The sequence below is a fragment of the Lithobates pipiens genome, unplaced genomic scaffold (genome assembly GCF_037356315.1).
Source record: "Lithobates pipiens isolate NorthernLeopardFrog02 unplaced genomic scaffold, aLitPip1_a1.2 Scaffold_27, whole genome shotgun sequence".
Taxonomy (NCBI): Eukaryota; Metazoa; Chordata; class Amphibia; order Anura; family Ranidae; genus Lithobates; species Lithobates pipiens.
The window spans coordinates 159,055,105-159,199,283 of record NW_027507788.1 but is presented as its reverse complement, the minus strand read 5'-3'; the positions used below and the strand labels follow the sequence as shown (position 1 = coordinate 159,199,283).

Here is a 144,179-nt window from a genome sequence, read left to right as displayed (position 1 = left end):
CAGCTGCGGGCCCCGTAGCGACCGCACGGGTCGCTATGGTGGTAGTTCCGCCACTGATTCCAAAATAGAAGATGTTATAGTGAATGGGATGCAAAATCATAGAGTTGCATCTGCCATCTGTTGAGATGTCCAATCACTTTCCAAAATAAGGGAATCCTTGGTTGTCACCAGAACTAGTGTCCCCATTGGAAGATTTCCCCTCTATTCCTGTTCTGGTGACCAATCAAAATGTGGTATTTTCTTTCACTTTCAGTAATAAAGATCACCAGGACAAATAGAGAGGGTGAATCTCTCCATATCAGACAGCAATAAAAATCTGACAGGTGTTCTAATCCCTTTTCACCCTTTTCAAAGCTAAAAAATAAAATGGCCTTTGGTTGTATTTTAGGTTCACCTAAAAGGTCATTTTTGATTTTTACATATTTGCTGCACCATTGTTATGTCAGATGCATCCTATCGTAGCAAAACATTCCAGATTCATTGTATAAAAGGTAGATCTTCTCTGGGATTGCGCTTAATAGGTGTAACCCCATTCTATAACATATAAGCTTTAGCTCCCAATGCATACACTATATTACCAAAAGTATTGGGACCCCTGCCTGTACATGCGCATGAATTTTTAATGGCATCCCAGTCTTAGCCAGTAGGGTTCAATATTGATTCGGCCCATCATTTGCAGCTATAGCAGCTCCAACTCTTCTGGGAAGGCTGTCCACAAGGTTTAGGAGTGTGTCTATGGGAATGTTTGATCATTTTTCCAGAAGTGCATTTGTGAGGTCAGGCATCGATGTTGGATGAAAAGGCCTGGCTCTCAGTCTCCCCTGCTTGAATTCATCCCACAATGTGTTCTATCGGGTTGAGCTCATGACTCTGTGCAGGTCAGTCAAGTTCCTCCACCCCAAACTTGCTCATCCATGTCTTTATGGAGCTTTCTTTGTGCACTGGTGAACAGTCATATTGGAACAGGAAGGGGCCACCCCCAAACTGTTCCCATAAAGTTGGGAGCATGAAATTGTCCAAAATGTCTTGGTATGCCGACGCCCTGAGAGTTTCCTTCACTGGAACTAAGGGGCCAAGCCCAACCCCTGAAAAACAACCCCACACCATAATCCACCCTCTATCAAATGATCTGGACCAATGCACACAGCAAGGTCCATAAAGACATGGCTGAGTGAGTTTGGGGTGGAGCAACTTGACTGGCCTGCACAAAGTCCTGACCTCAACCCAAGAAAACACCTTTGGGATGAATTAGAGCGGAGACTGCCAGCCAGGCCTTCTCGGCCACATCAGTGCCTGACTTCACATATGCGCTTCTGGTAGAATGGTCAAACATTCCCATAGACACTCCTAAACATTGTGGACAGCCTTCGCAGAATAGTTGAAGCTGTTATAGCTGCAAATGGTGGGCCAACTCAATATTGAACCCTACAGACTAAGGCTGGGATGCCATTAAAGTTCATGTGTGTAAGACCCCTTTCACACCACACCGCCCATTGCGTCGGTGGTAAAACTCCGCTATTTTTAGCAGCGTTTTACCACCGGATTTGCGGCGCATTTCGGGCGCTAGCGGGGCGCTTTTACCCCCTGCTAGCGAACACGAAAGGGTTAAAACCGCCGGTAATACGCCACAATAGCGGCGCTTTGCTGGCGGTATTACAGCGCTGCCCCATTGATTTCAATGGGGAGCAGCGGTAAACACACAGCTCCTTCACCGCTCCAAAGAAGCTGCTCGCAGGACTTTTTTCTGACGTCCTGCCAGCGCACCACTGCAGTGTGAAAGCCCGAGGGCTTTCACACTACATACAATGGTGCAGCTTCTTTAGGGCGGATTGCAGGTGCTATTTCTAACGCTATAGCGCCTGCATAACGCCCTGGTGTGAAAGGAGTCTAAAGGCAGGTGTCCCAATACTTTTGGTAATATAGTGCATCTATCTATGTATCCTATCCTATTCCTGGTTAAATAAACAGGACATTCCAGATTGATTGTATAAAAGGTAGATTTTCTCTTTATAATAGATGTGACCCCATTCTGTAACATTCTGCTTTAGCTTCTAACACATTTATAAACGTGCATTTACAGTTTTCTCTTAGTACCCCTGCAACGTGCCAATGAAGTCCACCCATTGCAGCTTCCTGTGATGTGGTGGCAACAATGCTGCATCTGTTATTGAATTCAGAGCAGAGTTGTCACCCTCATGCAGTCTGTGCCTGCTTGCACTACAGTGGGATGAAAAAATGTTGCAGGGATTATGGAGAGTTGTTTTACTGGGGTTGATTTATTAAAAGTGGGGAGTGCAAAATCTGGTGTAGCGCTGCACAGAAACCAATCAGCTTCCAGGGTTTTTTTTTTTTTTTGCCAAAGCTTAATTGAACAAGCTGAAGTTAGAAGTTGATTGGCTACCAGGCACAGCTGCATCGGATTCTGAGTGCTCCAGTTTTAGTAAATCAACCTCATAGTTTTAAATCTGCAGCTTTCATTAACCACTTGAGCTCTAAAAGGTTTTACCCCCCTTCATGACCAGGCTGCTTTCTGCTATTCAGCACTGTGCTACTTTAACTGGTAATTGCGTGGTCATGCAACACTGTACCCAAACTAAATTTATATTCATTTTTTTCACACAAATAGAGCTCTCTTTTTGATGTATTTGATCACCACTGGGATTTTTTTTATTATATAAACAAAAAATGCATGTGTGTGCCCCCTACCCGGAAAGGGTGGATCACATACATGTATGTGATCCGGCGCAGAGCAGCCACCCTGCTGCAGTATGTTTACATGACGCAGCCTGCAAGCAGTTAAAATAACCCCTGGTGGTCCAGCCATGAATATCCTTGTTCAGATACTTCCTGTTATAGGGTGACAACCGTTTAACAGTTGTGCTCCTGTGTTGTCACCCTATCAAAAAGTGCCCCTGGTGAAGACAGCAAACAGCCATGCTGACTCACATCCACAGTCATGGTCCACGGTTGTCCTCATCAGGAAGCTGGTCTACATTAACCACTTCCGGACCGCCCACCGTCGTTATATACGCTGGTACTTTGAAGAGGAGTATCGTTCTTATGGCAGCAGCTAGCCGAGCTCACGCGCAGAGGCAAACACATACGTGAGTAGCGCCCGCATATGAAAACCGTGTTTAAACCACACATGTGAGGTATCACCGCAATCAGTAGAGCAAGAGCAATAATTCTAGCCCTAGACCTCCTCTATAACTCAAAACATGCAACCTGTAGAATTTTTTAAATGTCGCCTATGGAGATTTTTAAAGGGTAAAAGTTTGTCGCCATTCCACGAGCGGGTGCAATTTTGAAGCGTGATATGTTGGGTATCAATTTACTCAGCATAACATCATCTTTCACAATATAAAAAAAATTGGGCTAACTTTACTGTTGTCTTATTTTTTAATTAAAAAAAAAGTGTATTTTTTCCCCAAAAAAGTGCACTTGTAAGACCGCTGCGCAAATACGGTGTGACAGAAAATATTGCAAAGACCGCCATTTTATTCTCTAGAGTGTTAGAAAAAAATTGTATAATGTTTAGGGGTTCCAAGTAATTTGCTAACAAAAAAGCCTGTTTTGAACTTGTAAAAAACAAATCTCAGAATGAGGCTCGATCCTTAAGTGGTTAAAGTGAATTTAGACAGGAAGTGGCTGAAAGAGGATACTGGAGATCTGCAATAGGGATGGGCTCAGGTGCGTTTTGGATCCTAGTCCCAACCCACCTGAGCAATCCCGCCAGAAAGCAGTCACTGCACACTGCCAGTCATAGGCAATGTGTAGGTGCAGCTGCGGGCCTGGAAATGCCTCACTGCCTATGATTGGCTGTGTGCGGTAATGGCTTCCTGGCGGGATTGCTCAAGTGGGCTGGGACTACGATCCGTACACACAAGCCCATCCCAAATCGGCAGCAGTTAGGGGTAACGGTGAGTATTTTATTAAAAAATGGTGCTTGACTAAATGTCTTCTAGTTAGGATTTACAACTATTTTTAAAAAAGGTGAAAATTGCACGCACAGGAGCGGTGACAACAGCTATGTACCAATACCAATGGATTTTCCACTGCTGAACACTCAGCGAGGATAGATTCTGTTCTACAACGCTGCAATCTTATATGGCATACATCTGAATTGTCTTAATGCAGTACAGCCTAGTTAGAAAGGGTTAACAGTTTTCTGCAGGCACTTCCATGCCCTGGCTGGAATCTGTCCCCTTCCTCGTCAGGCACGCCGGGGCGGGAGCGAGCAGGATGCCGGCCATGGAATTAGCGCTAATGGTATTGGCTTCGCAGCCACGTCCTACATTTCCAGAGAGAAATGGCTTTCATGCTCTGTAAATTGTGCTTCATCTCAGCTGGTGGGGTCTGAGCCACCTGGACGCAATCAATGCCAGAATGGGAGCTGGAACACCTCGCAGCCGCGGTCAGCCCTCCCGACTGCACCGCGCTTCGATCGATGGCAAAAGAGCGTTTAAAGATTGACGGGACCGAATGCATTTGGCATTTCAGAACAACCGCACTGCAAAAATAAAGGTTTAAAAAGGAACTCCAGCCTTTCTCCAGAATTGCACAGTTGTACAGGCTCCTCTCCTGTAATGAATCTGATTTCACTGCACACTGTGAGCTTCTCACCACGTGCATTAGAAGCTGCAGCAAGTCACACAGCGCTCACCCCATTTCCTGGCTGAAGGACATCTAGTGCTTTCCTCACCAGCTGTCCATGGCCCACCCTTCCTTTGATTGGCTTTCAGTTCTTTCAATCATGGAGGCTCAACATCACAAGTGGGCGTTACCTAGGGCAGTCTGTATGCAATATAACCCCTCCGCCTTCCCTACACACACCCCCCCCTCCTTCCACCTGCAGCGCCCTTCATGTCCACGGGAAAAAATATTTTTCCTTAACCACTTGCCCTCCAGAAGGTTTACCCCCCGTCGCGACCAAGCCATTTTTTGCAATACAGCACTGCGTTACTTTGATAATTGCGCAGTCATGTGATGCTGTACCCAAGTAAAAAGGTATGTCCTTTTTTTTTCTCCCACAAATAGAGCTTTCTTTTGGTGGTATTTGATCGCCACTGCGGTTTTTATGTTTTGCGCTATAAACAAAAATAGTCCCACGCGTTTGAAAAAACAAAACAAAAAAAAACTGTTTGCTACAAAACAAATCCCATAAAAAAAAAAAAAATGTCTTAATCAATTTAGGCCAATATGTATTCAGCTACATCTTTTTGGTAAAAAAAATCCCAATAAGTGTATATTGATTAGTTTGGTCAAAACTTATAGTGTATACCATCTATGGGATAGATTTATGGATTTTTTAAATTTTTTTTTTTTACTAGTAATGACAGCTATCAGCGACTTATATCAGGACTGAAACATTGCACCAGACAAATTGGACACTAAGTGACACTTTTTGGGGACCAGTGACACTAATACAGTGATCGGTGCTTAAAAAAATTAAGAAATTAAAAAATAATGACACTGTCTGGGAAGGGGTTAACATCGGGGTTGATCAAAGGGTTAAATGTGTGCCTAGGGAGTGCTTGCTAACTGTGTGGGGGTTGCTTGTACTGTGGGAAGACAGATCTGTGTTCCTGCTTTGTAGGAACACAGGATCACAGCCTTCCCTTCTCACAGAACAGCGATCTGCCTTGTTTACATAGGCAGATGGCTTTTCTGCCTGTGACTCGACCAATCAGCTGGTTCCGGCGAACGTAGCCTCTGTGTGCAATCACAGTGGGAGCAGGTCGCAGACGGCACGTGTGCACGTCCCAGACCCGAAAGTGCAGGATTACGTACGTGACTGCTCTCTTCTCCGCCCCTTCTGTTGTTTTCTTCAATCTGCGGTGGGTGGAGCCTGAACCCCTCCCACAACCGTTGGATTTCTATCCCTTGTGGCAAGGGAAATAATAAATGGCAGTTTTTGTGCCCGGATTTCAGATTCAAGGCCCTGACGTAGTCTTAGGGTTTTTTTTTTTTTTTGTTTGGCTCCTTGTGAGGGATTTCGCCAGTGCAAATCGAGCCAGAACCGTCATCTCACCGATATAATATTCTATCTGCTATAAGTAATAGAAGTTCAAGTTCAATTAAATGAATTAGTGATGAAGCGGCGCTTGTCTTTCATACTGCTTGGATGTCGCTCTTCAATGCATCTATCCCGGGCAGGATGAAAGCCGATCGCCTTCCACACAACGAGGGAGATAAAACGATGATTGCATTCAGTAATTGCGGGACTGGGACAAATAATTAGTAAATTAATTGGGAGTAATTGTGTCAGATCACAGGATGGAACACAGCAATGAAGAGCTCAACCTCAACGTTTACAGGGTGTATGCGTTTTATCTTCCTGGAAACCTGTGGCGGTATGGAAGCCGTATAAGGAATGGTGATAATTATGTAGTACTCTGAGTGGTGGGGATGAATCTTCCTCCAGTGTACTCACTGTATTACTACCAGTGGCGGCTGGTGTTTTTATTTTTTGGGGGGGCGGGTGGCAAACAATCACCCATCTCCACCCCCCCCCCCGAGCGGGACCCACCCGCCCACTGTTTGCCGGTCGTTCCGGCACTTGCTCCACTGTGGCAGGCAGCTTGGTGCAGCGGCTCAATTTCCTCTTCTCAAAGGCGGCTTCCAGCTCCTCCCCTCTTCTTCCTAGGCATCCAATAGGATCACCTGTCCATTCAGCCAATCTGTGACCGATGTCAAAACCCGCTTCCTGATTGGCCAGGAGGAAGATCAGTGTTACAACAGCGAATGTTCATTTGCTGCCGTAACACACCTGGGTGGGATCAGAGTGCACTCACTGCGACCCAAGCCCACCCTATATTGAAGTCTATTTGAGTCTCTTGCTCTAATCTGTGCTTCAAAACAGCCCCCGCACTGGAATTCATGTGCTGGTGTCCTGAAAGGGGCCGGACCCATGGATAGTTGGGGCGGCAGTGGACAGGGGGGCAGTGGACAGGGGGGCGGCGCCCGTGTGCCCTTAATGGACAGGCCACCCCTAAATACTACAAACTGATGCTCTGGTCAGAAATTATTTCTGACCTCCAGCCTTCCCTTGAGTCTTGCACAGTTGTACAGTCTTCTTTCTTGTACTGAAATTGCTTTGTCTTATTTCACTGAACACTGTGAACATCTCACAATGTGCATTGGAAGCTGCAGCAAGCTAGATAGAGCCCACCTCATTTCCTGGCTGAAGGACATCCATCATTATTTAGCTTTTTCTCCCAAGCCGGATTGTCCCAGGCCCTCCCCTTTTCATTCATTAAATTCCAGTTCTTTCAATCATGGAGGCTCAGCATCACATCTGGGTGTTACCTAGGGTGGCACAAACTCCACTAGACTGATACCACCCATCAAGATATTTTGATATTTGCATGACTCTTGCCAAGAGCCAGCCCACTGCTTGTATCAGCGCTGAGGATTCAGCCAGAGGCTGCCTATTCAACAAAAGCCGGCCTGCCATTCAAAAACCTTGATCTGACATAACCACCCATGGGAACCGTTCTGACCAAATAGCACACAGCAACAGCCTTGAAGGAAGGAGTCTATTCCCCCGAAACCCGTTGGCTTGATGTCCATGTTGCTAATTTTTCTGGTACAATAATTTTTATTGAGTCAAAAGGTCACAATCATGACACAATAAGCAAAAGTATAGCTGTTTCCCACGCAGGGGAAAGTAGTAGCAGTGACAATAACAGTATCAAGAGTTACAATTTGTGTCTACTACAATTTAAACCACCTGTTCAGACCAACAGGGCTAGAGGTGGTCCCAAACGACAGCCCGGAGGAACGGAGAGGAGTGCGGATGGGCCAAAACACAGGGGGCTCCCATTCAGAATGGGGTTGGAGGGAGAAAAGAAAAGGGGGGTGTAGGGGGAAAGAGCAGTGGGAAAAGAAGAGAAGAATGAGAAAATTAGAAGGAAGAGAAGAAGGTCTTGTAGGCTAGCAAGGCATGTTGCTAATTTTTAAATAAATATCCGTGAACCAGATTTTAGAAGTGACATTTCTCTGTATACCGGGCATTGCTTCCTTTTTATCTAAGTCTACATGCTGAAACAACCTAAAGGTCGCTCAGAAAAGGCAGCAGCCCAATCCCAGCTAGGGCCCATCGCCACCATCCATCACTGGGCACTATCCACTGGAAGGCATTCCTTCCCTTTTGCTCACAAATACCCACTCAGGACCAGTGACCAATCCAGTCAGTTCAGCTTGGTCTCCAACACAAGTGGGAAGAGTTGAGGAAGTGCAATAGACAGCATTCAAAGGTCAGACAAAGAAAAGCATAGCGTTAAGTTCAGCAAGGTTACAGTGAGGTTACTTTTTAAAGGTGGTTTTAACTGCATAAATGTCCTTATACGAGTTGTAGAGTGGTTGTGGCATGGCCCCATTCACTTGAATGGGTTGTGTTCAGTGGCAGTACTGCCCTCTAGCTGACTAAGCACCATATCTGGTGTGAAATGTGTCAACAGCTGTGCAGTTAGTCTGTATTGCCCTGTGATGCTTTGATATCCATTTTTTAATAAAGGTGAACTTTTTTGGAGTGCGGCTATCCAGCGTTCTATTTCTTTCATGCTCACTAAATGTGAGCATTTTTGCCACAGCCACCAAACAAAGCATGTGCACACAAAACATACGTATGAGGCCTTCCGACCCCTCCTATATTGATTTGTATTGTAAGTGCACTCTCTGCCCTCATGTTGTAAAGTGCTTCTTCTACCTCTTCCTTCCAGGCCGCGGACTCCGGCTCTGTGATTTGCCAGAGCCGTGTGACGTCACTCCCGCGCATGCACACGGGAGCCGCTACTAACGGCGCAGCCCCAAAAGTTATAGCGTCTTTTTTACTAGTCTGCAATTTTTAATTGGGACTGCGACATTATGGCAGACACATGGGGCACTTTTGGGACCATTGGCATTTATACAGCAATCAGTGCTATAAAAATGCACTGATTACTTTAAAAATGTCACTGGCGGGGAAGGAGTTAACACTAGGGGGCAATCAAGGGGTTAATTGTGTTCCCTGCTACGTATTTCTAACTGAAGGGGGAGGGGACTGACTAGAGGAAGTGACGGATCGTGGTTCCTAGCTAATAGGAACACAATCTGTCACTCCTCTCAGAACAGAACCGGTATTGTGTACACCAGGGGTCTCAAACTGGCGGCCCTCCAGCTGTTGCGAAACCACAAGTCCCATGAGGCATTGCAAGGCTGACAGTTACAAGCATGACTCCCACAGGCAGAGGCATGATGGGACTTGTAGTTTTGCAACAGCTGGGGGCCGCCAGTTTGAGACCCCTGGTGTACACACATACACACACACACATACACACACACACACACACACAATTTCCCTGTTCTGCCTCTCCTGCTCGCAATCGCTCATGGCTGGCGGTCATTGCGACAGTCTGCCACGAGCATTGGCACCCCTGCTGTGTAGTGGCGCACGTGCCTGCTATCCCGATCCCGCAAGCCGATGTATAGCCACGATGGTTTGTGGGATCGCGAATGTAGCAATTCCATATACACATACAACCTCATTGCTCCCAACTGTCCCTAGTGCAGTCTCAGTTGTCACTCTTTTTGGTCTGATGTTTACATCTCTACACAAAATGTACTATTTTACTACCAAAAGTGTTATGCTGGAGTTAACTTTTTATTTAACCAGCTCTATATTACTGCATTTGCCATTTCATAAAGAATATAAAGCAAAAATAGAAGTCAAAATGTACTAGAGGTCAAATGCAGTTGTTTAGCCAATCATCTTCTGGATAGTGTATTAGATTTTTATGACCTCTGTTTCCAGGGCCATGGCAGAGATTTGTGTTTGGTGCCAAGACAGGACCCACTAACCAGACTTTTAAAATGTTCACGTTTTTTAGAGATCACATCGATGACATTATCAGAATGGAACACAACGCAGGACAACTCCATGGCAGACAGAGATACAGACAATATAACCACCGGTAATTAGATATTCCTTTAATATTGGAATTGCAAGTTTTTAGAAATTTCGCATTTTACCTTATTTTCCCCTCACAGCTCCTGGATTCCTCAGAGGAGAAACATTACCAGCTTGTGACAACACCACCCGGCAGGATGAGATGACAGGTAATTGGTTTTATAGTGTTCATATGCTTTATTTTTTATTTTTTTTTCGCTTTTTTTATATACTGTACAGCGATATAAAAAGTCTACACACCCCTGTTAATGTCAGGTTTCTGTGATGAAAAAAATGAGATATGATAAATCATTTCAGAACTTTTTGCACCTTTAATGTAACCCTTAAACCATATAACTCAATTGAACAAAAAACTAAAATCTTTTAGGTGGATGGAAGGAAAAATAAAAAACCTAGAATAATATGGTTACATAAGTGTGCACACACTTAAACTAATACTTTGTGAAGCACCTTTTGATTTTATCAGCATTGTACATCTTGACTTGGCAATATTTGTCCATTCTTTGCAAAAACACTCCAAATCGTTCAGATTGCGAGGGCATCTTCTGTGCACAGCCCTGTTCAGATCACTTTGCAGATTTTCAAAATCGGATTAAGGTCTGGGCTCTGGCTGGGCCATTGCAAAACTTTAATCTTATTCTGGTGAAGGCATTCCTTTGTTGATTTGGATGTATGCTTTGGGTCGTTGTCATGCTGAAAGATGAAGTTCCTCTTCATGTTCAGCTTTCTAGCAGAAGCCTGAACGTTTTGTTCCAATATTGCCTGGTTTTTGGAACTGTTCATAATTCCCTCTACCTTGACTAAGGCCCCTATTCCAGCTGAAGAAAAACAGCCCCAAAGCATGATGCTGCCACCACCATACTTCACGGTGGGTACGGTGTTCTTTTGGTGATGTGCAGTGTTTTTGCGCCAAACAAATCTTTTGGAATTATGGCCAAAAAGTTCAACCTTGGATTCAGACCATAACACCTATTCCCACAAACTTTTGGGAGACTTCAGATGTGTTTTTGTAAAATTTAGCTAGTCTTGGAAGTTTTTCTTCGTAACAAAAGGCATGTGATTGTTGTCACATGTACCACACAGGCAGTACATTCCAGATATTCCTGCAACTCTTTTAATGTTGCTGTGGCCACTTGGCAGCCTCCCTGACCAGTTTTCTTCCTGTCTTTTCATCAGTTTTGGAGGGAGGTGCAGTTCTTGGTAACGTCACTGTTGTGCCATATTTTCTCTAGTCGTCTGTCCAGGACAGCACTAGAGAGATAGGCTCCACCTCCAGAGGCAGGAAACACAATCCAGATCTTTTAAGGGCGGTCTCCGTCCCTTCCCCTTCAGTCTTTGTGTTTCCTCCACCGGAGGAGGAGGCTGGATCAGGAGCTCTCCTTCCCCTGACGGTGGGATAGCCCATAAGAGACGGGGAAGGAGTTCGGATTACCTGTTGGTAAACGGACGTTTTGAAGTCCTCCGGTCGGGTTGACTGCAGCTTCGAACCGGCGTTCTCCTTCTGAAGCCCGGGGAGGGCGTTCGTTTCCCCACCTGACAATAGGTTGAAATTGGGCGCGAAGTCAGGTGGGGGACGGGCACAGGCTTCGAGTTCCGGCCTGTGCATCACAGGAGGAGGATAGAGGACTTCCGGCAATCCACTACCGGTCCCGGGTCGCGCGGCGAGCGTGGACGTTCGGGACCTTGGCGGCTATTTTAAAAAGCCGCAGCCACGAGGCGTTCGCGCTGCATCCAGGTGGTTAGGCGTGTGCTTCAAGCGTTCGTGCTGCATTACATTACGAAAAGAAGCCTCCAGGCGTGTTCCGATCAAAATGGATGCAGTGGAGAGTGGCAGTGGAGCCGAACCAGCTCAGGTAGGCAAACACAGAGGTGTCTTGTACCTACAGGGTTGGGAGTGAGGGGGGGAGTGATGGACTAATCAATGCAAAGGCATTCTGAAATGGTCCAGGTGTGTATTTCCTCCCTCCCTCTCTCAAACAGGATCCGGACTAAAGAGTCTTGTGAATCCTGTTAGCGGTTGGTGGGGTGCACATAAGTGTTGGGTGAAGGCATCCTATTTTTTTGCTAAGGTTTCGCTGATGTTAGCTTGTCTGGTTTTTCCCTTCCTTCTCTACTTCTCTTGTCTTGGGCTCTGCCCAAAGAACCAGAGAGGTCAGGGGGGAAGAAGAGATGTCCTTCATGTATGAATAAATTAAAAGAAGGATGGTCTAAGCCCCTCTGCAAACCATGCATAGACAAATTGGTCTATAAGGAAGCTACGGGGCCTGTTAGGATTTGATTTCTGGAGTACAGAAAGAAATGCAATCCATCAAGACAATGCTAGCGAACCTTGAGACCCCAAAACCAGCCGCAGTCCCCCCTGCTTCCACCCCAGAGGAAGGTGACTAATCAGGGGAAGAGGAATTTGATTCACTGGATGGCCTAAGTGAGACGGCATCATCCAGAGATATTCCTGTGCAAGGGACAAGCTTCCCCAGATACAGGCTCTCACTCAAGGAGGTAGATGCCTTACTGGGGGTGATTTATGAGACGCTCGAAATTAAAGAAGAGCCAGTCTCCCTGTCCTTGCATGACCAGATGTATCAGACCCTAAAGGCAGATCATAGCACACTGGAGAGTGGGAGGAGCCAGAGAAAAAGCTCTTTTTTTCCTAAAAGTATGAAGCGGAGATTCCCCTTCAGCGAGGACCCCACTTGCGTCTGGAACAAAGTGCCAAGGTAGACGCAGCTTTTTCCCAGTGTGTAAAATCAACCTCGCCTTTGAGAACATGGGTGATCTTAAGGAACCCATGGATAAAAGGATGGAGGTGCTGCTGAAGAGGTCATGGGAAGTAACCATGACTAATTCAAAACCTGCAATGGCCACGACAATAGTGGCTCGCAACTTGGAGGTCTGGCTGGAACAAATTGCAAAGCCATTTGGAAGGGGGGGCCTCCAGAAAGGAAATACTGGATTCCCTTCCTATGCTGCATAAAGCAGCAGGTTATATGGTAGATGCCTCTGCAGAGTCTGTTAAATTGTCAGCCAGGACCGCTGCCCTTGTAAACGCATCTCGCAGGGCACTTTGGTTGAAGTCTTGGTCAGGAGACTCGGCCTCAAAAGTGAGGTTATGTGGCATCCCCTCTGAGGGAGACCTCTTGTTCGGACAGGATCTTGAAAAGTCCTGGACCGTACTGCAGAGAAGGCCTTTCCTGTTAAACCCAAAAAGCTACAGGTAAATGCTTTTTTCATCCCCAAAGGCAGGGACAGTCACAGGGACAGACCTCTAAGGAGTCAACAACTAAGAAACAGTGGATGGGAGGAAAACAGAAAGGCAATCTTTTTTCCTCTTCTAAAAAAACCACTAAATCCCAGTGACCTGTTCCCTGTGGGGGAAAGACTGGGGCAGTTCCTCCCACAGTGGGAAAAGACTACCCCAAATACTTTTATTCTGAGGACCATCAGGGAGGGTTACAAAATACAGTCAAGCACACTTCACTTACAAGGATGTGTCTGACCAAGCCTCCCAAGGATCCCCAGAAAGCGACAGCTTTGCTGTCGCAAATTGGCGATTTAATAGACCAGAGGGTTCTAGTGCCAGTTCCGTCACAAGAAATAAACCACGGTTTCTACTCGCATGTGTTTGTGGTGAAGAAACCGTTAGGCAAATTCCGGTGAATTTTGAATCTAAAGTTGCTGAACAAGTGGGTAACTTATAAGAAATTCCGGATGGAAACAATCTTTACAGTGAGGTCAGTACTCCCTCCAAATTGTTTCATGGCCTCTCTCGATCTGAGGGACGCATATTTACACATCCCCATTCGAGAAGACTCAAAAGTATTTGAGGATAGTGATTCTTGGGGGAAGACAGATCCGATACAGGGCTCTGCCATTCGGTCTATCTTCTTCCCCCAGGATATTTACTAAGGTCCTGGCAGAAGCATTGGTTCCCCTGAGGCTGAAAGGGGTCGCTGTCATACCATACTTGGACGACCTTTTATTTTTCGCCCCCTCAAAGCTCCAACTGCAGGGAGGTCTGAGGGTAGCCATTTCTTGCCTAAAAAGGCTGGGGTGGTTAATAAACGAAGAAAAGTCGCACTTGACACCAACTCGGGCCATACAGTATCCAGGTTTCCTGGTAGATTCTGTGTCACAGAAAGTCTTCCTCACAGGGGGAAAAGGTGAAAAAGATGGTAACCTTTTTGCAGTCCAATCGGACAATTTCCATCCGCTCAGCTATGGCAGGGTTGGGCCTATTAGTGGCAACAATCCCTGCGGTTCCTTGGGCAAGAGCTTATTTCAGGGGCCTTCACGCCAATATTCTGAGCAGCTGAGACGGGACACAAGAATCCCTGGACGGGATTATCCATCTATCCTCAAAGACCAGAAGGTCTCTTTGGTGGTGTAAGAGAGGAGAACCTAGTACGAGGTCTATGGTGGTCTCCTCCAGTGTCTGTCTGCATCACTATGGATGCCAGTGCTTTGTGCTAAATAGCCCAAGGATACTGGGGGAGGCAATCTGGGAAGCCTTAAGGGCGTTTGCCAGGGATCTGAAGGACCACCATGTACAGGTCCTCTCGGACAGTATAGTGGCGATTTCCTACCTAAACAGGGAGGAACGAGATGCCCTTCCTTGATCAAGCTAACAAGTACGATCATGCATTGGGCAGAAGAAAACCTAGAATCAGTTTCAGCGGTCCATCTAAAGGGGGTAGACAACCACCTGGCAGACTTTGAGTCGACACCGGGTGTACGAATCAGAATGGTCCCTGAAAAGGGAGAGTTTCCAGCTGATGTGCAATGCGCAAATGGGGTCTTCCGGAGGTGGACTTGTTCGCCAAGAAAGCTAACACCCAGGTCCCAGTATACGACTCCCTAGCGAGGGACGCAGGGGCAAAAGGGATAGACGCTTTGGCACAAAACTGGGCGTTTCGCACTCGCTACGCCTCCCCCCCCCCCCCCCCCATTCAAGCTAATTCCTCTAGTCCTGAGGAAATTTTTGCAGGAACGGGCCACATTAATACTGGTGGTTCCATATTGGCCGAAGAGACCGTGGTTCTCAATGATGCTGGGTCTGACAGACGAGCCTCCCATCCTACTGCCGGAGAGAAAGGATCTGCTGTCCCAGGGTCCAGCTCTGTTGCCAGAAATACAGACCCTAAAGTTATCGGCCTGGCGTCTGAAGAGAGCCTCTTGAAGTCTAAGGGGCTCTCGGATAGGGTGATTAGAACACTCCTTTCTAGTAGAAAGAGAGTAACCCAAGCAATTTATGTTAAGTATTGGAAGGTTTTTTGTTCATGGTTGGACACTAAAAAGGTGTCTATAAGTATCCCGACAGTCTTGGCGTTTTTACAAGACGGTGCGGATAAGGGACTGGCCATTGGTACCTTAAAGGTACAAATTGTGGCCCTATCGGTTTTGTTGGATCAACCTCTGGAGGCAGACCCGCTGGTCAGCAGGTTCTTTAAGGGATTGACCAGGATTAAACCTGTTCCTTTCAAAAATTTACCCAAATGGGACCTGTCAATTGTGTTACAGGGATGGGTAAAAAAGTCTCGGGAAGAAGAACTTTCCTTGAAATGGATCACGCTTGAAACGGTGTTCCTAGTGGCTATTTCCACAGCCAGACGCATTAACGAGCTTCAGGCACTTTCGGTGAAAGAGCCGTTTTTACAAATTTTTGAAGAGGGGCTGGTGTTGCACACGGACCCTGGGTTTTTACCCAATGTAGTGACAAATTTCCATAGAACACAGGAAATTGTTTTTCCTTCGTTCTGTGGGTCCCCCACTAATCCTAAGAAGGTAGAGTTTAACCAACTGGATGTGAGAGCCTGTGTCTTACAGTATCTGGAGATGTCGAAAAGCATTAGAAAATCAACTGCATTATTTGTTTTACATGCGGGTTAAAAATGGGGGTCACAAGCTTCAAAGAATACAATTGCAAGGTGGATCAAACAAGCTATTGTAGAAGCCTACAAAAGGGATGAAAATGGAATGTCCTTTTTTCCCCCCATGGCTCACTCTACACGGGCACTATCGACCTCTTGGACAGAGCGAGCTGGAGCGACACCAGAACAAATTTGTCGATCAGCAACTTGGTCAAGCTACTCGACGTTTATGAAGCATTACAAATTGGACCTTATCTCAGCGCAAGACCAGGCGTTTGGGAGAAAGGTCCTTCAAGCGGTAGTCCCCCCCCTAATCTGGTAAGTTCTCGTTGATCCTCTCTAGTGCTGTCCTGGACAGACGACTAGAGAAAACGAGAGTTAGACTTACCGGTAACTCTGTTTCTAGGAGTCGTCCAGGACAGCATGGATTCCCTCCCTATATGCTGTTATAATGCTGGACAAGTGTTTTTGTCGTTACAGAAGCCGTTTCCGGGGAAGTTCTCGTTTACAAGACTGAAGGGGAAGGGACGGAGACCGCCCTTAAAAGATCTGGATTGTGTTTCCTGCCTCTGGAGGTGGAGCCTATCTCTCTAGTGCTGTCCTGGACGACTCCTAGAAACAGAGTTACCGGTAAGTCTAACTCTCGTTTTCGCCACTTGATGATGACTGTCTTCACTGCATTCCATGGTGTATCTAATTGAAATTGGAAATTCTTTTGTACCCTTCTCATGACTGATACCTTTTAACAATGAGATCCCTCTGATGCTTTGGAAGCTCTCTGTGGACCATGGCTTTTGTTGTAAGATGCGACTAGGAAAATGTCAGGAAAGACCTACTAGAACATGAGTTTGAATGGGATTGCCCGATTTTGAACACAGCTACATCCACAGTTATAAGAAGGTGTACATGCTTATGCAACCACATTATTTTAGTTTTTTTATTTTTACTCCCCCCCCCCCCCCTAAAATATTTCAGTTTGTTTGTGTTAAAGTTGTTCCACACACCCAAATTTGGAGGAGGTGCATTAAGATAAGTGTGAATTTTTGCAGAAGTCTTGAGGGGTCCATTTTGTTTAAACCAACCCTTGATAGATGGACTGGTCTGGGTGTTTTTTGGTGCCAAGATAACCACTAAGCAGACTTTGTTTAAAATGTTCTCTATACTTTAGACACCACGTCTTTGACATACCCAGAATGGAACACAACATTGGAAAACACCATGACAGGTGAAGATAAAGAAGATAGAACTACCGGTAATCAGATATTCAGAGAAGCCATACTCCTTATGATTTGAATTTCGCCTTTAATAAATTGTGGGAATTCATTTTTCTCTTCACAGCTACTGGATTCTTTGGACGAGAAACGTTACCAGCTGGTGACACCACCACGCAGCGGAATGAGACCACAGGTTAGGCATGTGCAATTTGTTTTGTAACTAATTGAAATTCAGTGGAACTTTGCATCTTTCAGACCATCAGATGCATCTGAATCTTTGAAGAAAAAAAATAACGAATTTCAACTTAACGAAATTAACGAATGAATTTGGCATGATTTGTTAAAGAAACAACTCAAGATACACTATTAATGACCTCCCAATTAGTATATCATCACAGCGCTCAAACTCCCCCTCCTCCCAGCTGCCACTTAAAAAACTAAATAAATCTATCGGAAGGTGAAGAGAAGCAAATCTAACACTTGAAATGCAAAAAACGCGCCACTAGGTGTTTTTTGCATTTCAAGTGTTAGATTTGCTTCTCTTCACCTTCCGATAGATGATTTGTTAAAGGTCTAATGAAACAGAAGGTCGACTCGACATGGCATTATCAATTCGTTTTTATTCTATTAGTGAGAAACTGAGCAAGTGGAAAGGAATTGATCCATCCAAATGATAGTTTTCTAGTCCAATCAGTGGATTCCTTTTCATGTTGGGGGCTGGATTACTGGCACAGAGTAAATCAAACAGACCAAGTCAAACAACTTTCCGAATTACGAATCGTTATGAAAAATAAATAAATTAAATATACATACATACACACATTATATATATATATATATATATATATATATATATATATACACACACATACATAATGAATTATCCAAAAATTAAACAATGCCAAAAACGAATTATTGTAACATAATGTATTTAACAGCACGAAATTATGTATTGCATACATACCATTAAATACCAGGCGCTAGAGCTGCACAATTCTGGCCAAAATGAGAATCACAATTTTTTTGCTTAGAATAAAAAGATCACAATTCTCGGGAGGCAAAATCTTTCACATTACACACACACAAATAAAACAGAAAAGTTTTTATTTTATTTTTTTATTAATTTTTTCCCCAAAAAATTGCATTTGAAAGACCACTGCGCAAATACAGTGTGACAAAATATTACAACAACCACCATTTTATTCTCTAGGGCAGTGATGGCGAACCTTGGCACTCCAGATGTTTTGGAACTACATTTCCCATGATGCTCAACCACACTGCAGAGTCCTTGAGCATCATGGGAAATGTAGTTCCAAAACATCAGGGGTGCCAAGGTTCGCCATCACTGCTCTAGGGTGTCTAGGGTGGTAAAAAAATATATATAACGTTTGGGGGTTCCAAGTAATTTTCTAGCAAAAAAAAAAAAAAGAAGATTTTAACTTGAAACCAACAAATGTCAGAAAAAGTTTTAGTGTTTAAAGCGGACCTCCACCCTAAAGTGTAAGGTCCGCTCATCGGAACCCTCTCCCCTCCTGTGCCACAAATGGCACCTTTCAGGGGGGAGGGGGGTGCAGATACCTGTATAATCCAGGTATCTGCACCCACTTCTGGGACAAGCTAGGCGCAGCTAGCCGCAGATGTCCCGCCCCCCCGTTGTGTTCTGGGAAACACACAGTTCCCAGGACACAGCGGGGACCAGTGAAGATGCACAATGCGACTCACGCATGCACAGTAGGGAACCGGGCAGCGAAGCCGCAACGATTCACTTCCCTGACAGAGGATGGCGGTGGGGGCAGCTGAGAGACGAGTGATTGCTCGTCATCTGCTGCCAACATCGCTGGACCCTGGAACAGGTAAGTGTTCATTTTTTTTTTAAAATTCAGCAGCTGCAGTATTTGTAGCTGCTGACTTTTTAAATATTTTTTTGAAAGATGCAGCTCCTCTTTAAGCTTTTTAGACTTGCACACAAAGTCTATTCCATTGACAAATTGTTACAATGTTTATACTTAAGTTCAACTGATAAAGAATGTTTTGATTCTTGGCAGAGTGACAGTTTTTCTCTTCCTTTCTTTTGAGGGCTGTGGCTTCAGAAAAGCAAAGAATTCTTTGCATAGAAAGAATTGTGAAACACTTTAGTAAGATCGCGATAACGATTCTTGACGATTAATTGTGCAGCTCTACCAGGCGCCATACCATATAGTGTCTGTTTTGTTGCGTTTTCTTGTATTTCCGATCCCACAAGATTCTTTGATATAGGTTATAAATTGATGAGAGCTGATGTTTGTATCTAAATTGCATTGTTTAGTGCACAAATAGATTAGGTCTTCAGCTAACTGGTAATGCTGTACTGCATCCTAGGATCCATTATGCATTACGTCCGATCAAAAATTAACATGCATTTCATTAAAAACGCACCACGACATCCCAAAAATCAGATGTGCCACAAAATTTGTACTACAATTAACAGAAACTCATAATGTGTATAGTTCTTTGTATTGCACTACAACCTACCTGTATGTGGGGCTACCTTAGTGCATTGGGGTACTGCAATGCATGTAATGTATGTTGATGTGCATTACTGCGATGTGTAGACATAAATGGGCCATGTGGGTTGGAGTAACACCCTGATAAGGTTGGAATGTCTCATTGTTGGTACTACCAAGAAGCTAGAATAGAGGACTGTTACTGCAACAGAGACTTTCTTCTTATCTTTTGGCTGCAGTTTTTAAGCCAGTCCGTAGGTCATACAGTTTTTTTGTGGGTTAAAAGGAAAAAACAGACCAGACCAGACCTAGACCAATTAGCAGACCTCCAGCTGTTGCAGAACTACAAGTCCCATGAGGCATAGCAAGACTCTGACAGCCACAAGCATGACACCCAGAGGCAGTGGCATGATGGGACTTGTAGTTTTGCAACAGCTGGAGGTCCGCTAATTGCATATCCCTGACCTAGACTGTCCATCTCGCTGCAAACACAGACCCTGTTTGTAACATCTATTAGTACTTTAGTGGGTGTGCATGAGTCTCTGCAAGTGCAGCAACAGAGGAGTCTGATGGTACCCGATTTACTAGTTTCTTGTGTATTTCTATACATAAAGTTTGACTGTTGAACGCAAACAGGTCAAAACACAAAAGCAGAAGCCGTAGATTTTGGTTAAATCAGGATGTGCCCTTGCCACCTACCTGCAGTTCTGCTCTGGCTAATTTCAGTCATCTTATCAAACTGAATGTACCACGTAGTGTTAATGTCTGTGAAGGCACTGTAGGTCATGGTATATAAAAACAAACAAATTAGGTGATGTAAATTAATGTGAACAAAGAAAAGTAGCACTCAGCTTGTTGTGTTATATTTTAGGCATCAAAGATTCACAACTTTTCTGGGTATCTAAAAGGACCTTTTTTAAGCCAGCCACAAATGGATCAAAATGTGGCTTGTTCAGCAGGGACTTGCTCAATTTTGGTCCATGTATGGGCACCCTGTTTAAACAGAAGTGGATCTACCAATTGACTTCTGTACAACAATTGGTCGTCCTTGGTTTGACCTGACCAGCATTATGCCACTATAGCTGACATGACTTGACCACCATTGAGGCCCTATAACCAGCTGGACCTGACCAACAATAAGGAACTATAGCCTGCTTGACCTGACCTTCAGTGAAGCAAAATGGCCATCTTCATAGTTTCATAGTTAGTAAGGTTGAATAAAGACACCAGTCCATCCAGTTCAACCTGAGTGAGTGTCTACAATTGTCCCTACATTGTACATTGCACGCTCACATCAGTCCCTACCCTCAAGGAGCCCACTATCCTAGGTCCCCATTCATATACTAGGGCCAATTTTGGACAGAAGCCAATTAATTTACCAGCATGTCTTGACCTAGCCACCATTGAGACACTCCATCACTGAGGCATTATTGCTGGCCTGATCCTGACCACCATTAAGACACTAAAGCTGGCTTGACTTGACCAACATTGAAGCACTATAGCCAGTATGATCTGACACCATGGAGACACTATAGCAGGCTTGATCTGACCACTACTGAGGCACTATAGCCAGCTTGACCTGACAACCATGGAGGCACTGTAGCTGGCTTGATCTGACCATCACTGAGACACTATAGCCAGTTTGATCTAACCATCCTTAAGGTATTATAATAATCTTGACCTGACAACCATGGAGCCACTATAGCTGGCTTGACCTGACCGACATTGAAGCACTATTAGCCAGTGTGACTTGACCAACACTAAAGCACTATTAGCCAGCTTTACTTGACCAACACTGAAGCACTATAGCCGGCTTGACCTGACCAACATTGAGGCATTATAGCTAGCTCGACCTGACCAACATTAAGGAACTATAGCTGTCCTGACATAACCAACATTAAGGCAATATAGCAGGCTTGACCTGCCCACCATTGAGGCACTCTAGCCAGTTTGACCTAACTGCCATTGAGACATTATAGTTGGCTTGACTGGACCATCATTGAAGCATTATAGTCATTATTCTGTCCTGACCACATCTGAAGCACTATAGCCGGCTTGACCTAACCACCATTGAGGCCCTTTATTTAAGCTTGACGTGACCACCCTTGAGGCATAATAGCCGGCCGTGCTTGACCTGACCACCATTGAGACACTATAACTGGCTTGATCTGATCACTATTGAGGCACTTCTAGCCAGCTTGACCTGACCAACATCGAAGCCACTAATTCTGGCTTGACCTGATCAACACTGAGAGGCACTAAAGTCAGCTTCAATAATCAAGATGTTGTTTAATCTGTATTATGAACTGCAGCAACCTATAGTAACAGTATTGGAGAGGCAGAGAGGGATATTACATGTAAATGTGTAGTATGAATAAATGTGTGCCTTCTTATCCAAAAACTCTCAGGTTGTCTACTGTTGCTTATTTGAATTAACAACTGAAAACAAAAAAATAATCGCCTAAAAAAAATATGGAATTTTTTTTCAAGAGTTTTGAAGAAGTTGTAGGCCATCTTAAAACAGAAGGGAAAACTATTTGGTTTATGTTAGACCTGGCTCTATTTCAACTCAGTCGTTAGGACCATAACACTAGTTTAAACTTGTCCAGTGAGCCATGCTTGCTTTAGATAAACCATATCCACTTTACACTACCCCATCTGGTTTTTCATGGACTAAAATGTGGTTGACATAGAGAGGGTAGCCCCAGCCTTATTGAAACTGTCTATATATAAAGGGTTAGGCACTCCAAAACGGCTGCTTTGCACACACATATATTCGAGAAAAAGGGTGCAATATTTTGTGATAAGCGCCTTTTTTGTTCTGCAGAATTTGAAGCCTCTAGAGGAAAGTCAAACAGTACTGTAATCCTGATTCTGGTGTCGCTGATGATCTGCGTGCTCCTGGTCACTGTACATCTTTTTCTTATGAAGCTGAAAAAAGCCCATGAAGCCTGGAAGAAAGGTAGGTGGTTATAAATGCTCAATAAAAAAAAAACTTTACACATGTGTGTAGATGGAAAATGGAGGTATGAATCCCACAGTGCACCAGCAGAGGCTCCAGGTTGGGAAGAGGTGTCCATCCTCTTGGTAGAGACACTGGCCCATTCTCTATAGACATCCCTGGCTGAGCACTGCAGTTCCCTGTGCACACATGGCATTATGGGGTGAGAACAAACAACTAATACAAGTCAAGCTATCAACGGCACCTCCTGCTGCTACTACCTTGGACTGCCACCCTCTATATTCCAGGAAAGTTATAGGCGCCTTCATCCATATTGGTTTTCAATGGCAATACACTATTAAATATTTCAATGCAAATATGGTGCTTTAACCCTTTCATGAAGAGGTTGAAGAGTGTAAAACACATACAGCAAAAGGGTAAGGTGGTGGCCATGCCACAGCCACATTTATAATGCACAATGATGTGCTTTACTAATCTGCTTAGCACTTTGCTTACTATGGAACTCCAAAGCAAGTTTAGCTCCATTCATTTCCATAAATGGGGAAAAATAAAGTAACTGGAGAAGTAATGTGACCCGCCTCACCTATCACCTGCGACATTATACAGAGAACACGCATTAGGACTCCACATTGCTGTCAGAATTGTAAATAGTGAGTAGTTAACGAGCGAAGTTAAAACTGCGGCATCTAGTGGATATCAGTAGCCAATGCTCCATTTTAAATGAGCCCCATAGTCTGTGAGGGTACCAAATCCAGAAGTGTGCAGAAGTCAGTAAAGGAATAAGAAGGTATTAATTGGTTGAATTAGGGTCCCATTGGCACCACAATTTAATGCTGTTCAAAGGAAGTGTTTTTGTGTTGCATCAGAGCTCCTCTTTAATCAGCGCTTTCAGTTTAATTTAAGTGCCACCTATGTATCCGACAAATGGTGATTGTGGGGGTTTAGAATGCTTTTGTCTCACATATTGTCCATCAATAAAGAAATATACATTGTATACTAACACAACATGTTCTATACAAATTAACAACAGTCACGTTGTTTCTCTTCACCTTTTACTAGCGCGCCCACTCCATTAATCATCCTCACTAATTGTCTTACACAATTTATATTAATGTACTTGTTGCCCGTTAGAAACAACTTAAATTAAGTCTCCTTTTTTTTTAACTGCCCTTCAAGCATCATTCACTTTACAGCCCTCTGCTTTTTACGAATAACCCATTAACGGAAGGACAGCGACTATTGAGGGGGCGAGCTACGTCCTGAGTAATGCACGACTTCAACTTAGCGCTCGCTTGGCCTAATGGGATTCTAATTAATTAATGGAGGGGGCCTGTTTATGTTTCCACCTTTTGAAAAGGACAAAACTCCGATTTAATCCACAAATTTACACAATCGACAAATTATCTGGGTCTGATCCGACAATGCACGTGGGGGCTTCTTCTCGGCTGCAGCTGGTGCCAGCTCTGGGTTTTGTCACCGGCCGTCTGCACACCTGCTGCTTGGATACTTTAGAGCGCACAAAAAAAAGGGATGCTTTGTTAGCTCTTTGTTACACTCTTGTCCTGCTCTTTGGCCTCTTCGTCTGAGATGAGGCACAATGCGTTGAGCTCTTCCTTCTACAGATGAGGAGCACACTAGAACTTTTCATGGCTGCATAGTCTCACGGGTCTTTTGCTGTATTTTTATTTTTTTATTTTTTTTAGAGAATGAAAATTCGGATCAGACTCTGGAGAGTAACAAATCCAAGTCAAATAATGAAGAAGCTCCTGGTCCAGTAAGGAATAGTCAAGGTGAGAAAAAAAAAAGTGTTTTGTAACATCTGCATATATGTACATAGAATTTGTTGGGTAAAAAAAAAAAAAAAAAATAAAGTGTAGAAAGATTGCTCCAGTGCTTGTTCAGCCACCTCCCTCCCCTACACCTTTATGGGGGCCACACAGAATGATTTTTATAAACGTCCATATTGATGATCGACTGCTGGCTACTGCTCTCCGGGAGAAAAGTACAATCAGAAGACTGAAAAGATGGTTTGATGTGCCATACGCTTAACAATCAAATTGATCTGCCTACTTTGCTACGATCGGTTCAGACTAATTTCAATGATATAGATCAGTTTTGTTCAAAATTGATTGATGACACAGTGGGGGTTATTTACTAAAGGAAAATCCACTTTGCACTGCAAGTGCACTTGAAAGTAAAGTCGCTGTAGATCCGAGGAGGACAAGCATGGAAAATAAATAAACAGCATTTTAGCTTGCACATGATTGGATGATAAAATCAGCAGAGCTTCCGCTTACAGTATTTCAGATTTAACCCTTAGATTAAGGCTGCATTCACACCTGAGCGCAGCTTTTTCAAGCATTTTTTGCGGCGTTTTTTACCGCGATTTTGGCGTTTTTTACCGCGATTCGCTGCGTTTTTTGCCGCGTTTTGTCGCGAATTTGTGCAGGGCAAAAGGTCACCAATGTTAAGCATTGCAGATACAGCGTCAAAACGCCCATAGAAACGCTCGTGGGAATGAAAACGCCCAAATCAGCCCGATTCGCGCGAAACAAAAAAGGGTCCGGAACTTGTTTGAGCTTCAGGCGTAGGGCTTCAGGCGACTTGCAGTGGAGATGTGAACCATCTCCATTGAGAATAATGTATTTTTTCCCCTCCAGCGTTTTGTAGCTTCAGGCGTAGGGCTACAAAACGCTCAGGTGTGAATGGGATCTTAGAGCGACTGTACTTCCAAGTGCACTTGAAGTGCAAAGTGGATTTGCCTTTCGTAAATAGCCCCCAGTTTATGTCTTTTTAATAATCCATAGATTCGATCATATTGTCCAATCAGATCGTTACATGTATGGCCACCATAAGGTGGATCTATTATCAAACATATGCTTCACGCTAGGCAGATGATGATAGCTTGCAGTTTTGGTCATTCGATCCATAGATTTGATCATATGGTCCAATCAGATCGTTTCATGTATGGCCACCATAAGGGGGATCTTTTATCAAACATATGCTTCACGCTAGGCAGAAGATGATGGCTTGCAGTTGCGGTGTAGTCCAATAGATCTCAATGGGGAGTCTGACAGGCCGTGCCCCCTGTCAAACTCAACAAGTCAAGTTCAATTTGCACTAGCATATGTACCATCCCCTTTTGCTGCCTTGATAGGGCTTAGATGGGCAATTATGGTGGGGGGATAATAAAAATCAACCGCATGTCTTTACCCCCTGTGTAATAGGGGAATTTAAAGCTGAACTCCAGGCAGAAATTCCAAATCAGTATTATTAATGTCAGCTTCTACCCTGCCCTTTTTTTTTTTCCAAACAAAACAGCAGCCACTGATTTTAAAGGGCTCGGTGTCCCCACTTTACTGTATGTAAGAGGTATGCCTGCTCTTTTCCCCAGGTGCCAATTGTGTAAGGACCCCATAGTAATAAATCTCTAATAGTGGCAGCATTATTTCACACTTGCTGTAGTGGGAGGACCTGGACATCTCAGACTCCCAGTTTGTCCCATCCATACTCATTGTCTAGTTTAATTGACATGCACACTTCTGATCGCCGTTCTACATCACCATTGAATGCACGAATTCCCATTATATTATGAGAATAGTAGCTTGGTCTAACAGCCCTGAACAGTAAAAGGGAATTCTATTGGCATTTCATTCACCCCTCCTCCCAGTGCCAGTGACATCATGGATATTAAAAAGATAATTTTCACAAAAACTATGTACATATAAAAAAACATAATATGCTCATTTTTAATGTGGAAAAGGAAAAGAGGCAGTGGTAAAAATTGATAAAATATGATTTACCTATTTTCCATTTCCACAATTAGAAAATAACTTTAAAAAAAGCCACCCCTGACCTCTCTAGCTGCTTGTACTGTGAATAATTAATTCAGATATGTCCTCAAAGTTCACATCACAGACCCTAAAATCCAGAACTAACAGCTATGAAATACCTGCTGTGTATTTACATTAGAAGACTAGCAGACTGCCATTGAAGGTAAAACTTCTAGGTATTACCTCTGTCAGAGATCACAGTATTGCACCCAATAGTGACTTCATATGCATTTGCAGAAAGACTGCGCCATCTTTGTTCAGGATCATCATCCACTTCCTGGACTGAGAGGGCAGCTCAGAGAGGACATAGTTCAATGATGTGCCCAGCTTTGTTCAGATGAGTGCTGAATGCAGATGGATATGCTGCACTTGGTTATTGGGGGGCCATTCCACCCACATTTGGAAGCTACGTAGTATCCAATGTTGGGGCAAACAAAACACAAAAACATGCTTCTGAATTTGCATGTGTGTATGTTTAGCAGTTAGGGGCACATTAGGTCAAAGCCATGTGTCAGCTACCACCCCTTAAAGTGTATGCAAGGCCAATGCTTTTCATTTTAGTTTTGGATAGAGTAGAGAATGGTTTATTCATACAGTTGTGCTCATTAGTTTACATACCCTGGCAGAATTTACGATTTCTTGGCAATTTTTCAGAGAATATGAATAATAACACAAACTTTTCTTTCACTCGTGGTTAGCGTTTGGGTGAAGCCATTTATAATCAATCAACTGTGTTTACCTTTTTTAAATCATAATGACAACAAAAACTACCCAAATGGCCCTGATCAAAAGTTTACATGGTGATTTTGGCCTGATAACATGTACACAAGTTGAAAAAAAGGGTTTGAATCACTATTAAAGGTAACCATCCTCACCTATGATCTGTTTGCTTGTAATTAGTTTGTGTGTATAAAAAGGTCAATGAGTTTCTGGACCCCTGACAGACCCTTGCATCCTTTATCCAATGCTGCACTGATGTTTCCTGGATTCTGAGCGATGGGGAAAGCAAAAGAATTGTCAAAGGTTCTGCGGGAAAAGGTAGTTGAACTGTATAAAGCAGGAAATTGGTATAAAAAGATATATCCAAGGAATTGAGAATGCCAATCAGCAGTGTTCAACCTCTAATCAAGAAGTGGAAAATGAGGGGGTCAGGTAGACCAACTAAAATTTCAGCCACAACTGCCATGAAAATTGTTTGGGATGCCAAGAAAAACTCACAAATAACTTCAGGTGAAATACAGGATTCTCTGAAAATGTGGGGTGGCTGTTTCAAGATACACAATAAGGAGGCACTTGAAGAAAGATGGGCTGCATGGTCGAGTCGCCAGAAGAAAACCATTAGTATGCAAATGCCACAAAGTATCCCACTTACAATACGCCAAACAGCACAGAGACAAGCCTCAAACCTTCTGGCACAAATAATTTGGAGTGATGAGACCAAAATTGAGCTTTTTGGCCACAACCATAAACGCTACATTTGGAGAGGAATCAACAAGGCTTATGATGAAAGGTACACCGTTCCTACTGTGAAACACGGAGGTGGATCGCTGATGTTTTGGGGATGTGAGAGCTACAAAGGCACAGGAAATTTGGTCAAAATTGATGGCAAGATGAATGCAGTATGTTATCAAAAAATACTTGAGGAACATTTGCATTCATCTGCAAGGATGCTGCGAAGATGTACTTGGACATTCTAACATAACAATGATCCAAAAAAAAACACAAGACCTGTCATTGGCTACAGCAGAATAAAGTGAAGGTTCTGGAGTGACCATCTCAGTCTCCTGACCTCAATGATCATTGAGGTCACATTTGAGATCTCATCATCTGGGGAGATCTCAAATGTGCGGTTCATGCTAGACATCCCAATTTACAGGAACTGGAGGCTTTTTACCAAGAGGAATGGGCAGCTTCACCATCTGAGAAGATAAAGAGCCTCATCCACAAATACCACAAAAGACTCCAAGCTGTCAATGATGTTAAAGGGGGCAATGCACGGTATTAAGAACTGGGGTGTGTAAACTTTTGATCAGGGTCATTTGGATAAAAAGAGTAAACAGTTGATGGATAATAAATGGCTTCAGCCAAACACTGACCATGAGTGAAAGGAAAGTTTTTGTGTTATTCATATCCTGTGAAAAATGACCTAGAAATCATAAATTTTGCCAGGGTATGTAAACTTATGAGCACAACTGTATACTGTATGTGCAATGCACCATATAGAAGATGCACTAAGGCATTGCACCTGTGATACACATGCGTTGCAGCACACCAAAACACAAAGTAATGTGCTACGGTTCTTTGTGGATTAAAAAAAAAAAAAAAGTCCACATTTTTTGGTGTATTGCAACAACTATTATTTGAATGGTCTAAATCGCACTGAGATTCCAGTCTGTATTTTTCATTATCTTTTACTTGTGTGCTCTGGCCGGGTTATTTCCCTTCACATCCTGCCCCAGAGCCACAGTAAGGCTGGGTTCCCACCTCCGACGGATGCATCTTGCTTCAGGTGCAATGGAGATATGTGAACCGGTGTTCTGGCAGATAGTGTCCTGCCATCGTATAGTGTCCGCCCCGTACTGTGCATGCACAGTACGGGGCAGAAGAAGCTTTGGAAAATCTCCGAAGCTGAACGTCGCCTGCGCCGTGAGTGGAGGTGGTAGCCCCACCATCCAAGCGGACATAGGGTTGTGAAAATTAGAGGGCCCCTCGCAGGCGAGCGTCGCTCGCCACGCTTCGGGCTCGGCCTCACATCGCTCGTCTCTTTTTTATTCCTACTCTATGTCCACTTGGATGGTGGGGCTAGAACCTGGACTCACGGCGCAGGCGCCATTCATCCTCGGCTATTTTTGGAATCTGTGTTGCTGTGTACTGTGCATGCGCAGTACACAGCAGACACTATCTGATGGGGGACCTTATATGATGGGACACCGGCTCCATAGAGAACCTGTCACAATATCCTGTCATGCGAATTGGATGCGGTGAACCCGCAGGTGTGAACCCAGCCTAAGAGGAGATCTCCGCAAAGGAAGAACTGAACTACCATCACATTCAATCACCTTGTTTGTCTTCTTACAGCGGTCACAAATCAAAATGGATCCGGAATTAAGTACAACAATCAGGTTTCCATGTGATCACCACCAAATCCCACCGATGTGCAATAACGTTCTCCGTGTGAAGATATTGTTTGTTTGGTTTTTACTGTTTAGATGATGATTTTATATGTGAATAGATATTGTGTATGATCTGTAAATAATATTTTTATACCTGGAAAGTTTTTTTTTTTCCATTAAACTAAAAACAATAAATTATTTTATTAGAATGATTGTATTGATTACTGGAAAGTACTGAAAGCTTCCGACACAATATAGATTGCCATCATATTATAGGAAATCACAAGGCAAAAGAGAACAGGTCACACCATCACATTTTGCCAAAATGGAAAAAATTAGATGAAATACTAAAAAATTGTAATGTGAAAGGAAGGTAAAATATGGTTGTGCCAAAGAAAAAAAAAAAAGCGATATTGATCTCCTATCAATTGGCCAAGGCAACTATGACTTGGCAGGTACATTTACTAGCAACCCTGCCTAAACATCAGGGTGCTACACACATCACCCCCAAAGCACTGCCTCTTTCACACACCCCTCACCCTACTGCCCCTTCACATCCCTCTCCAGCACTGTCCCCCTTCACCACCACCACCCCCCCCCACACAGCACTGCCCCCCTTCACATCCCCCCCAGCACTGTCCCCCTTCACATCCCACCACAGCACTGTCCCCCTTCACATCACACCCCCCCCCCCCAGCAATGTCCCCCTTCACATCCCACCACAGCACTGACCCCCTTCACATCCCACCACAGGACAGTCCCTCTACACATTCCCCCCCCCCCCACACAGCACTGTCACTCTTCACACCCCCCCCCCCCACCACACAGCACTATCCCACTTCACATCCCACCACAGCACAGTCCCCTTCACATCCCACCACAAGACTGTCCCTCTACACATTCTCCCCCCCCCCCCCCCACACAGCACTGTCCCTCTTCACATCCACCCTCCCACACAGCACTATCCCACTTCACATCCACCCTCCCACACAGCACTGTCCCCCTTCACATCCCACCACAGCACTGTCCCTCTACACATTCCCCCCCCCCCCCCACACAGCACTGTCCCTCTTCACACCCCCCCTCCCACACAGCACTATCCCACTTCACACACCCCCCCCCCCCCCCCACACAGCACTATCCCTCTTCACACCCCCCACACAGCACTATCCCACTTCACATCCCCCCCTCCCACACAGCACTGTCCCCCTTCACATCCCACCACAGCACTGTCCCCCTTCACATCCCACCACAGCACTGTGCCTTCACCCCCCCCCCCCACACACAGCACTGTCCCTCTTCACATCCCCCCCCCCCACACACACAGCTATGTCCTCCTTCACATCTCCCCACAGCACTATCCCCCTTTCACGTGCCACTCACAGTACTGCCCTTTCATATCCCCCACCCACGGCACTGTTCCACTGCCCCCCCCCCCCCCCACAAATATGCACAGTGCTGCCCTCTTAACATATCAATCTCATAGCAATACCCCCTTCACACCCCCCCCCCCCCCCCGCAGTATTGCTCTTACTTGACCCCTTTACATGACCCCTGCTCCATCGTTCACAAGTTTACAACCACGTCCTTTCCTCCCTTCACTCTCAGCCCCCAGTCCACAATTGTCCCTCCCTCCCCGCTGTCCACTCTGCTCTGCTCACGACAGCGGCAGAGGCTGGGCACAAAAGTGGCAACTAAATGCCATGATCGAGGTGATCCGGAAAGAGCAGTAGCTCAGGCCAGACACGGGCCGCCATTTAGTGATGCCTGGTCTAAATCGAGTGTCTCCAAACTTTCTAAGCAAAGGGCCAATTTACAGTGCTTTAGACATTTTGGGGGTAGCTGGACTGTGGTCAGTGTGAGTAGAAAATGCCTGGGCATCAGTGTGAGTAAACAATGCCTCAGGCTTGGCGGTCAGTGGCAGTAAAAAAATAAATAAAAAAAAACGCCTGCGGTCAGTAGAATGGGGAATAGTGCCCCACTGTTTGTGTCTAATTGAAGGAATGGCGCCCATCATTAATGTCAGTAGGAGAAATGGTGCCCCATCATTGGTGACAATGGGAGAAACATGTGCCCCATCATTGTTATTAGTGGGAGAATTGGTGCCCCATCATTAGGGTCCGTAGAAGGAATAGTGTCCCATTGCTGGTGTCCGTGGAAGGAATAGTACCCCAATGTTGGTGTCAATGGAGGGACTAGTGCCTCATCATTAGTGTCAGTGGAGGGAATAGTGCCTCCTTAGCCCTTGTACACACGGTTTGAGAATCTGCGGAATGTGTCCTATCGGACCGCGTTGTCGGATAATCCGACTGTGTGTGGTATGCATCGGACTGTTTCCGTCGGAATATCCGTCGGACCCAATTTTCCAACTTGTTGGAAATATTTTCCGACAAACTGGTCCGATCGGGCATACTCCGATCATGTGTAGAGAATTCCGATTGGACAAAGTGCCACGCATGCTCAGATCAAATTCCTACACCAAAGCTATTGGCTACTAGCCTGAACGTAGTCCCGTCGTAACGAAATAACGTCATCGCATTATGTACAATCGGATTTTCCGACAACTTGGTCCGATCGTGTGTATGCAACAGTTTCGGACACAATCCGTTGGACAAAATCCAACGGATTTGGTTGGCAGAATGTCCGACCGTGTGTACAGGGGCTTATTGGTGTCAGTGGGTAGAATAGTGCTTGGAATCAGGGGGAGGAAGAGTGTCCCATGGGCCAGATAAAGGGAAGGAGTTTGGAAACCACTCATACAGCTGTGGAGGAGAGAGGATAATGTGAGCAGTGTGCAGCCATGCATCCACTGTAACCCTCATCCGCTTTTCATTACATTACTCTCCCCACCCATCCAATTCCATCACAGAAGACAAGGACACACATGGCTAGTGACCTGTGAAGCCACCACACGCAGAGCAGGAGTACAGAGGGGGTAATACCCACTTACATTCATGGCTTGGACCAAATGAGAAAAATTTGTGTAAGTATATACGGTACCAAGTCAAAATTCACCTCTAGTGCTAAACTGAGCTAAATTTAAGAAAGAAAAATGTGAAAAATACAGTTAAAAAAAAAGTTAAACTACAAATGTGCAAATAAAAATTAAAACGATTGTAAACCTCTTAAATGAAATATGACCAAAGCATATCCCCCTATAGTATGAACATCAATCCACAGCACTACGTGTAATTTCTGTCTGCTGCTTCCTTCCTCTGTTATCAGCATGAATCACTTCTGACAAGTTTTCCTGACACCAAGAGAAAAAAGGTGACAAGGGAGGGAGCTCCAGCATCCAGCATGTGATTGACAGCCTCAGTTCTGTTCCTGTGTACTGTATGAAGGGCGGTGGGTCCCTTCCCTCCAATCAGCCATAACTGAACTACCCCCTTCCCTCCAATCAGCCATAACTGAACCAGAGTGTAATTTCCCCGCCCCCTGCTTTCTCAAACAAACTGTAATAAATTCTGGGCTTTGAAAGGCTGGGCTGGCTCCTGATCATGTGACCACTGTGACAGCCTGGGCATAATAGCCCAGTTAAGGGGTGCCAGGGCTGGATAGGAAGGAGTTTAAGTAGAATCAAAGACAAACCTGTTTTTATTTTTGTTCATTTTGGATAGAGGAGAGGGAGGGTTATAACCCCTGTCAGTTAGTATTCCATTACCTTGAAGAAGGGGACATACCCCGAAAGCTTGTTCTGAAAAATTGTATGTTAGTGCAAATAAAAAAAGTATCACGGACAGTACTCAATTTTCTCTGTCACAATTGCACCAATACGACTACAATCACATTAAAGCGGGAGTCCGCCGGGAGTTCCGCCGTTTTTTTTTTTAAAAGCCAGCAGCTACAAATACTGCAGCTGCTGACTTTTAAAATAAGGACACTTACCCGCCCAGCGCGCCCGCGATGTTAGCACCCGAAGCCGATCTCTCGATCGTCTCTCTGGTGCTGCCGCCGCCATCTTGGGTATGGGAATCAGGAAGTGGAGCCTTTCGGCTTCATTTCCCGGTTCCCTATTGCGCATGCGCAAGTCGCGCTGTGCAATAAGGATGGTCCCGCTGCCTCTGGGATCCGTGTGTTTCCCAGCAGGCAGCAGGGGACTTTCGGAAAGGGGCGTAATCTACGCCCCTTTCCGCAGATAGCTATGCCGGAAGTGGGTGCAGATACCTGTACTGTACAGGTACCTGCACCCCCCTCCCCCCTGAAAGGTGCCAATTGTGGCACCGGAGGGGGGGAGGATTCCAATGAGCGGAAGGTCCACTTTAGGGTGGACCTCCGCTTTAAGTATTCCATTATGAATATTTTCCTTCACAAACACAGATCACAATTTAGTGTTCATTTAGGGCTGGTTCACGCCACAAAAATGTACTCCAAAACCATTCCGGATGCATTTCTGCATACGTGTTTTTAACACATTTTTTGATGCGTTTCCGGATGCAGTTTTCTTCTTTTTTCATGTTTTTTTTTTCACTGTACTAGGGTCTGGTGCATTTTTGATGCGTTCCAGTGCATTCAGGTGCATTTTTATGTGTTTTACCACATTCCAGTACAGTCCAGTGCAGGAAAAATGCAGCATGTTCTACTTCTTTTTTCTGGACCTATAATGTCCTGGAACTGACCGCATTGATGGGAACTATGCGATTGTAGACCATATAACCTACTTTCCATACCTTTTTTGATGCAGAAAAAAACCCACAGGACTGCATGTAGTGTGAACTGGCCCTTCACTTATGCCGCGTACACACGAGCGGACTTTTCAACATCCAAAGTCCGAAGGACCGAGTCCATCAGACTATCCGATCGTGTGTGGGCTGCAACGGACTTTTGATTCACCAAAGTCTGACGGACTTTAGAATATGGAACATGCTTCAAATTTTCCCGAAGGAACTCCGCCGGACCCGGTCCCCTTCGAAAACTCCGCTCGTGTGTATGCTACTCCGACGGACTAAAACCGACGCTAGGGCAGCTATTGGCTACTGGCTATGAACTTCCTTATTCGAGTCGGGTCGTACGTCATCACGTTCGAATCCGTCGGAGTTTAGTGTGATCGTGTGTGGCCAAGTCCGTTCGGCCGAAAAGTCTGTCAGAACTCTGTCGGAACTCCGTCGGAACTCCGGCGGAACTCCTTTGGAAGTCTGTCGGACATAAGTCCTCTCGTGTGTACGGGGCATTACAGATTGTCAGTGCTGAAAGCCAGAGATAGTTTGTATCATTAGGCTTGTCTGTCTAGGTATGTGAGTGACCCCGGGGTGTAGCAGTAGTAAGCCTGCTGAGTGAGGCCTTCAGCAGCGGGGAAGCCTTTTGTTAGGGTTGTTTGTTGTAGTCCTGTCACCATGACAACACTACAGCTCAGACGGGATCAGTTCTCCAGCAAGGCGGCTGGCTCCATCGGAGAACGACTCCACAACCTCTCCAGGTATGACAACAAGAGTTATCAATATCTCTGAATTATATTAAATATAAAATATCTCGCTTTATGTCTGTTTACAAATTGCAGGCTGGTTAGAATGTTTTGGGTTTTACTTTGTTCCTAAATTAAAGTCACAAAAGACATTTACAATAAGTGGGCATTCACACTTGTCTGTGCAGTAAAATGCAGGGCTTTAAATCGCAGGCTAGCGCAGTGCGGGCTCCAGCGTGGTGCGGTGTGATGTGCATTGCAGGGAATTGCAGTGTTTTTTTTTTCCTTTCATCTCTATTTGAAGTGTGACATTTCACTGCACGGTGCGTTGCTCTGCTATGAGGTGACATGTGGTGCGTCATCCCAGGTAAACCTAGGACGGGGCCTATTGGACGTGATGTCATTCCGCACAGCCGCTGCCAGAGGCTCGAATAGGCTTCAATATAGGGTGGGCTCGAGTCACAGAGAGTGCGCTCTCAGCCCACCCAGGTAAGTTACAACAGCGAATCAATATTCACTGTTGTAACACTGATCCTCCTCCCAGCCAAACGGTCAACCGTTTGACTGAAAGGTCAGGTGATCCTACTGGACACCTAGGAAGAGGAGGGGAGGAGCTGGAAGCCGCCACTGAGGACAGGACTCGGAGCCGAGCCACCACATTGCCTGCCACGATGGGGTAAGTGCCGACTGGAAAACAGCGTGGGGGGGATTGTTTGCCGCCCCCCCCCAAAAAAAAAAAAACACCAGCTGCCACTGCTCCACCCATAATTTCCTCCCCCTAGTGCTTTCTACTGGCTAAACAAAAACACCTGAAGCTGTTAAATGCTTGTAATACACTTCAAACAATGCAAAAAAAAAAAAACTGCGAATAAAATGAAAGCTGCTTTGCTGTGTGTCTGACAGAAGCCGGATTCCGTTGAAGGGGCATGACTGAAAAAATCTGCCAATTGGCATCCTAGCAGCGCTTTCAGCCAATGGTCAGATCGCTGTACTAACATCAGATGCAAGCTCCTCCATTTCATTTTTTTTTTGTTCAGCCTGCTGGGTTGAAAGAAAAGAAACTGAACGTGTATACCAAGCTTAAAGTAGAACTGTAGCCCATGTATATAAAATTGGCGGACAGGCAAAATTTTTAAACCACTTCAGCTTGGGAAGGTTTACCCCCCCTTCCTGACCAGGCCATTATTTGCGAAACGCCACTGTGTTACTTTAAGTGTCATTTGCGCGGTTGTGCGACACTGTACCCAAATAACATTTTTGTCCTTTTTATCCCTAAAATAGAGCTTTCTTTTGGTGGTATTTGATCACCTCTGTGGTTTTTATTTTTTGCGCTATAAAAAATATCCGACAATTTTGAAAAAAAAAAAAAGAAAAAAAACTTTCTGCTATAAAGCGTATCCAATACAAAAATGTAAATAGTCAATATTCTTCATGAATTTAGGCCAATATGTATTCTGCTACATATTTTTGGTACAAATATCCCAATAAGCCTATATTGATTGGCTTGCGCAAAAGTTATAGCGTCTACAAATGATGGAATCTTTTTTTTTTTTTTTTTACTAGTAATGGTCAGCGACTTATAGCGGGACTGTGATATTGTGGTGGTCAAATCGTATACCTAATGCCCTGTACATACGACCAGTTTTCCTGTCGGAATAAAATCTGAAGGTTTTTCCGACGGAGTTCCAACGGAATTCCGCTGAAACTGTCTTGCGTACACATGATCACACCAAAGTCCAACCGTAAAGAACGCGTTACTTACTTCAGAGCATGCGTCGTTTTTGGTACGTCGGAACAGCATACAGACGAGCGGTTTTCCTGATAGGAATTAGTTCCATCGGAAATATTTAGAAGGTCCGTCAGAAGGGGCATACACACGATCGGAATATACGATGAAAAGCTTCCGTCTGACATTCCGCTTATGTGTACGCAGCATAACTGACACTTTTGACACTTTTTGAGGACCAGTGATACCAATACAGTGATCAGTGCTAAAAGAAATACCGGCAGACATCAAGTCCCGCTGTGATTATACACGCCCCAGACTTGGAAGTGTCAGGTCATGTACTAGATACGTGATCTGGCACAGAGCGTCTGCCCTTTCACAGTAAATGTATGTGGGGCGGTCGTTAAGTGGTTAATGCACAAGAGACATGTGTGCGCCCCTAGTGGCTGAAAAAGGAAGCAACGTAAGATAACTGCGATTCGCGCAGCTGAGCCATGTTGCCGCAGTACAACTGCAGCGGCTGGTCAGCAAGCGGTTAAAGAGAAGCTCCACTCACCTGTTCCAGGATCCACCGATGTGGTCACCCGAGCCGTCCCTTCTCTCCCTGGCACTGGCAGTTCAACTGAGGGCCCCCGCCTGTGACAGCTAACGGCTTCAGAGCTGGGTGCCCACTGGGCATGGGTGAGTCGTCTTGTGCCTCCTGAATGGTTTGGAGGGGGAAAGGAGAACTAGGTACCTGCTCCTCCCCAAAAAACCTGCATGCCAAATATAGCAGGGGAGAAGGTAAGAACTCAACGCGGAACCTTCCCTTTTGGGTGGAGCGCAGCTTTAAGGCTGGGTTCACACCGGAGCGATGCGGGAACGCCGCAAATCCGCTGCGTTTTCCCGCATCGCATGCCTCCCGCCGGCAGTTCACACTGCCCTATGCGGACTGCTGGGAGTGTCAGTGAAATGTTAATGACACCCCCAGATCAGTTTGCATATCGCAGTGCGATTTGCAAACTCGGACAGGAATCAGATCGCATGGTGTGAACACCCATGCGATCCGATTCTGCTGTGGACCAAAAAAAGGGTCCCGTGCGAGTTTGCGGCGGGTGCGATGCGAATTCAGCCATACTATGTGTATGGCTGAACTCGCATCGCACAGAGATCGGATGTGATTTGCACTGCAGTGCGGTGCGAATCACATCCGGGTCTCCCAGGCGCAGCGGTGTGAACCCAGCCTCAATAAGAAAGCTATAATTATAATGGCAAGAAGAAAAAAAACACTGGCACTAATCACATGTACACAGATCGCAAGGTTTTGCAAGGTACAGACATTAACTACGGTAAAAAAAAAAACTGTGGAAAAACACTTCATGCATAATAATTAAAAGGAGTATTGGAAAAGCTTTTTTGACGTTACTTCTCTTCTGGGTCACAGGGTGTGCTTAGTACTTGTGCCACTCCAGCTAGTGGATGGATCCCAACAATAATAAAGGTCGTGTTTCCAACAATCAAAGTTTCAGCCTGCCCTGGCTGATTGAGATAGACGAGACAGGGACTTCAATTAGATTTTCTGAACCGTTGTGCAGGAGATTATTAGATAGCCAACCATTAAAGTGTTACTAAACCCAGGACCCTGCATTCACTGTATCTGGTCTCCCATAGTACACAGAACATGAAAATGCAATTATTTTAGTTAATATAAACGGCTAAATATCTTTTTTTTTTATCAACAGTTAGAGCAGTCTTGTGACTTCTATCAGTGTCTGGTTAAAGCTTGTAGGAGTTTTCACTCTCCCCTGACTATCCAATGAGGCTGTAGGACCCCTGACCCTCTGTCTGGACAATGCTGATTGGCCCTGTGCTGATCACATGCACCCTCCCAAGAAAAAAAAAACTCTAGTAATACACACCAAACTGAGCATGTACAGAGTGCCATCAAGCCTCTGTTTTATCAGGAGATGGATGGGGACTGGAGGAAGAGGGGGGAGGGGGGGGGGATCAGAGAAGACAGGATCAAACAGCCTTTTTACACAATACACAGGATTAACCCCTTAGGTTCCATAGTGAGTATAACAAGCATGCTTTACTGCATATACAGACTGGTTTTATTGTTGTAGGTTTAGCAACACCTTAACAAAGTCCTGGCCTCTTCAATCCGCCAAAGCAGGCCGTAAACAACGTGGTGCAGGGAATACTCTGCCCACACCCCTTGTCCCCCCTGAAAAAATGGGCCCAGGGAAGTTTTTTCGTTTAAATCAGCCCGGATTCTTTCAGAAGTGGCGCTCTGTCCGCTGGCTCTGATCATGGGACAAAGTAAAGGGACTTAGCTGTGGCAGGACTGAAACCTGTGACTGTCTGGGAAAATCTGGAACGGTTGGCAAATATGTGGTCGATGGATCTGTAGTCTACATCGGGGTAGGCAACCTCTGCCCTCCAGCTGTTGTAAAACTACAAATCCCATCATGCCTCTGCTTTTAGGAGTTATACCTGTGATTGTCAGGGTCTTGCAATGTCTCATGGGACTTGTAGTTTCAAAACAGCTGGAGGGCCGAGGTTGCCTACCCCTGGTCTACATAATGCGATGGCCGAGTTGTTGAGTGCTGAGCTGATTGATGGATCTGCAGTCTACATGTGGGCACCCAGCCTGTGGGTACTCTGCACTGTACAGGGGGGAACAAAGAGAGGACTGCTAAAAAAAATAAAAATAAAATAAAAAATAGTAGCTGTTCTCTACTTCTGGGCATGCTCTGTTCAGATTTGCACTAGTTTTAAAGTGATAAAGAATTTGTTTTGTAAAAGGAATTGATGATAGCAGGATTTACAAATAAACTAAAAAGCAACATTAATTTATTCTTAACCGCTTGCAGACCAGCTGCTGCAGTTTTACTGCAGCAGGTTGGCTCTGCTGCGCAAAATCACGTTATATTACGTGATCTTGCGAGGCTTGCATAGCAGGCGTGCGCATGCCTGCCGCGAGCTCCGTGAGTCCGACCGCGGGTCCTGGTCACTGCCTAGTGACAGGACACTGATCACAGCTCTCTTTAATCAGGAGCGGTGATTAGTGTTGTGTCACAGCTAGCCCATCCCCCCTACAGTTAGAATCACTCCCTAGGACACACTTAACCCCTGCAGCGCCCCCTCCCGGTTAACCTCTTCACTGCCAGTGACATTTTTACAGTAATCAATTAAATTTTATAGCATTGATTGCTGTATTAATGCCAATAGTCCCAAAAATGTGTCAACATTTTCCAATGTGTCTGCCATAATGTCGCAGTCACAATAAAAATTGCTGCTCGCCGCCATTACTATTAAAAAAAAAAAAAAAAAAGAATAATAAAAATGCCATAAAACTATCCCCTATTTTGTAGACACTATAACTTTTGTGCAAACCAATCAATAAACGCTTATTGCGATTTTTTTTTACCAAAGATATGTAGAAGAATACGTATCGGCCTAAACTGAGGAAAAAAACATTTTTTTTTATATATTTTTTGGGGATAGTAAAAAGTAAAAGAATATTGCTTTTTTTTTTTCAAAATTGACGCTCTTTTTTTGTTTATAACGCAAAAAATAAAAACTGCAGAAGTGATCAAATACCACTAAAAGAAAGCTCTATTTGTGGGGAAAAAAAGACGTCAATTTTGTTTGGGAGCCATGTTAAAACGACACACAGCAGAATCGCAAAAAATGCTCTGGTCTTTGGCCAGCCAAATCCTCTGGGGCTGAAGTGGTTAAAGAGATATTAAAACAAATAAGATAATGATAATAGGACCAACATGCTCTTGCTGTTTTTTTGTTTTTTTTCTGTCTCTTATGCGCTTGCCCCTCATACTGTCCCCTGGATGCTCTGCACCACTTCCTGTATGGGGGTGTCCTCTACACCTGCCGGTGGCCAGAAGAAGGCAGCGGACATCTTACTACACCCAGCTACATCCTGAATTTCAGAGTAATTTTAGCAATAAAGTGAGCCTATATATAAATAAATTGTATATTGACATCTGGGATGCTGTTTGGGTGTTTAATTTTGAAATCCCAAAGGTTTAGTGCTGAGCAGTGCGGGGTGTATTAACATGGCCTCAGCCACCTACCTACTGCTGGCATCCAGCTTCTTTCAAAATGTAACATCAAAACAGCATCACAGATATCAACATGCTGTATTTATTTATATCGCTCACTTTATTGCTAAAATTACTCTTAAATTCAAGAAGTAGCTGGGTGTAGCAAGATGTCCACTGCCGCCTTCTTCTGACTGCAAGTGTTCTGTCAGATTAGCAAACCTGGTAGTGGTGGAACGCATGCGCAGCTGACGGAACGTCACTTCCGATACCTAATCTGATGGGTCGCTGATTCTGACAGAACAGCAGCACTGATGGAGTCACGGGGGGCTCCATACTGCTTACCTGACAGGGCCCCACTCCCCTACCAAATCATTTATTATTTGACATATTTACCAGCCGCTTCCCCCACTCTCCATCCTGAGACATCCTCTTATGTGCCTGCAGCAACTGCGGGTGGGAGAGGCGTGAAGCTGGCAATACTGCAGACAAAAAGGAAAGGAGGAACTGGTCCCAGCTGTACTGTCTTACAGCAGATACTGATCCTCTTCTGCCTTCCCCCTGCTGGCTTCTCTTTGGCTCCCTCCCTCCAGCAGCGCTGCAGGGGAAGGCAGAAAAGCATCAGTGTCTGTGGTAAGGCAGTACAGCTCGCCATCCTGCTCAGCAGGTGTCTGCCCCCCTTTTAAACTGATGGGGCCCGTGCCCAGTACAGGAGAGCTGGCTGTACTGTCTTATTAGTGCACCTGAGTGCAGGGGTCAGGAGTATGTCATATTCAGCCCAGCATGCAGACTGCAGTTTGCATAGGGGTTCACTCCTGCTACTCTCTTCCAATGCTGTTCACCCCTACAACACTCTTCCAACACTGCCCGCCCCTGCACTCCCTGTCACCTTCTTCCAATGCTGCTCCCCTCTGAATCTTCTCTAAGCCACTCCCAATACTGCTTACCCCTTCACCACTCTTCCAGTACTCTTCACCTCACCACCCTTTGCAACCCTCTTTCAATACTGCTCACCTCTGCATCCCTGATGATCCACTCTCAACACTGCTTCCCCCCCTCCTCCCCCCCGGCAACCCCTGTACACTGCAATCCAAATGTCACACCCAATCGATGAACGTTTTCTAAAGCCCCATACACACCATTAGATTTTCTGCTGATTTTTACCTTCAGATTTACCAAAACCATATCATATGAGGTCAAACCTTAGGAGTTTCAATTTGTATGCAATCAGGCAGGCCCTTCCACTACATGGTTTTCGTAAGTCTGAAGACAAAAATCAGCAGAAAATCTGATAGTGTGTATGACATGTGTACATGGCCTTAGATTTAAAGGGTTAATGCATGTTGGTGATTGGCAAAGCAGTTATATGTTTTACCACTTACCGGCCTCATGAGCACCAGAACAAATGGTAAATGTGGCACCCCTGTAGTTACCCAAGAATAGAAGAATAGAACTAACCATTCAATGACCACATACATGGATCGAAATGGTTGTTGTGCAGCCACATTGCACATTTTATCCAACAATTATGGTCTTCCAAAATAAAAGAATACTAAACTTGTGCTTTTCTTCCACTTGAAGGTGACACGGACGAACTGCGATGAAGTAATGGATCCCAATTCGCTGGTCACACAGGCTGCATACAGCAGACCGGATGTCAACTTACACCTCAGCTTGGACAGTTTAGAGGATAGTTTGGAGGACGATGACTCAGACAGTTTATCTGAGGAGAGGAGGTATCAGTCTGAGCTTCAGAACCGGATACATGTTAAAGAGAATTTCCTTCACATTGTCAATGGAGAGAGCGAGGACGTCCAAAAGGATGATATGGGCACTCCACACCAAGATCACACTGCCAGGGGACACAATCACAGCAGGTAATCCTAAACAGATCACTGGATCACCTGCACAGATACCAACATGCCATCAGGAATCTAGGGAGACCAGTAATCGAATAATCTTTAGACTGCAGAAATATTTATCCATTAAGAGGGACTAGATTAAGACCAAACAAGGTAGGTTAAAGCTGAACTCCAGAACAGTCAAATAATGTCTGAATACAAAGCCGTGTGTATTCTTCCTTGAATCTTGGTGTGCTTTGTGTATTACTTCCAGATCTGTGTACTAATCCGGAGTGTGCCGGAACTTCCTGTAATATAGACCTCTCACTGCTGCCCTCTCTCCTTGTGCAGGGTGACTGGTCGTGTCTGGGTATGTTGTACAATATATATATATATATATATATATATATATATATATATATATATATATATATATATATATATATATATATATATATTGTGAGGGGTTAGCTCGGCAGCGGGTGTGTGTGACCCCCTGGATGGGTTCACAACACAAAATCAGGCACAGCAGACAGCGTTGTACGTGCAAAAAACAAAAGATGCAGTTTATTTATGCCATGCAGTGATACATATAACAGCCAAACAAAAAATAAAACATGAAAATAAATCCTGGTCAGCTTGACCTCTAACTACACACTTAGATTCCCTGTCTAACAACTGAGTGCAGCCTTGTGCTGCACCAGTCCCTGTCTCTGTTGTAGAGGTTTGCCACACAGGCGTTAACTCACCGCACAGAGCAGATATCACACTCCCCAGTCTATACAACACAAAACTGGTTCCAGGATGGAGCATCTCCCTAAGCATGCTGGGGTTTTTTGTAGAGGTCTTAATGAGCCCACTTACTTCAGCTGGGCTCATTAACTCTTCCCCTCTAATTGTAAAAGTCTGCATAAAGCCTGAATCTAGGGCACACATATTTCCCATCCTGGATACCATCAGGTGACTTTACCTGCGTGCTGCCACAATATATATATATATATATATATATATATATATATATATATATATATACATATACATATACATATACATATACACATACACACAGGGCCGTCTTTAATATTGATTGGACCCTGGGCAAAACTTTTCTTGGGTGCCCTCCCCCATGTAGTTTCGCTCTCCACCTGCCCTGAGACCTACAATAAATGGCAGCTAGACTCAAAATCAGTTTGCTGAATCAGATCAGGCAGCTATTGCGATTGGTTGGCAGAGGTTACAGTGTATCATTACCGCTCACTGACTGGTTGCTAGAGGTTACAGCACACATTACAGCTCACTGATTAGTTGCTAGAGGTTAGAGCACATAATTTCTGCTTGTTGATTGGTTGCTAGAGATTACTGTGGATATGACCTCAGGGGGGCATGATTTACATATGAATGCCGGTAATTTACATGTAAACACAGGGCCTGCAGGTGAGTCAGCTGTACACAATAGGGCAGAGCTGGGCAGCATTAGTAGCAGCACTTCACACTGAGATATCAGGACACAGCACGGGGCTAAAACCTCAAGGGACAAGGGAATTTAAACCAGGATAGTTGGCAAGTATGAGGCAGCTGCTTTGGGCCCCACAACAATGACAGGGCCCAGGGCAGCTGCCCTGCCTTAAAAATGGCCCTGTATATATATTAATGTTTATTACATCTAAAATGTTCTGTAAACACACATTACATTTTTTAAGGGTGAATACAAAGTGCTGAGAGCTGAACGCTTCAAACTTCAAATTGAAACGGGTCATTGGGCCATAAGCACTTTCTTAAAGAGGGAGTAAACCCTGATGGGTTTACTTTCTCTGTCTCCCTGCAAAGGTAAAGCATAATGGGCTACTGTGCATCGCATAGTAGCCCATTATGTGTCACTTACCTGACACAGGAGCCAGCGATGTCACCGATGTCCCCTCTTCCACGGAGCGTCCATCTTCTTTCCGGGTATCGTGGCTCCGGCGCTGTGATCACTCCCACGCATGCGCACAGGAGCCACCACTAACAGCATATCGCCGTTAGCGGAGGCATGCACAGTGCGCCTGCGCACCGCTGTCTACCGTGCATGCGCCGTAGACAGCAGTGCCTGTCTTTTTTCAAATATCTCTTGGACCTACAGGTAAGCCTTTATCTAGGCTTACCTGTAGGTCAAAGTGGTCTGTAAGGGTTTACAACCACTTTAAGCCAGCCATAGATGGTTCAAATCTGCTGAACTGGCAGGAGATTTGATCCATGTATGGGCAGGCTGAATGTAATCAAATTGCTCCGTTGATCAACTTGTAGTACTACAGCCAGCATGCCATATTTTCACATGCGATTATTGCCAGTGGCTATAGCTGCTAGCAATAATCACTGCGTTCTCTCGGCAGGAATGGCTTCCTGTGCCCTAACACCCCCCCACACCACCTGGAGAACACAATAGCTCTGCGGGACAGATTCCCCCCATCAACTCTGACTGGGTTGATGGGAGAATTTTATGATTTTGACAACCCGTGGCTGCAGGAAAGAAAACTGTATCATCTACGGCCTGCCTTAGGTCACCGTCTGAGTGATCTGACCTTAGATTGGCAGGAAAATGTTCTGCAAATATCATGCAAAACCAGTAATGGTATAATCTGCAGAATATAGCAATATACTGTATCTATTGGTGTTATGAGCTATCTGGGATGGTGCAATATTCTGCAGATCTCCAGAGAGGTCGGTAATGGAACAATCTGCAGAACACAGAAATATATACAGTATTAGTCAGAAGGGAAATGGAATGGTGTAAAGCTCTGCAGAATAATCTGCAAAATGTAGAAATATATACAGTATCTGTTAGGAGGGAGATGGGATGGAGCAATGTTCTGCTGATCTCCCGAGAGGTCGGTAATAGAATAATCTGAAGAATATAGCAATATACTGTATCTATTGGTGTCATGGGGTATCTGGGATGGTGCAATATTCTGCAGGTCTCCAGAGAGGTCGGTAATGGAACAATCTGCAGAACACAGAAATATACAGTATATTAGTCAGAAGGGAGATGGAATGGTGTAAAGCTCTGCAGAATAAATGTAGAACTATATACAGTATATGTTAGGAGGGAGATGGGATGGAGCAATGTTCTGCTGATCTTCAGAGAGGTCAGTAATAGAATAATCTGCAGAATACAGCAATATACTGTATATCTGTGAAGAGGGAGAAAGGATGGAGCAATGATCTGCAGGTCTCCAGAGAGGTCAGTAATGCAATAATCTGCAGAATACAGGAACATATACCTATGAGAAGGGGGAGAAGATGGAGCAATGTTCTGCAGATCTTCAGAGAAGTCAGCAATGACATATTCCGCAGAGTACACTAATCTATTCCTATACAGAGGCAGATGGGATGGAGCAATGTTCTGCAGATTCCCAGGGAGGCCAATAATAAAATAAATTGACAGAATACAGCAATATACATCTGTGAAGAGGGAGATGGGACAGAGCAATGTTCTGCAGATCTCCAGAGAAGCCAGTAATGGAATAATCTCCTATTTTAACAGTATGAAATAGCTTTTATTCATAAAGGATCATAAACGTCTTAAAATTCAAAAACAAGGCATTTACGATCGTTTTTGGCTAATAGTGAGCTGCGCCCCACACAATCGCTTTTTGACAAGCATTGCAGCGATAAACATTTCTACACAGGATTTTTAAGCGTTTCACACAGAAGAAGAAGAAAATAAAAAAAGAAAAAAAAAGAATGGATAAATAAAAATCTCTCTTCAATGGCTTAGAGCAGAATGGATTTCGATCCCTGCGAGCTAAAAAATCCCGGCACTCGCTAAGTGTTGAACAGACCCGCGTAAAAGGCACCGGCTGTAAGGCCGCCCGCAGTGTGCCACTGCTCTCATGAAAACTAATGGAAGGCCATAATAAAAATAGCGGCAGGGTAGCCAGCTCGCAATGATCACTTACACATTCATTTTCTCTGCCTGCTGAGCTATTACATAATCCATGAAAAGCTTCGGCTGCAGCATTAATCCCACTTTCTATATTAAACGATGCTTGCTACCTTGAAAATGGAGGATTTGGGACTTTGCGGCATCATCCGCCTTTTTTTTTTTTGCCTTCTTGGAGAAATTTCACAATCCATAACGAGAACGGGCCCCTTTACCAACCAGTTTACATTGTTATCATGAATTTATCTCTTTGTGTGAATTGCAGGTTTGTAACCTATCACGCTCATCTTATTATCTCCTTAACACCAAAATCCCTAATGCCTTAAAGCTGAACTCCGGGCATGCGATTTTTTTTATTTAAATATTTACCTCCTTAGCCACAAAGGATATACATTGAATGAATGAATGAAATACTTGTATAGCGCACAATGCGAACTGAATCGCCGCTAGGCACTGTATTAATTAATTCCACGTACACACGATCTGAATTTTGGTCGGAAAAATCTCTGATGGTTTTCCAGATGGAATTCCGATTGGATTTCGCTCAAGCTGTCTTGCCTACAAACGGTCACACCAAATTTCCGACCGCCAAGAACGCGGTGTGACGTACAACACGTACGAGGAGACTAGAAAAAGGAAGTTTAATACCCAGTAGCCAATAGCTTCTGTCTCGTAAATGAATCTGAGCATGCGTGAGTTTTTGCACGTCGGAATTGCATACGCACGATCAGAATTTCTGAAAGTTTTTCCGTCTGAAAAATTGACAACATGCTCTCAAATTTTTGCTGGCGGGAATTTGGCCAACTAAATTCCAAATGGAGCATACACACGGTTGCATTTCCGATGAAAAGCTCTCATTGGTCTTTTTCTGGCCGAAATTGCAATCGTGTGTATTGGAATTTCTCTGTGCAGACTATGTACAAAACTGTACAAAACTGTGTTGTACATAGTCTGCGCAGAGAGCAGAGCCCAAAAGCCTCCACACACTACAGGCAGAAACTGTAGGAGGGGGCGGAGACAAGACCAGTTACCCTGCACAAGAAGAGAGCAGCACTGAGAGGTCTTTATTACAGGAAGATCCTGCACAGAGGGAAAGTTTCATACTGAATTACTGCACAGACCTGAGAGAAATACACAAAGCACACCAAGATTTAGGTAAGGTCTCATTCACACAGGTGTACCTATGCATATCCACCTGCAAAGGGCCATCCTGAGCCGCACGGGTGTTCTGTGCATCTGAATGCAGGCAGCTGCATTCATGTTCATTAGGATGCAGAAGCTCCTTGAACGCAGCATGTGTTTTAGGAGTAGTAACCGAACTGCTGTCAAAATTGGAACAGCAGCTGTGTCCATGCAGCTCCTGCATCCCAATAGACATGAATGCAGATGCACAGGATACCTGTGCGGGCGAAGACAGCCCTTTGCACAGATATACGCAGAGGTACTCCCATGTGAATGAGGCCTAAGAATACACATGCTTCTTGTATTTAGACATAATTTGCTTATCCTGAAGATCAGCTTTAAAGTAGATGTAAACTTTCTTGGGTGACATTTAGGGGTCTACTTCTAAAACATTTGTTGCTTAAATGTCAGAAATTGTGCAATCTGAACTAAAATTTCACCATATGTTTTTAAATAGATTTAAAGGCGGCCATACATGGCTCAAGGTTCAGCAGGGACCAGACAAAAATCAATCCATGCATCAGCAGGCTAGTTGCACAGAAGACAATCTACCGATCTTCTGTACAACCAGCCTGTCGGGCTGCCAGCTATAGCCGGCAACACCAATCAGTGTGTTTTGACAGTGGCTGGGACAAAGGGTGGGGCAGGAGGGACAGCTACCTTGGACACTGTAGTATCATGTGAGGTGGGGGGGGGGGCACCACAAGGAGATTGTGGGAGAGGGAATTTGTGTTGGAAGGGGGAATCTGGGGGGCATCAGGGGATAAGTATTATTCTAGCATAGGACATTTGGGGTGTGCTAAGAGTGGTGATTTAGGGAGATCTGTGCTAGGAGGGGGGGAGGATTGGGGATTTGTGATGGGAGGGGGATATTTAGAGTGGGAGGGATGTGCAATAGGAGGGGTGAATTTTGTGGGGGGGGGGCTTTGCGCAGGGAGGGGGGATTTCAGCAGGGGAGTAGGTTTGTACTGGGAGGAGGGGGATTATACTTAGGGGGAAAGAATGCAGATTAGTGCTCAGTTTTTTTGGGGGGAGGGGAATTTTTGCATACACATAATGCTCATACATCTTGGGGGGGGGGGGGGTATGGCATTGTCGCCCTGGGCGCTAGATGTCCTACATGCACTAGACAGTGGGGAAGGCTCCCAGCTGTCAGAACACAAAAGCATTGCGGGAATCGTTCCCCCATCCACATCGAGTGTGTGGATGGAGAAATCGAGTCATTTTTGTTTTTGTTCAACCTGCTTGAACAAAATAAGGAGATTAATTTATGGCCAGCTTAACTCTTGTATCAGCAGCTCCTTCTAGTGGCCAAAATGGGATACAGTTTTATAACGACCTCATTGAGAAATATATACCACATTTTGGCTGCTAGATGGAGTGGATGATACAGGAGTTAACCACTTCCAGTCCAGCAATGTACCCGTACGTCGCTGGACTTTCAGTGGTTGTACCGGGTTGATCCTTGCAGCTGCGGGCATCACCCTGGTATCATTTTTTAGAGCCAGCGGTCAGCTCTCTTCTAATAGCAATTGGAGCAGCTGACTAGCTGCTCGATTGCTATTACAAGCAACATCCCCCTTCCTGCTGCTTCCGTAGCTTGCTTGGGCTTTCCTATCCAACCGGAAGTCCAGAGCAACCAGCTGGCGAATCCTCTGGCTGGCCAGACAGCCAAGCAAAGCCAGAATAAGCTTTGATCAGCTGTTCGTAATAGTAAACTGAAAGCAATGACACAATATCACTTCTGGTTTACTCAGAAACAATCGGCGCTATTTCTTAAAATGCGGTCCCGCATGCAAGCAAACAGAAATCATCCCATCGCAAATGTCCGATAATGAACAGTAATTCAAACACCAGACTGCCTCTGTAGATCCAAAGTTGTAACCTGGAAAGGCTTTTAAAGAGTTACCTATGGATAGTAACATTTACGTTGTTTCTTGGGTGCACGGCTGTGTACAATTTTAAAGCATAACATGTTTGGTATCTATTTACTCGACATAATATCTTTTATGTTACAAAAAAAATGTCGGTTATGTATTGTGTTTTTTTTTTCATTAAAGCCAAAAAATTGTGCGCAGAAATCATGTGACATAAAAAATTCCAAAGCCCACAAATTTTTTCTCTAGGGCCTCTGCTTTAAAAATATATATTATTATATTTGGGGGTTCCAACTCATTTTCTAGCAAAAAATACTGATTGTCACATGTGAGCAAAAAGTGCCAGAGAGGGCTTAGACTGCAGGTGGTTAATCAATTGAAAACAGTGAAACGTCATCCAGTTTGCACAACATTTTCAGCCATTTGTGTAGCAAATGACTGTATAATGTGTGTTGAGACAGCCACTTGAAGTCTCCATCAGAAGCCTGTGTAACAGGGCGACAACACGGGAGAGCAACTGGGAGACAGGGATAGAGTGACCCTACAACGGAAACTCCTACTACAATGTTGCGGCAGATTCAATAGTGAATGGGTAGGCATGTACATAGGAGTGCACAGGAGGTGTGCCTGGGTACACCTTAATTACTATGTGTTGTGCCCAGGAAACTCCTATTGCCCTGGTTTCCCTCCTCTCCTCCTGTTGGCCCAGCAGTGCTGCTGGCTTCCCTCCTCACCTCTCCCCCCAGCTGCTGCAGGGGATGTTTCAGGATGGAGAGTGGGGGAAGGGGCTAGTAAATATGTAATTTACCAGCGGAGGCTGCAAAGAAAGGCATGCGTTTGAGCTTTAGGCCTCATGCACACGAGACGCAGTTAAACGCGTGTTCAGATGCAGTTGGACACTTTTTTCAACTGCCCCTGAACTCATTCAATGTTATCCTATGTGTCCATGCACACAGTCTCGTTTTTTGCCATTTTTATGCAGTTGCGTTTAACCTCGTTTTTCCAGAAGCAAAAAAATGGGTTCAGACGCAAAAATTTCCACGTTTCAGACGCAAAACGCGGCTAAACGTGGCACCCGCGTTTAGCCGCGTTTGCGTTTATATGCGTTTTTAAAGGAACCCAGTTTTTTGGACCTGAAAACTCAGAAATATGATCTGAGTGACATTTTGTGACCCGACTTTGGGGGCCCATATCTTGGGGCCACTTATTGCCAGGAACTCCAGGCCTCCATACCAATTTGGTATGCAGACACTGTGGATCTAGCACTACAACATATCCAAATTTGGGGTTCCTATCACCAAGTGACCCCGAGATAGGGGGCCCGAAAGTCGGGTCGCAAAATGTCATGCACTTTTCTGCATCAGAGAATGACATTTTGCGACCTGACTTTGGGGGCCCATATCTTGGGGCCAATTATTGCCAGGAACCCCAAATTTAGTATGTTGACACTGTGGATCTAGCACTAACACATATCTAAATTTGGGGTTCCTATCACCAAGTGACCCCGAGATAGGGGGCCCCAAATTCGGGTCACAAAATGTCATGCACTTTTCTGCATCAGAGAATGACATTTTGTGACCCAAATTTGGGGGCCCATATCTTGGGGCCAATTATTGCCAGGAACCCCAAATTTGGTATGCCGACACTGTGGATCTAGCACTACATCACTAAGTGACCCCAAGATAGGGGGCCCCGAAGTCGGGTCGCAAAATGTCATGCACTTTTCTGCATCAGAGAATGACATTTTGCGACCCGACTTTGGGGGCCCATATCTTGGGGCCAATTATTGCCAGGAACCCCAATGTCATGTCATGCACTTTTCTGCATCAGAGATATATGGCCTCAAAGTCAACTGTGACCATCTGCGGCAATGTAATTTGGTCATTAGGGTTGGGTGTTATGGTAAGTGGTTATCCGTTAGAGTTAGGGTTATTGTTTAGGATTAAGGGATGGATTAGGGTTAGGGTTGTTTAGGGTTAGTGTAAGGGATAGGGTTAGCTGTTAGGGGTAAAATTGCCACAAGAAAATTTTAGATATTTTAAAAAATTGGATAGTTTGCTATAAATAGACATTATTTTTTTTTTTAAATAAAGGACAGAGAAAAAAATTAATCTGTACATCTATACATAAATATATTTTATAAATATATACACATACCTGATCGTTACCAACAGACGTTCCTCTGGAGACACACTGTTTCTCATATTGGTGTCCACGAATGTCAGACCAGGTCGTACTTTTTCTAAGAGCAGATCAAATGTGACAATGGACATCCGGCTAAAATTAAAAAACTTGTTGGGGTAGGTACGCAGCTGCACATACATGTCTGTGAAATATTCAACGGACCTTCGCTGTGCCATCAACGGATGGGTCCAATATCGATGAGCTCTGACTCTGGACCTCTCACGAAATTTGCGACGACGTTGCTGTCTCATCAAGAGCAACATCAGGAGCATTTCCTGACATATATTCAATATGGGATCCATTTCAAAATATATTCCACAGAAAGAGAGGCAAATGCAAGTGTACAACTGCTCTCTATGCTGCTGCTGCTGCTCACTCTGATCAAACTAGCAGAAATAGTTTAAAAAAACATGCTTTGAGAGCTTGGGGAGGGTCTACATGATGTTATCTTTATAAACGCTTATAAACGCAAACGCGTCTAAACGCGTCTAAACGCGGCTTTTTTTTTTTTGAGCAGAGTTTTCACCTGCGTCTCATGTGTATGAGGCCTTAGGGTGCACACCTTAAGGCAATAGGATGTGCACACCTATGGGCATGTACTGTACTACTTGGTGCTCTGTGATTTCCATGCATATTGCCCTCCCCCCCCCCCCCTGTTTCCATTGCTGGAAATATTTTATGACTTTATAATTTAATACTTAACCTTTTATGAAGTCTTTAGGCTGGAGATGACGCAGGGTCCTTTTTCTCACCACCTGTTCTCAGAGCTTGGAGGTCCTTGCTGATGCCCCATTACACAGTGAATACAGAGAAGCCTGGTGACTTCCCCCTCAGAGGGCGTGGCTATGACACCCTGCACTCACAGTCTTTCCTTAGTCTTCTGCTGATGTTTTTTAACTCAGAAGATTGAGGACATCTTGTGGCAAAGAAGTAGTATTGCAGGAGGGCAGCTTTGCATTACTGGTGAAGGTGAAATTGCTGCCAGAGTACTTTTTTATTTTTTAACACTGCTCAGGAGTTATTTTTTCTGTTCCAACAATTTTTATTGAGAAAAAGGGATTTTAAGCAAATAATGTGGTATGCAATAATCCAAATGCATATTAAAATCTTTTAGAGGTAAAAATCCCCCCCCAAAGTGGGATTTAACCACTTGAGACCCGCGCTATAGCCGAATGACGGCTACAGCGCGCATCTCCTTTTCCGGGACTACGTCTATTGACGTAGTCCCGTGCACGAGCGGCCTGCGCGGCGCACTCTGTGATCGGCGAGTCTACGAGACTCGCCTGATCACCGATCCGTGCAAGGGGTCGATCCCGACCCCTTATCACGTGATCAGCTGTCAGCCAATGACAGCTGATCATGTGATATAACGGAGCCGGTAATCGGCTATTATTTCTCCTCGCGCTGGCAGCGCGAGGAGAAAAAAAAAAGCCGATCACCGGCGGCTGTGATCGGGACATCAGTCCCGATCACGGCCAGCCCTGCCAGTGCCCACCTGTCTCCTGCCAGTGCCCACCTGCCCCCTGCTTTGCCTGCCTGAATTAAAAATGTGTCCCCCCTGTCAGTGCCACCCAGCAGTGCCCATAGTGCCACCCAGCAGTGCCCACAGTGCCACCCAGCAGTGCCCACAGTGCCACCCAGCAGTGCCCACAGTGCCACCCAGCAGTGCCCACAGTCTGCCTCAACAAAGGTGCTGCACCCCAGTGCCACATATCCGTGCCCAGCAGTGCCGCCCATCAGTGCCCAGCAGTGCCACCTATCAGAGCCACCTATCAGTGCCACCTATCAGTGCCCATCAGTCCCATCTATCAGTGGTACCTATCAGTGCCCCTTAGTGCCACCCATCCGTGCCACCCATCTGTGCCACCCATCCGTGCCATCTTATCTGTGCCCGTCTTTGCCCATCAGTGCCGCCTTATCTGTGCACATCGGTGCCGCCTTATCTGTGCCTATTAGTGCCGCCTTAACTATGCCTATCAGTGCCCACCAGTGCAGCCTATCAGTGCCCACCAGTGCAGCCTATCAGTGCCGCCTCATCAGCGCACTTCAATGAAGGAGAAAAATGACCTGTTTGCATAATTTTATAACAAACTATTAAACATGATTTTTTTTTTTTTTGCATCTTTTTTTGTTTGTTTAGCAAAAAATAAAACTCCCAGCTGTGATTAAATACCACCAAAAGAAAGCTCTATTTGTGGGAAAAAAAATGATAAAAATTTCATTTGGGTACAGTGTTGTATGCCCATGCAATTGTCATTCAAAGTGCATCAGCGCTGAAAGCTGAAAATTGGTCTGGGACTGAGGGGGGTTTAAGTGCCCAGTAAGCAAGTGGTTAAAGAAAACCTGTGCTGAGAAAAACCCACACCCTACTCCAGGGCTGCTGATAAGGCAGTATAGCCAGCCCTCCTATATTGGGCCTGGGCCCCATCACTTCAGAGTTCTCCTCTTTTTTTTCCCCTCCAGCTGCAGGGGATTGGTTCTAGTACATGCACCCCTTCCATCTGCTGTCTGGGCCTCCCTGTGTGCCCTTTTCCCCCCGCAAGTTTACCAGCTTCCTCCCTCTCCCCTCCCGCCAGCAGCTGCTGTGGGCACACAGGGTGAGGTTTCAAATTGTAGAGGAGAAGGAGGCAGTAAATATGTAATTTACTGGTCCCTTCCTTTCCTGAATGAACACAGTGAGCGATCGGTACCAATCACTCCTGTGTCTATTCATCATTGAAGCATAGTAAACACCGTTTTTGAATGAGCAGGAAGCCTTGGAGCACTTCCTATTCATTCATCTGTGCAGCTGAGGCTACAGAGAAAAGGACTGATAAATCGATGTCCTTGGTTACTTTCAGACAGGGGTAGTGGGCCCTGTTAGGTAGGCTGTATGGGATCCTCGTGATTTCCAACAGCAGTCCTGCCCTACTCAATCCTGGACTATATTTGGAAGCACAGAACAAAAAAAAACAAGGTCTAGTTAAGATCAGATAGTTGTATTTGTTTCATGATGTAGATCTAATGTGGGCTGTCATGGTGTCATCAAACATGAATCTATTACTTTAAGCAACTCCTGTATACAGTTAGGTCCATATATAGTTGGGCACAGGCACAATGTTTATACTTTTGGCTCTATATGCCACCAGAATAAAATTAAAATTAAACAATACAAATGAATTTGAAGTGCAGACTTTCAGTTTAATTTTAGGGGTTGTACATAAATATCAAGTACAAATTTTAGGAACTGCAACCATTTTTATACACAATCCCCTCATTTTCAGGGGCTCAAATGTAATTGGACAAATATAATCATAAATAAATGTTCATTTTTAATATTGTGTTGAGAATCCTTTACTGGCAATGACTGCCTGAAGCCTGGAACTCATAGATATTACCAAAGACTGGGTTTCCTCCTTTCTGATGCTTTGCCAGGCTCTAACTGCAGCTGTCTTCAGTTGTTATTTGTGGGTCTTTCTGCCTTTAGTTTTGCCTTCAGCAAGTGAAATGCATGCTCGATTGGGTTGAGATCAGGTGATGGACTCGGCCATTGCAGAATATGCCACTTATTTTCCTTCAAAAGCTCCTGGGTTGATTTCCAGTGCGGTTTGGATCGCTATCCATATGTACTGTGAAGTGTTGTCCAATCAAATTGGCTGCATTTGGCTGAATCTGGGCTGACAGGATGATATCTCTAAACACCGCAGAATTCATCCGGCTGCTTCTGTCTTCTGTCACATCATCAATAAACACCAATGACCCAGTGCCACTGGAAGCCATGCATGCCCATGCCATCACACTGCCTCCACCATGTTTTACAGATGACGTTGTGTGCTTTGGATCATGAGCTGTTCCAAGGCCTCTCCACACTTTTTTCTCCCCGTCATTCTGCTACAGAGTAATCTTTGTTTCATCCGTCCAAAGAATGCTTTTCCAGAACTGGTCTGGCTTTTTTAGTTGTTTTTTGGAAATGTCTAATTTGGTTTTTCTATTCTTCAGGCTTCTGAATGGTTTCCACTTTGTGGTGAGCTCTCTGTATTTGCTCTTGTAAAGTCTTCTCTTGATTGTCAATGTCTACAATGATACGCCCAGCTCCTGAAGAGTGTCCTTCACTTGTCTGGATGTTGTGAATGGGTTTTTCTTTACAATAGAGAGGATCCTGTGATCATCCACCACTGTTGTCTTCAGTGTATGTCCAGGCCTTTTTATGTTGCGCACTAGTGCATTCTTCTTTTTTCAGAATGTACAAAACGGTTGTTTTGGCCACTCCTAATCTTGCTGCTATCTCTCTAATAGATTTGATTTGTTTTTGAAGCCTTACAATGGCCTGTTTCACTTGCATGGACAGTTCCTTTGAACGCATGATGTAGGTTCACAGTAATAGATTCCAAATGCAAATATCACACTTAAGCCTCATACACACGGTCGGACTTTGTACAAACTTTTCCGTGGACTTTTGTACAAAGGGCGTGGTCCACAAGTTTGTATTGCATACACACGGTCGGACTTTTTGACAACAAACACGAACGTAATGACGTCACAACGTACTGACGTCGCTTCAAATGAGGACGTTCAATGACTCCAGCGCCACCTTTGGTGAACTTCTGTATTGTAGTCTGATCTTTTGCATTGGTTCTGAGCATGCGTGTTTGTACCTTGTACAAAAGTCCGATGCTTTTGCGTACACAGGGTCGGACTTTGCTCCATCGGACTTTTGTTGCCAGAAAGTTTGTCCGTTCGCACAGCCAACAAAAGTCCGATGAAAACAGAAAAAGTTTGTCCGATGGAGCGTACACACAGTCGGATGTTGCTCCAAAACAGCTAATTTGCATGTTTGTTGTCAAAAAGTCCGACCGTGTGTACGGGCCTTTAGAATCAACCCCAGACCTTTTGACTGCTTAATCGATGAAGGAATAACGAAGGAGTAGCCCACACCTGGCTATGAAACAGCTTTTGATTCAATTGTTCAATTACTTTTGGTCCCTTGAAAAGGGGGATGGCTATTCTTAAGAGCTATAATTCCTGAATCCTTCCTCCGATTTGGATATACATACCCTCAAATTAAACCTGAGAGTGTGCACTGGCAGCCCATATCCATTATATAACTATAGCTTGAATATGTTTTGGTAAATATCTAAAAAAAAAAAGAAAAATTGTGCCTGTGTCCAAATATATATGGACCTAACTGTATATGCTGATCCCTTGGACCTGTGCTATGACATCATCAAGCATTAAAATAGGTCATTAGCATCCAAAAATGGCATCACATGCTAAAGCTAAACTTACAAAAAACCCACAACAACAACGCTTTCCTTTCAGCGCTTCACCCCCTTTCCCCTCCCCCTTATGAGGTGCAAGTTTCAATAATTTTGTCATTTTCTTTCCGTGCACAAAATATTTTTGAGCGCATAGAAAGAGCCAATAAGAGAAGAAATGGCAGACAAGTGATTTAAACACGACGCATCTCATGCCAGACACACAGGGATTAGACAACGCTAAATGTTTTAATGGGATTCTTCGCTAGTTTTGGCAAAGAAAAGGCAAATTTACACCTCAACGACATCTGCCTGTCTTGTCCTGCAACTGCTTAGATCCATTTACTGCACCTCTTCAAACCGATCTCATCCATACACAGCAGATGCTACCGGTTAAGCCATCTGGAAGAGGTCGCTTCCCTCTTAATGCTACAGGAATCTCACCATTGCAATCAGATACAAGCAATTATTCTGTTGGGGTGACATGTCAAAAGGTGACGTCATTTGCAAGTGAGAAATGTTAAAAAAAAGATATATATTTCTTTTAAGAATTGATGACAGCCACTGCTTTACATCTCCCCAAATGTTTTTTTTTGGAAGCATGAAAATATTTTCCTATAAAGTGTACACCTCCTGAAATATAGCTTACTGTCTTGGCCTTAAAGTGGTTTTAAACCTTACCTTAATTGCCGGTTCACACAGGAGTGACTCGTCAGGCGACTTAGCCGCCTGACAAGTCACGTCCCGTTCTGTGCAATGGAACCGTTCTAATCGGAGCAACTCAAGTCGCTCCGACTTAGAAAAAGGTTCCTGTACGACTTTTGGGGCGACTTGAGGCGACTTGCATTGACTTCTATACAGAAGTCGTTTTTTCAAGTCGCCGCAATGGTCGCGTTCAGGTCGCCTGAGGCAGTCGCGCTGTAAGTCGCGCTGCCTCAGTGTGAACCGGACCTAATGCATTCTATGTATTAAGGTAAAAAAAGCTTCTGTGTCACAGACTCGCCCCCTCACCCTCCTTATACTTACCTGAACCCCATTGTGATCCAGTGCTGTGCATGAGAGCTGCGGTGCTCCTCACTTTGTTCCCCCGCCCTGGGCAGATCGAGAGCAACAAGAGTCATTGGCTCCCGCTCCTGTCAATCAACTCTAGTGACGAAGGAGTGGGGGGGCGGGCCCCTGTCTTGCCGTTTGTGTCAATGGACGCAGCAGCAGGGCTCAGGAGCGAGCCCACATGAGTGTTTTCTATTGGGGGCACCAGCAAGAGAGGAGGAGCCAGGGGCGCCATCAGGGGACCACAGAAGAGGAGGATCGGGCCACTCTGTGCAATTCTATTGCACAAAGCAGGCAAGTATAGACAGTTTTTTTTTTTTAATCCTTTACAACATCATTAAAGCCAAACTCCAGGCAGATAGAAATACACAATAATATAGCTCTGTATTTATTAATATATAATGGAATGTATTACTTTAAATGCAAAATAATGTGAGCAGCTGAATTTGTCCTGGTATCAGCCTCTTGCGGCCTTTGTACAGCAGAGCTTAGACTGATGGAGGGAGAAGCAACACAAGGAACCAATCATGGGCACTACAGTGGAAGGAGCATGTCCATAGGAGGGGAAAGCAGAGTGACAGAGGCTAATCTGTTTGCTGCTTCTCCTGCTACTGCTCAGGAACTGGGACAAGACCTGTAAGTGCTACTTAACTACAGTGGGGGCGTCCGATGTGATGGGATGAGTCCTCTATAGGGGGGCTATGGTATATAGGAACAACTGATATGATGTGGGTGGGGACTCTCATGTATAGGGGGCCTCTAAAGTGATAAGGGGCATCTAATGTGAAGGTGTGCCTCGACTTGAGAGGACTCTGATATGGTGGGGGGGGGGGGGCTTCATATGTGAAATTGCACTGTCCCAGGCTCAGGTTTCCCATCGATAAGCAACATTTACATTTTTCTTTTATATTTTTGACTGTGGTGCCTCAAGTTATTGCATCATCATTTATAGGGTGAGTTCACGCCTGGGTGCTCTGAAAATGAGGCAGGCAAATGCACAACATGCTCGTGGTACCATTTTTTCTTAATAGCACCCCAAATGTGGTGCGTTTGTCACAAATAGACACGCATTGCCGAATACACGTGGTTCGGTGCCAAAATGTGGTACTTGAGCTTCTTTGGCACATTTTCTGTGCGACAGGCACCCCATTGAGGTCAATGAGCTGTTGCTCCGAAAATACGCTAAAACATGAAGTGTTACCACTCTCAGATGTGAAGGTAGACTTAAATGGTGGTGTGGCTGAAAAAACAGTTGAGAAATGCTAGTATAGTACATATTTCCTAGGGCATGGAAGCCACACACAGGACAGGATAGAATCAGGCTTAAAGCAACCCTCTGGCTAAACAACAGAATCAGGTGAATGATGGCATAAAGCTGTGGGCATACAGTATAACTCCAAACACCTGCTGATTATATAATTTATTATATAATAATATATTTTGAAGTCACTGTGCTTCTAAAATATGTATTTCTGAAGGGCATATATCTCTTAGCTTGCCTATCACTCTAGCACTACCCAGGCCACCCACAGATGTATTAGTGAAGCATATACCGCACCCCTATACCACAATGCTCTGTCCAGGACTTTAGCCACTACAGAGTAAAGCACAGCGGATACATTTCACCTTGACTGGGTCTAATATCAGCATGAAGACTCGGTCAGATTAAAATGTATCAAAAGTTTTCATTAAGATCACATATATAAAAAAATGTAATGTAAAACTTTACCACCACAATTCAGACCCTTGTGTAGTGTAGGATGGGGATTTTGAACCTAGTGTGGGGAGGTTAATATATTAGCTTAGCACAGCCATTCTCAGCTAGGGTTCCTCTATAGGCTGATAGGGTTCAATGTGCTTTGGCAGATTGACCTTCCACCTAATCATATTTGCATAGTTGCACGTCCTGCACCACTTGGCAGAGCCAGCAGCACGATTCCAGAGATCCTTTTAGCTGTAAGGGTGGCATTCTGATCACCAATGTAAGGAGCATTCTCCTCCACTGACCCTCAATGTAAGGAGCATTCTCCTCCACTGACAACCATTCTTCCCAATGACCACCATTGTAAGGAGGATTCTTCCCAATGACCACCATTATAAGGAGTATTCTTCCCAATGGACCACCATTGTCAGGAGGATGCGTCCCAATTGACCACCATTGTCAGGAGGATGCTTCCCAATGGACCATCAATGTAAGGATGATTCTTCTCACTGCCAACCATTGTAGGGAGTATTCTTCCCACTGACCAACATTATAAGGAGGATTCTTCCCAATGACCCCCATTGTAAGGAGGATTTTTGCCAATGACCACCATTTTAAGGATGATTCTTCCCAATGACCACCATTGTCAGAAGGATTCTTCCCAATGACCACCATTGTCAGAAGGATTCTTCCCAATGACCACCATTGTCAGAAGGATTCTTCCCAATGACCACCATTGTCAGAAGGATTCTTCCCAATGACCACCATTGTCAGAAGGATTCTTCCCAATGACCATTGTCAGAAGGATTCTTCCCAATGACCATTGTCAGAAGGATTCTTCCCAATGACCACCATTGTCAGAAGGATTCTTCCCAATGACCACCATTGTCAGGAGGATTCTTCCCAATGACCACCATTGTCAGGAGGATTCTTCCCAATGACCACCATTGTCAGGAGGATTCTTCCCAATGACCACCATTGTCAGGAGGATTCTTCCCAATGACCACCATTGTCAGGAGGATTCTTCCCAATGACCACCATTGTCAGGAGGATTCTTCCCAATGACCACCATTGTCAGGAGGATTCTTCCCAATGACCACCATTGTCAGGAGGATTCTTCCCAATGACCACCATTGTCAGGAGGATTCTTCCCAATGACCACCATTGTCAGGAGGATTCTTCCCAATGACCACCATTGTCAGGAGGATTCTTCCCAATGACCACTACTGTAAGAAGGATTCTTCCCAATGACCACTACTGTAAGAAGGATTCTTCCCAATGACCACCATTGTAAGAAGGATTCTTCCCAATGACCACCATTGTAAGGGGCATTCTTCCCAATGTAAGGAGCAATCTTCCCAATGATCATTAATGTAATTCATTTTAGCAGGGGTTACGTTTTTTCAGAAAAGCTCCACTTTTTTATCATTAAAAGTATTTTAGCTCCAGCCCAGTGACTGTACCTAGGCTGAGATTAAGTTATCAGTCTGCTGCAGGTAGGAGGAAGCACTTCCATAGTCTCCTGTCCCCCAATGATCAGACTAAAACATTGTAGCTTTGTAGCAAGTTGAATGTCCCTAAACATACATTGTCAGCCCCAAACAGAGTCAGTAGGAGGATTTGTTTCTTTATGTCATGTTAAATATCTTGGAAGTGTAAAAAATAAGGACCACAAAGGTCCTTTTACTACAGAAATAATGAGCCTGTTTACAAAGAAAGAAACCATTGCAATGCAAAGCAGCTATTTATTAAAAGATAAATTGCTAAATATTCAATTTAATAATGTTTATTTACAAGACACCTACCACACGGCACAGCGCACAAAGAAAATAACTCAACTAAGTGAAATCTATGAGATTATCACAATGAAAAAAAAGACATTTCTGATTAACAGGAGAGGAAACAGTTTGAGGTGTAAAAATTCAATATTGCCGGCATTGATGTAAAACAATTTCTCAACTTTAATTAAATGATTATTTTGCTTAATGACTTTACTTCCAGACGGGCTTAAATCGCTCAAGTTACAACAAGGGACAATTAGAAAGTGACACCTGCTTTCATATCGTCATCTGTTTAGAAAGCGGGACACCGCTATTTACTATTGGATGCAATTTGACAATTTACCCATAATCCTTTGCTATATACATTAATGGATCTCTCAAAGTGTTATATGAGCTATGAATATATATATATATATATATATTATATACATATACACACACACACACACACACACACACACACACACACGTAATTTGCTTGGTATCAATGCAGAAACTTAAAACTGATTTCCGAGCGAAAAAAAATCAACTAAATCCGTTCCTCAAAGCCACGAGGATATAAATCCATTTTGCGTTCACCAATGTCGGCTTTGTAAACCCAACTATTACCATAAAAATATAGCAGTGACATCATTGTGCTGTACATAGCTTGAACAGAAAGCAGAGCTGTGGGAGGGGCCCAGCAGGCTCCACCTACTACAGGTTGCCTGTACAGAACTACAAGAGGGGGTGGAGACAAGACCAGTCAGTCATCCTACACAAGTAGAGAGCAGCAGTGAACGGTCTTTATTACAGGAAGCTCCTGCACAAAGGAAAAGTGTCATGCTGAATTACTGCACAGATCTGGAAAAAATACACAAATTACACCAAGATTCAAGGAAGAATACACATACCTCCTATATCTAGAGAATAATAGCTTATCCCGGAGTTCAGCTTTAAGTATTGTTTTCATGCATTGCCACTTTTTCTTCTTGGCCAGTATAGTGAAGTTATATAAAAATAGGGACCTAGCAGTCATATAGACTTTAGGGAGTTAAGAGATTGTCAGTGTGTTTGATCACCTTTGAATGTCTGAGGTGATCCTACAACCAGTCAGATGATTCCCAAGCTTTCCATGTGTGTTACAACCGGATTGTGCAATTTCCATACAAACTCCTTTAAAGTTACCACTACTATGTATTTGAGAGCGTGCTCAGAAGAAATCTAAACCCAACCATTTTTCCATGCAGCACTGGGGTACTTGGTTCAAATCCCTCCCAGGACACTCTCTGCATGGAGTTTGCATGTTCTCCCTGTGCTTGCATAGGTTTCCTCAGGGTACTCGTATTTCCTCCCACAATCCAAAGACATGCTGGTAGGTAATTTGGCTCCTGTTTAAACTGTCCTTAGCAAGTGTGTGCATGTGAAATAGGAACCTTAGATTGTAAGCTCTTTGGGAGACTGATGTGTAGGGATGGGTGTACGGTTCGGCCCGAGCAGGAGTTCGGATCGAATATTGACCTTTTGCCTGTTTGACAAAACACCCGAATTATCGGGGTGTTCGGCCGTTTGTTTGGCCCGCTGAACGACCACAATGCACTGTACCGCCACACAGTGCAGTGGAATCCCCGATTGGCTGAAGTAATGACAGCTTTGCCCAACCAGGTCACAGAGCCCTGTCAGAGCCATGATTGGACAGTGTCATGATGACTCTAGCCAATCATGGCTCATTGCACTTAGTCCCACCCCACACTATAAAAGTATTCTTTCAATAGTGGATATTTTTAGTGTGATATCGACATTAAGAGAGATAGTACAGGGCTCTGTTCAGTGCTACTAGAGAGTTAGTGTGATATTTTGATTCTATTGTCAGTGTAGAATATTAGTTTAGTGTGAATCTAGTGATAGTTCAGTCTGTGTGAGTGTAGTGACCACCATTCATCTTTACATTAGTGTGATTCTATTGATAGTGCAGTCAGTGTGAGTGTAGTGACCATTTAACACAGTATATTTCAGTGCGTTTCTGCAATTTTAACGCTGTATATTTCAGTGTGGTGTGTTACTACATGTTTAATGCCGTATATTTCTGTCCGTTACCTTTTGTTTAACTCCGTATATTTCAGTGTGTTATGTGGCATTTAACGTAGTAGATTTCTGTGCGTTAGTGCCCATTTAACGCAGTATATTTTAGTGTGTTACGTGCCGTTTAATGCAGTATATTTCAGTGCATTACTGCACGTTTGACACAGTATATTGCAGTGCCTTAGTGCAGTTTTACTGCAGTATATTATAGTGTATCAGTGGAGTGTGCCTGTGTAGTGAGTACTCAAATTAAAGTGCACCAAACACTACTAACCATTGAGTAAAGCGCATCCATGTACACATATCGACATCGTTATTAAATTTTGTTATTAAGCACCCCCCCCCCCCCCCCCATCATCTCTGGGAGGACAACAAGGAGGCAGACATTCCCATGGCACTCCTGCCATAGCCCCAGCATCAGGCATGGAGGAGTCAGCTGAGTCCTTTGAACACAGCATCAGCTACTTGCTCCTTGACTATGCACAGCCATTACTTGATTCAGATGTTAGTTCTGAGGTTGAGGAAGGCAGGAACATAAGCCTACAGAGAGCAGAGAACACTGGTACACAAATTGGCAGTCATATTCCCCCAGCCGCAGCATAGTGCCATGTTGTGTCCAGTGGTAAAGAGGATGGAGGAGAGGATGATGATGAGGTCACTGACGTTGGTGGATCAGAGGAGGAAAGTGAGCATGAGGGTAAGGCACAACCCCAAACGAGGCCGCCATCATGGAAGAGTAGAGAACAGCCACTCTATTTCATCAAATTGTGGTGCCGTTATCTCCCAACCCACTTCCCACAGCTCAGCTGTCTGGGCCTTCTTTAGCCATGTGCAGCCGATCGCACTGTTGCAATTTGCAAACTTTGTCTCAAGCACATCAAGTGTGACAAAAACACCAGCCATTTGGGTACCACATGCTTGACAAGGCATTTAACCTCCTACCACTCAGCCCATTGGCAAGAGCACCTGAAAGCCACACAAAAGGGGCGCAATTCTGTTCCTCCTCCTTACTTGCCTGAGTCTGCCCACACTATACCTCATGACCTCTCAGCAGCTTCCACTGACAGGGATGATGGTATAGCGCAGGGTGTCCGAGGTCATCAAAGGTCAGCACATCTGCTAGTAGCACACCACTAGCTGTAGACAATAGCAGGCAAATTTCTCAACCCCATCTGCTGCAGCAAAAAGAGAATACGGTCACTGCCACCCACATGCCCAGCATCTAAATTCAAGCTTGTCAAAGCTGCTGACTCTACAACTTCTGCCTTTCCGTCTGGTGGATTCTGCCCCCTTCCGTGAATTTGCAGAATGTGCTGTACTACAATGGCAGGTTCCCAGTCGCTATTTCTTTTCACGTAAGGCCATTCCAGCTCTGTTCCATCACGTGAAAGGCAATGTTGTGGCATCGTTGGGCAAGGCAGTCAGCTGCAAAGTCCACATTACTGCTGACATGTGGTCCAGCAAGCATGGTCAGGGAAGATATATTTTGTTCACAGCACACTGGGTAATGCTGCTTGCAATTTGGAAGGATGCAGGACAGGGCTCAGTGCTGCAGCTTGTTGTGCCCCCACGTCTCCATACAGCTAGTGGTGATGATACAAGACTTGTCAACTCTACCCCCTCCTCCTCCTCCATGCCCTCCTCTGCTGAATTATCCTATGAACCACAAGTATTCCCCAAGCGTTCATGGGGCTATTCAATGAGTCAGGCTAAAAAAGGTGTCATGCAGTGCTTCAGCTGGTATGTCTGGGGGACAAGAACTAGACATGTGCAATTTGTTTAGTTCCGAATGAATTTGTTTTTTTTTGTTTTTTTACGAATTTTGACAAAATTTCCAAATTTTTCAATTTCCAAAATTTCAAATTTCCGAAAATTCTATATATCGGAATTTCGGAAATTCTAAATTAGCAAATACGAATATTCGGATTGAAAATCTGAAAATTCAAAAGAATGAAAATTCAAAAACCGAAAATCTGAAATAATAACTAACTAATAATAAGGATCACTATTGGTTGTAAACCCTCCTTGACCACTGTTACAAGGGGAAAGTCTCAGAAATCCTGTCCCCACAGAGAATGCAAAATATGAAATCTCTTGAGGACACGTTAAAAGAGGAGTTTATTGAACACTTTTGCCGACTCTGGTTACAGTGGGTAGTCAGGGCTCTGCTTGTGCTGTGTGAGCGAATCACCGTGCGTGCATGCGCACACGCGCCGTTAGGCAGCCCGGGCATCGGCACGTGTGTGTGCGCCAGTATGCACCTCAGGCGCACGCACGTGCGCAGCGTCCATACGTTTGCGTGCTAGCGTGGTTTGGCGCCAGTGGCCCTATTTAAAGGTACAGCTGCATATGTTCCGTGGTGTTTGTCTGCAGCTAGTACCTGAAAACCCTGCTACCTGTCTGATTACCGTTACCGACCCGGCTCACGCTTGACTCTGCTGATCTCTCCTGCCCCGATCTCGGCCTGCCTGACTCCGCTACGGACTGCTTATCTGCTGCTGAACACTTGCTTGCTAGTGACTGTGCCTTTGCCTACCGTTCCTGCCTGATTATCTGTCTGCTTGACCCAGTTTGCCTGACCAACCTTTACTTGTGCCTAGCGTTCTGAGTCCTTCCAGAATCCGCTGCTGCCATCCAGGGCCTTCTCCTATACCGGTTTTTGTTGGTCCTCCTGCCCTGGATACTGCTGCCAGCTCTGCCAGTTCCTGCGGTTCCAGCCATCTGGAGGGTCACCTACCCTGCCTGCATCAGCTGCTGCATCCAGCTCAGATGCTCCTACCCCGCTGCGCTCACGTTACCACTGTTCTCATTCCAGTGAGACTAGAACCAGAGCCGTAAGAGAGGTCTTCTTCCATCAAGTCAGGCTCACCACCCAGGTACCTAACAGTTACAGTGTCATGGAAAATGTAGTTTTGAGGCTTCAGTTGGTCAAGAGAGGAGCAATAGAGAGGACGGCTGACTAAGTGATGCATTTTACAATCTTTTTAGTCCCATCCCCTAGGGCCTATTAGCTACCACATCCCATTGGCAGCTTCTGCATCACATGGTAGATGATTATCTAGGGGCTAAAATAGAGATGGAGAGCTTTCCAGTCAACAATCCACTGGCTTACTGGGTCATGAGAATAGAGCACTGGCCAGAACTTTCCCAGTATGCAATTGAGCTGCTGGGCTGCCCTGCATCCAGCGTGCTTTCTGAACAGGCATTCAGTGCTGCTGGAGGTTTTATTAATGATAATAGAACGTGTCTGTCCACAGACTCCGTGGACCGTCTAACATTTATCAAAATGAATCAGTCCTGGATTACCAGCAGCTATAAACCCCCGATGCCGATATCACTGGTTAAGTGTTTTTGGCATGTGGAATCTCTGCAGGACTTCGAGGCTGCCTAGCGTTATGGGTGTTCATTTTTAACCAATTTTTCCACACTTGTTTGACAGATGCATATCATTAAAATTTTTGACAGATCAAATTGTGTGTAAGGGCGCTCTGAGTAACAAGACTAAGCAGAATTATGTCTTTGTTGGAGGTAAAGGTTCGGATAATGAGGAGTCTTCAGTGCACTTAGGGCAGCACTTGAAAGAGAGAGAAACAAGGTAAACAAAGGGGCTGATTTGCGGTCCTCGCTGGTTGTAGGTCCCCTCCCACTGATGTCACTGACGATTCTGACAGAGCGTCAGCTCCATTGGTGCCTCCAGAGCTGTGGCGTCCTCTTGCTGGCCCTGCTGGTAGGTTCTTCTGCTGCATAGTGTCTTCTCTGGGAACCCCTGACATACACTGGGACCACATGATGCCGAATCACCTTCATTATACATATGATGCATTCCTCTCATCATCCATCCTATTTTGCTCCGTACACACGAGCGGATTTTCAGTCGGAAAAAACGTAGATGGTTTTTCTGACGGAATTCTGCTCAAGCTTGGCTTTCATACACATAGTCACACAAAAGTTCTCTGAACTTTCGACCATCAAGAACGTGTTGACGTATAACACTACGACGAGCCAAGAAAATTAAGTTCAGTGCTTCAGAGCTTGCGTCGAATTGTTTCTGAGCATGCGTAGGAATTTTGTGCGTCGGAATTTGTACAGACAGACAATCAAACTTTTTCCGACCGTAAAATAGAAAACCTGCTCTCAATCCTTTTGCTGGCTGTTATTCTGCCAGCAAAATATCAGATGGAGCATACACACAGTCGGAATTTCTGACCAAAAGCTCACACCGACTTTTACTGGCAGAATTTCTGATCGTGTGTATGGGGCTTAAGTGTTCTTAATCCCTTTTGAGATATTAAAGGTTTTTTAATATTGCACTTAGAGGCACCTTTTTTTGTTGTCAATTTTTGACAAGGCCAATTCTTGCTTTCATCAAGAGTACCTCTATAGGGTTATGGTCTAAAGGCGTCAGCAACACCCAAAGACCAATTTTTCTGCACCTGTTACTTCTATATAAAGTCTGTGCCCAATTACACACTATCGACTTTTCCAGTTTGGGTCCCATAGATTTCAATGGGGGTTCCTTATTCGGTTTCAAAACTTTCACGATGTTCGAAAGTCATGATGTGAACTGAGCAGGGGGTCGTTCGACCCATCCCTACTGATGTGAAATGTAAAGCGCTGCATAAATTGACGCTATATTGATGCCTGTAATAACCATTTCAAAAAGTAATTTTCAATCTTTTCAAATCTGCACCTTTCGCTAAAATAATCATTTGGTGATCCTACCGTAAATGTCCTTGTTAAGGCATTTCCTGTTAAAAAGGTGACAACGCTCTGTCCCCGTTTCCCAACTGTGATCCTGCATGGTCACCACGTCACTCAGGTTTCTGATGGAGACTACAGGTGGCCTTTTCAACATACACATTACTGAGGCATGATTCAATGTTGTCACTATCAGGAAATATGTACTGAGAAATGGCATGCAGCCATCACTGGAGTACATGCAGACAGGAAGTGGCTGCAAAGAGACTGCAGGAGATCAGGAGCACTGAGGTACAAAAAAAATTAACATAGTGTTCTAATAAAATATGACAACTGCTTATACTACACAGTGCACAGAGAAACTCGTCACCCAGTCTTCCATCCAGATTGTATCCAATCAGGCAGACCCTCATACTACATTGCCAAAAGTATTGGGACACCTGCCTTTATATACACACACTTTATTGGCATCCCGGTCTTACTCTGTAAGGTTCCATATTGAGTTGGCCCACCCTTTGCAGCTATAACAGCTTCAAATCTTCTGGGAAGGCTGTCCGCAAGGTTTAGGAGTGTGTCTATGGGAATGTTTGACCATTCCTTTCAGAAACGCATTTCTGAAGACAGGCACTGATGTGGACAAGAAAGCCTGGTTGGCAGTCTGTGCTCATACCAAACGGTGTTCTATTGGGTTGAGATCAGGACTCTGTGCAGACCAGTCAAATTCTTCAACCCCAAACTCGCTCATCCATGTCTTTATGGACCTTGTTTTGTGCACTGGTCCAAATGGTGGAGGGGGGATTATGGTGTGGGGTTGTTTTTCAGGGGTTGGGTTTGGCTCCTTAATTCCAGTGAAGGGAATTCTTAAGGCGTCAGCATAACAAGACATTTTGGACAATTTCATGCTCCCAACTTTGTGGGAACAGTTTGGGGATATCCCCTTCCTGTTCCAAAATGACTGTGCACCAATGCAAAAACAAGGCCTGCAAAGACAAGAATGAGCGTGTCTGGGGTGGAGGAACTTGTCTGGCCTGCACAGAGTCCTGACCTCAACCCGATAGAACACTTTTGGGATGAATTAGAGTGGGGACTTCCCAGTGCCTGACCTCACAAATGTGCTTCTGGAAAAATGGTCAAACATTCCCATAGACACACTCATAAACCTCGTGGACAGCTTTCCTTTAAGCCCTTGTACACACGGTCGGACATTCCGACCACAAAATCCGTCGGATTTATTCCGATGGATTTTGTCCAAAACTGGTGTTGCATACACACGGTCGGACAAAGTTGTTGGAAAATCTGATCGTTCGGAATGTGATGACGTTTGTTCGTTACGACAGGACTACGTTGAGGCTAGTAGCCAATAGCTTTGGTCTCGTAATTTGATCTGAGCATGCGTGGCACTTTGGAAAATTCTCTACAAACGATCGGACAAAGTCTGATCGGATCATGTTGTCGGAAAATTTTATATCCAGCTCTCAAACTTTGTTGGTCGGACATTCTGATGGAAAAAGTCAGATGGAGCCCACACACGGTCGGATTATCCGACAACCCGGTCCGATCGGACATTTCCCGTCGGAATGTACGACCATGTGTACAAGGGCTTAGAGTTGAAGCTGTCATAGCTGCAAAGGATGTTCCAACTGAATATTGAACCTTCAGACTAAGATTGTTCACGTGTGTGAAAAGGCAGGCCTCCCAATACTTTTGGTAATATAGCGTGGTTGTTGGTGGATCCAAAAGGCGATTATGCAAACATCTATGATCTTCCTAATGCAGGCATTGTGTCTCTTTTAGGGCTCAGGCAGTAGAAACATCCTACTCTGAACTCAGATACGACCCAGACTGGAGGAGAAAGCACAAGTTACAGGACCGATCTTCTGAAGATGACGAGGATGCATTGGATGAATCACCCAGATACTCTGACCTTCTCTCACCAGAGGTACCAAGACACAGGCTACATGGATCGGACACCTCTGCTGTACAAGGCCAGAATGTCACCACCCTTCACAGCGATGTACAATCCAAAATCACAACACACACAACTACAACTACACAGCCTGCCAAACAACAAAGCTCCAAAGAATGCACAAGACGTGGCAGAGAGCTCTACCAAAACAGAACTACCACCAATAAAAGGGCAGATGTGGAGCCACAGGATGCAGCAAGAAAAGACTTCATCGAGAAAAACAAAGCGAGTTTAGGGGTCCGCAGACAGAGAAATAATTCCTATCTTCACCTTTACAAGAAGAATGATGAGATTAGCTCAGATCAGGTACGTCACTGAGCTAAGCGCCCCTCTATTATATGTAAAACCTAAAGCTGAAGCTTATTCTACTTATGTTTTGGCTTACCTGGTTTCCCCATTCATTGCTAAGGAAATTCTTAAATAAAGCCTGTTTTCATTCTATACCTTAGACACCGTGATATCACTGGAGCCTGCCTTACAAGTTCAATCCTCATCTCTTCTCTCTCTTCCTGATCCATGCGGTCATTGGCCACCTCTCACAGCTATTATATTTATCTGTCATCATTTAGTTCCTGAGCATTTTAGGAAAGAACACATCCCCCAGTGTGCCTTTAGACATGCTCCCTGGGTTGTACAGACTTTAGTTGTGCAATCTGTTGTGCCTTTAAGGAGAAGCATGCATGCCTAAATGGATGCTCAGGAGGTGTTCTTTCATATAATGCTGATGGCAATGTGCTGGCTCCTCCCAACAAACTCAGAGCAAAGGCTGGCAGACAGATCTGTTGATGACATCACTGGACCTCTAAAGAAGTATTTCTTAAAAATTAAATAAAACATTTGAAAAATTGTAATTATATGTTGATTGGGTTGAGGGGGCAGAGGAATAACAAGGGAAGGTGTTATATGCGCACACACTATAGCTTTAAAGTTTTATTTAATTTTAGACTCCCAATTTTCTGTCTTGGAGAGGCAGCAGGAAATAAAAAAAAAAAAAAGACATGGAAAATACTCACCAAAGCGAGTGTTTCCCGCGTTAGACAGTTGTCACGGAATACTTGCTCGCATTGTACAATTTCCCCTCACCTCCTGTTCTGGTGACAAATATAAAATGTGGAAATTTCCCTTCTTAGTGACATTGGTCAACCGGGACACAGACAATAAAAACTGAACAGAGGATATAAACCCATGGGACATAACCCGCGGCCCATGGGCCCAATCTGCGGTCTAGGGTCCAAATTGGCCCTTTGGTACTTATTGTGCGGCCCCCATATCCCAGCAGATAGTAGATTGTGTCTTTATTCATTGACTGTCTCCAACAGCATGATCTCAATCTATAATCGGTCTGCAGTCTCTGGCCATCTCCTGTAGCACGGCCTGCAGTCTCTGGCCATCTCCTGTAGCAAGGCCTGCAGCCTCTGGCCATCTCCTGTAGCAAGGCCTGCAGCCTCTGGCCATCTCCTGTAGCATATAGCTGAGTGAGAGATGTATACCAAAAGCAGTCTTTGCAAAGAACATTTTATTATACCATGTGAAATCATGTAGAACATATTAAATACCACAAAAATGCATTTACAGAATCGCATACACGCAGGGTATGCTGAAAACTGCATATAAATATTGACACCATGGTAATAGGCATAACATAAAGTAAAAACAAGTCCTGCACAACATGGGCCACTGGAAGGGCTGAATGATGTTAAAAAGTCTAGAGTAAAACAAAATAAGAGACATAAAATCATCTGTATGGGCAGGGATGTCCATCCTGTCCCTTACACAATATTTATTCCTATTACTCAGTTACAATATTATACCATTTGGTTATGTTTCTTTATAGATCACCATTTCATTCACCCCTAAAGAGTTGGTATACCCCAATAAAACGCGTCAGGCTTACATAGATGCATGATGTCCATACAGATGATTTTATAATAAATAGATACCGTATATACTCGAGTATAAGCCGAGATTTTCAGCCTCTTTTTTGAGGCTGAAAGTGCCCCCCTCGGCTTATACTCGAGTCATCGCTGTCTGCCCGCTCGATCAGCGTGTCGAGCAGACAGACAGCGGCCATTCTGATTCAAAAGCCGCGCCTCCGGCTCCGCCTTCGCCTGTGATAGGCGGAACACTGAATTTCCCAGCAGCCTGTGTTCCGCCTATCACGGGCATCTTCTCATCCTCGTACTACGGACGAGGATGATACGACGTCCGTGATAGGCGGAACACAGGCTGCTGGGAAATTCAGTGTTCCGCCTATCACAGGCGAAGGAGGAGGCGCGGCTTTTGAATTTTACAATGGCCGCCGACGAAGAGGGCACGGGACGGAGGCAAGGCAAGGCACGGCACGGCACGGGACAGGACGAAGGCAAGGCAAGGCACGACACGGGACGGAGGCTCGGGACAAAGGCTCGGGACACAGGTAGGCTGGACACACACACACACACACACACACACACACACACACACACACACACACACACACATGGATGGATGGAGACACACACACACACAGGGATGGATGGATACACACACACACACAGGGATGGATGGATGGATGGAGACACACACACACAGGGATGGATGGATGGATGGATGGAGACACACACACACAGGGATGGATGGATGGATGGATGGAGACACACACACACAGGGATGGATGGATGGATGGACACACACACACACAGGGATGGATGGATGGATGGACACACACACACACAGGGATGGATGGACGGACACACAGGGATGGACGGACACACACACAGGGATGGACAGGCATGTCTCACCCTCGGCTTATACACGAGTCAATAAGTTTGCCAGTTTTTTTGGGGGTAAATTGGGGGCCTCGGCTTATATTCGGGTCGGCCTATACTCGAGTATATACGGTATATATTTTTTTTTAACAAGAAAAATTGTATTAATAAAACGTTCTTTGCCAAGACTGCTTTTGGTATACATCTCTCACTCAAAGTCCCCCTTTTTTGTTGGAACCCATAAAAGCAACATTGTTTTATATCCTACATGTTTACTTTATACAGTGATTGGCCTCATTTAAAGTCCCGCTGACCACTTTCCCTTTTCTATCTCCTATAGCATGTTCGCAGTCTCTGACCATCTGTTATAGCACCTCTGATCATCTCCTACAGCATGTTTGCAGTCTCTGACCATCTCCTACAGCATGTTTGCAGTCTCTGACCATCTCCTACAGCATGTTTGCAGTCTCTGACCATCTCCTACAGCATGTTTGCAGTCTCTGACCATCTCCTACAGCATGTTTGCAGTCTCTGACCATCTCCTACAGCATGTTTGCAGTCTCTGACCATCTCCTACAGCATGTTTGCAGTCTCTGACCATCTCCTACAGCATGTTTGCAGTCTCTGACCATCTCCTACAGCATGTTTGCAGTCTCTGACCATCTCCTACAGCATGTTTGCAGTCTCTGACCATCTCCTACAGCATGTTTGCAGTCTCTGACCATCTCCTACAGCATGTTTGCAGTCTCTGACCATCTCCTACAGCATGTTTGCAGTCTCTGACCATCTCCTACAGCATGTTTGCAGTCTCTGACCATCTCCTACAGCATGTTTGCAGTCTCTGACCATCTCCTACAGCATGTTTGCAGTCTCTGACCATCTCCTACAGCATATTTGCAGTCTCTGACCATCTCCTACAGCATATTTGCAGTCTCTGACCATCTCCTACAGCATGTTTGCAGTCTCTGACCATCTCCTACAGCATGTTTGCAGTCTCTGACCATCTCCTACAGCATGTTTGCAGTCTCTGACCATCTCCTACAGCATGTTTGCAGTCTCTAACCATCTCCTACAGCATGTTTGCAGTCTCTGACCATCTCCTACAGCATGTTTGCAGTCTCTGACCATCTCCTATAGCATGTTCGCAGTCTCTGACCATCTCCCATCTACCAGCTCCTAGGGTTGTCTGTAGTGTGTATCCCCCTGCGGGTTTAAAGTGTTACTAAACCCACGAGGGTAAAATCAGTCTGTAGCACGTTTGTTATACTCTAAGGGGTTAATTCTCTCCATTGTCTAAAAAGGCTGTTTGATCACGTCTTCTTTGATCCTTCCCTTCTTCCTGAGTCCCAATATATCTAATCATAGTATAGAGGCTAGAGGACACGCTGCACATTTCAGTTTGGTGTGTATTGCTAGAGTTGTTGTTTTTTCTTTCTTGGGAGAGTGCATGTGATCAAAACAGGGCCAATCAGCACTGTCCAGACAGAGGGTCAGGGGCCCTGCAGGCTCATAGGACAGCTCAGTGCAGGATGAAAACTCCTCCTACAAGCTTTAACCAGATAGAAGTCACAAGACTGTTATATACTGCTGAGAAAAAGTATTTTTCTCATCAGCAGAAGCAGTTTGTATTTACTAAAAAGATGACCTTTCCATGTTATGTGTAATGTGGGAGATCAGATATAGTGAATGTAGTGTCCTGGGTTTAGTAACACTTTAACCGATTCAGCCCGGAAGATTTTACCCCCTTCCTGACCAGAGCACTTTTTGCAATTCAGCACTGTGTTTGTTTAACTAACAATTGCGTGCTCGTTCGACTTTGCACCAAAGCAAACTTTTTTTTCCCCCCACAAATAGAGCTTTCTTTTAGTGGTATTTGATCGCCTCTGCGGTTTTTATTTTTTGCGCTATAAAAACAAAAAAAAAAAACAAAAAAAGTGTGACAATTTTGAAAAACAAAAACGCAATATTTTTTACTTTTTGCTATAAAAAAAATCCCCCAAAAATATATGTAAAAAATGTTTTTTTCCTCAGTTTAGGCCAATATGTATTTTTGGTAAAAAAAATAAAAATAAAAATATATCGCAATAAGCGTATATTGATTAGTTTGTACAAAAGTTGTAGCATCTACAAAATAGGGGATAGTTTTATGCCATTTTTATTATTAATTTATTTTTATTTTTTTTACTAGTAATGGCGGCGATCTGCGACATTATGGCGGACACGTCAGACAATTCTGACACATTTTTGGGACCATTGGCATTAAAGAGGAAGTAAACCCTGATGGGGTTTACTTCCTCTTTGTCTCCCTGCAAAAGTAAAGCATAATGGGCTACTATGCATCACATGCTGCCAATCAGTGCCACCTATCAATGCCCACCAGTGCTGCTAATCAGTGCCACCTATCAATGCCCACCAGTGCTGCTAATCAGTGCCACCTATCAATGCCCACCAGTGCCTCATCAGTGCCGCCTATCAGTGCTGCCTATCAGTGCCCATCAATGTTGCCTATCAGTTCCGCCTCATAAGCGCACATCAGTGAAGAAGAAAAATGACCCGTTTGCAAAATGTTATAACAAACTATTAAAAAAAGTTGTTGTTTTTTTTCAACCTGTTTGGTCTTTTTGTGTTTTTCGTTTATCAAAAAATAAAAAAACACAAGTGGTGATTAAATACCACCAAAAGAAAGCTCTACTTGTGTTTATAAAAATGATAAAAGTTTTGTTTGAGTACAGTGTTGCATGACCGTGCAATTGTCAAAGTGTGACAGCGCTGAAGGCTGAAAATTGGTCTGAACAGGAAGGGGGTATAAGTGCCCAGTAAGCAAGTGGTTAAAAAGGAACTCAGTGTTTTGTTTTGTTTTTTAAAGGCAGCAGCTATAAAAACTGAAGCTGCTGACTTTGAATTATTGTACTTGCTAATTAATTATGTATACTATAATTATCCGCTTCTGCATATGAATGACCTGCCAGCACAGGGAACTACAAGTGTTCAAATGCTGCTTTATGTATTGGCATCACCTCCTTAGACCCAGTCTGTCTGGGTAGTATGGTTACCTGCTGACTTGGCACCACCCATAGGCAGCTTTACTCTTCAATAAGAAGCAGAAGTTGAAACCAATACAATTTTAATTCAGAAAATTGCAGTACATGGGATGTTTTACCGGTATTTTCCACTGTAAGAAAATAAGGACTTCCTTAAGTTCTGTCTCTGCCAAGTACCAACACTGACTGAGAGAACATTCAAGAAACACAGGGCAGAGGTACCTGAGACTGAACTAACTTGCACTAAGTCAGTACTCACTTCCCCCTGCCCTCAAAAAAGGCTGGCGGGGGGGGGGGGGGGGGGATAGGGTTGCCACCTGTTCGGGATTCACCCGGACAGTCCAGGTTTTGAATCATGTGTCCGGGTTTCAGGCAGAATGAAACCTGGACACATTATTCAGACCGGGCAGTGGCTCCCCAAGTAACCAACATAGCCACACTAGCCACACTTCTAATAGCAGCTGTTTGGGGGACAAATTTGGCATCACTGGGGGGCAAGGTGATGAAGTCAGCAAGAGCAATTTGACCACACCCACTGTTCGCTACGGCACGCTATGCGCACCACATTATTACTCTACTTGGGGCACCCAAAGGTGTCCCAGGCCGCTGAAGTGTTCCGGTTTGTCTTGAAGAAAAGGTGATAACCCTTAGGAGGGAGCAAACCAGTAGGACTTAACTTTTTGAGTCAAGTTTTGCTTTAAAAAGTGTGAGTAAACTCCCATGGATGATTTCTACCTATAGGCAAGCCTATAATAAGGCTTAGCTATAGGTACAGTAAATATCTCCTCAATATGCATTATTTAGGAGATATTTACTTGTGAATGGGCCAGTGACGTCACATCATGTGACATCATCGAGATTTATCCAATCAAAGGAATGGAGCCGGCCAACCTGAAAGGAAGACAGGGTGAAGATGTAAGCCCCGTCAGTGGTGACGGCGTGCTGCTGGAAGACTTATTTTTAAAGCGGTTGTGTGGTCTTTTTTTTTACTTTTACCTGCAGGTAAGCCTATAATAAGGCTTACCTGTAGGTAAAAAAAAATATATATATCTCCTAAACGGTACACGCTGACTGGAGCGGCGCATGCGAACAGGGGATTCTCGGCTGAAAGCCCAGCAGACGGCTGGCGGAAAGAAATCTCCCACACGCACGAGTGACGACATTGCAGCTCCGGCCACTCACAGCGCCGGAGCCTCGATACCTGGAAGACACGCCGAGGGAACATCAGCTCCCGCGGCGTGGATCAGGTGAGATGTCGGGGCCTCGTTGTAAGGTAAGTATTTCATACTAGCTGCATACTAGCTCATTATGCATTTTGCCTTACAGGTCTGTAAAAAAAAAATAATGTCAGCGGGTTTACTCCCGCTTTAAAGTAAGTGTCACATAATGTGCTAGTATGCATTACTTTGCCTTGCAGATTTAAAAATATATACAAAAAACCTTCCAAAAAAAAAACAGTGGTTTAAAGTGGTTGTAAACCCTTACAAACCACTTTGACCTACAGGTAAACCTAGATTAAGTCTTACCTGTAGGTCCAAGAAATATCTCCTAAACCTACACGGTTAAGGAGATATTTACAAAAAGACAGGCGCCGCTGTCTATGGCGCATGAGCCGTAGACAGCGGTGCGCAGGCGCACTGGGCAGGCCTCAGATCACGGCGATATGCCACTCGTGTCGGCTCCCGTGCGCATGCGCGGGAGTGACATCATCGCGGCTCTGGAAAATCACAGCGCCGGAGCAGTGAGACCCGGAAGTCACTCCTGGATACATGGCAGTGGTGAAGATGAAGAAGGAGGACCGCTTTGGGGGCTTCATTCTCAGGTAAGTTATTCATAATGAGCTAGTATGCTATGCATACTAGCTCATTATGCCTTTGCCTTGCAGGTTGCATTTTTTTTTTTGCCTTTACTTCCTCTTTAATACTGCTTTAAACATAATCTGCATATGTTTTGAGCAAACTTACATAATACACATAATTAACAAATGTACATGATGAAAGGCGTTTTTTTAACTCATTAACAGTGAAATGAGCATTCCCATTAATCAGATCACACATATTCGTAGTGTACATCTCTAAGAAAAAATAAATAAATAAATAAATAAATAAATAATCTAAAAAGACCTCCGTTTCGCTTTGAACAATCCTACAATATCCGTGCAAATCTATCAGCGTTATTCCTGTGTTCAAAGAAGGAATAACGTAGAAAAATTTGTTTCCGAAATCGACATAATTCGTGTTTTAGACGTTTCTACCATATTTGCAAAATGGCCTAAATTCAGTAAGAGAGTGTAATAGTTTCTTTCACTTTACTCCTTTTTATGATGGTAAGTGCATTTGTGGGTTTGTTTTTATGTTTTTTTTTTTCTCTTATTCATTTTTTTTTTCTATTTTTTTTTTTTTTTACTTGGTAATATTCCCATAATGTGAACTTTTTAGTGTTTTGATATTGTCTAAGAACCTTCTGTTTCTTTGAGAGAGAGACTCACAAGTACACAAGCAATCTCGCTCAGCCGTCCTCAGCACGAATGGCTTCCATCCTCGCAGCCCTCACTTCAAAGGCTGGAACATAATGTACAATTTTTTAATGGCTCTGGAGCACGAGCACTCAGACAGGCAGCGCTGCGCGCTCGGCCCCCGTGTAAACACCTCATCAGAATCGTCTCCGCTTCCACAATAGCGGGCAAATGCAATTCGAGGAGGCCGAGCCTTTGATGTCCAGGATTCTGGGGCCGATTCCCAGTCCCAGATAATAACATGCTATGATTGCTTGCCTTTGTTGTCCTCTTTGCTGCAGAGAAGCAATTACAGGCCCCAATTTAGCCGAATAGACATTACACAGCTTATGATGCTCAAAATGCAATTTCATTTGATCATTTGCTCAATTTGATTGGTATTAATAGAAGAAGTTCACAAAACAGGCAGTCAGAGGTTATGGCCCGTTCCTCTTTCAAAGGGCTAATGTAGAAGCATGTTTCGCCAGCCCAGTAACCTATCGTCGCACCGATACAATGCGTCAAAGCAACACGATCGTACAATGAGATAAACAAAGACTTTTTTTTTTTTTTGCTTTTGGTAAATAGGATTGTATTTTACAGAGTGCTGGGAAATCACTTAATGCATAATAAGCCCGCTATAATTATCCATTTCTGCATACGGTCCACCTGCCAGCACGGGAAACTGCAAGGCATGCCGAGTACAAGGCTATGTCGCATCCACCAGCCGCTAACGCTTTGCTCGCAATCAGATTTTAGGAAAAGGTTAGGTAGGTGGGTGAGGGATCATGGGGGAAATCACTTATTACATAGAAAGGGCACTCTAATTGTTTCTTTTTAGAGTCCCCCTGCCAGCACAGGAAACTAAGCCATGCAGGGCACAAGGCTACGTTGCATCCACCAACTGCTAACAATTTGCTCACAATCAGATTTTAGGAACGTTTAGGCAGACAGATTAAGGGGAAATCACTTATTGTATAAGAAGTGTAGCATAGGCGGTATGCCAGGTGGGGGGGGGGGGGGGGACGACACCCTAATCACTGTATGCAGTGCTAATTCCCCCCTATTGCCTGCCCCCCCCCCCCCATTTGCTTTCTTCCCAGCACCTTCGGAGGATGTTTCAGAATGGAGAGTTGGGGAAGGGGCTGGTAAATGTGTAATTTAACAGCCCCTTCCTTTTCTAAATTAACACATTCACTCACTGTGTTCATATATAACTGAAACATTGTAAACTGTGTTTACTATGCTTCAAGAGGAACTGCAGTCTGCTCACATAATTTGTAATAAAAACATATTTGCCATTCCTGAAGCTTCCCTCCAACCACTTTGCATATTATTTTATATATACTGTGAACTTTCCAGATACATACCTCCCAACATTTTGAGATGGGAATGAGGGACACCCACTAGCAAATGTATGTAGGCATATGACACCCCCCCCCCGCCACACCCCCTTAAAAGGAGAATTAACCAAAAAAAAAAAGATTAAATCCACAAGGGATTTTTTTTTACCACTACCATTCCTTTATATTGGCTTTTTAAAATGTACAAATGCAGAAATTTTGAAATTGGATGAAAGGTTTAGCACTGGAAAACACTTTGATAAATCAGACCAAAATGAGGGACAAATGACGGGGGAAGAGGGACAGAGGGACATTGCTCCAAATCAGGGACAGTTGGGAGCTATGCAAATATGCTGCAGAAATCTCCCTCCACTGAGTCTGGCTGCAACCATTTTAACTGTGGGCAGCTGAAGCTGCTGCCTGTTCACTTCCTGGATTTACACATAGGCACACCTCTAGCTCGGCAGCTCTCATTGGCCCTCTTTTGACTTTTCTCCCCCTCCCTTCCTGACAAACTCTCAAGAGAGTGAGAGAGAGCTGTGCATGATGTCATAAGCCTAGGCCAATAACCAGACAAGAAACAGGAAGTGGGCTGTATAAGGTATTTTACGGGCAGAAAACAAATGTTTTACTATGCAAAGTTAAAACAAAAAGGGCAGAAGATTAGATAGATGGAAAGTTGAAAAAATTACTGAAGTTCTGCTTTCAGTTTGTGAATGAACAGGAAGCCATTCAGCACAGAGCACTATCCCGTTCATTCACTGTCCAGTGCAGCTGAGGCTGCAGAGAAAGGCATGTGTGTTTGAGCTTTGGGGTGCACACGTGTCCCGGATTGCCTGGGATTGTCCCTGACTTGAGATTTTTGTCCTGTGTCCCGGGCACCTTCATCCCGGGACAATACAGTGTCCCAGAATGAAAAAAAACCCCACAGTGACCACTGACCAGACCAGTCCACTCCGCCAGTCCATCGCCAGCCCGCCACCCTTATAAAGTTTAACACATAATTAGGCTGGCTGGTTGCCAGGCTGGTTGCTAGGCTAGGGGCCGCCCTGCATCTAGCAACCAGCGATGTCAGCTGAGGCCTGAGGGGCGGGCTGACAGACACATGGGCGGCACTGGCAGTCAGTGTGGGCAGTGCACCCACCCGCATCCTATGGCTGAGAGGCGTACAGCGCGTGCGCCCACCGCCCAGTAGTCCAGAGAGAGAGATCAGCCAGACCACCAGCCAGCAGTGAACAGAATGACGCCAGTGACCTGAGTGACGGTGACCAGACTCACCACCAGACAGAGCCAGTGTCACAGTTTAAACTTCTCTCCTCCTGAGCACTGCAGCCAGCCAGCCTGAGCCTCGTCTGACTGAATCCTCCTCCAGGCTCCTCCCGCCCACGAGGTCCACAAGTGCTGCCTGCAGTCAGACATTCTTCCAGGACAGGTTAGTGTACTTTCTGTGTTACATTCACACTTTGTCCCCCTCCGTTCTGCTGCTGTCCCCCTCCAGTTTTCCTCCGTGTCCCCCTCTGCTCTTCTGTCCCCTTCCATTCTTCCTCCGTGTCCCCCTCCGTTCTGCTGTCCCCTTCCATTCTTTCTCCGTGTCCCCCTCCGTTCTACTGTCCCCTTCCATTCTTCCTCCGTGTCCCCCTCCGTTCTGCTGCTGTCCCCCTCTGTTCTTCCTCTGTGTCCCCCTCCGTTCTGCTGCTGTCCCCCTCCGTTCTTCCTCCGTGTCCCCCTCCGTTCTGCTGTCCCCCTCCGTTCTTCCTCCGTGTCCCCCTCCGTTCTGCTGTCCCCCTCCGTTCTTCCTCCATGTCCCCCTCCGTTCTGCTGTCCCCCTCCGTTCTTCCTCCATGTCCCCCTCCGTTCTGCTGTCCCCCTCTGTTCTGCTGTCCCCCTCCGAAGGACCACATTTAGTTAGGACCCCCTAGATCTAAGGTTAAGGTACAGAAATACTTGGCCTCCTCATTGTTTGTACCATTAAATAGATGTATTTTATTTTTTATTGCTGTTGCCATTTTGTTATCGGTGCCTTGCTGGGTGTATAACCAAAATTAATCCTCCTTCCTCGGCCTTGGCGCCTCAAAGGGTTTGTCTTATGGATTTAGCAGACCCATACATCAGTGGAAAGCATTAAAAAAAAAAATATCCATTTCTGCATACAGCCCACCTGCCATCACAGGAAATGACAAGTCATGTAGGGTGCAAGGTTATGTTGCATCCACCAGCTAATATTTCGCTCACGGTCAGATTTTAGAAAAGTTTAGGTAGATGGGTAAGAGAGCTTTATGGGTTGATAGAACCTCCTTCGACCCAATCTGTCTAGGAAGTATGGTGAACTGCTTACTTGGCTTCATCAACGAGCAGCTTTACTCTTCAATAAGAAGCAGAAATTGAATGCAATGCAATGTTACTTCAGAAATTTGCAGTACATAGGGCATTTTTCTGGTCCTTTGAACTATAAGAAATCAACAGTCTTCCTAAGTCCTGTCTCTACTAATTACTAACACTGACTTATGGAACATGTAAGAAACAGGGAAGGGCTACCTAGGACTGAACTACCTAGCCCTAAACAGAAGGGGAGGACAGAGTTTCTCAACTCCAGTCCTCAAGGCGCCCCAACAGGTCACGTTTTCATGATGTCCCTCAGATGAAACTGATGTAGTAATTACTAAGGCAGTGTAACTGATCAAATCACCTGTGCAAAATAATGGAAAGCCTGAAAACATGACCTGTTGGGGCACCTTGAGGACTGGAGTCAAGAAACACTGTATTACAGAACAATAATACTCTGATGTAGTTCAATACAACACATGCAGGGTGCAAGGCTGTGTGGCTGCGTCACACCTACCAGCCAATAATACTTCACTCACACTCAGATTTTAAGGAGGTTTAGGCAAGGAACATTGGGAAGATGGCTAAAGACAATTCTTCAGAACACCTAATGAATTAATTGGTAGACAAGTCAAAATAAACAAAGTGCAAGATTCCTCGGGGACATCAGCAAATAAACTTAAAAAAAGATAAAAATAAAAATAAACTGAAAAAAAAAGTAAAAAAACAATAATGCTTACAATTATTGCTAGCATAGGGGAACTGCAAGGCATGAAGGATGCCAGGCTAATCCACAAGCCTACAGAACTCACCGTTCGTTGGCAGACTTTTAGCAGAGCTATTTATTAACAACACTAGGGCTGATCATGTGACTACACCATGGCTTTTCTAATGCCGCGTACACACGACCGGATTTTCTGTCAGAATAAACGCTGGTGGTCTTTCCGACGGAGTTCCGCTGAAAGGGACATGCCTACACACAATCACACCAAAGTCCGTTTGTTTAGAACACGATGACGTACAACGGGACTAGAAAAACGAAGTTCAATAGCCAATAGCTGCCCTTGCGTCCTTTTTGGTCCGTAGGAATAGCATACAGACGAACGGTTTTCCCGATAGGAATTGATTCCGTCGGAAAGATATAAAACATGTTCTATTTCTAGGTCCGTCAGAATTTTTTTTTTTTTTTAAAAGTCCACTGAAGCCTCCACACAATTGGAATATCCGATTAAATGATTCCATCTGACCTTTTCTGCCAGAAAGTCCAGTCGTGTGTACGCAGCATTAGTGTAGCGCCTACCCCGATTTTCCGGGAGTCGGATGAAGACTACCGGAGGTAGGGATGGCTGACATACATTCTCAGTAGGGGTGCAACGGAACGTCACCGATCCGTGATCCGAACAGGTCACCCCGCTCGGATCGGCACACGCCGCGATCCGCAGAGCGCTCCGCGGCCTCGGCCTTAGGAAAGGCCGCGGCTTCGGCCTAGCTCCGAAGCGGCGGCCATCTTTCTACACCCAGGCTGTTTACACTGATCGCTCCGACAGAGCGATCACTTGTAAACAAACCGGCGTCATGTCATGACGCCGGTTCCTCTCTCCCCTCTCTGTACTAACCTGTACAGTGGGGGGGGGGGGAAGAGATCCTGAGATGGAAGCAGCCATCCCTCCATACCCTGCAGTACCCAGAAATACCCTCCTGTACCCCAATACAACGGCAATACTCTAGCGATACCCTGCCAATACTCTAGCGATACCCTGCCAATACTCTAGCGATACCCTGCCATACCCTGCCGATACTCTCTGCCAATACTCTGCGATACTCTCTGCCAATACTCTGCGATACCCAGCCATACTCAGCCGTGCCCAGCCATACTCAGCCAATATTACAGTGGGGGAGATTGTGGATATTACAGTGGGGACTATATGGTGGTGGAATTTTCACAGGTTTTTGCAAATTAAATTATTATTTGCTGATCCGATCCGTGACTCTGATCCAAAGACGATCCGATCCGTGAGTTTTTTGATCCGTTGTACCCCTAATTCTCAGGGTGCAGGTCTGTGGGCATGGTGGGTGATAAACAAGAAAGAACATTGGACGCCAGTCGCTTTTATGCTTTAAACAGAGTGAAGTTTATTTCTTGAACAGGAAAAATGTGGAAGAGGGGGATCGGGCACAGGACACCCTTAATAATGATCAGCAACAGGCAGATTGGCAGACTCCTTAGACAAAAATAGGCGAGATAAGGTAGACAGCAGTACAGGATAAATAGTCTGTAAGCAGAACCAGCACATATGTACTTTGTAGGACAGGCTGTCTCCTCCACACTTCAAGCCAGGCCAAAGCCCTCGGTAGGAAGCCTGACCCTAATCACCTGACTTCTCTCCATGAAATAGCTTCTCCTAGCATGCAAAGCAGCAAATATGAAAAGTATGTTTATCCATAACTTACATATACTGTAGCTTATCATACTAATGTCAAAGGCAACAGTGCCACCTACTGACAAAAAGGGAGCAGCCACAACCGAATAGGATTTAGAACAGAAGTCATTTGACCATTAAACACAAGTTAGCTAGGCTGGCTACCACCCAGCATAACTAAATTTGCCTGCAGCCCTATTCTAGGATGAGGGTGCTACACTAGTAGCTACAGAACAGAAGCATGCAAGAATGTGCAGTGAAAGGAATGAAAAATCTTGAAAATAACCTAGAGAGAGAATCGTTTTTTTTTTTTTAACATTGAGCTTCTTTTAAAGAAAATCTGTTAGGAAATTCCATTGCTGACCCGAAAAAAGCATGCAGCCAGTGAAGTCAAGACTTCTGACTTTCAAACTTTTTCTGACTGTGATTCCAGGGTACAGTTCTAACAAGTTTGTTAAAGCTGGTATGAATGGGGGTGCTGGCATGTTAATATGAGGAAGCACAACAATCAAATACCTTCTAGATTTTTTTGAACAAATAGACATTTACACAATGGAGCTTTGCTCCATGGCATGAGCTGCTTCTGATGAAATATGTTTTCTCTTTAAGAACAACGGAAAACCAGTTTCCAGTGAATCACAGCCTGTGATTGGTGCCTTAGAGATGGGGTCCACAGCACCCGCAGAAGAGCAAGGATCTACAGATGGACGCAGCAAAGAACGAAGGTCAAAGATGACAAATATGGAGAGTCTGGTATTGGTCAGGAAGGACAATATGGAGTTTTCCTTCGGACAACTAAGCGATGAATCCCAGAAAACTGATTCCCTTCCTCCAGGACGATTCAGGAATCTCTATTTACCACCACAAGAAGATGCTCAAATTCACAACAGGAGCTTTGTTAATTGGAATATGAAACCACAAGAGCTGACACTTAATGGTAACTTAGGGATGACAGCAGGAGACAGCTTTGACAATCACTATGGGTAAGCAGGAAGAGTCATGTGACAATTACTATACTCTTTATCATCCTTACAATTTATGTACTGTATGCCTCTGCTATTCGTGGCTTGACTACACGTGGTTTTATTGCTCAGGTTCAGGTGAATTACTAAAGTGATAGAGTAAAGTAGTAAAATATTAGTCTGGGTTTATGCTACATAATTTAAGAGGACAATCAGGAAAGATCCCAAGTGTCAGCATGTCATTGTTCTGGGACCCCAGGTGTCAGGGTGTCATTGTTATGGGTTCCCCACGTGTCAATATGTTAGGGTTCTGGGACCCCCAAGTTTGAGTATGACAGTGTTCTGGGACCTCCAAGTGTCAGAGTATATTTGTTCTAGGGCCCTCAAATATCAGGGCGCCATTGTTATGGGTTCCCCAAATGTCAACATGTCAATATTCTGGGATCCCCAAGTGTTCTGCTAGGGTTCCGGGACCCCCAAGTCTGAGTATGGCAGTGTTCTGGGATTCCAAAGCATCAGTGTGCCTCCATGTGTCAGCATATCAATATTCCGGGATCCCCAAGTGTCAGTCTGCCATTTTCTAAGCCCCCCCAAGTGTCACTGTGTTGTGCTTTTGGGCCCGCCAGGTGTGACTATGGCACTGATCTGGGACCCCCAAGTGTCAGGGGGTCATTGTTCTAGGCCCCCCCCCCACCAAGTATCAGGGTGTCATTGTATCATTCTAGGGTCTCCATATATAAATGTGTCATCATTGTGGACCCCCAGGGGTTAGCATGTCATTATTCTGGGACCTTCAAGTGTCAGTATGCTCTTGTCCTGAGACCTGCAATTGTCACTGTTCTGGACCCCCATGTATCAGTGTGTCATTTTTCTAGGACCCCAAAATGTAAACTGTGACACTGTTAAGGATCAAGTATCACTTTTAGCATCTTAGCATGATTATACATTCCATCATACTTTCGTTTCTTGTTTTATAATTTCTGTTTTCAGGTTTCCACAGTTTGAAAGACAATCTCTGCAGGATTTCTCTGTCACCTCTCCAGCGACACATAACTTCGGCCATGACACCTTCCTTCCACAACACAATGATCCTCATAAAAACTCACTAGGTAAAGACGGCGTAAAATCCAGAGATAGAGAGAGCAACACAAAAAACAATGCCCAGCAAACTCGAAAGGGGCAACGCGTGGAAGAGAAAAATCAGAAGGTAATAATGAAAACAACTGTCCATTATGTGCATGACACAGGAGGATGAGCTCAAGACAAAATGTAAAAAAAAAATAAAAAAAAATAATACATTTTAATTCAATAATAATATATATGTCAGCAGAAATCTGAATGTAAGTGAGAGAGATTGTGAGCCAATAGGACTCTTCTGCTGCATTATGTCATCACTCTAACATGTTTTAGGCACTGGGGGCTGGAAGGGGGATACATTTAGGTAGCAATGAGATGAGGAGGAGAAGTTCACCAATGGGCTGATGCTCATTTACAGTCCAACAAGTAGGACACAGGAAGATACAGAACGACAGGTTCTGAACAGTGGTGTTACTCTCTGAACATGTCGTGCTGCAGAAAAGAAATACCAATATTTTAGTATCTGTACATACAATACATTTATTTAATCTAATCCAAAACACGTATGGACACTACAAGACTTTACTGGCGTCATGCTTGTTTGGAGTAGCACTAATGCAGTCCAATATATTTTTCGCAATATACAATAGGTGAAATGTAAGATATGTTATCCTTAGACTACAGGTGCTCCTGCAAGTAATCATACTTCAGTCCATCTAAAGCACACAGTGGGGTTGATTTACAAAAGGTGGAGAGTGCAAAAATCTGGTGCAGCTCTACACAGAAGCCAATCAGCTTCCAGGTATTATTGTCAAAGCGTAATTGAACAATCTGAAGTTAGAAGCTGATTGGCTACCATGCACAGCTGCACCAGATGTTGCTCTCTACAGTTTTAGTAAATCAACCCCATTGTCTGCGGTCTCACAAACAGGATTGATTTCCAAGCCTCATTTTGGTTGTCCCCAGAACAGTCTGTCCAGCTCTCTTCCTCGCTACACACCTAATGCTCACGCCGTCACTATTTCAATAATGACAGAAATCATGCCACCATCTTCCTGTACAGAGCAAACCATAAACATTTTTTTTAAAAAGCAATCAAATGCCCTAATACCAGAGTAAAGAAGGTTTTCTATTCTTCTAAATTCAATGGAGTCAACCTCAACATTGGTGTCAGTGACCACCAGTGTTAATTTCATCAACTAAAACATTTTAGTTGACTAAATGATTATTTTAGTTGACTAAAACACGACTAAAACTAAATTGAAATTTGACTTCATAATGAACATTTGTCTGTAGTGCATGTTATACCTCAATGCCATAATAAATAAAATATTAGATTTTTCACTCCAGCAGTATATAATGAGTTTGGAAATTGTAGAGAAATGTTAAATAATGCATTACAATTTAATTACACCTATTCGATTTTTTGACGACTAAAATTTGTTTTAGTCGACTAAAATGTACTGGAGATTTAGTCGACTAAATACGACTAAAACTAAAACAATTGCAGAAGACTAAAATGGGACTAAATCTAAAATGGCATTTTAGTCCTAGACTAAAACTAAATCGAAATTTGCTGCCAAAATTAACACTGGTGGCCATAATAAAGACCCCAGCAATGGGGTCACTGGTTGCAATAATAACCCCCAGCATTGGCATCAGTTGCTACAATCATGACCCCAGCAATGGTGTCAGTGACTGCAATCACAACCCCCAGCAATGGTGTAAGTGACTGCAATCACAACCCTCAGCATTGGTGTCAGTGGCTGCAGTAATAAAATCCAGCAATTGTGATAGTGGCCCCAATAATAACCCCCAGCATTGGTGTCAAAGGCTGCAATAAGAACCTGCTGCATTGGTGTTAGTGGCTGTAATAAGAACCCACAGCATTGGTGTTAGCCCTCATACACACGGTCGGACATTCCAACAACAAAATCCGTCAGATTTTTTCCGACGGATTTTGTCCAAAACTGGTGTTGCATACACACACGGTCGGACAAAGTTGTCGGAAAATCCGATCGTTCAGAATGTGAGGACGTTAGTTCGATATGATGGGACTACATTCAGGCTAGTAGCCAATAGCTTTGGTCTCGTAATTTGATCTGAGCACGCGTGGCACTTTGTCCGATCGGAATTCTCTACAAAAGATCGGAAAAAGTCTGATCGTATTTTGTTGTCGGAAAATTTGAGGTCCTGCTCTCAAATTTTTTTTCAATGGAAAAAGTCCGATATGGCCCACACATGATCGGATTTTCTGACAATATAATCCGATCTTACCTTTTCCGTGGAATTTACGACCGTGTGTACAGGGGCTTAGCGGTTGCAGTTAGAACCCACAGCATTGGTGTTAGTGGCTGCAGTTAGAACCCACAGCATTGGTGTTAGCGGCTGCAGTTAGAACCCACAGCATTGGTGTTAGTGGCTGCAGTTAGAACCCACAGCATTGGTGTTAGTGGCTGCAGTTAGAACCCACAGCATTGGTGTTAGCGGCTGCAGTTAGAACCCACAGCATTGGTGTTAGTGGCTGCAGTTAGAACCCACAGCATTGGTGTTAGCGGCTGCAGTTAGAACCCACAGCATTGGTGTTAGCGGCTGCAGTTAGAACCCACAGCATTGGTGTTAGCGGCTGCAGTTAGAACCCACAGCATTGGTGTTAGCGGCTGCAGTTAGAACCCACAGCAATGGTGTCAGTGGCTGCAATAAGAACCACTAGGATTGGTGTCAGTCAGAGCCTGCAAAATGTATCAGTGGTTATGTAGGTCTGGCAGACAGCAGTCGGGGAGAGGCTCAGCAGGAGGGAGGCTGTGGCCCAGAGGCTGGGAACTGCAGACCGAACCCCGTCCAGTATTTACTACACAGCTACATAGCTACCATCACACGGTCTCTCTGAAGCCCATCATCTGGTCTGCCCAGGGCTCTAGAACAATTCACTTAACTATAATGCATGAAAGTTTTTTATTTTGCATAACTACTATGTGACTATTTTTTTTTATTCACATTGACTGTCTGTGTTAAAAATGTCAGTAGTTAAACGACTAACATTTCATAAACATTAGGACATGGTAAATGTCAGAAATATTTTTTTTCTCTATAAATCTGCAGCTATCATTATCTATAGCCTGTGATCCTTCCATGAAGGACTGTGTTTAGGCAGTTTATATTACAGGGTCACAATGCTCTCTTCCTGATTGTACTCTCCTGCATTGTTGACCCATCACACTGGCTTCTAATGGAGAATACAAGTGGTAATTTCAACATACAATACACAGGCATTATCCACAGGTGTCACCATCCACAAACCTGTCCTGAGAAGTGCCATGCAGCTATCGCTGGAGTGCATATAGACTGGAAGTGGCTGCCAGGAGGCTGCTGGAGATCAGCAGCACTGGGATGCATACAAATTGTAAAAATATTTATTCTAAATTGCAATTGATAGACGTTGCACAGTGCAAAACGTATCAGATAGGATCTACATCTGCGTCTCTGGCATATACAAACTATTTTATTTTTTTTGGTGGCACCTTGTTCTGTGGTAGCCCGGATAAATATTTTAAAAAGAAAACCCCATTTTCTATATAATACATAATTGTTTGTCTCCAGACATACATTTACCAGTATATCCAAACAGTTCTTCATCAATAGTTCCAATCCAAGAAAATGCTATAAATTTGTCCCAACTATCCATCCCCCTCCCCGCCTTTGCAATTAACGCCACTTCTGTTAAAATGTATCACATGAACCTCGATGTCGGACTCCGCTGTGCCGTCAGAGTCATGGAGGGAGCCATGCCTTATTATCCAGCGTGTGTCACCAGCCATTAGCTATCTCGGCGCTGTCACTCACCTGCTCTTTGATCCAGTTATTGATCGCAGCCGCCGGACAAAGAGGCAGCTCCAGGTTAGGAATTGCTGCAGCCTTTCAATGGCTTTCTTGTTCTGCACCGCGGTGAACCTTTTAAACTCCTTGGGGAGAGAGCAGCGCATAACAAATCTGAAAATAATTAATAGAAAACGATTATGTTTTGAAAATGAATATGGACGGGGGTCAATGCGACGAGTCTGCCAAAGACTGTTCCCATTGAGAAAACGGCATTTTTCAGGAACTAAAGCGGCGAGGGGAAGGGTTGTAGTACTAAGCTATAGAACTGCAGAAAATTCTGTTTTGCTGAAATTAAATGATTAAAGAATTAATTTTTATGTACACGCATTAAGCCGCAAAAGGCCTTTGTTTATTTAATATGTTACTATATTATTATGTTCACTAGAAACAAGTTTTGTCACCAAGTTAAAAAGTAGACTAAAAATTATGACATTATATTAAAAAGGGGATATAATATTAATAATAATAATTATTATTATAATATTATCATCATTCATATTAATGGCAATACTACTACTAACTAGTATCGTATAATAATATTATTATCATGCTTCATCATTATTCGTATTAATATCACTACTACTACCTAGCATATTATTATAATAATAATAATAATAATAATAATAATAATATCATAATTTCTATTAACAGCACTACTACTAATAATAATATTATTATCATCATTTGAATTAACAGCACTACTACTAATAATAATATTATTATCATCATCATCATTTGAATTAATAGCACTACTACTACTAATAATAATAACTAGCATCATATAATAATATTTTCATCATCATTTGAATTAATAGCACTACTACTAATAAGAATAACTAGCATCATATAATAATATTATCATCATCATTTGAATTAATAGCACTACTACTAATAAGAATAACTAGCATCATATAATAATATTATCATCATCATTTGAATTAATAGCACTACTACTAATAATATTCTCATCATTTGAATTAATAGCACTACTACTACTCATCATAATTCATATTAATAGCACTACTACTAATAAAAATAATAATAATAATAATTAGAAAAAAAATTCTCATTGAGAGTATCTTTATCCAAACAGTTTTTAAAAGTTTTGGAAGGAGTGTGGGGAAGGGTTAGAACCTCTGTCAGATTTGAATTGCTGTCTCTATCCCCAGTGTAGAGGTGAGACCTCTCTATTTGTTCTCGTGACCATTGTCACTGCGACAGAAGGTGATTGGAAAATGATTCCAAAATGTTACCACAACAGGAGGTGAATGTTTATCTATCAATGGGGACAACCAAGATGGGATTTTCCTTCACTTCCTGTTGTGTTGGACAGATAATGAAGGGAAAGTCACCAACAAACACAGACAATTAAAAAGAAAAGTGCTTTAACAGTTTCCTTTGCTATTCAATATTTTTTTGTTATATAAATACACTTCAATATGCATAAATGGTTTTGTTTTTTAAGCCCCCATTTATAATGTGTAAATATATAAACAGGAAAGAAAATATATCAATTTGATTCTATTCCATGTTTCTTTTTTTTCAGTTTAAAGTGGTTGTAACCCTAAATAAATTAATAAAAAAAAAAAAAAAAAGGGGGGATCCTGTTCCTTTAGGGTATGATCTAGGTCTTGTGCTGTGTAATTTGTACCTTTCTATGTAGTAATATACCTGGTTGATCCTGCCCGTTTCTGTGTCCCTCTGTGTATGCTGACCACAGTAATCACGGTTGCTGATCCATAATATCATGGTCAGTTTACATGCCTCCTTCATCCCGCTCTCTGCTCTGAGTCTCTCCCTCCCCCTCCCTGCCTGTCAGTATGAGAGCTAATCTCCTTCCTGCCCCTCCCGCTGCAATATGCAGCAAAAATACTTGTATCCCCCTCTGGTTTAAACCGTTATTAACTACAGTTATGTGTTTTTTTGTTTTTGTTTTATAAATGACAAGGCTAAATAACTTTTCCCACATCGCTACTGTGCAGTCACGTGACTTCCCTCTGCTGGCTGGCTGATGTCAGAGGGGAATCTCAGCCCCTCCTGCTGCTCTGCTTAGATCGGGAACGGAGAGCGGAGGGAGACCACGTGACCGCACAGTGTGAGAAAAGGTATTTAGCCTTATCACTTATCAAAAAAAAAATCAAAAAAAAAAAAAACACAAACACTGTAGTTAATAACTGTATAAACCAGAAGGGATACCAGCAAAGTCACAATGACTTTAGAAACACTTTAAAGTGGTTGTAAACCCTTACAACACACTTTGACCTACAGGTAAGCCTAGATTAAGGCTTACCTGTAGGTCCAAGAAATATCTCCTAAACCTACACGGTTTAGGAGATATTTGGCGAAAGACAGGCACTGCTGTCTACGGCGCATGCGCCGTAGACAGCGGCACGCAGGCGCACTGAGCGCGGCATCGTCAACGACGAAGATGCCGCGCGTGTCGGCTCCCATGCGCGGGAGTGACGTCATCGTGGCTTCACCAAATGACAGCGGCAGAGCAGCGAGACCCCACTGAGAAGATGGATGCGCCGGACTACAGGGGACAGTGGTGACTTCGCTGGCTCCTGTGTCAGGTAAGTGACACATAATGGACTACTATGCGATGCATAGTAGTCCATTATGCTTTGCAGGGAATGAAAAAGGAAGTAAACTCATCAGGGTTTACTTCCTCTTTAACCACTTAATAACCGCCCTATAGCCAAATGACGGCTACAGGGCGGTTTCTTAACTCTGGGAGGCCGTCATATGACGTCCTCCCAGAATTCCGCTCTCGCGCGCCCCCCTCGCGCGCACTCGAGAGCATCACGGATCATAGCTCATAGCGGCCGTTTACCACGTGATCGCTCCGTCAAATGACGGAGTGATCACTTGTAAACAAACCGGCGTCATATGACGCCGGTTTCTCCCTCCCTCTCTGTACCGATCGGAACAGCGGAGGGGGAAGAGATCGGTGTCAGCAGCGATGTGGGCTGCATCTGCAGTGCCCACATCGCTGCTCACCGAAAATTAACCCCTGAATTCCCTGCAAATACTCTGCAATACCCTGCCATTACTCTGCAATACCCTGCATTAATCTGCAATACCCTGCATTAATCTGCAATACCCTGCAATACCCTGCAATACCCTGCAATACCCTGCAATACCCTGCAATACCCTGCAATACCCTGCAATACTCTGCAATACCCTGCAATACTCTGCAATACCCTGCAATACCCTGCAATACCCTGCAATACCCTGCAATACCCTGCAATACCCTGCAATACCCTGCAATACTCTGCAATACCCTGCAATACCCTGCAATACTCTGCAATACTCTGCAATACCCTGCAACACTCTGCAACACTCTGCAACACTCTGCAACACTCTGCAATACCCTGCAATACCCTGCAATACTCTGCAATACTCTGCAACACCCTGCAACACCCTGCAACGCTCTGCAACACCCGCCAATACCCTGCAACACTCTGCAATGCTCTGCAACACCCACCAATACCCTGCAACACTCTGCAATGCTCTGCAACACCCACCAATACCCTGCAACACTCTGCAATGCTCTGCAACACCCGCCAATACCGTGCAACACTCTGCAATGCTCTGCAACACCCTCCAATATCCTGCAATGCTCTGCAACGCCATACTCTGAGATACCCAGCCATACTCTGAGATACCCAGCCATAGTCGGTGATACCCTGCAATACCCAGCCATAGACACCCCCCCCCCCCCCTCCCGCCGCCCTCCGGTGCTTCTACCGACTCGCCAATACGATCAAATCCAGAATCTTTTTTTTTTTTTCAGGCTTCCCAGCTTAGAGGTGAGATGCGGGGTCTTATTGACCCCATATCTCACTGTAAAGAGGACCTGTCATGCCATATTCCTATTACAAGGGATGTTTACATTCCTTGTAATAGGAATAAAAGTGATCAAAAAATTTATTTTTGGGGAAAAAAATGTCAAACTAAAATAAATAAAGTAAAATGAACAATACATTTTTTTTTTTTTTTAAAGCGCCCCTGTCCCCATGTGCTCGCATGCAGAAGCGAACGCATACGTAAGTCCCGCCCACATATGAAAACTGTGTTCAAACCACACATGTGAGGTATCGCTGCAAACGTTAGAGCGAGAGCAATAATTCTAGCCCTAGACCTCCTCTGTAACTCAAAACATATAACCAGTAAAAAAAAAAAAAAATCGTCGCCTATGGGGATTTTTAAGTAGCGACATTTGGCGCCATTCCACGAGCGTGTGCAATTTTGAAGAGTGACATGTTAGGTATCGATTTACTCGGTGTAACTTCATCTTTCACATTATGCAAAAATTGGGCTAACTTTACTGTGTTTTTTTTTTTTAAGCACAAAACAGTTTTTTTTCCAAAAAAAAAGCATTCGAAAAATTGTTGCGCAAATACCGTGCGAGATAAAAAGTTGCAACGACCACCATTGTATTCTCTAGGGTGTTTGATAAAAAAACATATATAATGTTTTGGGATTCTATGTAATTTTCTAGCAAATAAATGATGATTTTTACATGTAGGAGAGAAATGTCAGAATTGTCCTGGGTGCTCCAGAATGCCTGATGGCGCTCCCTGCATGTTAGGCCTCTGTATGTGGCCACACTGTGTAAAAGTCTCACACATGTGGTATCGCCGTACTCGGGAGTAATAGCAGAATGTTTTTTAGGGTGTAATTTGTGGTATGCATATGCTGTGTGAGAAATAAACTGATAATATGACAATTTTGTGAAAAAAAAAAAAAAAGTAAAAAAAATCTTGATTTGCCACGAATTGTGGGAAAAAATGACAACTTTAAAAAACTCATCATGCCTCTTACTATATACCTTGGAATGTCTTCTTTCCAAAAAGGGGTCATTTGGGGGGTATTTGTACTTTTCTGGCATGTTAGGGTCTCAAGAATTGAAATAGGCCGTCAGTACTTCAGGTGTGATCAATTTTTAGATATTGGCACCATAGCTTGTGGACTCTATAACTTTCACAAAGACCAAATAATATCCACCAATTTGTACTTATTTTTACCAAAGATATGTATTAGTATAAATTTTGGCCAAAATTTATGAAGAAAAAATTACTAATCTGCTAAATTTTATAACAGAAACGAAGAAAAATTCATTTTTTTTACAGAATTTTCTGTATTTTTTCTTTTATAGCACAAAAAATAAAAAACCCAGCGGTGATTAAATACCACCAAAAGAAAGCTCTATTTGTGTGAAAAAAAGGACAAAAATTTCATATAGGTCCAGTGTTGCATGACTGAGTAATTGTCATTCAAAATGTGAGAGCACCGAAAGCTGAAAATTGGTCTGGTTATTAAGGGTGTTTAAGTGCCCAGTGGTCAAGTGGTTAAAGTCCCAAGCCTTCACTGCTAACATCAAAAGAACCCCAGTTCAAATTACTCTTAGTTGGATTTCAACTCTTCCTAAAGCACATTGTGTGTTTTAGCTAAATACTGGTGCCTTATGTAGCCAGTTTTTGTCTCAGCAGTCATTTAGCACTGGCGTTGAGTGCAGAGTGTGACCTAGACCCTAAAGCCAGGTTCACACCTATGCAGGTTTTAGTTTGCATATTCCAGGTGTATTTTTCAATACAAGTTTTTGATCCATTGAAGTCTATGGAACAAAAACCTGAAAAAAAGTCATTGGCCCTTTCCATGAAATGCACAGGTGTGAACTACATCCATAGGAAACCATGTTAACCACTTGCTTACTGGGCACTTAACCACTTCAGCCCCGGACCAATAAACACCTTAAGGACCAGAGGTCTTTTTCCAATTTCGCACTGCGCTGCTTTAACTGGTAATTGCGCGGTCATGCAATATTGCACCCAAACGAAATTTGCGTCCTTTTCTTCCCATAAATAGAGCTTTCTTTTGATGGTATTTGATTGCCTCTGCGATTTTAATTTTTTGCGATATAAATGGAAAAAGAGCGAAAATTTTGAAAAAAAAAGATATTTTTTTTGTTATAAGAAAAATCAAATGAACTAAATTTTAGTCATACATTGAGGGCAAAATTTATTCAGCCACATGTCTTTAGTAAAAAAAATGTCAATAAGCGTATATTTTTTGGTTTGCGCAAAAGTTATAGCGTCTACAAACTAGAGTACATTTTCTGGAATTTACACAGCTTTTAATTTATGACTGCCTATCTCATTTCTTGAGGTGCTAAAATGGCAGGGCAGTACAAACCCCCCCAAATGAACCCATTTTGGAAAGTAGACACCCCAAGGAAATTGCTGATGGGTATGTTGAGCCCATTGAATATTTATTTTTTTTGTCCTAAGGGATTAAATAATGACAAAAAAAAAAAAAAAAATTACAAAAAGTTGTCACTAAATGATATATTGCTCACACATGCCATGGGCATATGTGAAATGACACCCCAAAATACATTCTGCTGCTTCTCCTGAGTACAGGGATACCACATGTGTGGGACTTTTTGGGAGCCTAGCCGCGTACGGGACCCCGAAATCCAAGCACCGCCTTCAGGATTTCTAAGGGCATACATTTTTTTATTTTACTCCTCACTACCTATCACAGTTTTGAAGGCCATAAAATGCCAAGATGGCACAAAACCCCCCCAAATGACCCCATTTTGGAAAGTAGACACCCCAAGCTATTTGCTGAGGGCCATGTTAAGACCATTGAATATTTTTTTTTTTTGTCCCAAGGGATTGAATAATGACAAAAAAATGATATATTGCTCACACATGCCATGGTTATATGTGGAATTGCCCCCAAAATATATTCCGCTACTTCTCCCGAGTATGGGGATACCACATGTGTGGGACTTTTTGGGAGTCTAGTCGCGCACGGCACCCCGAAAACCAATCACCACCTTCAGGATTTCTAAGGGTGTAAATTTTTGATTTTACTCCTCACTACCTATCACAGTTTCGAAGGCCATAAAATGCCAAAATAGCACAAAACCCCCCAAAATGACCCCATTTTGGAAAGTAGACACCCCAAGCTATTTACTGAGAGGCATGTTGAGTCCATGGAATATTTTATATTTTGCCACAAGTTGCGGGAATATTACAAACTTTTTTTTTTTGCACAAAGTTGTCACTAAATGATATATTGCTCACACATGCTATGGGCATAAGTCAAATTACACCCCAAAATAAATTCTGCTGCTTCTCCCGAGTACGGGGATACCACATGTGGGGGACTTTTTGGGAGCCTAGCCACGTACGGGACCCCGAAAACCAAGCACTGCCTTCCGGATTTAAATATAAAATGCTACCAAAAAACCTGTTAGCGATGGCAGGGATCAGGCCTGACTCTGCGATCGCTGCAGTTATGTGTTTAGTGTTTTGTAAGTGACAGTGATCGATCGATACTGCACTTGGGTGGGCTGGGCAGAGGGGCAAAACGCAGGTGCTAGCAGGTATCTGGGCTGATCCTGCTAACAATGCGTTTTTTTGGAACCCTAAACTGCTGGGGACGCTAGTATAGATCTGATCAGATCAGATATTGATCTGTTCAGATTCTATACCACTACGGGAGGTTTATGCTTTGCGCGTGGGTGTTAGCGGTACTGGCACTAACCTAGCGCTGCCTGGGGCGATGCAGACCCTGACCCTAAAACCTAATTGATATCACCCGCCGGGTGATCAGGGGGTTAAACCTTTATTGGGTAATAAATGGTGGGTGCCCTGATGCTATAAAAAACAAACTAACCAGAGTCACCCGTAACACTTATACGGTGATCAGTGGTGAAAGGGTTAACTAGGGGCAATCAGGGGGTTCAAATTTTTATTAGGTAGTGTATGGGGGTCCCCGGCGCTATATAAAAACCTGACGGGGAACCTAAATAACTAACTGGCTAACCAGCGTCACCAGTGACACTTATACTGTGATCGCTGGTGAAAGGATTAACTAGGGGCAATTGGGTAGTATATGGGGGTACCTAGCGCTATAAAAACCTGGCGGTGAACCTAAAAAAATAACTAGTTACCTAGCGACAGTAGTGACACTAATGCAGCGATCAGAAAAATGATCGCTTAGTGACACTGGCAAAAGGGGGTGAAAGGGTTAACTAGCGGCAATCAGGGGGTTAAAACCATAATTGGGTAGTATATCGGGGTACTTAGCGCTATAAAAACCTGGCGGTGAACCTAAAAAAATAACTAGCTACCTAGCGACAGTAGCGACACTAATGCAGCGATCAGAAAAATGATCGCTTAGTGACACTGGCAAAAGGGGGTGAAAGGGTTAACTAGCAGCAATCAGGGGGTTAAAACCATTATTGGGTAGTATATCAGGGTACCTATCGCTATAAAAACCTGGCGGTGAACCTAAAAAAATAACTAGCTACCTAGCGACACTAGCGACACTGATGCAGCGATCAGAAAAATGATCGCTTAGTGACACTGGCAAAAGGGGGTGAAAGGGTTAACTCTAGGGGCAATCAGGGGGTTAAATCTTTATTGGGGGGTGATAGGGGGCTACCCTGGACCTAACACTAACTGTCCTGACAGTTTTTACTGTCACAACTGACACTGAATGCAGTGATCAGTAAAGAAATGATCAATGCAATCAGTGACACTGTGACTGGGGGGGGGCGATCGAGGGGGGATCGGGGGGGGGGGGGTTTGTGTGCCTGTGTGTACCTACATGTCAGTGTAGTGTTGGTGCACACTTACTTTGTGTCTTCTCCTCGTAGTCCGGTCAAAAAGACCGCCCCGAGGAGAATGACATCACTTCCTCCTTCCTGTGTAAACAATACACAGTGGGAGGAAGCTTCTCATTGGCCAGGAGCGATCCAGAGGGGGTGGCCGAAAACCAACGGCCATCCCCTCATCACGGAACGCTCCTGGAGCGAACCGGACCATCGTATCCAGCGGGAGGGGGTCCGATCGGACCCCCCACCCGCTGGAAGGCAGGCACGTACATGTACGTGCTTGTGCCTGCCTGTGCCATTGTGTTGACGTACATTGGCAATGCGGCGGTCCTTAAGTGGTTAAACACCCTTCCTGCCCAGACCAATTTTCAGCTTTCAGTGCTCTCACATTTTGAATGACAATTACTCAGTCATGCAACACTGTACCCAAATGAATTTTTTGTCCTTTTTTTCCCACAAATGGAGCTTTCTTTTGGTGGTATTTGATCACCTCTGGGGTTTTTATTTTTTGCGCTATAAATGAAAAAAGACCATACATTTTGAAAAAAAACGCATATTTCTTTGTTTCTGTGACAGAATTATGCAAATTATTAATTTTTCTTCATAAATTTTGGCCACAATTTATACTGCTACATATCTTTGGTAAAAATAACCCAAATTTGTGGATATTATTTGGTCTTTGTGAAAGTTAGAGTCTACAAGCTGTGGTGGGAATCGCACAAAATTGATCACATCTGATGTACTGGTGGACTATCTCGCTTCTTGTGACCCGAACAAGTCAGGAAAGTACAAATACCCCCCAAATGACCCCTTTTTGGAAAGTAGACATTCCAAGGTATTTAGTAAGATGCATGGTGAGCTTTTTGATGTTGTCATTTTTTTCCCACAATTCTTTGCAAAATGAAGATTTTTCTTTTTTTTTTCTCCACAAAATTGTCATTGTAATAGGTTATTTCTCTCACATGGCATGTGTATACCACAAATGACACCCCCAAAAAATTCTGCTACTCCTCCCGAGTATTACAATACCACATGTGTGGGACTTTTTCACAGCCACACATAGAGAGGCCCAACATGCAGGTAGCGCCATCATGTGTTCTAGGAACATAAATTACACATCTAACTTGTTGACTATTTATTACACTTTTGAAGCACCAGGACAATGACACGTGACACCGATGACAGATGGCACTGATACGTGGCAATGATGACACTTATACGTGGCACTGATGACACGTGGCACTGATGACAGATGGCACTAATATGTGGCACTTATACGTGGCACTGATGACACGTGGCACTTATACGTGGCACTGAAGACACGTGGCACTAATAACGTGGCACTGACAGATGGCACTAATACGTGCCACCGATGACAGATGGCACTAATACATGGCACCGATGACGTGTGACACTGATGACAGATGGCACTGATAAGTGGCATTGATGACACGTGATACTGACAACAGATGGCACGTGACACTGACAGGTGGCACTGACAAATGGCACTGATACATGGCACTGATGACAGATGGCACTAATACGTGGCACTGATGACAGATGGCACTATGTGGCACTGATGACACGTGGCACTGATGACAGATGGCACTTATACGTGACACTGATGACAGATGGCACTGGGGACAAATGGCACTGACAACAGGTGGCACTGGGGGCAGGTAGCACTGGGGTGGATGGCACTGCTGGGGGAGGATGGCACTTTTTTTTTTTTTATAACTAAAGGCAGAACGGCTGCCGCTGCAGCCGTTCATCTCTCCCCTCTCACACTGTCTGTGTGAGGAGGGAGAGCGGCGCTGAGAGATGATCTCATATGTTTACATATGAGATCATCTCCCATTGGACACGCCAATCACGCTGTAAACGGCCACTGTGATTGGCCATTTACAGCGATCTGTGTTTGCCTGTCCCCGGGGGACATGGCGAACACAGAACTTCCGCGACGTCCTTTTTTCCCCCACAAATAGAGCTTTATTTTGGTGGTATTTGATCACCCCTGTGGTTTTTATTTTTTGCGCTATAAACAAAAAAACTTTAATAAAATTTAAAAAAACATAATTTTTTACATTTTGCTATAATAAATATCCCCAAAAATATTAAAAAAACATTTTTTATTAATAATTTTTTTAGTGCTATACAAATGCACTGATTCCTGTGTAAATGACACTGGCAGTGAAGGGGTTAACCACTAGGGGGCAGTGTAAGGGTTAAGTATGTCCTGGAGAGTGTTTCTAACTGGGGGGGCATGGCTACGTGTGACACGTCACTGATCTCTGTTCCCGATCACAGGGAGCAGAGATCAGTGACACTGTCACTAGGCAGAATGGGGAGGTGCTTGTTTACATCGGCATCTCCCCGTTCTTCCTCTCTGTGAGGCGATTGCGGGCATCCCTGCGGCGATCGAGTCCACTGGACCCATGACCCGACTCACGGAGGTCCCGGCCAGCATGCACACGATGGCCTGGTGGCTAATTTTCAGGGGGGAGTAAAGGTACGCCCATTTGCTCAGCCGTGCCATTCTGCCGACGTACATCGGCGTGCACCAGTCGGGAACCGGTTAAATGGACTGTAGTGTGTTTCTGCAAAACTGAAAATGCACAAAAAAAAAAAAAATAATAATAATAGAATAGCTGTGAACAAGGCCTAAAAAGAGATCTGTATGTAGGCAGGTGTGGCCTGCTTTCTCCACTGTAGATGGCGCTTGTCCGCAGGGAGGGGAAGTCAAGAGGAATAAGGTTCCTCTATGGTTTTCTAAGTCACTGGGGAAGCTATCCAATTAGATGCTGCCCCCCCCCCCCAAAAAAGTACATCACTTAGCACTGGTTCACACGAATGAGATGCGGAAAATGCACAAGATTTGCTGCATTTCCCCACATCTCACCATATAGCAATCACATTGTGTTCATGCATCTGCTGTGGCTGTCAGTAAAAGTTAACAACACCCCAAACGCAGGTTGCAGAAAGCTGTGCGTTTGCCAGATTCAAATCTAATGAGTGTGATGCAGTTAGATTCCAGTGCAGGTAAAAAAAAAAAAAAAAAAAAAAAAAGGTCCTACACCATTTTTTGCGTGGCTTTGGTGCGATTTGAGCCATACAAAACAGATGGCTCAAATCGCACCGAACAGACATCACGTGATTTGCACAGGAATGCGTTGTGATTCTTGTGTGAATCACATGCGATGTACTGCATCGCACTAGTGTGAACCCAGGCTTAGTGTCACTTTAGCCTGTATTGCCTAGTCCAGGACCCGCCCACAGCCTGTGATAGGACACTGAAGGAGCAGCGGCCCACTGCTCAACTCCCCTCCTTGAGTCCTGTGTATTACTCTCTTATTTCTACATTCCTCTTTGTAACACCCAGATAAAAAAAAATGATAAGAAAAGCAGCAAATTATAATGAATAAAGGTCAGCACTAATTGACAGTCCCCAAAGGTACAATTTCTTGTTGCTAATAGCAACCAACAAGCTTCAGACATTTTTTGACTTTAGGTCTCAAAGTAAAACAAGGAGGTGGATTGGTCGCAACAACTAATGAGACATTTTCCCTGCAGCACTTTTAATACATCAGACATCGCATGACAAGCTAAAAATCATCTGCCGTCTTATTTTAGATGCTGATCAATTATTTGAAACAAGACATAAAACTGGGAGGAATTGGACCATCGTACATCATCAGCCAAGAGAAGGTAAGGAGACCTTGGTATCCTTGACTAAAATCTCCTTCCTACACCCAGATCTGTGCCCAGGCCATAGATGTGAGCAGCCTATTACATTAGGATGTGCACTCCAAATGCGTCAGTAAAGCAGTGGACTTGTCAGTAGGGCAAAGGTTGGTGTCGGTTTTTTTTTTTTTATTATTATGTTTTTTTACAATGTTTTTTTTTTTTTTTTTTTTTTTTATGAGCCCCGAAATAGCAGAAGGGATCTGCACTGCATGGGGCGATTAGGGTGTGCCCAGGCACATTCGGCACACCCCATGCTCACACCTATGCCCCAGGCACACATACTGTAGCAAAGGAAATTTTACGTTATCATAGGGGATCACATGCTAAAAGAATTAACTGGGACAGTTGATTATGAAGTGTTTTTTCTACAAAAGGAGGACTATATCACATCATTCTTTTCTATGTATTCTAAAAAATATTAGGGTTGCACTGATACTGATACCAAGTATTTTCACAAGTACTTGTACTCACAAAATGCTCCCATACCCAAAACCGATACCTTTGGGGTGCGATTTGAGACCATACGAAATGAATGGGCTCAAATTGCACTGCAAAGAATAGAATGCGATTTTAACAGGAATGCACTGCGATTCCTGTCCGAATCGCATATAGTTTCCCATGTCTCTCCTGTGTGAATCCAGGCTTGTTATAGTGACTTCAGCCTGGGTTCACACAGGAGCAGTGGGGGAAACGCATGTGATTTGGACAGGAAATGCACTACAGTCCTTTTCAAATCGCATGTGATTCTTTGCAGTGCGATTTGAGCCCATTCATTTAGTATGGTCTTAGATTGCAGCACATGTATCACTACTCGGTATCAGCAAGTACATAACCAAAAGTATCGGTCCTCATACTCACCGGTGAAAAAAATGGTATTGGTGCAACCGTTAAAAAAAAATAAAAAATTGACATTATAATTATTATTATTATACACGATTTATATAGCGCCAACAGTTTACGCAGCGCTTTACAATGTATAGGGGGGACAACACAATTACAGTACAATAGGTACAGGAGGGCCCTGCTTGTAGAGCTTAATCTAAAAGGGAGGGGGTGGTGGTACAAAAGGTAATAGGACAGTTAGGTGGGTGTGGGATAGGCTTCCCTGAATAAATGAGTTTTCAGGGATCTCCTAAAAGGTGGACAGGGTAGGGGCTGAGCGGACAGACTGGGGCAGGGAGTTCCAGAGGATGGGAGAGGCTCTGGAGGAGTCTTGAAGGCAAGCATGAGAGGGGGTAACAAGGGAGCTTGTTATGTATATGGCGGACTTCCCATAATCAATGAATTTGGTCTGTGTGAACATATCATGCAGGCTCCTGTCCACCGCTGTAGTTCTAGTCCAGGTAATAAGGACGGCATTACTGTAATTTATTTACTTATTCAATTCATAAGCCGTATAATAGGATCAGAACAGTTTCGGCATCTTGTTCTATTTCAGGTTCCCCCGGTGTACAATGTAACAATTCTCAATGCCTTGATTTACAAGGAAGAGGAACACTTCAGCAGTGAGGATAACGCGATTTTTTTTTTTACCTTGTCATTTAAACGATTGAAAACTATTCCATTCATTGTACACTTGTGAACGTGGAAGGGATGCTGCACAACAAAATGGCAAATCAGCACTATGGATGCATTTTTTGCTCCAGTGCAAACAAATGTACCTAGGGAAGTACGCCAAACATCAGATTCAGGCGTCTCCACTCTTCGGGCTCATTCACACCTGAGTGCGGGGAGGGACACCCGCGTTATGTGTGCATTCAAAACGCAACAGGTGTGCGATATTCTGCGGGTGTCAATATATTACAAATGACACCCCAAACCCAGATTGGAAACGCAGTGCATTTGCCTGCACCGGATCACAGGGCACCACAGTATCTTGCAATTATGTGCAATGCATTTTATAAAGAGTAGTGCATGCAGTACTTTTTGTGCGATCCAGTATGATTTCACCGCATTCTAATTAATGGGAGTCCCACAGGAATCACACAGGTGTGAACTGTCCTTAAAGCCCTGGTTTACATTGGTGCATTTTGACATGCGATTTGACATGTCAAACCTGCTGCAATTGCACCGTCCTAATTGGTGCGATTCTGCATTTGTGACGCCACACCAATTTCAAAAAGTCGTTTCTGTAGTACTTTTTGCGATTTTGGGGTACGATTTCAATTGACATCTGTGCAGAAACCCGCACCGATGTATGTGACATTTCAGTCAAAATCGGGACTGACATGCGAAAGTGAAATCGTGTGAGCCTGGGCTCAATCAGGTTCACAGGGGACACCTGAGACTGTTGATCAGCGTACTCCCCTATGTACATTTGTTTTCACTGCAGCGGAAAATAAAACCATTGAGGACTTGTAGGGTTTAGGCGGGCCATAGACAGTTCGAATGCTGTACCGGCCAAGATTCAAACTGTGTGGGCAGACTAAATGTACCCAGTTGATCGATCAATCAACTTGGGTACAGCCAGCCTGCTATAGCTGCTAGCAATAATCACTGTCTTCTCCTGGCGGGGATAGCGTCACCATTTTTTGCCATTTGTGTGTTGGCAAAAATGACCCCCCCCCCCCTGCAGCATTGCCATTAAGGCTGGGTTCACACCATCGCCGCATCTGGCTCACAGCAGAGGTCCGGTGCATCCTGGTGCGATTTCAGCCTGAATTTGGACCTGAAATGGACCAAAAGGCGCACAGCGTTTTTGGGAAAAACGCAGTGGACCTGCTGTGGAGATATGTGAACCATATCTGGTTCACATAGAGAGCCGGTTACAATCTCCTGCCATTGCGAATTGGATGCGGATGGCCGCATCCAATTCGCAACGATGTGAACCTAGCCTAAAGAAGCCCATTTGGCGGTTAAAAAAACAAAAATCACAGGCTTTCAGACAGCAGTATCATTTTCTGAATGCCAGTCAGCCACCCCTTACCATTTTGTGAAAGGTGAACCACCACAGATCACTTTTCACAGACAATGCAACAATGCAAATGTAAATAAACACCAGTGCACACTCATAAACATGCCAACATTTATATCCCTGCTTAATTATCACCGCATGCAACAAATAAAAGTGGAGCATGCCAAGTTCTAATTTGTCGTATGGTGGTGGAGTTCTGTTCAGTATTTACACCAATCTGGTAATGGTGTATATTTTAGGACTGTTTGCAACATTAGCACAAGTGTTTGATCATTTTGGTGTATTGCATCGTACATTTATAGAAGCTGTTGCAAAGCACTTTCTGTGCGATTTGGAACAGCTGGTGGAACACCACATAGAAGTAACAAGAAAACAGTGCCCGTCTGCGCTCAGTGCTGGTACATTGTGACCTCATCACTTAACCCTCGTTTTATACTGAATGTGGCTTAACAATCACGCAACTTCATCTGAAATCACACAATTTCAAAGCCGCATGTCAGTGTTACACCTGAAATCGCCAAAGGTAGTGCAGGAGCTACTTTTTCAAATCAACGTGGGACCACAAAGTCGGCGTCTCACCCATATGAACAGTGTCATTACCGACAGAAGGGTGACACCGAAATAAGTATAATTTACATTGGATTTTTCTTCCAGCTCATGGTACAAAGATCCAGTGTAGACAGAAGTATTTTAAAGGATAAGTTCACCTTTCCTTTAAAATTTCCTTTAAAATTCACCTTTCCTTTAAAAATAAATAAATAAATCGATGCACATGTTTTGGCAGATAAAAAAAAAAGTGCATTTATTTCTTTTTTTTAACCACTTACAGACTGGAAGATTTTCCCCTTTAATGACCAGGCCATTTTTTGCGATACGGCACTGCGTCAATTTAACTGACATTTGCGCAGCCACGCAACACTGTACCCAAATAAAATTTACAACCTTTTTTTCCCCACAAATAGAGCTTTCTTTTAAGCTCTATTTGTGGGGGGGGAAAGGACAATTTTGTGGTGGCATATGCGCTATAAACGAAAAAAAAAAAAGTGGAAAAAAAACAATATTTACTTTTTGCTATAATAAATATCCAAAAAAACGAAGAAAAAAAAATACAAAAAAATTCATCAGTTTAGGCCAATATGTACTCTTCTACATATTTTTGGTTAAAGAAAAAAAATAAAATAAAATCGCAATAAGCGTATATCGATTGGTTTGCGCAAAAGTTATAGCTTCTACACAATAGGGAATAGAGTTATCGCATTTTTATTTATTGATTTATTTTTTACTGGTAATGGCAGCGATCTGCAATTTTTAGCAGGACTGCGACATTGTGGCGGACAGATCGGACACTTGACATTTATACAGAGATTAGTGCTATAAAAATGCACTGATTACTGTGTAAATGTCATTGGCAGGGAAGGGGTTAACAATAGGGGGCAATCAAGGTGTTAAATGTGTTCCCTGGAAGGTATTTGTATCTGTGGGGGGATGGGACTGACTGGAAGAGAAGAGAGATCACTGTTCTTGATCACTAAGAACAGCAGATTTCTCCCTCCTGCCCTGTCAGAACAGTGATCTGTCTGTTTACATTGACAGATCCCCATTCTGGCTCTCGCCCTCTTGTGACGTCATGAACCCATCATGCCCAGGGTGGTGACCTCACGAGGGGGCTTGGCCTCCGGATGATGTAATCCATTTGCCACGCCCCCATCATTATTTAAGAAATGCAGGACATCGGCGCCGACAGATCAGCGAGATGCAGCATCAGAGGAGGGTCATCAGCAGAGCGGCGGCAGAGGAAGAACACCGGACAAAGAAGACAGAAGAAGAGCAGAAGAAGAAGCAGGGGGAAAAGGAGAAGACCGGAGGATAAAGATGCTGCGGGAGAAGATGGAGGAAGACCGGAGGAAGAAGCAGAGAAGAAGAAGAAGAAGATTTTTAATAAAAGACTTGTCAAAAACTGTCTACTCTATTTTTTAACACTACACTACTTTCATTCACATAGGGGAGGAGCTGGGATCTGGGGGTCCCCCTTGTTAACATGGGGACAATGTGCTTTGGGGTGGGGGGGCAGGACTCACTCGTGCCTTCCCTTTCCTGACTTGCCGGGCTGCATGCTCGGATAAGGGTCTGGTGTGGATTTTGGGGGGACCCCCACACCATTTTCTTTTAAATTTTGGTGTGTGAGGGTTCCCCCCTGAATCCATACTAGACCCAAGGGCCTGGAATGGGCTTTTTTTTCACAATTTTTTTTTTTGTGGGAAGCCTGCTTACTGCGGACTCATCGGTTGTTAAGGACGCTGCGGCCGGCTTGCCGTCCCCCTACTTAGCAACCAGCTATGTACAGTGTAAAGAAAAGGAAATAAAAAACACAAATGACGGCAAAAATCGAAGCAAAACCGCGGTACTTGCGTTTTGGATGCGGGTCCATTGAATTTTATTACATGCATTTTGCGGGAAAAAAGTCCCCGACCCTTTCCAAAAACACAGAAAATGCATTGATGTAAACATGTTCCATAGAAACTCATGTTAAAATATTTCCCAGCATTTCTGCAAAATGCATCAAAAAACGCATCTGTGTGAATCGAGCCTCAGGCTGGATGCACACCTATGCATTTTTTGTGCTTTTTGCATTTTGTAGATTTGCACTACAGTCCATTTAACATGGTTTCCTATGAAACACGTTCTGTAGTGCAAATCTGCAAAATGCAAAAAGCACTAAATATGCCTAGGTGTGAATCCAGCCTTGGACAGACCTTACTTACTGCAATTTTCTTTTTTTCAACCCTGGATTGAGGCCTGATTCACACCTATGCATTTTTAGTGCAAATCTGAAAAATGGAAAAAGCACTAAAGAACGTGTTCCATAGCAAACCACGTTAAATAGACTGTAGTGCAAATCTGCAAAATGCACTAAAAATGCATAGGTGTGAATCAGACCTGAAGTAGAGAAAATTGCTTAATTCCCCCCATTAACACAGTCAGGAAATTCATCTCACAGTACTATTGTGTTCTGCCCGCAGGTAGCCTTCCCCTCCAGCAGAATACAAAGATCACTGCTGACAGCTATAGCCGCCAGCAGTGATTGGGTGAAAAAAAAAAAACAAGCTGTACTAAAATTGATCAATGTATCAACTTCAGTACAACCAGCCTGCCCATAGACTGATTGAAATTTGATTAGTTCCTTCTGAACCAGCCACATTTTAAATTAGTCTATTTTGATTTCTCTATGACCCCTCTTTATTGAGGTTTTCATGCACTTGATAGATAGTTTAACCAGTTGCCGACCGCCGCACGCCGATGTACGTCGGTACAATGGCACGGGCAGGCATAAGGACATACATGTACGTCCCTTGCCTCCCGCGGGTGCCTGCGGCGGTCGGTATTCGTTCGGGAGCGATCCCGGACGAGGGGACGGCCATTCATTCATGGCCACCCCCTCGCGATCGCTCCCGACGAATAGAAATCCCCGGTGACATCACTTCCTCTCCTGTAATGTAAACACAGGAGAGGAAGTGATGTATTCTCTCCTCCGTGTCGGTATTTTTCGTTCCGACACGGAGGAGAGCGGATCAGTAAGTTGCACCAACACTCTACACACACAGTAGAACATGCCAGGCACACTCACACCCCCCCTTTACCCCCCGATCACCCCCCCAATTACCCCTGCCCCCCAGTCACAGTGACACCAATGTCATTTTTTTTTTTTTTTTTTTGCATTGGTGTCATTTGTGACTGTAATAACTGTTAGGGCAGTTAGAGTTAGCCCCCTTTAGTTCTAATGTACCCCCCTAACCCCCCCAATAAAGGTTTAACCCCGTGATCACCCCCCGTCGCCAGTGTCACTAAGGCTGGGTTCACATTGCAGCGGTTTATGAGAACGAATGTGATTCGCACCGCACTGCAGTGCAAATCACATCCGATCTCTGTGCGATTCGAGTTCAGCCATTCGCCGCACCCGCCGCACCCGCCACACCCGCCGCAAATTCGCACGGGACCCTTTTTTTGGCCCGCAGCAGAATCGGATCGCATGGGTGTTCACACCATGCGATCCGAGTTTGCAGATCGCACTGCGATATGCGAACTGATCTGGGGGTGTCAGTAACATTTCACTGACACTCCCAGCAGTTCGCATAGGGCAGTGTGAACTGCCGCCGGGAGGCATGCGATGCGGGAACCCGCCGCGGATTCGCGGCGTTTCCGCATCGCTCCAGTGTGAACCCAGCCTAATAAGCGATCATTTTTCTGATCGCCGTATTAGTGTCACAGGTGACGCTAGTTAGGCAGGTAGGTATTTAGGTTCGCCGCAGCTTTTTATAGCGCCAGGGACCCCCATATACTACCGCATAAAGCCCCCTGATTGCCCCCTAGTTAACCCTTTCACCAGTGATCACCATATAACTGTTACAGGTGACGCTGGTTGGTTAGTTATTTTTTTATAGTTTCAGGGCACCCGCCATTTATTACCTAATAAAGGTTTAACCCCCTGATCACCCGGCGGGTGTCATTTGTGACTAATAACTGTTAGGGCAGTTAGGGTTAGCCCCCTTTAGTTCTAAGGTACCCCCCTAACCCCCCCAATAAAGGTTTAACCCCGTGATCACCCCCCGTCGCCAGTGTCACTAAGGCTGGGTTCACATTGCAGCGGTTTATGAGAACGGATGTGATTCGCACCGCACTGCAGTGCAAATCACATCCGATCTCTGTGCGATTCGAGTTCAGCCATTCGCCGCACCCGCCGCAAATTCGCACGGGACCCTTTTTTTGGCCCGCAGCAGAATCGGATCGCATGGGTGTTCACACCATGCGATCCGAGTTTGCAGATCGCACTGCGATATGCGAACTGATCTGGGGGTGTCAGTAACATTTCACTGACACTCCCAGCAGTTCGCATAGGGCAGTGTGAACTGCCGCCGGGAGGCATGCGATGCGGGAACCCGCCGCGCATTCGTGGCGTTCCCGCATCGCTCCAGTGTGAACCCAGCCTAATAAGCGATCGTTTTTCTGATCGCTGTATTAGTGTCACAGGTGACGCTAGTTAGGCAGGTAGGTATTTAGGTTCGCTGCAGCTTTTTATAGCGCCAGGGACCCCCATATACTACCGCATAAAGCCCCCTAATTGCCCCCTAGTTAACCCTTTCACCAGTGATCACCATATAACTGTTACAGGTGACGCTGGTTGGTTAGTTATTTTTTTATAGTTTCAGGGCACCCGCCATTTATTACCTAGTCTCACTAGAGTACCCCTAAATTTAGGGGTGTCTACTTTCCAAAATGGGGTCATTTGGGGGGGGTTTGTGCCATCTTGGCATTTTATGGCCTTCAAAACTGTAACGCCCTTAGAAAGCCTGAAGGCGGTGCTTGGTTTTCGGGGCCCCGTACGCGGCTAGGCTCCCAAAAAGTCCCACATATGTGGTATCCCCATACTCAGGAGAAGCAGCAGAATTTATTTTGGGGTGTCATTTCACATATGCCCATCTTGGCATTTTATGGCCTTCAAAACTGTGATAGGTAGTGAGGAGTAAAATAAAAAAATGTATGCCCTTAGAAATCCTGAAGGCGGTGCTTGGATTTCGGGGTCCCGTACGCGGCTAGGCTCCCAAAAAGTCCCACACATGTGGTATCCCTGTACTCAGGAGAAGCAGCAGAATGTATTTTGGGGTGTCATTTCACATATGCCCATGGCATGCGTGAGCAATATATCATTTAGTGACAACTTTGTGAAAAAAAAAAAAAAAAAAAAAAAAGTTTGTAATTTTCCCGCAACTTGTGGCAAAATATAAAATATTCCATGGACTCAACATGCCTCTCAGCAAATAGCTTGGGGTGTCTACTTTCTAAAATGGGGTCATTTGTGGGGGTTTTGTGCCATCTTGGCATTTTATGGCCTTCAAAACTGTAATAGGTAGTGAGAAGTGAACTCAAAAATTTACGCCCTTAGAAAGCCTGAAGGCGGTGCTTGGTTTTCGGGGCCCCGTACGCGGCTAGGCTCCCAAAAAGTCCCACATATGTGGTATCCCCGTACTCAGGAGAAGCAGCAGAATTTATTTTGGGGTGTCATTTCACATATGCCCATGGCATGCATGAGCAATATATCATTTAGTGACAACTTTGTTAAAAAAAAAAAAAAAAAAAACGTTTGTAATTTTCCCGCAACTTGTGGCAAAATATAAAATATTCCATGAACTCAACATGCCTCTCAGCAAATAGCTTGGGGTGTCTACTTTCTAAAATGGGGTCATTTGTGGGGGTTTTGTGCCATCTTGGCATTTTATGGCATTCAAAACTGTAATAGGTAGTGAGAAGTGAACTCAAAAATTTACGCCCTTAGAAAGCCTGAAGGCGGTGCTTGGTTTTCGGGGCCCCGTACGCGGCTAGGCTCCCAAAAAGTCCCACATATGTGGTATCCCCATACTCAGGAGAAGCAGCAGAATTTATTTTGGGGTGTCATTTCACATACGCCCATAGCATGTGTGAGCAATATATCATTTAGTGACAACTTTGTGTAAAAAAAAAAAAAAATTTTTTTTTTTGTCATTATTCAATCGCTTGAGGCAAAAAAATAAAATATTCAATGGGCTCAACATGCCTCTTATCAATTTCCTTAGGGGGTCTACTTTCCAAAATGGGGTCATTTGGGGGGGTTTTGTACTGCCCTGCCATTTTAGCACCTCAAGAAATGAGATAGGCAGTCGTAAACTAAAAGCTGCGTAAATTCCAGAAAACGTACCTTAGTTTGTAGATGTGACAACTTTTGCGCAAACCAATAAATATACAATTATTGACTTTTTTTTTACCAAAGACATGTGGCTGAATACATTTTGGCCTAAATGTATGACTAAAATTGAGTTTATTGGATTTTTCTAATAACAAAAAGTAGAAAATATCATTTTTTTTCAAAATTTGCGGTCTTTTTACGTTTATATCGCAAAAAATAAAAATCGCAGAGGCAATCAAATACCATCAAAAGAAAGCTCTATTTGTGGGAAGAAAAGGACGCAAATTTTGTTTGGGTACAACATTGCATGACCGCGCAATTACCAGTTAAAGCAGCGCAGTGCCAAAGTGTAAAAAGACCTCTGGTCATTTACCAGCAAAATGGTCCGGTCTGAAAGTGGTTAAGGTTATTAGTTCTTACCTTTTTCAGCAGTTTGGCTGTATGTGTGCGCTAAGGACCCCCCCATGTGTGACATGACAAGGTCAGCTGATCTCTATGTCTCAAGTGCTCATCGTAATCTGAAGGTCTGGGGATCCCTCACCTCACCTGCTGGAGCTACACAGCTGAATGTTGTGATTTTATTACAGATCACGAGAAAGAAACTGTGCATAAGCCTGAGTTTACACTTGTGCGGTGCAGGGCATTCCCATGCAAATCACATGTGATGTCTGTGTGCTGTGATTTGAGCCCTTCATTTTGTATGGCTCAAATTGCATCACATGTGCACCAAAATGGTGCAGGATTTATTTATTTTTTTGCCGTACCTGAATCACATGAAGGTAAAAACCTTGAGCCTTTAGGTTCTAAATAAATATTTTATATTAAGAATATTTATTATGACTTTTTTCAGAAAGAACAGTTAAAACAGCAGAAGGAGTACGCCAAAATTATTCAGGAACACAACAGGAATAAACCGATGAAAGCTCGCGAAATGCCGATCATACAGGATGACAACAGCAAAGGAACAAGGCAAAAGGTAATGGGAATTCTGCTTGAAAGTTTTCTACTGAATGCCCTGTGTACCTGCTCTGGGATATGGCACACCGCCATTGTTTTGTAATATATATTTTAAATGCAACAAAAACAAATCCCCCTAGCAAAGATGTATCTGCACCACCATGTACTGATACATACACGTACAGTATATAGAAAAACAAAATCAGATATATATAATTGTCTAGCGGACACCCTCCACAAGTCACTTTGCATGCGTTAAAAAACACTAAAACCAACCCTGTATCCTCAAACCCATACCACCAGCTCCAAATAGATATGGTATAACCAACCAGTCTTATGCCCCATACACACGATCGGACTTTCCGCCAACAAAACTTTTTTTTTTTTTTTTTTTTGAAGGTTGTTGTCTTGGACTTCTGTACACACGATCAGACTTTCCGACAACGTTTTATTGGCGGAAAGTTTGAGAACCTGCTATCAAACATTTGTTGGCGGAAAGTCCGACAGCAAATGTTTGATAGAACATACACATGGTCAGACTTTCTGACAACAAGCTCACATCCAACATTTCCCATCGTAAAATCCAACCGTGTGTACTCGGCATTAGGACTCGCCAAGCGTCCCTGACTGATGTGACCCAGGTCACAAAAATAACATCTAGAAAAGGGAAGGCCTATTGCACAAGCATTCAATACAGTTCCCCATAAATGCTTAGTCTACAACAGCCTTTCTCAACCTTTTCAACACAGAGGAACCGATGAAATAGTTCTCTGTTCTCGGGGAACCCCTGATAAAAATTAGAAGTCTACAATTCATGATACATTAGTGTGATGATCAGTGAGAAGAATGGTCCTTACACTTGTGGTCATTGAGAAGAATTACCTCCTTACAGATAGATAAAAAAAATCAATGGTGTGAGTGGGAACTTATCTGAGAGGCAGAAATTAGAATGAGAATCACTGGTCTACAAGCTGAGGTGTGCGTGCATGGACCATTTTTTTTTTCATGGATAGAAAACTGGTTACAGGGGCATGCCTAAGGCCTCATGCACACGAGACGCAGTTAAACGCGCGTTCAGATGCAGTTAGACAGTTTTTTCAACTGCCCCTGAACTCATTCAATGTTATCCTATGTGTCCATGCACACAGTCTCGTTTTTTTCCGTTTTTATGCAGTTGCGTTTAATCTCGTTTTTCCAGAAGCAAAAAAATGCGTTCAGAAGCAAAAATTTCCATGTTTCAGACGCAAAACGCGGCTAAACGTGGCAACCGCGTTTAGCCGCGTTTGCGTTTATATGCGTTTTTAAAGGTGACCTTTTTTTTTACATTAAAAATCTCAAAAATGATTGCAAATGATGAAAAACCATTAGAAAAATATTTTAAACAATTGCAAGTGGACAATCCACAACTTGTGGCAAGTGACATGGCAGGTGGCAAGTGACGTGGCAAGTGGACAATCCACAACTTGTGGCAAGTGACATGGCAGGTGGCAAGTGATGTGGCAAGTGGACAATCCACAACTTGTGGCAAGTGATGTGGCAGGTGAAGTGGCAAGTGACGCGGAAAGTGGACAATCCACAACTTGTGGCAGGTGACGCGGCAAGTGACCTGGCAGGTGACGCGGCAAGTGACCTGGCAGGTGACGTGGCAAGTGGAAAATCAACAACTTGTGGCAGGTGACTGGCATGTGACGTGGCAAGTGGACAATCCACTTGTGGCAGGGGACGTGGCAAGTGACGTGGCAAGTGGACAATCCACTTGTGGCAGTGGATGTGGCAAGTGATGTGGCGAGTGGACAATCCACAACTTGTGTCAGGTGACGTGGCAAGTGGACAATCCACAACTTGTGGCAGGTGATGTGGCAAGTGATGTGGCAAGTGGACAATCCACTTGTGGCAGGGGACGTGGCAAGGGACGTGGCAGGTGGACAATCCACAACTTGTGGCAGGTGACGTGGAAAGTGATGTGGCGAGTGGACAATCCACAACTTGTGGCAGGTGATGTGGCTGGTGACGTGGCAAGTGGACAATCCACATCTTGTGGCAGGTGACGTGGCAGGTGACGTGGAAAGTGGTGTGGCAAGTGGACAATCCACAACTTGTGGCAGGTGATGTGGCTGGTGACGTGGCAAGTGGACAATCCACAACTTGTGGCAGGTGGCATGGTAGGTGACGTGGAAAGTGGACAATCCACATCTTGTGGCAAGTGACGTGGCAGGTGATGTGGCAAGTGACGTGGCAAGTAGACAATCCACAACTTGTGGCAGGTGATGTGGCAAGTGACGTGGCAGGTGATGTGGCAAGTCACGTGGCAAGTGGACAATCCACAACTTGTGGCAGGTGATGTGGCTGGTGACGTGGCAAGTGGACAATCCACAGCTTGTGGCAGGTGGCATGGCAGGTGACATGGAAAGTGGACAATCCACATCTTGTGGCAAGTGATGTGGCAAGTGACGTGGCAAGTGGACAATCCACAACTTGTGGCAGGTGATGTGGCAAGTGACGTGGCAGGTGATGTGGACAATCCCCCAACTTGTGGCAGGTGACGTGGCAAGTGACGTGGAAAGTGGACAATCCACATCTCGTGGCAAGTGACGTGGCAGGTGATGTGGCAAGTGACGTGGCAAGTGGACAATCCACAACTTGTGGCAAGTGACGTGGCAGCTGACGTGGCAAGTGATGTGGCAAGTGGACAATCCAAAACTTGTGGCAAGTGACGTGGCAGGTGACGTGGCAAGTGACGTGGCAAGTGGACAATCCACAGCTTGTGGCAAGTGACATGGCAGGTGGCAAGTGGACAATCCACAACTTGTGACAGGTGACGTGGCAAGTGATGTGGCAAGTCATGTGGCAAGTGGAAATCCACAACTTGTGCCAGGTGATGTGGCTGGTGACGTGGCAAGTGGACAATCCACAACTTGTGGCAGGTGGCATGGCAGGTGGCATGGAAAGTGGACAATCCACATCCTGTGGCAAGTGACGTGGCAGGTGATGTGGCAAGTGACCTGGCAAGTGGACAATCCACAACTTGTGGCAGGTGATGTGGCAAGTGACGTGACAGGTGATGTGGACAATCCCCAACTTGTGGCAGGTGACGTGGCAAGTGACGTGGCAAGTGGACAATCCACAACTTGTGGCAGGTGACGTGGCAAGTGGACAATCCACAACTTGTGGCAGGTGACGTGGCAAGTGACGTGGCAGGTGATGTGGCAAGTAGACAATCCACAACTTGTGGCAGGTGATGTGGCAAGTGAGGTGGCAGGTGATGTGGCAAGTGGACAATCCACATCTTGTGGCAAGTGACGTGGCAGCTGACGTGGCAAGTGACGTGGCAAGTGGACAATCCAAAACTTGTGGCAAGTGACGTGGCAGGTGACGTGGCAAGTGACATGGCAAGTGATGTGGCAAGTGGACAATCCACAACTTGTGACAGGTGACGTGGCAAGTGATGTGGCAGGTGATGTGGCAAGTCACATGGCAAGTGGAAATCCACAACTTGTGGCAGGTGATGTGGCTGGTGACGTGGCAAGTGGACAATCGACAACCTGTGGCATGGCAGGTGACATGGAAAGTGGACAATCCACATCTTGTGGCAAGTGACGTGGCAAGTGGACAATCCACAACCTGTGGCAGGTGATGTGGCAAGTGACGTGGCAGGTGATGTGGACAATCCCCACCTTGTGGCAGGTGACGTGGCAAGTGACGTGGCAAGTGGACAATCCACAACTTGTGGCAGGTGACGTGGCAAGTGACGTGGCAAGTGACGTGGAAAGTGGACAATCCACATCTCGTGGCAGGTGACGTGGCAAGTGATGTGGCAAGTGGACAATCCACAGCTTGTGGCAGGTGGCATGGCAGATGACATAGAAAGTGGACAATCCACATCTCGTGACAAGTGACGTGGCAGGTGATGTGGCAAGTGACGTGGCAAGTGGACAATCCACAACTTGTGGCAGGTGACGTGGCAGGTGATGTGGCAAGTGGACAATCCCCAACTTGTGGCAAGTGACGTGGCAAGTGACGTGGCAAGTGGACAATCCAAAACTTGTGGCAGGTGACGTGGCAAGTGACGTGGCAGGTGATGTGGCAAGTCACGTGGCAAGTGGACAATCCACAACTTGTGGCAGTTGGACAATCCACAGCTTGTGGCAGATGACGTGGCAAGTCACGTGGCAAGTGGACAATCCACAACTTGTGGCAGGTGCCGTGGCAAGTGACACGCTAAATACAAGTACACTGCAGCTCTCACAGCTGCTGCTACTCACTCTGGTCTCACAAAATTGCTGAAATAGTTAATAATACTGTTTTTTTGAGCTGGGGAGGGTCTATAATGTTAGCTTAACTAAACGCTTCTAGACGCAAACGCGGTAAAACGCAGCTAAATCGCGGCAAAAATCGCGGCAAAACGCGCGTTTCTAAACGCCGGTTTCAACATGTGTCCAGCAGCGTTTGCATCTGCGTCTCGTGTGCATGAAGCCTAAAGGGTGGTGATAAATAATGTATACTCAGACTGGTCTAGAGTGGTAAGTGGGGTACTCCAAGGCTCTGTCTTGGGACCAGTTCTGTTAAAATGATATAGAGCAGGGTTAGGCAACCTTAAATAGATGGAGATCTACTTAAACAACAACAATGCTGAAGCCAAAGATCACCAGACACAGTAGTTCACACCAGACTGTGACGCTAGAAAGGCACGTACTACAATATTAGGAGACTGATTCTGCACAGGGGGCGAGGGAGGAGCTGGCAGGGTGACTTTTAATATTAACAAGCAGGTGATTGGTTGCTTAGGACCTAGCATCCAATCACCTGAAAAGTTAACTTGGCCAGCTCTTCCCCCGCCCTCCATCCTGGGCTGTGCTGCCTCTTGCTCTCCACTGTTCACAGCCCTGGAGGGAAGGGAGAGAGAAGAACTGAAGGCATAACGGAGGACACTGTGGGACCGGCAGCCAGCAGCAGCGGCGTTGGCAGCGCAGACCCATTCCCAGTCTACCTAGTGTCACTTACCCACGGTCAACAGGTAGTCCGTGATTGATGGTTTGCTGACCCAGGACCTGAATAAAATAATGGGATTGGCAACTACATGGCAAATGAGGTTTAATGTGGAGAAATGTAAAGTGTTGCACTTCGGGGCTAAAAACACAAACTAATCACTAAGGGGAGAACCTCTGGGAGAATCAGGGATGGAGAAAGGTCTGGGGGTCCTAGTAGATAACAGACTGAGCAATAGCATGCAAAGTCATGCTGTTACAACTACCAAAGCTGGCAGAATATTAGCATACATAAAAAAGTGAACTTACTCCAGAGATAAAACTATAATCTTGCCACTTTATAAAACTCTGCTTCGGCCACATCTGGAGTATTCCATCCAGTTCTGGTCACCAGTCCTCAGAAGGGATGTGCTGGAGCTGGATAAAGCCCAGAGAAGGGCAACCACAATAATAAGAGGACTGGAGGACTTAAATTAAGAGGACCAACTACAAGTACTAAATCTATTCTCCCTGGAGAAGAAACGTTTGAGAGGAGATATGATAGCAATACACAAATACCTTAATAGTGATCCCAGCTTAGGGAGGACATTTTTCAGTCTCAGGGCTTGTAAGAGAACACGGGGCCACACAATGAGATTGGGGGAGAAGCGGTTTAAAATTAAGCTGTGCAGGGGGATTTTCACAGTTAGGCCGCGTACACACGCGGGGACTGTTCGCTCAACTTTGTCCGCTGAACAGTGTTTCGGCGGACAGTCCGCTCGTGTGTGGGCTTCAGCGGACAGTTTCAGCGGACAGTCTGACGAACAAAGTTTTTCGGAAATTCCGAAAAACTGTCCGCTGAAACTTGGTTTGAGCGGACAGTCCGCCCGTGTGTAGGCTTGTTCGTCAAACTAAGTCTCGCACATGCTCAGAAAGAATTTACACGCCGAAGGTTGCATTGCAGTGTACAGGACGTCGTTTTCTAGTCCCGTCGTACGTGCCGTTCACGTCATCGCGCACGGTTTCAGCGGACTGTTCGTTCGTCGTGTGTGGGCAAGTCCGTCCATGCTAATTTTGAGCGGACTGTCCGCTGAAACTGTTTGACGAACAAAGTTGCGCGAACAGTCCCCGCGTGTGTACGCGGCCTTAAGGTGATGAGGATGTGGAACTCTATTCCACAATTGGTGGCGTCAGCAGGAAGTACTGATATTTTAAAAAGACTTTTGGACATGCATCTCAGCGAACACAACATACAGGGATATGGCAAATGATTATCGACATTGACACACGTACACCAACACAGGTTGAACTGGATAGACCTTTGTCTTTATTCAACCTTACCTACTATGAACTATAAACCAAAAGCAAAGGACATATATTAGCAACATACATGTATGTAGAATAATAATTAACATGGATAGTGCAATAAAGTGATACAGTATGTTAAAGTTAATAAATCTAAATACCAATTAAAAACAATCCTGTCCTAATGGTACAAGGGTACCGAACCTGCAAGTCATGAGAGGAGTGGTGCAACCCTCTGCTCAGCTGATATATGAAAGACGATCATCTGGGCTGATGGAGGAACTCCACGCATATTGCTGCCACTGCCATTTCGTCAGGAGTGAGGGCCGTATATTTTGTGACACATTTTGGTGGTTAAAGTGGTTGTAAACTCTTACATAGACCTAGTGAAGTGACTGGCCTCAGGTGATACACAGAGATGAAAAAAATCCTCCTACGTAAGTTGTACCTCTTTATCTGTAGTCTTCTCTTCTCTACAGCCATTCAACGTGCTGCATTTATAAAGCTTGTCTGAGATGTCAGAACAAAATGGGGACGGAAAGCTGAAGTTAAACTCTGCAGAGCTTAGTGAGTAGAGGCCTGAGAGCTGATTGGAGGAAAGAGACACTACCCCTTCACACAGCACACAGGAACAGAGCTGAGGCTGTCACTCTGCTGGAGCTCCCTCCCCTGTCACCATTTTTTCCTGGTGTCAGGAAAACTTGTCCCAAGTGATTCATGTTGATAGCAGAGGAACGAAGCAGCAGACAGAAATTACATTTAGGGGGAGATTTACTAACACTGGTGCACACCAAAGCTTATAACTTTAGATTGTTCAATTTAGGGTTGACAATGAGGCTATGTTCACACTGATCCAACACAGAAGTTTCACAACTTCCGATCCAACTTTGCCTTACGAATTTAGGTCTGATTTCCATGCGGCTTCAATGAATGATCCAAATTTGAGATAATTGCGACTTGTTCTTTGACCAATCCAAACAATTCCTTGGCTTCTTGTATGGATGAAACCTCATGCCAAATTTATCAAACAAAAAAATGGTGTGGGGTCCCCCTCAATTCATACAAGGCCCTTTGAGTCCAGTATGGATCTTGAGTTAAAGCCTAAAGCCAAAAAAATTGGCGTGGGGTCCCCCCAAGACCATACCAAACCCTTAGGTCCGGTATGGATTTTGGGGGGGACATTCCCACGGCAAAAAAAATAAATTACGTGGCCCCCCTCAAAATCCATACCAGACCCTTATCTGAGCATGCAGCCTGGCAGGTCAGAAAGGGGGGGAGACAAGTGAGCCCCCCCCCCCCGAACTATACCAGACCACATGCCCTGAACATGGTGGGAAGGTGGGTGCTTTTGGCCCTCCCCCATAGCACCTTGTCCCCATGTTAATGGGGACAAGGGCCTCTTCCCCACAACCCTGGTTGGTGATTGTGGGGGTCTGCGGGCATAAAGACAAGTCCTTTATTAAAGCGGTAGTAAACCCGCAATGTTTTTTTTTTTTTTTTTAAACCTGCAAAGCAAAAGGCATAATGAGCTAGTATGCACCGCATACTAGCTCATTATGAAATACTTACCTTAGAACGAGGCCCCGACATCTGGCCCGATCCACGCCGAGGGAGCCGACATGCTCCCTCGGCGTCTCTTCCGGGTATCGCGGCTCCGGCGCTGTGAGTGGCCGGAGCCGCGATATCGTCACTCCCGCGCATGCGCGCGGGAGATTTCAGTCCGGCCGCACGAGCGCTGCCGGATTTTCACGGAGAGAACCCCCTTGTGCGCATGCGCCGCTGCAGTCAGCGGCGCATACCGAGGGGAATATCTCCTAAACCGTACAGGTTTAGGAGATATTTTTTTTACCTACAGGTAAGCCTTATTATAGGCTTTCCTGTAGGTAAAAGTTAAAAAAATGACCATACTACCACTTTAAAAATGAAGAATGTCCCCTGTTGTAGCTCCAACGTTAATCACAATGTCTTCTTTCTCCGGTTCCTCCACCAATGTCTTCTTTCTGCTGTTCTGTCACCAATGTCTTCTTCCTCCATCACTGCCGACCTGCTGAAAATAAAAACAATGCTCCTCTTCCAACATTGGCTCCTTTGCCTTTTGTGTCAGCTCTGGTGTCTGTCAGTTCTTCAGCTATAAGGCATGGCCATCAGGTGACGTCACCCTGAGACCCTGCCCCCTTGTGATGGGGTGTACAAAGTATGGGGTTCAGATGATATCCAGGTAGTGTGGTACCTTTAGGTGTTCAATAAAACAAATATATGGGTAAATCAGGATGGTCAATATTACATAGTGCTACAGGCAGGTGCCTGGAGGAATAAAATGAATGGCTGAATGCCTTGGTAAGGAATAGTGCCGAGTAAGTGTTAAAGCCTACTCTGGGAAATCTGAAAATTCCTCCTGGCAATGGGACTGCATCTGCACAGCATTAGTTAACTGCTTGTTTAGGTCTAGAGAGGAGAGAAAAGTATGCTAAACCTCCCCAGGCCAGCAGACAGCGTTCCCCCCCCCATACTCCAGTGGTGGATTCTCACTTGGTGTCATCATAGCAAGGCTATGCACTGGTCTTGATGACATCAAGAGCTTAGGCCACTGGAGTGTGGTAGAGAAAATGCAGTGGGAACTGGTCTAGCAGCGGGGAGGAGCAGAGGATCAGGTAAGGAAATCTTCTTCTTATTTATGCCCCCTAGACCTAAATGAGTGGTTGAGCCTTGCAGTGAAGGTGCAGCTCCACTTCAAGGAGGAATTGTCTATTTTTTTGGAGTTGGACTTTAAAGTGGCAGGCGGCACAGTGTTGTAGTGGTTAGCACGTTCGTCTAGCAGCAAAAAGGGGCGCTGGTTTGAATCATAACGACGACACCACCTGCCTGGAGTTTGCATGTTCTCCCTGTGCCTGCGTGGGTTTCCTCTGGGTTCTCCGGTTTCCTTCCAAAGACATATTGGCAGGTTAATTAGATCCTGTCTAAATTGGCCCTAGTATGAATGTGAGTTAGGGACCTTGCGTTGTAAGCTCCTTGAGGATTGGGACTGACGTGAATGTAAAATGTATATGTAAAGCTCTACAAAAATTGATGGCATTATATAAGTAACTGAAATAAATAAAGTGGTTGTAAACCCTTACATATAAAGTGACTGTACATCCCTCCAAAGTGCTGAATTTTTAGGCTTGTCTCAGAGATCAGAAAAAAGGGGGCAGAGAGCTGAAGTTACACTCTGTAGAGCTCAGTGAGGAAAGCTTTGACAGCTGATTGGAGGAAAGAGACACCCCCCCCCCCCCCTTCACACAAGACACAGGGATAGAGCTGAGGCTGTCAACCAACTGTAGCCCCCCCCATCACCATTTTTCTCTTGGTGTCAGGAAAACTTGTCAGAAGAGATTCATGCTGATACAGCAGTAAGCAGCAGCAGACAGAAATTACACTTAGTGTTCTTAATTGAGACAACTACACACCATAGAGCAGTGATGGGGAACCTTGGCACCCCAGATGTTTTGGAACTACATTTCCCACGATACTCATGCACTCTGCAGCTTAGCTGAGCATCATGGGAAATGTAGTTCTTGTGTGAAGGGGGGGGGTGTCTCTTTCCTCCAGTGCCAAGGTTCGCCATCACTGCCATAGAGGGTTATGCTTTGTGCATATTTTATGTCTGCGATTTGCAACCACTTTAAATAAGTGAAAACAACTTTTTTTTACTATTTTATTTTTTTTTTATCTGATGCTGCATAGTCATTTCATAGGAAGGGGCTGAAGGGAAACTGCAAACTGCTTGCAAGATCATTCTGAAAGGTGATAGGAGACTGGTGAAGATTTTGAAAGTTATGTATGTGTTACAGTTGAATTTTGTTAATATTATTCATTAAATTGTTCATTTTTGTCAAATAAAAGGGCTGCTGCAGTGGATTTGAATCTGTTTTGTCCAGTCTGGGTGTTATTTTTTTGGTGAAACATATAGAGACAGGGATGGCGCACCGACCTTGTGCATTAGCAAAGATAAAATGCATTTAAATAATAAAAGTAAGAATCATACTCGCAAACAAATGTTTAAAAAGACTTAACATTGCTCCAAAAATTCAGAACTCTATCATCCGCAACCTGAACTGGGTGTTGAGAGGAACCAGATGGTATCACCAGCGGCTTACGGGTTACGAGGGAGTACCCACTTCGTCAGAGCCTCAGTGATAACGCTCTGACGAAGTGGGTACTCCCTCGTTATCACTGAGGCTCTGACGAAGTGGGTACTCCCTCGTAACGCGCAAGCCGCTCAGTGATAACGCTCTGACGAAGTGGGTACTCCCTCGTAATCACTGAGGCTCTGACGAAGTGGGTACTCCCTCGTAACGCGTAAGCCGCTGGTGATACCATCTGGTTCCTCTCAACACCCAGTTCAGGTTGCAGATGATAGAGTTCTGAATTTTTGGAGCAATGTTAAGCCTTTTTAAAGATTTTTTGTGAGTATGACTCTTACTTTTATTATTTAAATGCATTTTATCTTTGCTAATGCACAAGGTCGGTGCGCCATCCCTGTCTTTCTATATGCTTCAGCTCTAAGGACACCCGTTGTTCTGAGGAGGGCAGCAAGATCTATGATTTTCCACACATTATCCAAAGGGTTGACTACACCACTTACCTATGGACTAAGCACCTGAGCGCAGGAGATTGCTTTGTGTTATTTTTTTTTGGTTACAAGGGGAGTGAAGCATTGACAAAACAGTTATGACTTCAAGAAACGTAAGAGAAGTTGACATTGTTGATTTGGTGTTCTGTAATTCCTATATGTTGTCTCTATTGTCTGTTTCCAGAGCCTAGAATACGCTAGGAGAATTCCACGGCCACAGCAATCGCCCAAAGCATCCAGCGAGAAGCAGTCTGATGGCGGTATGAGACGAGCAATGAGTTATGATACCCTCCTCCCGCACAACAAACTTCTGGAAGATCTGAAGGCCCGCCATGAACAAGAGAAGGTGGCAGTGGCCGCTATTGGTGCACTCCACATTATATGACCATGTGTTATGCATGTAACAGGGCTTTCACACCGCATTTGTTAGACGTATTAATTGAAGCTTATAGAGTTAGTGTAGTACACAACTGTGTTCTCCAACATCTAGGGAGTTTAAATAGCTTTCATATTCCTTAATGTACAACATGACCTGTAGGACCCATACTGGAGATAAATCAAGGTTGAAGGTCACATGGAATCAAGGCTACTTTTAGGGGGATAAAGGCAATATTGCCATGCCAGGTCCAGGCCCTATTGGATCACCAGAGGAGAGAGCTTTACCACTAGCAATGATGTGGCTAATTCATGGTGAGCCTGTCCCCCCATGGCCATTTTTGGTATACTGTCTGCCCGTCTCTGGTTCCACCCATTGTCCTGTAAATGTTCCAAAACAAAGTCTGATGCCCCATCACCAACTCGCAATAACATGAGCGTCCACCTTGGTTGGATATCATGCAATATATTTTGACCTGTGATGTTGGATAACATGCGATTTATTTTGTCCAGTGGGAGGTGGCCCTCTTAGGTAGGCTACAGGGACCCATGATTTCCAATGGTGGCCCTGTATGCAGTACACAAGCAGAATTCTATAGAAACTGCTGTAACCCTGCAAAGGAGGGTGTATCAGTCCACTCCAACCAATCAGATGTCATTCTACACCTTATTTTTGATGTTTTTTTGGTTTATGTTTTTTAAGTTATTTCATATTTTACCTCAGCTCATTGTGTTTGACCAGTTGTTGAACTTTCAGGTACTTGTATTGTATTGTATTGTATTGTATTGTCATTATATTTAAGAATATTTGCTAATTTTGTAATAAAAAAAGAAATATAAGCAATGAGTCCATTCTATATTCTGAAATGTTCCGGGCATTGTTATACCTTTTATCAGTAATTTAATTGTTTAGGAGCTTTAATGTGAATTCTCTTTAAGGGCACATTCACACTCGCAGCACTCGGACGTTGGAAGTAAAGCGGCGTTTTATCTTTGTGTTAGCGGAGCTTTTTCGGCCGCTAGTGGTGCACTTTTAACCCCCACTATTGGCCGAAAAAGGGTTAAAAGCGTGGGCAAGGTGGCGATGCCCATTGATTTCAATGGGCAGGGGCGCTTCAGGTGTGGTGTATACACCGCTCCTAAAGCAACTTAAAGAACCTGCTTACAGGACTTTTTTTGACGTCCTGCCAGCGCACCGCTCCAATGTGAAAGCCGTTAGGAGTGAAAGGAGAGGCACTTTACAGGAGCTTTGCAGGCGCTGTTTAGAGCGCTATAGCGCCTGTAAAGCGCCTCAGTGTGAAAAGGGTCTAAGGAATGGGTGATCCATACCTCCCAACTTTTTGAGATGGAAATGAGAGACACCTATCAGCAAAAGTATGCAAGAATAGGGCACACCCCTTACCACACCCACTTAACCACTTAAGCCCCGCACCATTTTGCTGGCCAAAGACAAGAGCACTTTTTGCGATTTGGCAAAGAGCAGACCAAAATGAGGGACAAATGAGGAGGAATGAGGGACAGAGTTACATTGCTCCAAATCAGGGACAGTCCCTCAAAATCAGGGACAGTTGGGAGCTATGGTGATGTCCTTGTTGAAATGCTAAAATATATAAAAACAATCTCGCATACCCTTTAAAATGTTAAAGTCATTTTCAAGCCTTTTAAATCTGCAGCTCTCATTAGAATAATCCCTGGTGATCCTGCCATAAAGGTCCTTGTTCATTCACTTCATGTTATAGGGTGGTGGTCACACAGGCTTACAATGGTGACAAGTTGCTGTTTCTATGCACATTACACAGACGTGTTTCACCATCAGGAAATCTGCTTCAAGAAATGCCATGAAACCACTGTGGGCAGGGCCTACTTCCCCCTGCATGCAGGGGTACTTTTTGCATGGAGTGCGCTCATCAGTGCCGAGGACCAGGCAGAGACTGCGATCATGCAAAAAATATAACATTAAAAGAGAAATATGGCTTTCTAAAAAAAACAAATATTATATTCACATAGTTGGCAACATTGTAAAAAAAAATTTGGGACACTTTTTTGGCAGTAGGCGGAGTTGTATTATAATTAGGGGGCGGGACATGCGGATATAGGCGTGGCACAGGGAAAGGGGGAAATGCCGCAAAATATGGGCGTGGTTTACGTAAAATATTGGCGTGGCTCGAAGGGGTGTGGTTAGAGTCTGAGATGAATGCGGTATGGAGAGGGAAGTGGGGGGGAGGGAAGGATGGAGGGACAGCAGCCCCCGATCCTACACCACAATAGCAATATGTGTTTTCCAGAGTTTGACAATCAGCAGATAAAGATACTCCAAATACCTGGTGTTTCAATCATCCCGGCGCCATGATTGTTATGGTATCAGGATGATTCAAGCGCATTATTTCTATTATTACATTGCAATATAAAATGAAATCATTCAACTCGCCATAATGCAGAATCAGTGGGAGCCATGAGCGTGTCACTAGCCACGTTTCCTGCCACCAGATGCTATCAGGTGCCCCCAGCAGAGTTCCTCCTTACATCAGGTGCCCCATCAGAGCAGCCTTCCTCGCATGTGTGTCTCCATCAGCGGAGCCCCTCCTTACATCTGGTGTGCCCATCAGTCCTCCTAACATCTGGTACCCCTCTGGCATCCAGACTGGCCCCCTCTGACATCCAGACTGCCCCTCTCTGACATCCAGACTGCCCCCCGACATCCATACTAGCCCCCCCCGACATCCAGACTCTGACTGGCCCTTCTGACATCCAGACTGGCCCCCGACATCCTCCAGACTCACTCTGACTGGCCCCCCCGACATCCTCCAGACTCACTCTGACTGGCCCCCCGACAGATCCTCCAGACTCTGAATGGCCCCCGACAGATCCTCCAGACTCTGACTGGCCCCCGACAGATCCTCCAGACTCTGACTGGTCCCCGAAAGATCCTCCAGACTCTGACTGGCCCCCGGCAGATCCTCCAGACTCTGACTGGACCCGATATCCTCCAGACCCGCTGTGACTGGCCCCTGACATCTCCAGACTCACTCTGACTGACTCCCGACTTCTCCAGACTCACTCTGACTGGCCCCTGACATCCTCCAGATGCTGTGACCGTCGTTTCCACGCGGAAAGAGTTTGAACTGTGGCACCGCCCACCTTCCATAGACACTGGCAGCGGGGGTTGGTGGTGCCGCAGCATCTCTATAGACCAGCTTCTGGTCTTTAAAATGGCAGCCGGCGGAGACATTGTCTCCGCCGGCCATGGACCTCTAGCGGCCAGCGGCGAAATTAACGGGGACAAACCAAATTTCCCGGGACATTTCCCGGGACAAAATTAATTCAGGACAAGGGTCCTAATCCCGGGAATGTCCCAGGAAATGCGGGACAGTTGGCAACTATGTATTCACCTAGGTATAATCACCATCAGATTGATGCTGCATCTGTCCCACGCCGGTTCTGTAGGGAGAACTGAGTAATCAAACACCACTGATCACTCAGTTCTCCCCTCCACTCTGAGCAGAGAACCGGGACTGTCAGTCTCCGTCTCTCTCCTATGCCTTCCACGGTGTTCACTGGAGCACTGGGCTATGGAGGGGGTGGGAGGGGCTTGCTCAGGCTCCCGGCGGATTGTTGAGAAGCCGAGCCAGGTGCCGGTTCAGGATTCCAGTTATGGTTGGAATCTTTTCAGAGCCTGGTCCGGCTCTATGATGTCAGCGGACAAAGGACTTCTCCATAGTAGAAGCATAGCCAAAAAAACATTGGTTATACTTTTACTTTACCACTTTCAGACCGGACCATTTTGCTGGCCAATGACCACACCACTTTTTGCGATTTCGCACTGCGTAGATTTAAATGACAATTGCGCGGTCCTGCGACGTGGCTCCCAAACAAAATTGACGTCCTTTTTTTCCCACAAATAGAGCTTTCTTTTGGTGGTATTTGATCACCCCTGCGGTTTTTATTTGTTATGCTATAAACAAAAATAGAGCGACAATTTTGAAAAAAACGCATTATTTTTAACTTTTTGCTATAATAAATATCCCCAAAAATATATAAACAAAAACATTTTTTTTCTCAGTTTAGGCCGATACGTATTCTTCTACATATTTTTGGTAAAAAAAATCGCAATAAGTGATTATTGATTGGTTTGCACAAAATTTATAGCGTTTACAAAATAGGGGATAGTTTTATGGCATTTTTATTAATCTTTTTTTTTTTTTTACTAGTAATGGCGGCAATCAGCGATTTTTATTGTGACTGTGACATTATGGTGGACACATTGGACATTTTTGACACATTTTTGGGACCATTGTCATTTATACAGAAATCAGTGCTATACAAATGCAGTGATTCCTGTGTAAATGACACTGCCAGTGAAGGGGTTAACCAGGGGTGGCAGTGTAGGAGTTAAGTGTGTCCTAGGAGCGTGTTACTAACTGTGGGGGGCTGGGCTCTGTGCTAGTGAACACTGATCTCTGCTCCAATCACAGGAAGCAGAGATCAGTGTCACTTGTTGCTAGGCAGAATGGGGAGATACGGTTTACAACGGCATCTCCCCATTCTCCTTCCCCCTGAGACGATAGTGGGTATCCCCGTGGCAATCAAGTCCACGGGACCCACGACCGGACTCACGGGCGTCCCGACAGGCACACGTGCCGGCGCGCACGTGATGGCAGGGTGGCAAATTCAACTGGACATACCTGTACGCCAGTTTGCCTGTCCGTGCCATTCTGCCGATGTACATCATCGTGCGCTTGTCGGGAACTGGTTAAGTTCCCCAACTTAGGGGTGAGCCTTTACACTTTGTTTCTCTGAAAAGTGACCATGTCACTGCACACTGTAACTTGTATGTTGCATTAGGAGGGATGTTCTGAGCCTGCGCCCACTACACCAGTCCAGTGTACCTCTGTTACCTCACTCCAAGTAACAGAATGGGGTCTAGCCAAGCACCTAGCGCAGACCTCATGTGTGCAGTTGTTAACTCTCTCACTTCTGTACCCTTGTGACCAGGCTATAGATCTCCGTAGTGCAGGTTCAGTTTCTAGTTAATACTGGAAACCAATCTCTAAGGAATAAGGAATAACCCAGGCATCGACCACCTTTACCAGGTATCACGCCTAACTACTGGTTGCTTTGTCTTGAACTTGTGCTTGGTTACTCTTAGCAACTACACTCTTCTTCCTTGTCTAGCAGAGTTAACCCCTTTTGTAGTGGTTTTGCTTCATACCCCTTTGCGCTTTACAGACCTTGGGTCTTTTGATACACCAGAACCCACATGTATCCCTGTAAAAGCTTCAGATCAGGCTCAGAACAGTTGCTCTAATATTGCTAAAGAGATTTTAATGTTACAGTCCAATATGAGCAGAATCCAAACTCTAATCCTAACTATAGTTGTGTGGCTGCCCAGGCATACCTCTGTGAGGCGGTAGTATTAATGCTGATATTCTCCATGACTTGGGTGTGAACCCCAGTGTCTCAAATGAACTTCAAGGAGCAGCAGTCCTAAGACCACGAGTCAAACTGAGAGCGGGACCCTGGACCTTTGCCCTTCACATTTTTATATAACAGGTGGGCTGGACCAAATAGCCCAGGAGCTGAACACACCAGTGGTGGCTGCTGCATTTTTTTGGAGAGTGGCAAACAAACAATCCGACACCCCCCCTCCTGGTTCATCCGTCAGGCAAACCCCCCCCCCCCCCCGTCGCTCTGTAAACCAAACACCACCCTTCACTCGCTTGTCCGCCCACCAGCCCCGCACTTACCCCGTCTAGGTCGCGGGCAGCTTCCCCTTGCAGCTCCTTCTCCTCTTTGGCCAATACGGTTGCTTCTCCTCTAGGCCAATCAGGTCTTAATACCCGCTTCCTGATTGGCCCGGAGGAGAAGCAGGAAGACAATAGTGATTATTAATTCGCTATTGTCACACAAATGGGTGGGCTCACGGTGCAGTGCCCTGCTCCCAGAGCCTACCCTTTTTTGAAGCCAATTAGAGCCTCAGGGTCTAAGCATGTGCTTCAAAAAACAAAACAAAAAAACCCTATTGAAATCCATGCGCCCGGCACCCTGGATGTAGATTAGGGGCTGGGCGCATGGTTTAGGTCGGTGGCACCCCTAATGGAGCGGCCGCCACTGGAACACACATAACTTAACCCTTTCCCCCCAGCTTGGGTGAGCCTCTAACTCACTAAGACAGACATACTACAACCTGCCTACACCAACACTGGTGTACATGTAGACATGAAGGGGCTGCAAAAAGGCAGCGGACAATCAGCAGCACTATAAGGAGGAAAAAAGTCAAAAACAAGGATTTTATTAAAAAAATAAAATAAAAAAAAACATGACTACGGTCTATTATACACTGTGCACAGAAAAAAAAAAAAACGTTAATAACATCTGCATCTGGTCAGAGTCTATATCTACTTTAAATCTGGTTTACCCGCATACCATAGCTGATCACCTTTAAATGGATGTCCTTTCTATGACCCATCGGTAGAATCACGCTCTGTCCTCTGCCTGACCATTCCGGGGAGGTTTTTTTTTTTTTACAAACAGGCTTTGAGATCCGGTGCAATATAAAGAGTCATATACTTGATATATAATAACATTTAGCTGGCTGCAGCTGCTGCAGATGTGTTCATGCTTCCATCATACACTGCGCAGGAAAACACATCGGTGAGAAGGACATTGCTGAGCCCAGTGACAGAGAATTCCCCATGTGTATTCAGTGCTGGAAGTACAAATACGCCCTAAAAATTTGCTGCAAATTGACAGGAATGATTCAAGTGAAATTAAATATCTTCCATTTCCCTACAAGTGAAAATTTCATTTAAATATATTCCTCACAAGCTCCAAAAGATTTAAAAAAAAAAACGTTTTATGCGCTAAACCCAGATATTACCTTGTAAAAGCAGTAGTGACATCATCACTGTGCTGTATGTAGTGCTACCCCCGAAGGGGCCGCTTGAGTATGCTTGGTTCCGTTCTCTGCCTCTCAACCCCAAGAACCCCAAGAATAGTCTCACCCCTCCGGCACACCTGACAGTAGTGTAAGACCCCTTTCACACTGAGCAGCGGTAAAACGGCGCTATTTTTAGCATGGCTTTACCGTTGCTTTAGCGGCGCTAATCGGCCACTAGCGGGCAGCTTTAACCCCGGGTTAAATCCGGGCAACGGCGGCGCTGTCCCATTGATTTCAATGGGGAGGAGCGGTGTATTCACCGCTCCTACACCACTGCAAAGAAGGTGCTGGAAGGAAGGACTTTTTGTGACGCCCTGCCAGCACAGCGTGAGGCTTTTTTTCAGGTGCTATTTTTAGCGCTGTAGCGCCTGAAAAACGCCTCCAGTGTGAAAGGGGTCTGAGTGCAAGGACCAATAAAACACACACATTATGATAAAAGACAGAAATTGTCTTTACTGCAATATTTCTGTGAAAAGGGCAGGACTGGCCATATGGCAGACCGGGCATTTTCCCGGTGGGGCGGGGCCGCCCGCTCCGTGGCCTGTTGATGATCAGGACGCACAGCGAGAGGTAAGTGGCACCCGCAGCCTGGAGAGGGTCAACACAGGCCACCGCTCACCTACCGCTATGCCATCAAGCCCGTGTCCGTGTCATCTCCGGGCTCCGGTGCAACTACAAATGATGTTAGCAGCTGATTGGCTGAGCTGTGTGTGAGAGAGACACACAGCTCAGCCAATCAGATGCTAATGTCATCTGCTCGGACACTGCTCCTCCTCCTCCAGCCTTTCTACTCCTGTCTGCTGCACCCACGTTCCCTGTGTCTGCCGCGCCCACGCCCCCCTGTGTCTGCCGCACCCACGCCCCCTGTGTCTGCCCCACCCACACATCCCTGGGAAGATGTGAAGGAAGATTTAACATAAGATTAAAAGCTGCAGGCAGCCTGTGCCTGATCCTGAGCCTCTATCCTGGGGTGAGTAAGCTCACCCTCTTCCCTGCCTCCCAGTGCCCCTTTACACCAGAGTCCACAGCATTCCCCCCTAAATCAGGGTTCTCAGGACGCCACTTTACATGAGATCCCCCCTTAAATAAGGGTTCCCTTTACATTAGAGTCCACGGAGCTCACCTTTACAGTAAGTGGAAATTCTGCAGACTCTAAGGGGGGGTCTGTGCAGACTCTGATGCAAGGAGGTCTGTGCGGACTCTGATGTAAGGGGGGGTCTGTGCGGACTCTGCTGTAAGGGGGGGGAGGGTCTGTGCAGACTCCGTTGTAAGGGGGGTCTGTGCGGACTCTGATGTAAGGGGGGTCTGTGCGGACTCCGATGTAAGGGAGGTCTGTACAGACTTCAATGTAAAGGGGGTCTGTACGGACTCCGATGTAAGAGTGGTCTGTGCGGACTCTGATGTAAGGGGGGTCTGAGCGGACTCCGATGTAAGGGGGGTCTGTACAGACTTCAATGTAAAGGGGGTCTGTACGGACTCCGATGTAAGGGGGGGTCTGTGCGGACTCTGATGTAAGGGGGGTCTGTGCAGACTCTGATGTAAGGGGGGGATGTAGGGAAGCTGAGTAAAGGGGGGGGGCATGATTACAGGGACACTGTAATATAAAGGGGACTGCACTGTAAAGGGGCACCGTAATCATTACAGTGCAGTCCCCTTTATATTTATATCAACGTGTCCCTGCACATTACAGCATGGAGGGCTGGGCTGCTCAGTCTAAAATGCCCAGGCCTATTTTTTGTCCCAGTCTGGGCCCGGAAAAGGGTAACAGACAGTAACAGTATATTTTCAAGTAATTCAACTGGAGAGCAATAACTGAGATCAAGAGTAATATAGCTCAATACTATATTCAGGCTGCTTTCAGGGGATTCCAAACCTGAGAATAACCCCAAGAGCAGGGGGCAAACACTTTCACAATATGCTCACTAATGGCGACTTATATCAGATTGGTTGGTTACCTCCCCTAAAATTGGCTCTATGAGTCCAGAAGGAGAGCAGAAGAAGGACCCTCGCTTGTGTGAGACCTCTCTCCTATGTCCCCTGACCATAGGCCCAACTACAAACACTGTACCCAAATCAACATTTAGTGGCTTCACTCCCAAGTCAGACTATCCCACATACCCACTACACACACCGAGCCCTGAGTATGTGTGTGCATGCCAATATGGCACCAGTAATTTCAGTCCCTGCTTGACAAAGTGTAACTGTGATATGCTGACAGTGTCTGGATAGCAAGGCAGACACTGTAACAGGCCATTAAAAAGACCCAGGTTATAGTGAGTATGGGAAAAAGTAAATTGACTCTGTTTATGTGCAGTGTCCTTGTTTCCGGTGGATGGGCAAGTGCCCTCACACCAATCCTGCTGTCAGGGCCCAAACGCAGACATCCCAACCTGAAAAAACGAATTTCAGGCCAGTGACGCAATGCGATGCAAACGCCCCCCGACACATTAGTATATGTGTGAGCATTTTCTGTTTGTGTGTATAATGTCACACATATACACCTCATATCACTCACACAAAGCTGATAGATGATCAGAGATTGCAGATATGGTCAGAGACTGCAGACATGACACAAGAGATGGTCAGAGACTGCAGACATGATACAACAGAAGGTTAGAGACTGCAGACATGATAAAAGAGATGGTCAGAGACTGCAGACATGGTACAGGAGATGGTCAGAGACTGTGTTTATGGTTGAACCCAGTGTAAAAGTATATAGTATCGCATGGCTATGCCACTCTATTTAAACAACCATGCAAGATCAAGTCAGTAATCTGTCTTTGAAAAGTACAACTAAGTGACAAGGCAGCAGCACATTTCATTTCCAAAATAAAACATTTCTTATAAACAGCGATCTGGTCAGGATTAGTGGAGGACAGTAAACAGTTAATGGGTCTGTGAAACTTCTAGCCTGAATCAGCAGTAAATTCTTCACAAAAACATCAATCTATGCAGCACACACAGAGCTCTGGCTAAATAGCTGAGTGGAAATGGTTACCCGTAGGGATGAGCTCCGGTGTGTTTGCATACGCCTTGTGCAGATCCCGCCAGGAAGTCGGCGCAGCGTTGCGCTAATCACAGGCAGTGAGACATTGCATGATCTCTGCAGCCGCGCATCGGGGCAATGTCTCACTGCCTGTGATTAGCGCAGAGCTGCGCCGACTTCCTGGCAGGAATAATAATTTAAAGGTATAGCGCCAGATCTACCCTTCCCTTCCCTTACAGATTGCTGGTGGGCTGCAGGGTCCTCAAGAGATCTTATCAGAGTGTGCAGCTATAAAGAAAAAGAAAGTAAGGAGAGAGGAGAAGGCTGATCACCTTGCACTGCCCGTATACGTTTCTGGAAGACACTGGCCATCCATTTGGCCAGCATTACATGTGACTGCAATGTTCCCCATGATCTTGTTTACATTCAGCCAGAGATGTGTGCTCAGTGCTGCAGGATTTATTTTGCTCTGGTCATACCTTCTGCTATGTCCTCGGGCTTCAGGTACTGTGTTGATAAGTCAAATGTGGTGGGCTGGAGAGGCGGAGGGTTACACTCCTATAGCCAGTTGCTCCTCCAGCCCTCCACTGCTAGACATTTCCTCAGCAAGCCCCGTCTCCTGTTCCCAGCACAGCCCCTGCCGAGGAAACGGAAAAATAAGTTCCAAAGCTCCTAGCAGCTGACAGCGGCCCCCTGAGTGACAGGCTCAGCCGGGAGATTGTCTGGCGCTCGTAGGTGTCTGGGAGCCTGCAGTCAAATGCGGGAGATTCTCGCAAGTTGCGCGAGACTTGAGAAGTCTGCAAACGAACTTCCTAGAACAGGCAGGCTCTTCTTATGACCCGACTGGTCACCTCACACTGGAACGCTTTACACTGTCGGTGCAGGTGCGCCTGGGTATGCACCTGGGATCCCCCTCACTCAGACAGGATGCCCCTGACTGGTTGTGGATACCTGGAACAATGCGGTGGACTGACCAGGGAGGCAGCACCTCTCCTCCTGGATCTAGTCTCTTCTATGGTCTTGTGGTAACTGATGTCCCTCTGGAAAACAAGATAGAGTCCTTTCCTTTCTTTAATCCTGAGGGTAGCTGGTCTGGGTAGTTCTGTGTACATAGAAAGTTATGGGACAATTTTAGATGGGGACTACATGTCCCAGAATTCCTTGCTGCAATCCAGGTGGCTGTCTATTGGCTCCATCCTCCCTGCCAATGTGAAAGCAGGGGAGGATGCAGAGTATGCAAGGGCTGACAAGCACTTTCTCCCTCAGGAGAGCTTGGGTACTTGGCAGAGGCCAGCTTGACAAGGCTGCGGGAGATGTAGGGTAAACGCTACATGCAGGGCCGTCTTTAAGGCAGGGCAAAAGGGGCAGCTGCCCTGGGCCCTGTCAATGTTGTGGGGCTCAAAGCAGCTGCCTCATACTTGCCAACTATCCCAGTTTAAATTCCCTTGTCCCTTGAAGTTTTAGTCCCAATATCTCAGTGTGAAGTGATGGTACTAATGCTGCCCAGCTCTGCCCTATTGTTGTGTACAGATAACTCACCTGCAGACCCCATGTTTACATGTAAATAACGGACATTCATATGTAAATAGATGCGGCCGGCAGCATTGATATGTATGTAGCGGGGTCTCTTTAAGGACTATAAAACTACTGTTCCCAGAACCCCGCTGGTTCCCAGGATGTTTGGAGTTATGCCCCAGAGACTCATGGGGGAGGGCATATAAGGAGGGGGAGAGGCCTAGTTCGGTCTCTTTTTTTGGACACCCCACCCTCTCCTTGCAAGAGGAGGTCTGTGCTGAACTGCTGGAGGCACAAGGCCTGAAGCCTGGGCCTTGTGCTCCTTTCCAAAGAGCCCTCTGTCAGCCTAGCTGCACCTGAGAGACATTTTCTCATCCTTGCTGCAGTACACCAGAAGGATTGAAGACTCGGAGGTCGGTGGATTCCTGTTCCTAGACGAATCGGCGGAGGAAACGGACTTGGACTTGTCCGGGTGGTGAGAGCTGTTTAAAGACAGATACTTTATCTTTATTATTCGTTTGGATTACAAAGTTGTTCTTCAAGTGCACCACCTAAAGATTGCTAGCGAATATTGTTTCACTGGACTTCCATCTAGATCAGTCAGGCCTGACTGCATAGGTAGATAGTGCTGGGTGTTAGTTTACCCATGCTGGGAAGTAGCTGAAAAAGGGCAGCGCTAGAGTTGCCTAGCAATACTTTATTATGCTGATTACTCTGTTTATCTTTATTACTGGTTACTGCAGGGACCTGCTTATGTGTTGCAAACCAAATGTTCGATTCATGTTATTCCTTTTATAAAACAACAAGTAAAGTCAGTTATATACTTTCAAAGATTGTCTATGAGCTTGAGTTATCCACCCACGCACACACATATTTAGAGTATAAGCCATTTAATGTGTATTGCTAGATACTAACTGTGCCAGAGTGGGTAGAGCAGATTGCCGGGGGGGTTGGCGGAGCTGTGCTCAGGGCCCAAACCAAACTTGCGGCCCTCTTAAGTGAGGGTATCGCTATATGTAAATAAAAGTGGCATTCATATGTGTATCATGCTCCCCTGCAGTGAGTAGATGATGTGCTGTAACCTCAAGCAACTAATCAGTGAGCCGTAATGTGTGCTGTAACCTCTAGCAACCAGTCATTAAGCAGTAATGATATGCTGCATTTGCTGCCTGATCTGATACAGTAAACTGATTTTAAGTCTAGCTGCTATTTATTGTATGTCTCAGAGCAGGTGGAGAGCAAAACTGCATGGGGGGGGCCCAAGAAAATTTTTGCCCAGGGTCCAATCAGTATTAAAGACAGCCCTGGCTACATGTACATGGATTGTGCAGAGAGCAGAGCAATGGGAGTAACTGAACAGGTCAGGTTCCACCTACCACAGGCTGCATCACTTCTTGTCACATCATGTGATCATCCAGGAAACTTCATATCCCATCATACACTGCCCTACTGCATCACAGAATAGGGCGTGTTTTACTTCTGTGGACCACACCTCCCTCATTGCTAAACAACCTATTTTTTATTTCCACATACTTTCTTCCTTCTTCCTTCTTATAAAGTGGCCATACACCATGCAATAGGATAGTACAATCTTCTTTAGATCTATCATCAACTATGTTGTGCAAGGATCTGCCTGATTGGATACAAATTTAATTGATTGTTCATGACTATTGTATAATAGATGTGACTTACTAAACCCACCGTTTACCTTCTTCAACTGCTACGCCCCCCACTTACCAACCCCAGAAATTGAGACCACACCAATCTGGAGTATACATGGCCGTAGCAGCCAATTATCTTTATTATCAAAAATATTCAAAAACAATTAACATAAATAAAATAAATTAACATAACTAAATCAGGTAGTAAGGCACTTCCTCCATTGCAACTCCTCCCGTTGGTCTGTGCTAGGATAACCCACCAATCACCATCAACCATTACGGCACTGCGGTACCCAAACTATAATGGACCTCAAGCTGACAAACTAGCTCAGAGGCCAAACACTGACCGCAGTGCACCTGATCACCAACTTTAGCTAAACTACCGTTAGCTATATCACCACCGACGGGTACTATACCACCGATAGGCCCCGAACTCTTCCATCCCTGGGGTAAAATCCTTCATCCGCACAGACCAACAACATGCCACAGCACGCAAGGGCAACACCTTACCCTTGCACACCCTGCCACACCCTCACAGCTCGCTGGATCCCATCCTGAATCCCCAGGGACCATATATCAGTCCCCACATCGTTTAGGTGGACCCCGTCCTTCTTCAAGTAGCGCCAGGTATCCACTTCTAATTCAAGGTGCCGTATAGCCAACCCCCCATTCCTGACGAAAAAAGCGCTAACCTCCTTGTTAACCTTTTTTCTGGCCCTGTTAAGCCGATCTACCGACCTCGCAAACCTCCATGCCCTCCGGGCCACCATGTCAGACCACACAATAATCATGTGAGGAAAAGCAAGGCGGAGCTGCCAAAAATCAAACTTGATTTCCTTGACTAGATCCAGCATGGTCTTGACAGCTAGGTCATTGCCACCAACGTGCAGCACTAGCACATCCGGAGGCCCGTCCCAGCGTGCAAAACGGTGTACTTCCGACACCGTCCTGCCCCACAGCATGCCTGGCACCCCCAGCCATCGGATGAGCGCCTCCTGCTCCTCAGGGCGGGCATCACCCCGTCTATCCCCCCAACAAACATAGGAGTGGCCTACTATCCACACCACGCCCAGCCGGCCGCCTGTAAGAAAGGAAGAGAAGAAAAACATAACCCCAACCATCAATATAGGACATAAGTCAACAAATGAACAAATAAGCAACCCACACCCAGTCTACCACCCCCACAGGCACTTTACGTAACCGATAAGTGTGGGTGAACGTACAAACGGAACCGCCTGGACTCCCACCTCCCAATTCGCTTCACCGCCGCCTCATCCAACCCCCACCTTACAGCCTCAGTGGCCGCCCCTATGCGGAACGAATGAGAGGAAAACTTTTGATCCCCCAAACCCAACGCCACCAGGCACTGCTTAAAAATCGCTGTAAACTGGAATCTCGAGAGAGATCCTCCATCTTGATGTACCAAAAACAGCCCCCTCACCGCCGGACGAACCGCCAAAAAATTCTGCACCAACCCAATAGGGCACAAAGGCGAACCGGGCAAGGCAAACACCTGCACCGTCTTACCCTTGCCCTGCTGATCCGTTTTGGAGCGGCATACCAGGATAGACAACCTATCCCCTTCACATGCCACCGCGTCCCAGCCCAAACCCCCCTGCCGGCTCCGCGATGGACTAACCAGTTCGCTCACCCGCAAAGCCCCAAAGAATGCCAAAGCAAACGCTGCTCTGAACAAGGCCACCCCGTATGGCGATGAACGCGTACCCTCTAACTGCACCAACAACCTGCCCAACAGCTGGAACGAAACCGGGCGCCTGGAATCCCTCCTGACGTGAGACCGCCTGTAACCCTTCATGGCCTGTCTGACCCAAAAATCCTTAGTCGCGTCCGGCAAACCTTGAATCTTGAACCAGAATGCTAACCCAGCTAATTTCTTATTAAGCCCGGACACAGACACCCCAAGTTCCGGAACACAAAATAAATAACCAATGAACGCAGATCCAGTTCCTTCTGCCCTTCCGTGACTTGCTGCATGAAGTCAGCCCATTCCTCCCACACCTTGCTGTATGCTGACCATGTCGCCTCGCTCACCGACCGGCGTATCCAGCCCGCTACACGTCCAAGACAATCCTCCACAGCCATTGCGGACAAGAGACCCCCTGCTGCTCTGCCCCGGTGCCAACTCCCGAAACTTGTCCCACTGGAAGCGAGACAAAGCATCAGCGACGACATTCTCAACACCCGGAAGATGAACAGCATAAATAAAAACATTTAACTGTAAGCAGCGCAGTACGAGGTGCCTGAGCAACTTGACCACCGGCGGCGACGCTGCCGACACCTTGTTGATCACTTGCACCACCCCCAGGTTGTCCCCATGAAAGCGCACTTTCAAATTCCGAAAAGCCTCGCCCCAAAGTTCGACAGCCAAGACCACCGGAAACAGTTCCAACAGCAACATGTTCTTAATCAGGCCCGCCGCTTTCCACGAATCCGGCCAAGGCCCAGCGCTCCATTTTCCCTGAAAAAAGGCACCAAAACCCGATGCCCCCACCGCATCCGTGTACAGCTCCAGGTCAAAGTTGCTGACAGGGCCCGACATCCACAACGCCCTGCCGTTGAAATTAGCCAGGAACGCGTGCCATTTCGCCAGATCATCCCTATGCGCCTTGACCAAGCGCACATAGTGCTTGGGCGAGGTGGCCCCAGCGGTACTGGCCGACAGCCGTCGGCAGAACACCCTCCCCAAAATGCGACACGCAAAGTTCAACTTACTCAGCAGCGATTGTAACGGCCTAAGCTGAACCTTGCGTAATCCCATCATCCCACGAATCTCCGCTTGGAGTGCCCTCAACTTCTCCTCCGGCAGCCTACATTCCATCCTCTCGGAATCCAACACGATGCCCAAGAAGCTCAACACCGTCCGCGGGCCCTCCGTCTTGTCCGGTGCTAAGGGGACTCCAAACTTCTCCGCAACATGTTCCAACGTAGCCAACAGTATCGCGCACAACTCCGAAGCCGGCGGGCCCACGCAGAGGAAGTCGTCCAAATAATGTATTACCGAATTCAGTCCAGCGACATCCCGCACTACCCACTCAAGGAACGAACTGAATTGTTCAAACAGCGCACACGATATGGAACACCCCATGGGCAGGCATCTATCGATGTAGAATTCCTCCTGCCACTGACAACCTAGCAGTCGGAAGCTGTCCGGATGGACCGGGAGCAAACGGAAAGCCGATTCAATATCGGTCTTCGCCGTCATTGCCCCCTTCCCATACTTCCTGACCCAAAAAACAGCCGCGTCAAAAGAGGTATAAGACACCGCGCAAATCCCCGGGTCAATAGCATCATTCACCGATCCCCTTTTGGATACGAGAGGTGATGAATGAGCCGAAATTTATTAGGCTCCTTCTTGGGCACCACACCCAAGGACGACACCACCAAGTTGGGAATGGGTGCGGTCGCGAAGGGGCCACTCATACGCCCCAACGACACCTCCTTCTCCAGTTTAGCAGATACCACCTCGGCGTGTAATAACGCCGATCGCAGATTGCGTGCCAAAGGGGGGACCACCCCCAGATGCGCCAGGATATGAAAACCCTCCTCAAACCCCTGGGCCAGCAACTACGCCGCCTCCCGATCCGGATACCTATCGAGAAAAGGCCGCATCTTTCCCACTTTCACCGGAGTTGTCCCCTTTTCCAACAACATCACCGGACTTGCCTTTTCCCAGCTTAAAACAGCGGGACGAGGGGTGACCCCCTCCGCAGCCAGAGCATTTGTGCTTGTATTTGCACGACCCTCCGAACCTACAAGACCCCTCGTTGATCTGCCAACACACCCCTTTTTTCCTTGTGGCCGATTGTCCGGGGTTAGTGGACCCACCGGCCCGACCTTGAAAAAACTGACTAGCCGACCTCGCCGAAGTCATAAGGCGCATCCATAAGCTGATGTCCTTATGATCCCATCTCAAGGACGGGCGAATAGCCCTCCGCTGACGAAATTGCTCATCGTAACGCAACCACGCCATTCCCCCGTAGACCCCTCGTTCCGACTGAGACAGTTCTCCCTCCGAGCGGACGTCCGCCAACTCCGCCTCGCTCGCCGACTGCCCTCCAGCGGAATCGTCACTGGATGCCGGGGATCCGCGCAGCTCCCTGGTCTTCTGCAACACACCAGATAAGCCTGCCGACTTCCGCAAAGACTTGCCCGGGCCAGCCCACCCCCGCTCGCAGTGCCGACCAAGACCACTGCATGCAGCTGCCGTCTCCCTTCGGTCCGCCACCGCCCGCCGTCCCACAGTAGGGGACAACTGCCATCCATCCACCCCAGGAGTGCCACTTGCCGCATGTCCCCTGAGCCCAGCGGCCATACTCCCGGGTGTCACCGTCTCAAGCCCCACCCCCGCCGTCTCAAGGCCTAGAGCTGGGGCCCCCCGCACAGTCCTGGGCCTCCTGCCCATGCCAGCATCCGACCTGGAGCTGCCAGCACCCCCCCCCACCTGTCCAGAGCCAGTGTCACTTCTCCCAGCGCTTCCCCCGCCAAAGGCCCCGCGGCACGCTTCGCGGGCGGGCCTGAGTGAGCCCTGCCATCCCTGCCACCTCTAGCTCCTCCACGGCCGCCATCGTAAGCTCGTTTTTCCTGCAGACTGAGGAGGGGAGGAGCTGCCCACTCTGCACATTAACTCCGCTCCTCCCCCTCTCAGCTTCTGCAGTAGTACCGCCCACTCAACACAGGCTCCAGTCCCCAATTAACACTGTCATGCCCGCCCTTCGCCTATTCTCTCCTTTGCTTTTTGCTCCGGGCTTTCTGGAATTACATATTTTTCATAAATCTAAAGGAAATTGTACAGAGTTTGTGCAATCTGACTGCATAGTACATAGCTCCCAACTGCTCCTGATTTTGAGTGACTGTCCCTGATTTGGAACAAATTCCCTCTGTCCCTCTTTACTCCTCATCACATGATCAGTTCGCAGATTGCAAATGGTACAGGAATTAGATCACATGGGTGTGAATAACCATGCTTACCAAAAAGAGGGTCCTGCCCCATTTTGGGCTTTTTTAGGCTTTCATCTGGTGATCCAGCCTGCCGGTCTGTTGTATTTCACTGCACAAACTCTCCAGCATAATGTATCAGTTTAAATGTATGAGATAAACCACTTAACACTGGCAGGGGTGATTACAATGGTCAGCTTTTATTTATGCATGTGTAGCATGTCCCCCTTGAGGAGTGCTTGGATTTACCTGTTTATCTGCATTGCCATGACCCTTGTGAACATTCCAACCCACCTGACACTCTGGGTTCAGACATCTTTTACAGCACCTTTAAATGACATATCACACAAGTCAATATTATCTCAGCTTTTACTGGAGTAAGCAATGTGGTATTTATACAAAAGAGGGTAATTGATCAACCGGCTTCCGGGTAACAGCCCAAAGTCGGCAGAAGAATTCCCTGAACAAGACAGCTTAGAAACAGTTCAACAGCACAAGAGCACAATATACATATATGTACAATGATATACCACCTGGAGCATAACCTGTAAGACAGAAAAGGGTTAGTTATTTAATGCAGACAGTCACACACTAAAGGGGAACCCCAGGCCGGTCTATTCAACCTTTATATCCTAATGAGAGATCAGACAGAATAGGGATAGAATAAGGCCCTTTAAATAGTAACAACAGCAATGTCCAAGATGCAGGCCTGACAGGCTTTACAGGCAGTTGGAGCTCATTAGATTATATCCAATAAGGCACAATGATTTGATAGCAAGCTTAATGGCTTAAACAGGCTAGTGGTACTCCTTGAAGTGGTTTTAGGTAAAGGTGTCTATGTACAGTGTTCAAATAGAAGTGCAGTAAAGTGTTCCCAAGGTAAAGGTACACAATGTTCAAATAAAGTAACCAGGGATGAATTGCAAAAGATGGGCAATTGCACTCTCTCCTCCAAGCGCCTTGCAGACAGAGACCTGGGAAGAGATCAATTTCAGTAGAGCGATCACCTATGACCCACGGCTGCTGAGTGCGGACGATAGTCGTGTTGATCTGCTGAGTTGGTGCCACGTAGATGTCTGGCAAACAGAAAGTAGAGTTAGGCCCTCCGGGGCAGGGTTGGGATCACTTGATCACTGATACGTGGTAGGCTGCAGCCTCTCTCTCCGTCACAGAGAAATGTGCACACGGCAAGGCCCAGGAAGAAGAGAGTATGAGGCGGATCTCCTGACTCTTTTATAGTTCCTCCTGGATGTCTCCTCGCGTTGTAGCAAGGATCTCTGGGATGTGTAGTCCAGATGTAATGTCACACAATGGAATCGCCAGCCTGAAAGACTGCTAGTCCCACAATGATTTTGGTTGGGCTCACAGATATGATGACAGTCACTGGAGCCCAGCACTAGAGAGATATAACTATAGATAAAGAATGACGGGGATATTGCACAATATTATAACTGTAGTCCACCATCGCTACATCCTTCCCCCACTTGAAAGTCTTTGGTCCGCGAAGACAGAACATAACCTGTGAAATCACT

At 45.1% G+C, this 144,179-nt stretch overlaps 2 protein-coding genes across 4 annotated transcripts in view; both read left to right on the top strand.

The window, feature by feature from the left end:
• The window catches only part of CRTAM (cytotoxic and regulatory T cell molecule), an 85,732-nt gene extending 56,135 nt beyond the window's left edge, over positions 1-29,597 (top strand). For 2 of the 3 annotated variants that reach the window (XM_077457760.1, XM_077457758.1), the window contains 7 exons: positions 9,870-9,953; positions 10,030-10,098; positions 16,985-17,068; positions 17,155-17,223; positions 22,341-22,475; positions 24,179-24,265; positions 29,387-29,597. In XM_077457760.1, coding sequence (XP_077313886.1) covers positions 9,870-9,953; positions 10,030-10,098; positions 16,985-17,068; positions 17,155-17,223; positions 22,341-22,475; positions 24,179-24,265; positions 29,387-29,442 — 584 coding nt within the window. In that variant the 3' untranslated portion in view covers positions 29,443-29,597. The remainder of the gene's footprint in view (positions 1-9,869; positions 9,954-10,029; positions 10,099-16,984; positions 17,069-17,154; positions 17,224-22,340; positions 22,476-24,178; positions 24,266-29,386) is intronic. The other variant, XM_077457759.1, reaches the window with a different exon arrangement.
• Positions 29,598-34,756: 5,159 nt separating this feature from the next.
• On the top strand, positions 34,757-125,432 carry JHY (junctional cadherin complex regulator). The gene is made up of 8 exons (XM_077457757.1): positions 34,757-34,837; positions 42,173-42,468; positions 69,915-70,392; positions 85,063-85,436; positions 86,406-86,622; positions 102,637-102,711; positions 113,230-113,355; positions 124,402-125,432. Exons 2-8 carry the CDS (start codon positions 42,200-42,202, stop codon positions 124,600-124,602), a joined length of 1,740 nt encoding a protein of 579 aa, XP_077313883.1. The 5' UTR covers positions 34,757-34,837; positions 42,173-42,199; the 3' UTR covers positions 124,603-125,432.
• Positions 125,433-144,179: the final 18,747 nt, after the last annotated feature.

What these genes read in the sequence shown, in the direction of transcription:
- JHY (XM_077457757.1), top strand. Translation starts at nt 42,200, where the DNA reads ATGGATCCCAATTCGCTGGTCACACAGGCTGCATACAGCAGACCGGAT. An exon ending in AGGGGACACAATCACAGCAG is followed by an intron (nt 42,469 to 69,914) that starts GTAATCCTAAAC and finishes TGTCTCTTTTAG; the next exon opens with GGCTCAGGCAGTAGAAACAT. An exon ending in AGCTTTGACAATCACTATGG is followed by an intron (nt 85,437 to 86,405) that starts GTAAGCAGGAAG and finishes TTCTGTTTTCAG; the next exon opens with GTTTCCACAGTTTGAAAGAC.